The sequence below is a fragment of the Castor canadensis genome, chromosome 14 (assembly GCF_047511655.1).
Source record: "Castor canadensis chromosome 14, mCasCan1.hap1v2, whole genome shotgun sequence".
NCBI lineage: Eukaryota > Metazoa > Chordata > Mammalia > Rodentia > Castoridae > Castor > Castor canadensis.
In genome coordinates this window covers 103,447,642-103,591,820 of record NC_133399.1, presented here as the reverse complement: position 1 = coordinate 103,591,820, position 144,179 = coordinate 103,447,642, and positions in this window count along the sequence as shown.

Below are 144,179 nucleotides of genomic sequence, written 5' to 3'. Positions count from 1 at the left end.
ACAAAACAAAAACTGTTTTTCTTTCCTTTTCAAGCCCGTATTCCCACTCAGAAGAGGTAGGTTTTATGTTGCCATTACCTACTTTTAATTAGAATGTGTTCTTTGAGTAATAGTCTCATCCACATGTACTCATCTCCATATCTTTCACAGCTCTTGTTCTGAGTGTTCTTTTTTCATGAGTCTTTCTCGTCCTACATTTAATTTAATAGCACCATGAAGCACATCTCCCTGTGATACTTTGTATTATTTTGTTACGCCCTTTTATTATAGATTCCAAAAATGTTTATGTTTTTACTGTTTCAGAGAAGTAACTATGACTGCTTTCTAATATAAGTGTCAGAATAAGTTTTCTGATTTACTGTTCAGCAAAGTCTTGCCTCATTCCCGGGATATTGTATGTAACATATGACCTATAACTATGAGAAATTACTTCTACCAATACTCCCTTCTCCCTGCTTTTATCCTAAACAGACATTTTCCATATATTAGCTCAAAAATGAAAATGTGGGGGAATTTTCCTGTAAGCAGTCTATAAATAGCAGTCATTTTCTATCACAGTTTTGTTGGCTATCGCTCAGATTAGCCTGCAGTGCTCAACAAGCTATCCAACGTCCTATTTTTCATGGGGTGAAATCTGAGAGTGTTTCAAGTTTCAGTCAGGAAATTGAAACCCTACATCATAGCTCTTATGAAGAGTCCACTACTGTCTGGGCATTCTTAGTCTTTGTGTGGTGGGGTCTGCATCTGTTAGAATAAACTAGGTCAACCTGTGAAAACTAAAAGCAAATACACACAAAGAAAGTTCAAGGGCATAAAATAATGCAGGCTTGTCTCTTGTCAATGAAACATGCCCAGTGAGGGTCCACGGGGTTCCAAACTTTGTAGTCTCTTAGGGATCCGGGATGACAGAGCAGTCACCTTTGTGAACAGTGCTACCTATGTCCCAGAGATAAAAGCCTTGCATCTCATGCATGGGTTCCTAAGCTTCTAGTAGAAGTGACCCTCACATTCCAAACATGGTCACATGGTCTCTTCCAATCTCAGTGTGTGAGGAGATGCTTTTCTACTGTGGAATGAGGGCAGTTTGGGAAACAGGGCTATCACATTCATGATAGGCTATGTCTTTTGTCTTCTGTTACATCAATTCCACATAAAGGACAGATGGAGGAAAACCACACTGATAAATTGTGGATCCAGACCAAATCACTTATAAGATATAAAAACTTGTTTTGGGCCTCTGGCCTAAAACTTACTTGAGACAGATGAAGAGATTCCTCGGCCATTCTGCCTACATCCACAGACTGTTTTGTATCACTCTATGGGGTCAGCAGGGAAGGAAATCCAAGCCCAGGTATAATAATACCAAAAAGAATTTTTCTTCCTATGACATAGGCTAGAGTCAACAAATGCATCCTACTGTTAGTAGGAAACCCCACCCAAGCAGGATGGCCCCTGGTTTATCTGAACAGACCAGTGAGGTAGGGACGTTGAGAGAGAAGACAACACAAACAGTTCAGTGTGCAAAGTAATTATGGCACAAATCATGACTTTTAGCCTCTGCTTTAACTCTAAAAGTATACAGATATGACCTAAAGGCAAAGGCCTTTGTGTCTTCCCTCTTCAAGCTGGAGTGAAAGGTGACTGTAGTGTCAATTCTTCCCAAGGGACAGCAGTGACTTTAGGTAAGGATTCAGTATTGTTGATTTTCTTTGAGTGGAGTGGCTCTTCGATAAGAAAAAGAAGTTACCAAATAGCACTGGCCTTTTCCTTAATGATTGACTTTCAGAAAAGTGCATTGCTCCATTGTTTTCTGGACACTACTGATCTTTCTCCTCTTCAGGGTGATTTTATATACTATGGCTTTTGTAAGAATTTATCACCAAGATGCCACCACTCTCCCAATAGCTAGCGCTGTGGTGGAGACACAAACATCTGCTCCTGATGCCCCTTCTGGTCTTCAGGATCTCATGTCTATCTAAGCCTGGTATCTCAGATTTTATCCATCAGGTAAGGCCCCTTGATCTTAATAGCCTGATAAATTACTGATCATCACTTACCTGCTGATTTTCATATTTCTTAATAAAATATAAGAACATTCCTCCACTGTTGCAGGAGAAACTTTCTACTCAAGGGACCCACTGGCCCTCACACCTGGTTTCCTTCCTGCCTACTTATTCGCAAGCCTGTATCACACTGGTCTAAAATGCTGTCACCTCCTTTTAACGATTGGCTTAATCCTACTTTTGTAAATTATTAAAACTTCACACTTTGATTTATTGGACTCTGGTTCACACTTTGTTCCTGATGTACTTAATCTCATGATGTTGACATTCCTTGGCAGTTTTTGTGCCTACCAACCTAGGCTAATGAAAATGAGACTGAAAGGAAACATTGCAAAAGTCTAAGCTCTGGGAAGATTTGAATGCACAACTATCTTAGCTCACTGGCTTTATTAGGTTGGGTGCTAAGACAGAGAAGATCTATAAAAATTCCAGGATCTCTACCTTCTGGTATTTGTGGTTTTGTGGCACCCCTCTTTCTGTGTGTGTGCATGTGTGCATGTGTGTGTGTGTGTGTGTGTGTGTGTGTGTGAGAGAGAGAGAGAGAGAGAGAGAGACCTGTGATTTGCTTCTAGCCAACTGACTATGGCAGAGGGATGAAAATGTCCTTGCATGATTATGCTACTTTAGATAAGTGTCTGGCTCACGAGCAGACATGAGCTAATCTCTCTTTCCTCTTGATAGCTTCCAGGAGGCAAGATGCAATGAATTCTATAGCTGCAAGGCACTGACCAAAAATCACATGAAGAGGGAAGCAGGGGTTTTCCTAGTTGAGCCTTCGCACTAGAACTCTCCCAGCTGACACACCTCTCAGCCTTGTGAGACACTGCGCAGGGAACCTAGCTCAGCAATATCCAGACCCCAATATCAGAAACTGTGAGGTAATATAAAAATGTGTTATGTTAGGCCCCTCAGTTTGTGACAATTGTTGTTCAGCAATTGAAAACTAATTCAGTCCTTCAATTTCCAGGAAAACTTTTAAGGGGGCTACAAGTATGTTTGGTCTAGAACATTATCTCTCAGCAGGATGACAGAGACTTTTATTAAGGGAAGTAAACATTTATAGGGTCTTTCAGAGCTCTGAAAATTAGCTGGCTCCATACACAACTTCCTAACGCACATCAGTTCTCCTTATTTTATCTAGGCGAGGAACACATGAGGCCTCACACCGCTTTTGTGTAGGACATAGAGAAACTGTCTACTCCTGGAAGCCCTCTGACCCAGCACCATCCTCCTTATTCTCACGTGTGTGTGTCTCTTGGTTCCTTGAGGCTTTTGATAACCATACAAAGCTCTTGCTAAGATCTTGTTCATCTTCGAGGGCATTGCACCCAAAATGATGTGTTTCTTCTGGATGGTGCTCTAATTGCCTTTTGATGAAGTTTTGTGTTTATTACACTTTTTCCCCACATAATCTATCACATATTAAATTATCCTTGTCTTCTCAGGTTATTTTTTGACATTGTATGGCTTTTGCTTGTACTTCTTTCCAAAGTCCCTGTTTTGCCCTTGACAATGACCCAGCACAGAATAACAATGCAGAGGCACATTGGTTGACTGACATATTCCCTCCTTCCTGTGCTCCACTGCTGCTGCCCACCTGGTCAGGGTTGGGGGTGGGGAAGAAAAGGAAAGATGGTGAATGGAGGAAGGGGGCAGCAGACATGATGGACCCAGAGGGCTACTTTAGCTGAATATCTGTATGAGGGTCGCTTAATCATGAAGTGTAATTATTTCACCTTCCCAAGGTGAACTTGGTGGCTTAATCATATGCTCAAAGATGCACGTGTTTAGAGACCCACATAGTAAACATGCTTCCCATTTTTCTGCCCTGCCGTCTTTGGTCTATGGATAAAATTTTCTTATGGTCACAACATGGCTGCCATAGCTCCATCATGAATTGCATCCTTATAGGGAATTTTCAAAGGCAGGCAAGGGTAAGTCCCTCTCTGTGTCCCCGAGTGAGGAAAATACGCCTGATGCCTGTTCAGTCTTAGATCTTATTTGTGAGATTACTTAATGTACCCATGCTTGTACTAAACTCTGTGAGGGGGTAGAAGAACCACAGTTGATACTTATCCCCCGGGACTAGGAAGTAGTTGTCTTCCTTGACCTCTGAGGAAGCTGGGTAGCAAAACAGAACTGGGGCTCTGCCAGCAAGAAGTACATAGAGGAACAGGTGGAGACAGCTCTTGGCAACCCATAATGTCGGTGTCAGAATGAAGATGTGAAAGGATGAGGAAATACCCTCAGAGTCTGTGGGACTTGTGTGGCAGAGCTAGATCTAGAACCCTGGCCTCTGCTACTTCAGCTCTGTGTTTTTTTCCTGTGTCCCTGTCTGTTCTACAAAAAAAGGATTGAGGTAGTGCTAGCCCAAGTTCTGTGATGATAAGCATTCTACTGATAATTAAAAAACAAAGAGCCTGCTGCAAGGAAAATGGGAAAGTGAAACAGGCCTAGCTTTGTCCTGAGGATGCTGCTGTCCCCACACAGGGAGCTGCTGACTCACGATCCAGCACTGCTGGGTTGGCTCCCTGTTCCATCTGTGGCCAGCCAGAGCACCTTGTCTTGCCTGTGCTTGCTGTTTTTGATGCATGTCCCTGCAGGAAAGTGTCAAAAGCATGTCTGCCCCGATCCCACCCCATCGTGGATGTGTGCTGCAGACCTGCCATTCCGTCCTTGTGTCCCAGTCTTTCTGTGAGCTGACACAGCAGCTTTTTCCCTCCTTGGAGATGCTGGGCTATCTTCTGCTCATTGTGACTGACTCAGACAAAGGGCTCAAGCATCACCATCAGGGCAGCCTGGTAGCCCCTCTCTACCTTTCGGCTTCTAGAAACTTGTGTACCTTTCTGTGACCACTGTGGAACTGCTAATGTGAGAAGATGAGCATGGCACCCACCCTTTTCTGGGCACAGGTAACCTGACGTTGTCTGATTGAACAAACCCAGTGTGCAGTTCAGGCCCCACTGCAGAGCTCTGAGTCAGCATTGTCTTTCCTGTCATCTCTCAGGTGATCTCCTGGCCAAGGACACTGCAGGAAGGGCGATGGCAAGCAGTTGGGAACAGAAAATGGATGCTTTGGAAGTAGACCGACATTTGCTTTTTAATTATCTTCTCTTGGTTTCTGAAGATGGATTTTTTTTCATAGCAAAGAGACAGGAAGAGAAGACAATGTCCTCTCTTGTGTCCGCAGAGCTAAGTCTGCACCTTGACCTCCAGCACTGATTAATAAGATAGTACCCCCTCCGTCCGCATGCTTTTAGGCTGCATTTCAGTGCAGCAGCTCAGCCTCCCACAAGCTTGCATTCGGATTCTCTGAGCTGTGCAGCCTCAGCCCTCAGGGGGTCAGAGGGGAGGCAGAGAGCGCCAGTCTCCTGGCAGGAGCCTGAGGAAGATGAATGAGGGCTCTGGAGCTCCTGTGCTTAGTCCTGGCTCCTAGAGGCTATTCAGGAAGCATCCAAAAGGTTTATGCTCACAAGCAGCTGTGAGGCCATCCATGTAACATGCCCCGTAGTGGGATCCATTATAAATGCATTAGTAGTTCAGACCAGAGATTTCCTTCTGCTGAGATGTCAGAAGGAGCTTTGTGGAGGAAATTGATTATTAGATTGAGGAAATAATAAAGTTGAAAATAGAATCATATCTGTACTCTTTTGGAGGAGGTGACAAATGAATAATTCATACAGTTTATTTAAATTTTAAAAATGTAAAGAAAGGTCACCTTTAGCTCATTAAAACAGAACCAGAGTCCAGGTCACCTCACTGACTTATCTAGGGTAGGGGTCGTGATGGTCCCCGTGTCATGTGTATATGTTGTGTGTGGAACACGTAGTGGCATTTCTTTTGCTAAAAGAAGCATTTGATCCCCCAAGAAATTTTAAATCTCAAATTCTGAGGTTGCTGCTGCTTGGAAATAGGGAGACTGAGCTGGATGTTTTTTGGTGTCCAATTGTCTGCCCTCCCCCACTAAATCTGGAAAAAAATGTGGGTTCTGCTGGAAGTAAATACTGAAATGAATATTTGCATGTTTTAAGATTTATAAAAGTAAGATTCTTTTCTTTTTCTTTTCTTGAAAGCAGAGACCCAATGAGTCATTGAGCATCCTGTAACTGACAGCCTGGCCCACAGAGATAAAGAATTTGGAAAGGTGCCTTGCTATCCTCACAAGGATTCTCTGTTCACAGAAAGAAAATGTACCTATGTCCACAGATTAGTGCACTGGGAGAGGGTCCATTCACAGGGGCTCAGCTCACTTGCAGTTCATGGAGGGAGTTCTGTGAAGCTGTTCCTTACCCTGTTTTTCATAAGAAAATAAGGAAGGTAACCAAGAGCAGCTTGCCAGTGTGTTTTCTTCCTTTAAGAATTCTAACACGCTTTGGGAGAACATTATGTACCTATTATTGATGGTTTAGCTCACACCACACTCAAATATGTTGTGCATAAAAGGCACAAGGTTAAAAAGGAACAGCAGAGAACAAAGGGCAAAGGCAAAAGTCAAGGGAGAGGTTGCTCTGTTGCAGAAACCGCAGCTTGGCTCTGGTCCCCTGAGCCTCTGAGTGCAATTTGTCCTCTGCATCCTTTGCTGCCTCCCAGGGGAAGTTTATGGTTGCAGATAGTTTCCTTAAAGGGCAGCAGCCCTTAGCAATTTGCTCAGGGGGAGGAAATGATCAGGACATGTTGTCACAGGAGCCTGGTGATGGAAGAGACCTGGAGACATGTGGATCGACCCCATCTTCTTTTTGTGGCTAATCTCTCTTGGGTTCTTAGAGGACTTTTTAAAATTTTAATTAGTTAGGATATATTCATTGTAGAGGGGAGACTCATTATGATAATGCTGAATAGTCTTAAATTGTGCACTGGTTAGATCGCCCCCACAGTATCCCCCCTCCCCACCCCACTTAAAGTTCTATTTCATGTATGTATATGAAGCCCATCCACCATCTTCCCTCACCTTCATCTCCTCTGCTCACTATCCCCCCTCTCACAAGAACCCCACACACTGTACCTATTTTACAATCCTGTCTTTCATTATTAACTCCAAAGTCAGTGTTCAAAGGGATTTCTCTGTGTGTCCTCACTGTGTATACTTTGATCAGTTCAACCCCTTCCATTACTTAGAGGACTTTTGCTAGGGACCAAGGAGCATCTTTGATGACACTTGCAGTTAGCATATTTCACAATTTGCGGGCTGATGTATTACACATGGATTTGGTAGTTCCTTAGCATTTGGATGCGGGAAGGGAAGGGGTTATGACACACATGGAGTCCACACATGGTGGTGCCAGCTAACCAGCATTCTCCTCTCCAGGGGCTGCAAGGTCATTTTAGAGCAAATGGAAGAGAATCTCGAAAGGAACAGCCTTAGATAAGGGCTCAGACTCTTCCTAGAAGTGTGGGCTTAAGAAGCACACCCCCTCCTTTCCCTCTTCCTTGCCCACCCCCCATTGCCTTGTCTCTTTCACTTCCTCTCAGCCCTCCCTCTTCCCGACTGTAAGAATTCTTGTCATCCACCTTACGAACAAATTTACTTTCCTTTCTGGAGAAATCACCTTATCTTCTAATGGAAATATAACATTACTTCTAAATGACTTTGTCTCAGAGCTTTTTCCAGCCCTTCACAAAATGGACCTTAGAAAATATGCTTTAAAAAAAAAAACACAGGAAATACCACATCAACATATTCTCAAGTTAAGACATTAATGCCACAAATACTATTCAAGGTGCCTTCAAGGAGAATCCATCCGCACATCAAAGATAATACTGCTTTGAATTATTTATACCAATTTAGTTATGTAAACATTTATAAATGTAGCAATGACAATGGATTAGTGTTGCTTAATGAAAGAAGAATCATCACAAGCTGGAGATTTCTTTATTGTAAATCTCTTCTTGTACATGTACATTAAACTGTCTCTGATGTTTATCTCCCTATCACTCGTATCTCTTGGATCCATATTGTCTTCATGCTCAGAGCAAGATGACCTGAATGTGCTCAAAGCCCATTGCCTGTCAGATTTATATTCACTTTCATATCTGTACAATAGTGCATGCCCTTATTCACATGTGTTTTAGTACAATGTTTGATGTTCTGTAAGTTTGGTATTATCTATCATGTCAGTTCCTAAGATTGAGGGTATGTTCCTAGGTTATCAGTCTATAAAGATACTGCTGATAATATAAGACTAGTTTTAAGAGACTTAATTTCAAAGAGCTTGATATTTTAGATACTGCTATGTGTCTATGTCTGCAAAACAAAACAAACTTAGCACAAAGAGTAGGACATCCCAAAGAGCCAAGAGGCGATTGCAAGAGGGCCTATGCCTCCTTTGCAGTCATACTTCTTCCCCCAGCCTCTTTTTTCTATCTTGGTGGCAGGAACTCAGTGCCTTCAAGCTTCATGGATTTACATGAAGATCTGGATCAGTTGCTTTTCTATGTCTCCTTGTCCCAAAGTTTCTGTCACACATACTCTATCAGGATATTTTGGGGCATGTTCTGATACTTTTCAGTCAAGCACCTAATTAAGTAATGTGATGGAGAAAGATGCATGAGAACTTCATTTTCTAGAAATTCCCTGAGTCACAAATAGGCTTCATTTACAGACCTGGGGAGGGGGTAACAAATTGTGAACTCTGATAGACAGGGAGGAAAAAGAAAAGCAGAGTGTAGGAAATGTGCTTCAGTTTACCGGAATCCCTCTCTGCTCCCAGAGCTGAGAGTTCTGTAGAGAGGGGGAACTGAATTTTGAGTCTGATGGCGTCAAACTGCAAGAAGAAAAAAGAAAAGGTGATTTGGAGGACCATTGTATCTACATGATACGATAAGTTGTTCACCGTGCATAAGATCTTGTGATCTGTAGCCAGTCATGTGTTAGATATACTGTTAACTAGGATAGGAAATAGGCCAAAAGTAAAATTTTGATGCATTAGAAAGTCATTACTCCACAAGTAAAGCTAGTGGGCAAATGACAGACTTCTTTAATAAGTAGAAGAAAAACAGAAACTATTATGAACAGGCAATCATTGAGAAGAAGATGAAGATATAAAACCTGATGGGAAACAGACAGTAAGGAAGAACTGACAATTTACAAGAGAAAAAACAAATGCCTGACATATGTGTGACAAGTGAACAAAGATATAGGAATCAAGCAGAAATGATAATTTTGTCTGGGAATTTGGCAAAGATATTTTGTTTCAGTTTTCATAAATGCTGATCAGTATTGCTGAACTAATTTTGTAGTGATGAGCCTAATTTTGTAGTTGATGAAAATATGCATCTGTACAACTTTGTTGGGGGGTAATATGATAATTTCATCATAGATGTAAATAATGCTCAGTTCATATTTTTTAACTGCATAAATTAGTTTATATTTTTAACAATGCAATTCTTCTTCCAGAAATCAAGTCCCATGAAATAATTAAAGCTGCAAATAAAGATTTAATATAAACACACTACTTTCCAGTTTGAATAATTAAAACAAGTATCTGTAAGAGGTTAGGTTCAGACTGGAGAGCTGTAATTTTGCCATTAAAATAAGAGACCAGAATAGAGTCAATCTTACATATATTGGAAGCACTTTTGTAAATGTCACAGTGTATCCCCAGTACAACAATAATATGGTAATAAAAGTTAAAAAAACAAAAGAAGCATGTCAATTCTGTTTGACTCTGTCATATCTCCATCTCAAGAAATACCCAAGGTAGTTAGTTACTCAGGAGGCAGACACAGGAGGATTGCAGCTGGACACTGGCCGGGCAAAAGCGTGAGACCCTATCAAAAGCAAACTAAAGCACAAAGGGCTGGGCAGGGGGCTGAAGTGGTAGAGCACCTGCCCGGCAAGCAAGAGGCCCTGAGCGGATCCCTAGTGCCACCAAAAACCAAACCCAAAAATATCCCCGAAGAATACCAGAAGAAAACATATTCCACATGTAGGAAAAGAAAGCTGACAGCAAAAGGCAGGGTTACGTGTTAGCTGGTCTGGACCTTTTGGAAAAATTCTTTATTTGAAGAGGTCAGCTTGAATGACCTAGAGGGGAAAAGTGCTGTTCTTTGCCTTTTTTCCTGGGTATAATAGAACCTACCACAGCAGAGTCAAAAAACTATGCTCCAGCTGGGAGTGGGTGGCTGATTCTTGTAATCTTAGCTACTTGGGAGGTTCAGGTATAGGGGTTCATGGTTTGAGATCAGTCGGGCAAACAGTCACGAGACCCCATCTCCCAAAAAACCATAGCAAAATGTACTGGGGTGTGGCTCAAGTGGTAGAATACCTGCTTTGCAAGCACGAAGTCCTGAGTTCAAACCCCAGACTGACCAAAAAGAAGAAACAAAGCTATGCTCATTACACCAGATTCAGTGAGCCTGTGACATGAGAGAGAGAGTGAATGAGCAAGAGAGAAAATGTGTTCTTCCCAGGAATTACCTCTAGATTTACTGCCTGGCTGAGGGTACCACTTTTCTGATATTGAGTCTTAGGTAAATTTTCCAAGCCTTGGGTTGCACTTGGGAGAAACAGAGAATTAGTAACCTTGAGTGGAACATGAATTGGGACTTCTTTCAGCATTTCAGAAGAAGCTGTGCTGGACCAAGGTGGTTTCAAAGAAGGAAGAGAGTGAAAGCAGCAATGGTCATGGACTCTGTTAATTTTATCCCCTGAAACTTCACTGCCAGAAGAATACAGGCTCAATCCTGTTCCTGAGCTTAGGACATCACTCTCTCTGAGTATTACCTTTCTTGCTCTGTTTTCTGCAACTTTCTTGAGATGAACAAGAGTGATGGTGGTGGGGTAGTGAGGATGGTGGTTCATGCTAGAAGCCACTCCAAAAGCGGAGATCGGGAGGATCCCAGTGCAAGGCCAGCCTACACAAAAACGTTAGCAAGATCCCATCTGAACAAACAGACTGGGTGTGGTGGTGGTGTATGTCTTTAATCCTAGCTATGTGAAAGCATGGCCCTAGACTGGCTTGGGGGAAAAATGACACCCTGTCTGAAAAAGTAACCTAAAGCAAACAGAGCAAGTCACCTATGTCTTGACACATATATTTGCATGATGTCATAAGATTAAAAACCATGGATCTGAAGAATATTTTGACAAAAGTGTGGAGCTTTGTGAAGAAAGCCAGCTATGTTTTATATAGTCTGTATTTCACAGTAGAAGAATTATAAGTATTTATAGACAAAAAGGTTATCTATGATAATGACGGAGGTGATCTCGAAGTTGTAAGATTAGAAGTGAGTCAAATTTACTTCTTTCTATCCAATTAAAAAAGCAGTAATTATGGGATTTTTTAAAATGACAAAACCAACTTGTACTTCTATCATGATGGAACAGCTGGTATCAGTCTTTCCCTCCTGCCATGAACAACCATGAAACAGCATATATGTGACCCTGGCATTGATCATCACCCAAAAGACACAATCCCAAATTGGAATGTTGAGATCCCAAAAGGTCAAAATGCCTAAAGTCTAAAATCTGAAAACCACAATCACAAGACTAAAATCCCAAGTGATGAAGCCCTGAAAACCACAATTCCCACTAGAAAAAAAAAAAAAAGGCTGTAAAAAGAGGTAGAAAGTTCAATTCTGAGAAAGGGATTGGTGTGGTTTAAGGGGTACTCAGGATAGTTGCATCATGTTAGGAAGAATGACTATCTAGAAACCCATTAAAGCATTTTTGGGTACGTTTGTGAGGGAGTTTCCAGAGGAGGCTGGCATGTGAGTCTGAGTGACTAAGTGGGGAGATCGGGTGGTGGGCACCATGCAAACAACAGGGCCCCAGAGGAAACAAGTACAGATGCTCTGGTATCTCCGAGAGCTGCCAGGGAGTTTTCTGCTGCTGCTTTGGACAACAGAGCCTCAGGCTCACTGGCCTCTGGACTCCAGGGCTTACACCACTGGCCATCTGCATCCTCAGGCCTTGTGCTACGGACTGAGAGTTACACCTATTACATTGTTGACTGTGTGCAAGTGTTTGTGTGTACATAGAAAACAGTGAAAGAATGAAGAGCTGTCCTTCCTGTACATCTGTATTTGTGCAAGTTAATATTCTTGAGCTCTTGACTTTTTGGGCAATTGTATGCATGGTGGTGATCCATCCAGGATTCTGATCCACACTGTTAAAAACTTAAGTTGTTGAGCATGGTTTTTATGACAGTTACAAAGCTGGATGCACACAATTAGCACCCACAGTGATATGCATTTATACATTTCACTTTCTGACCCATTTATTTGTGAATATTGTTGGTCTGCTTGTAGCTGTTACACCTGTGCGACTGTCATTAGTACACCCGAGTGTTTCTCCTTGCTAAAGTCATTATTTCCTATTTTATTGTGGACAGGGGCCTATGAAGTGTTCTTTTCAGTTTTCTTATGTTTCTGAAATGAATCCCCTTTGAAAATGTACATAAAATATAGTCTCAAAAGGCAGAGTATATTAGATCAAGTAGAAAAAAAAGACTCCATAATAGGTTGTCTATAAGAAAACCACATATAATTATACAAATAAGTCAAAAATAAAAGCATAGAAAAAGATATATCATGTAAGCAGTAAAATAATGAAAGCTGGAACAATATTGAGACGATATAGGTTTTATTGTATGCAGCATATTCCATCATGTAGTTTATTATCTTTATGAATTAAAATTTTTTTGGTGGGACTGGGATTTGAACTCAGAGCTTCATGCTTGCAAAGAGGCACTCTTATTTCTTGAATCACATCTCCAGTCCAAGACAATGTAGATTTTAAAGAAATGAATTTTATTGGATAAAATAGTTCATTAATTAATAAGACATAAAGATCCAAAGTATGTATACAACTAATAAGAGTTTGTGGTGGTTTAGATATGAAGTATGTCCCCAAAAGACTTATAGCTTGACAGGTTGGTCCAGCTGGTAGATCCAATCATCGAGAAGTGATTGGATCATGAGGACTATGACCTAGTCAATGGGTTGATACACTGATTGATTCATAATTTGATGGCATCATTGGGAGGTGATGGAAACTTTTGAGATAGGGTCTATTTGAAGGAAGTAGGTCACTGGTGGCATGTCCTTCGGGCTATATTCTGTCCTGGGTCCCTCCCCATCTCACTTTCTTCTTCCTGGCTGCTGTGAGAGGAAGCACTGCCCATCTCGGGCCCAAAGCAATGAGGCAGCCAACCAATGACCAAAACCTTGGAAACTGTGAACAAAACCAAATATTTCCTCCTTTTAAGTTGTTTTCTCAGGTATTTGTCAGAGCAATGAAAAAAACTGACTAACACAAGCTTTGAAAAGATCAGACAAAAATCTGACACCACTGGAAACAAAATAGACAAATTCACAATGACAGCTGGAGATTTCACAACATCTTTCTAAATAGTCAACATAACAAGCAGACAGAAAAATCCGTAAGTCTGTGGAACACTTGAGCACCATTGCACCATGACCCCGCTGACACTTAGAGAATACTACACTTTAATACATTAGAAAGTGTTCATAAAGCACTCACAGTGATGACACAAATGCTCATCCAGAAAACTCACCTCCCTTGGTTAAAAGAGTAAGTATCCTACAGAGTACATTCTTTCACTACAATGGAGTAATAAACATATACGTGAAAAACTTCAAAAATTTGGAATTTAATACACTTCAGAATAATCCCTAGGTCATAATATTAGGAAATATTTTGTATTAAGTGACAAAGAAAGTACAATATATCAAAATTTGTGAGATGTACCTTAAAAGTGCCAAAAGATACAGGAACGTGAGCAATTCACATGCAAAAACATGCTTCTAGACATAGACCTTACACTGCTCATAAAATTATCTATAAGTGGGTGTCAATCTAATTGTGAAGCACAAAGCTAAAAGATTCCTAGAAGATAAAAAATAAAAAATCTAGGTAACCTGGGGTTTGGTGATGAAATTTTGGGGATGACGATGAAAGAATGATCCATGAGTGAAAAAATCAATTAGGTTAGACTTCATTAAAACTAACGACTTTCATTCTGTGAAACATATGCTCAGAGAAAGAAGCAGGAAGCCACAGACTGGCAGAAAAAAATGTGCCAAACTCACATATGATGAAGGATTGGTGTCCAAAATGTACAAGGAAATCTGAAATATCAATAGTAAAAAATGCAATTGAAATATTGGACAACACCCTGGGGACATAGCTTGATAAAGCACTTGCCTAGCACACGTGAGGTCCTGGGTTCAATCCTCAGCACAGAAAAAAAAAACGTGGACCACAGCTCTCCACAGAGGTCTCACTGAGAAGGATAAAAAGGTGGTAGAAATGAATATAAAATGCCACACATCATGTCTCATCAGGGGAATGCAAGTTAAAACAAAAACGGGATGCTACTACCTACCTATTCGAACGACTGAAACCCAAAACGTTGAGAATGTCAAATGTGTGAAGACACGGAGCACTAGGAACTCTCCTTTATTTGCTGGTGGAATACAAAATGATACAGTCACTTTGGAAATCGATGAAACAGTTTCTTATATAACTACAAATACTGTCACTGTATTATCTAGCAATCATGCTCTTAGTTATTTACTCAAATGAGTTGAAAACTTATGCACACACAAAAGCCTGCACAGGAATTTTTATAGCAGCTTAATTACAATAACCATAACTTGGAAGCATCCAATATATCCCTCAGTAGGTGAATGGATAACTTAATCTATGGTACATTCACACAAGGGAATATTATTCAGTGGTAAAAAGAAATGAGCTACCAAACCACCAAAGGACATGTAGGAAACTTAAGTGATTTTTTTTTTATAGTGACAGAAACAATCTGAAAAGGCCACACACTGTATGATTTCAACTCTATGACACTATAGAGTCTTAGGCAAAACTATAGAGGGAATAAAAAATGATCAGTGGTTACCAGGGGCTTGGAAAGTCAGTGTGTGTGTGTGTGTGTGTGTGTGTGTGTGTGTGTGTGAGGGAGAGAGAGAGAGAGAGAGAGGGAGAGAGAGAGAGAGAGAGAGAGAAGTACAGGGAAGTTCAGTGAAACTGTTCTGTGTGATACCCTAGTAGTATTTATACATCATTACACATTTGTCAAAATCCATAGAATATACAACAAAAAGAGTGAACCCGAACATAAACAATAGACTTTGGTTAATAATGGTGTGTAGTCAGGAGCCGGTGATGTACACCTGGAATCTGTTTACTTAGGAGGGTGAAATCTGAAGAATCACAGTTCAAGACTAGTCCAGGCAAAGTTTGTAAGATGCCATCTCCAAAATAACTAGAGCAAAATGGATTGGAGGCTTGCCTTAAGTGGTAGAGCACCTGGTTTGCAAGTGTGAAGCCCTGAGTTCAAACCCCAGTTCCCACCAAAATGAAAAAAAAAAAAAAAGATGTATAAATATTGATTCGTCCATTGTAACAAATAAACCACATGTTTATAATAAGGGAAGTGGGTAGAGCTGTAAAAGGATGTACAAGAATTCTCTGTCATATTTCTATAAACCTAAAATTGTTCTAAATGCTAAAATCTATTATTTTTTAAAAAGTGCCAAGTAGAAAATTGAATTCTTACATTGGAAAAGAGGAAAGGTCATAAAGCAGTGATCTATGCTTTCTCCCTTAAGAACCCAGGAATGAAGATTAGAGTAAACCCAAAGTAAGGAGAAGGAAGGGAATAATAAAGATGAGAACAAAAACATGTAAAGCCAACATAATCCTGAGATCCAAATCAGAGAACACAACTGCAAATAAACAAACAAACAAACCAGATGAATATTTATTATGAGCATAGACCAAAAAAAACCCCCCACAAATTAAATAGTAGCAACTGAATTCAGCAGTATATTTCAAAATATTGCAATTCTCATTAAGCAAATTTTATCCCAGAAATGTAAGCTTCAAGTAATAATTAGTGCAATTCACCATATTAACAGAATAAAGAAAAAAATAACAGGTCAACTGATTCAGATCAAGCACGTCATACAATTCAGCACACTTTCCTAAATAAAATACTCTAAAAACAAGAAATGGATAAACATTTATTCAACCTGATACAGGGTGTCCACGAGAAACCCAGTGCTGATATCATACTTAATAGGAAAAAACTGGTTGTCTTCTCTGATTACTTTTCTCAAAAAAGAAAAATAAAAGGTTCATAGTTTGTAGAAGAGCAAGTCAGTTAAAGACATGGTTTTAATTTATGATTCAATAAATACAATCTTGGGAAATGCAGTAATGTCAGAAAAAGAATATCTGGTACAACCTGAGCTGCCTGGTAAAGGATAGAACAGCAGTCCCGATCGAGATGCTGGCCTAGCACCCAACTGCCACAAGGTTTGTTTAAGGAACATTTATGTGTTCCTAGTGATAAGCTTATCAATTCTTCCAAAATATTACAGTGACCTTCAGTGGTTCATTTTCAAGAGAGGACTTCCACTTACTAACTTAAACAATCTTGAGAGGATGAAATCAATAAATACTGGGTCAGACAGGGTAGGGGCTTTGAACACCAGGATTACTGTAAAATAAGACACCATAGACTAGTTACATTTATGATATTTTTATTGTAGCTGAAAACAATGCTTATTATTTGTACTATATATAATAAATAATAGATTATTATTTGATGATATAGTATAATTATTTACATATAAATACAGTGATGAAATTTCACCTTAATTACAGAAATAAGGAAAAATTGTTTAAAATTAGGTTGGTAGAAAACGATCTAACTTGAGCTGTAGGCAAAGAAACAAAATGATATTTCATTATGCAAACCTCTTTAACTTTTTATACTTGCCAAAATGATATCATTTTTTTCTGAGAATGAGCCAGATATGATATTTTGCCTTAATTATGTGAAAGGCAAAGTGTTTTTTCCTGACATTACCTCATTATTCATGAGATAAGTTAACCTTAGCTATAAAACAATGAAGAAAGAGCATAAAATGCATGAAACCCCATTGAAATTCATGCTGGATCTCTTTATAAATGCAGTGTAAAATTCTGCACCGAACACTTCCCTAAACTTCAGCTGTATTCATCTTCATTTCATCCAACTTAGCAGCGGTTAGTGAGTCAAAAAATAGCAACACCTGTAGACTCTGCGAGTAAATTCACTTTAGATTGGATTTAGGAAGTATAAGTACCCTTGAGGTTATATAACAATATGCAGGATTCAGAGTTGAACAATGGAGTCTTACTCCAAGTTGCTCTGGTGATGTGCTTTGTGGTAAGCTTTCTTCCTTTCCCTCTCTTCCTTCTTTTCTCCCTCTTCTTTTTCCCTACCCTGTCTCCTTTTTTCTTCCTCCTTCTTCTTCATCATCACCCTGATGTAGTCACAGATAACACTGCTTATAGCATCCTTGGGCTCATAAATTATGGTAATAATGGGACTTGAAGCTATAAGATAGAAGGAGGTTTTCAGTTTATATACAGGGTAAGAAAGAGGGAAGAAATGCAACATTCAGCAATTATTTGGTGCTAGATCTGACAGCTTGTAAGAAACATTTTGTATTTTTCACAGAAGTCTTCAGAGAAGTTAAGTTTCCCAATGACATACCGCAAGTCAATCAGACATCAGAAATAATTCTGCCTAATTTTGAAGCCTAGACATTGCCCACTCAGTCACCCAGATTTCCATGATCTATGTGACATAGACAAACCAGCGAATGCTACCCTGTAATCTGCTGATAAAGGAAAACAAATTTCTGGATCACTTAAAGAAGGAATTCAGTGCTAACTGCCAAGGCAAGTTGCAAAGGAAAATGCTGCTGTGGATGCATGGAAGGATTGGGAGCGCTGTGTTGGACGTGGAGTGGGAGGAGGGCCACCTCCAACACTGAGTGCATGGGTTTCCAATAGTGGAGATTATGACACACTGAACAAGTTGATTTTTCACTTTCAAGGCATTTTTCACCTGCGTGTTTTAGCTCTCAAAACAGTCATGAAAGCTAGGTAGGAAATATTAATTCATTTCATTTTATTGATTAAAAATAGAAATTCAGAAAATTACAGAGCTAATTTATAGCAGCTTTTTCCATAAATTATTTCTTTTATATTATATATTCTTATCCTTGAGTTTGAGTATTAAATGGGGATACATTTCTTGTTCTTTGCCTTTTGGGGGGGCGGCGTAGAGAGAGAGAAAGAGAGAGATTGGCTAAGATGTGCTTTGTGAGGAATAGACATTTTTCACTAATATAGAACTCCTGATTCTTTTTATCCTTAACCACCAGAGAACGCTGACTGGTTGGCCCTTGATATTTCCCTAAACTGGTAATCTCAGATCATAACTTTGATAGGAAGGAATACATGCCCATCTATTGCATATTAAAGTGATCAACTAGTGGAAGTATTAAGAAAAGAAGGTACTGACACTGCTGCAGTATCACTTGTTAAGGATTTTGCATACATTACTTTATTTCACCTTCACAGTCACAACCCATTCACAATGGACCAGCAATTTAGGTCCGTTATCACCATTCTATGACATAGAAGAGAAGCTTTGGGGGATTAGGTAATTGTCCAAGGTCAGGTAGCTTGATGCCATGGAAATCAGATTCAAGTTCCCTGTCTCAAAACTCATGATCTTTCCAAACCAGCTTGGACCTTAGAGTACTTACGTTCTGCTCTATTCTTTCCTGTTTTCCCACTCACGAATCCCACATTCAATTTACACTGACCTCTCAATGGCTTTTAAACTGCTGTGGGCTTTTTTGTCTTTCTCTGGTCCTATTTTGCTGCTCTGAAATATACTCCCTGTTTCTCACTGACTGTTGAGATCCCATTGGTCTTTGAAGTCTGGCTGAGATTTCATTGCTCCAAGAAGGATCTTGAGAAAACACAGTGGATGTGACTTTTTCCTTTTCTGGATGGTAATAGAACCTTGCATCATTCGAGTGTTATTTGTTGCCTATAGTTGTTAATTACTTTTGTGTCAATTTTAAATTTCTCCATTTAGCTCAAGGTTTTTGAGGTCAGGGAGCATACCTGTTAAATGATAAGCACTGTGCACAGAAGAGATTTTCAATACCTAGTACTTAAGCTCTAGCAGGGAACAATTAGAGAAAGACTAATTTAGCCCAGATACATAGAAGGCTAGACTTTACTAATTAGCAATCATAAGTCATTTTAAGTATTGACAGTAACAACAAGCAAGCTAACAGGGTTGTCACATGGTGGTTTAGTCAGAGTTCCACAGCATTGAAAATATGTTCTAGTCCATTAATTGTATTCTATACATGGGCATTAATAAAATCCTTAAATTTTTGGTTCTCTAAAGTAAGGTGACCTTTCTCCTTCTATTTCTGTTAATAGTATTTCTTGGCTCATTACATTTTTATTTGCTTTGTATAGCGATCTAAAGTAAATGCCAGCCCAGCTCCTATCAAAATAATCATAAGAGGACCCAGCCTGAACTGATGGACTTTTGTAGGATCTTTGCAAATCCTTCTGGTACAGATTAAAGAGCATGAATATTTCAGACTTCGTGGCAGAGAAGGTAGAAAGCTTATAAACCTAAGGCTGAGAATTGAATTTTCTCCAAAATAATACAAGTAAATTCTCATCCTTTCCATCTGGTCACCTACTGGCAAGTGATATACAATATGTGTTTAATCTGTGTGTGTTAGAAACCTGATATTTTATAAACACCCTATTGAATGTCTCTGGAAGAACCAAAGTGCTCTCAAATTCTTTTTTCTCCTTCTTCTCACTCCTTGTAGGGAGGATCTTAGCATTAGAACTGGGATAAATGATGACAGCTCATACTTTTGAGAGACCAGTGTAGGCATGTGGAATGAAGCCAGTGGTTCAATTACCAAAATGGAAACATGCCTTATTAGCTTCATTTGGCCTTCATAGTCCTCAATCATGTCTGATGACTTATGGCATATGGCAGTTGGAACCTGAGCGTTTCCATAGGTTAAAAGCACCGATGATGTTTAATTAAAAAATTACAGTGTTTTAAAAGTTGAGTAATGCAAAAACCTAAGCTTCTTACAAAAATGCAGTAGCACACAACTTATGAATTGAACAGAAGGAGCTGATTTAAGATCTCTGATAACCTCGAGCCCAATGTATAAGGGGGGACAATCTGAAATTTACATTTTCAATTAACAAATTCATATAAACAGAAGTTTAAAATTGCCCTCAACTTGTCCTGGCTCCTTAGGAAAGTTAATTGTTATATGGCACTGGAATGATATTTTTGCTTTTGGAAAGTACTTTTCTATCTGTTACCTCTTTCAACAAATTATAATTGAACATTATTTATTAAAGTGGCAATGAAACAGTGACATTTTCTTTTGATTTATAAGACTAGATTTTAAGCAATATGTCAGCTAAAGTGATCTAATGTATTTCTGTGGTGAAATTCTATGTGGTTCTATAGCTTTCATAAAAAAAAAGAAGCCCAAATAAACTATATCCCAATGTAAAGGTAATTTATTCCAAATGTGTATGTAGACTAGGGAGGGACTTTGTTTCATATTAAATTTGTTAACACAGGAAAGTAGCATGCTGTGATGTAATCACTAAGATTTCAGTGGTATACACAGAGCAGTCTAATGAATTTGTTTCTGATTGCTGTCTTTCCTTGGGGTCAGTCATTCAAGGATCCAGTTTCCTTCTGTCTTGTGGCTCTTCCCTCCTTTAGGGCATCAGAGCACTATGCATTAAGCTCACAAATAGGAAATGGGTAAGAATATACATCTACTTTTTAACCATATTATTCTACAGATGGCATCCATTATTTCCACTAGTAATTCATCATTATGAACCAGTAACATGCAGACTTTCTGGTGACATAAAAAGAATAGAAGTTGAACTTGGCAAACAAATAATCCACCTATACCACATTTTATTTTATGTTACTTAGAATATCTTCCATTCTTAAAATACCTTTTCATCTATACGGTCAGATATGTGAAATTTTTATAACTAGAGTCAAGTTTGTTTTTATTTAACTTGAGATTATGGTTGATAGTGAAAGCTATGAACATGTATAGCAGTACTATCTAAAGGAAATACATTGGTGCTCAGGTCCTATTGATGCATTGAAATATAAGTCAATGACTTCCATTCAGAAAAGCAGGTGATTCCATGTTTGCATTTTTAATTCCTCTAAAGTTATTAAAGTTATAGTAAAAAATTAAACTAAAGCAAAACAAAATAACTCATCTAACACAGAATTTGGGTGGTGGGGCATTAGTAGAAAACTAGTATAAAGATTTCATTCACAACTTTGTGAAAGATGTAAAGAAAATAGAAGACAGATGGCTGATGAAACTGAGTGAAGGAAATTGGCTTATGAAATACATGGGGCTAATGGCATCAAGTGAAACTTTCAGAGCTACACATCAGGGGTTCTCAAAGTGAGGCTTGCAGGTCAGTTGCATCATTGTCACCTGGGCTCATGCTAGAAATGCTAACTCTCAGGCCCTACTCCAGTTGTGCTGAGTCAAAAATCTGGAGATGAGACATAGAGTTCATCTGTGTGTTCATAATCCCTGGGAGATTCCGCTGCAGAGAAAGTGTTCAGAATCACTGCTCTAGAGTCTTGGATCCCATTGAATCAGGTATGAGGGAGAGCAGGAATGAGATGTTGGATTTAAGTAAAATGACATACTTGGGCATCTTATGAAATAATTATTTCTCATCACCAATTTCCCACTGCATGTTCAACACATTAAACATTCAAATATTTATGCCCTAAGGAAAATTGAAGACTGGAAAAAGGAATGTTCTTGTTTGGAGAACATGTTTAAGCTATTTTGTACCAATTTGAGGAATCAGTCTTAACTGTGGCTGTATAATAAAGACTTCTTCATTCTTGCTCTAGAATCCCCCATCTACCTGTCAATTGACTCTCCAGTGAGTGAGGCCTGATGATGGATTCCTTACCTACGTACATAGATCAATCAATAAACAAATGGTAAATTTTAAAAAATTACAGAACAAATCAAGAGAAAAATGAGCACAACAAAGATTATAATAACTCAGGGTAAAGTGACTATAAAATATGGTCTCAGAGAGAACTAAGAAAATACTATCTCTACAAATAAGATCAGACAAAGCTTGAAAAAACAAGTTAGAGAATAATAATTATTGTTTGAAATAAAAAACATTAGAAAAACATATAGAAATTCCAGTTATACAGTTGGAATATAAATTTGAGGGAATTTTGCTAGCAATAGAAAGAATCAAAGCCATAGAAAAGATAAATGAAAAGATGGGAGACATAGAGAACTGAAATTGGAAGCAAATATTTGACTTGTGAAATAACAGAAGAAACAGGTAGAAGGAAATTGTGGACTGAATACTAAAAGAAGCAAATTTAAGAGCTGAACTAAAAGTGCCTTCAGACTGAAAGGGTCCAACTCCTTGGTTCTGCAATGAACAAAACTCACAGAGGAGTAACACACCAAACATGATTCATCCTCTACTTCTACAATCAAACTATGGGCATAGCATGGAAGTCAATTATGGTCCAGGAAAGATTGTAAATATTATCAATTCTGACAAAATAAAAAGCAAGAGATGTTTCTTACTGTTGTTATAAAAAGTGAAATCCAATCATGGAACGATTGTTTATTCAAAGTTACAAAGGTAATTAAAAGAGAAGCAAAAAAGTAGTCAAGGAACACATTGACAGGAAGGGTAAGGGAAAGCCTGGTCTGATATAAAAGAATTAAATCTTGGGTCTGAACAGGAAGTAAAGAGATGTTCTCTTAAGTTAGTTTATCAAGAAATATAGTGCAATAGCTGATCATCATGAGTGATGGTAGTCATCAAAAACCCATGCCCAAGGGGACCCAGGGATGACAGTAGCTCCATTTCTCAAGTAGAGATCATTGGATTAGGGTTATTCATTTGGTCCATTTCTGACCAAACAGAGAAGAGGTGATCTGCTGGAGCCTTTTGAGAAAAAGTTCCTTGCCTTATAAAGGTACAAGAGAAAAGTGGTGCCATTCCTACTCCTGGAACCCTGCAGGCCATCCGACAGCCTTGTGGGAAGATGATCTGGGGGCAAAGCAAAGGTGCTGAGGACAAACAAAAGAATGCTAAGAATCTGAATGAAGCTAAACGAATGAAATGATTGTCTCAGTGGCTCTAAAAATATGGAGCTGCTCCTTCCAAGGCTTATGATTGGATGTAGTAATTTTTCTTGTGTTATGCTATTTTGAGTTTGATATTGCATTCTTGTAGTTGAAAGCCCCTTACCATATTCACTGAGTAGATGCACACTTTTGAGACTAAATTCATTTCTGAGCTGGGAAGTTTAGGAATGATTTAAGGTTTAGGGATATGATGAACTTGTCAGTTCTCCTTTAGGGTAGTGAAGTAAGTATAAGCATCAAAATGTCCATAAACCCAGAACAGCACAGACTTAACATATCTACATCCCTAACAAGCTATAAAGAGCCACAGTAATTTAAAATTTGCTCAACAAGAGTCTTTAGAGGTCAACCTCTAGAAGAAAGGCAAAGGTCAATCATTGACTACCTAGCATGATCGAAGCACTGCATGAATTGCGATTCCACATATTATCTTGTAAAAGACTCCGACCACTTTCAGAGTTGGAGTTAAGAGAATGCACAGCCTTCTGTGTCTATGGTCAGGATAATGAAATTAGACAGAGCATTTGACCCCAGGATTGCAGAGTAGACTTTTAGGCCCACCTGGGAATCAGGTAATGACTAAATCACATCCGACTATGAGACAAGTTTTCTGAAAGGTTTCATAAAACTCACAAAAGCTATATCCTTATAAATCATTCTTTCACTGTCACAATTTTTTTGAGAAAGCATGAAAATTTACTTTGATTGGGTGAAAGATCTTATGTATGCATTTATTCTTATTTAGTTAAATTCATTCAAATAGTTAAGTAATACATTCGTATACTTTAAAACATAAAAGAGCAAAATCATGACCTACGAAACCAAATTATCCTTTCTTATCTTGTCATCATCAAACAACTAGTTTTGCATAGTATTCCAGAGCTACCTTGTGAAAGTAAGCATACTACCTATAACTCTTTCTTTTGAACTTTTCTAAGGAAGATTTTTATTGGCATATGTGAAATTTTACATAGTAAGGCGTTCTATCATGACACTTCCATACATGCATGTAATGGATGATATGGAAGAAGCTTTTCAGAAATATGAATTAGTTGCTGAAACTTTTGCAGTACTTCTGGGAAGTTCCTGACCTCTTCTTTTTCAATAGCCTTGTCTCACACTTTGATATTCCCAAAAGGCCACAGCTGGCTTCTTTAGTATCCTACAGCAAACTTCAGAAACCACAGATCAGCTAGCCAGGGTGACATGTAACTGTAGTCTCGGCCACTTGAGGGACTGAGGCAAGAGGATCATTTGAGTCCAGAACTTCAAGAAGCCTGGGAAGATAGACACACCCCATCTCCGAAACTAAATAAATAGCCCTCTTAAATCCCTACATTATGTAAACTAGTTATTGTAAGCACAGAATTGCTCTAACCATTCAAGGCAATCTTGCTTTCACTTAGTGCAAATAGGAGAGAAATGGTGTTTCAAAGAATGTTCAGTCCAATTGTAATTATTGTCAAAAGATACAAGTTGATAATAGTTTTATATTTTGTACACAAAAATGAGAACAAATAATAAATTCAAGGTTAGGAATGAACCCCAAGTTTTCTGATACCAAGTCAGCATACTTTCTAGTGTCTCAGTCTACTTCCTATAAAGTTCTTCTCAACCAAATACTACCGAGCCACAAGGCTGATGTTTGAGGGTTTAGTTCTTTTGCATGGAGACTTCTAGGCATAAGCTCCAAGAATGTTTTGTTCAGGATGTTTTAGAAGAGCTTCATATACAACTGGATTGGAATTGGGCTCTGAGGCTTTTCCCAGCAGTGTGATTATATATTTTTATGACTCCACAAGGCCATGTCCAAAGAAAGATTCCTTAGAATATGGTGAACAAGCTCAAAGTTGCACTCCCACTTGGTGAATTACCTCAACTTGGACCCAGATTTTGTAGGTCTTTGAGTCTCTAAATGAGCTCATGGCTGTCTTCTGGTGTGTGTAGGGGGGAGGAGATCAGCTGGGTGCTAGTAGTTCTGGTACTGTAGGAGCAGGAATAGTTCTTTGTTTAATGAAGATCAGAGCTGGGATCAAAACTACCAACATAGATACTCTTAGAAATTATTCCTCTTTTGTCTTTTTACTGCCTAGTTTGTTATAAAGTATTCCCCTCTTTGCATTTAGTTAATAAAGCATGAATAGGAGCCACTTAGCACTCGACTTGTAATTTGGCACTAGCTGTGATGGAGGTATTTTGCAATTTATGGTTTTGGAAAGTAGATGCTAAGGTAAAATAAAGAAATTATAGCTTTTGGGACTGAATTCTTTTTTAAATTTTTTTGCAAGTTTCCTCTTAAAGTTAATTTGTATTTGACAGATGCTCTCAAAGTAATGGAAATGAATAGAAGTAACTTATCTAGAATGGCCTCTTTTGGGTGCGTATACCTTTTAATGTTTTACTTTATAGAGCTTAGAATCTTTAGTATTTGGTATGGGGACCTAAGCAGAGATGTTCTGCTGAGTAATAAAAACTTTTTTAAAAAAATCATTTATTTTTTTTAAGGCAAAGTGCCATCAAATCTCTGGTGAGTTCACCTTCTGATTCAAGGAGACACCTGTTTGCATAGAGATGAGTGTGCTTGTATGTCCCCCATTTTTTTGTCACCTGAATTACAATAACTTAAGACCCCATTTGCTATCAAATTAGACCCATGTATAAGATCAAAATCCCCCAAATTCTAGCTCATATTGTTAACTAAGATGACTACTTTCATATTTTGCCAAACTGCAGAGTGTAACTGAATTGTCATACCAATAGATGATTCCATAGCCAAGGTCAGAGCTTCAGTGTTCCTGGCAAGGTGGACGAGGAGCTGGATCTGAGTCATCTTTGATGTAGATGCCCCGTGCTGGGTCTCCTGACACTTTCACCTCTCATTAAATGTTCACCGCAGGGGACTCTCATGGGCTCTTCCCCACTTCTAATGGCAAGTTACACATTTTCATCAACCGTCTATCCTTCATGGGGCTTCCAGTGTATTGCGTACTTTTGTCTGATGATTTACAGGTAGAAAAAGTATAGATTTATTGCTCTTGCTCTTGACAAGAATTCTCTTTCCACAGGATGCTGGTCAGCTGGCATACATTGACTATCTTCTTTTTCCTATCCAAGTACTAACCAGGCCCAACCCTGTTTAGCTTCTGAGTTCAGACGAGATCAGGCCTGTTCAGAGGGGTATGGCTATAGACGACCTTCTTCTATTTCCTGATATTTTTTATCTCCTTGCTGCCTGCCCTCTGTTATGGCATTATGGATACTAATAGAGGTCGTGAAATATTGGTTTATACTTATAAAGTTTTGAAGCTTCTGATTTTATAGTTTTGTTATTTTTTTCTCCTTATGCCTCATTCTTCTAGAAAGTTAGAAAGGAGAATACTTGATGGACTCACAGAATTCAAGTGATGACCCCCAAAGCTCAAAATTTACCAGTGAGGCTTTTTACATATATAGTAATTTTCTTTCTACTAGTTGTAGAACAGAATAGCTGACATACAGCTTGCATCCTGTAAGAAAATGCTACATTTGATTGTTAAGAGGCTAATGAATAAACCTGGGATGGGAGGAGCTTTTCATATTCTAAAAGAGTTCTTTAAGACTGGGATTTGAACAAAAACAGACTAATTTTATTTTTTTTCAAAATGAAGTTGTGTTAGTTCATAAATAGTTAAATTTTAAGAAAACAGAGGAAGGCAGGTATCGAAGAATGGTAATGTGATTTAAAAATTTATAGGCAGATTCTGTGATTGGCTAAGAAAAGTCAGGTCCACGATGGCAAAGCACCTTTAAAAGAACAATCAACTTCTGCAATGTCATTTTTCTTTTAAAACATCCAGCATTTCAGGACACATTTCAATCAATATCAATGAAATACATTCAGCAAATATCTAACATAATTGTGCCTCGTGCTGTTGTGCATATTGAGAGAACATAACAAATGTGAGTGACTGAACAATTGAGAAGCTTCTATTTTAAATGAGGAAGCTTAAAATTGTCAGCTGTTAAACCACAGAAAGTAGCTGTCGTCTGGGGCACCATCTTGTAAATCAACCCTCAAGCACTGTTAGTTCTCACACAGAGAAATGATGAAATCAATAAGGATAGAGATCCTTATAACATGACAGATCCATTGGGTAGACAGGAAAAATCATCCTTTCAACCACGAAGTGTTCTAGCCTAGTTCTTACATTTGTCCTTTACTTGGACATATTAACGTCAAACAAGTCAAGGTAAATGGATAACTAAGGATTTCTATCATGGGTGTTTAAATATTTGAAGCAGAATGGTTGTAAAAAGTCTCTTATTATTTTCACAGTATGTTTATTTAGCATTAATTAAAAGAATAGAGGAGAACAAACAGGATGGAAGGGAGGCCTGGAAAAATGGAGGAAAGAAGACCTTTAAAGCTTCCCCAGGGACTCTCTGTTTGGTCTCTTTCTGTAATGACCAGATGGAATTTACTCTAACACAAGTCAAAGGATAATTTCTAATCTGCCATTTCCATAAGCTCTACTGTGTAATTAAACTAAATTCCCTTTCCACGTTAAAGTCAAATTCTGCTAAAGAAGAGGCTTCAACTGGTCCACAGAGAGCTGCTGAAGGATTTTTTTGAAGACCATTCAGTGCATCCCTATTAAACTTCCATTACCTACCCCAACTCACAAAGGGTGGGGTGGGGGGGGAATTGAGCCTTTTGGTTTCTTTCTGATCAATCAAAACCCAAAGTGATGCACAGGTACTTTCTTTCTGCTTACTACTAACTCTATAAGGCCTTTGTGTGAGACACTCAAGAGTTGATTTTCCTTCTTTTTAAGGTTGACTATTGCAAACCTTTCCTTTATTTCCCATTTTGCTGTACTCTTTTAATTTCATAAATCTTTTCATGTGCAGTTCTTATCTTATCTACAGATTATGTGTGCTTTGAGGGTAGGGATTCTACTTATAATATACCCAATTCCCTGAGCCTCTTATAGGGGGCCTTGTTCATAATAGTAGATATTCGTTTATTAAATTAATGGAGAAATGAGAGCCAGCTCATGACTTCCGGGAGATAGCTAATGATATGCAGACGGTGGTCATAAATAAGATACAACAAACCAGTAGCTTCTACTGAGAAACATGTTCCCAAGTCTTATTATTTTGGGATTGATTTTTGAGGCCATGAAGATATGGTCCTACCCCTGTGGGACAAGACATGAAGCAAGTCTTGGAGTTGGAAGAGATAAATGCATTTTGTTTGTTTATTTTTGAGGCTAGGTTCATGTTGGTCGCAAACTTATGTTCCTGTTGCTTCAGCCTCTGGAATGCTGAAATTACAAATGTGACACACTATTCCCAACCAACAAGAATGTCTTTTGCTTTTTCCTCTTGGCTCTCAAGAGAGGAAGTCTGGAGCTAACATTGTGATGGAACTTGATCCCCGTTCCAGAGAGAACGGGGAAGCAGGATAAGGCTCATTAGCAGTAGTGGTGGTAAATATTGTAGCTCTTGTAGAAATAGCAAATCTTTTGAAACCATCAAGGAGGAAATAGAATCCTTAAGAGAGACTCTGAAGAGATAGGATTAATCCATCCCATCCACTGGTGAAGGGCCAAGGATGAAAGTAGGAGCTGGTTTCTGGGCATAGGGCTTAGCTTTGGTTGTGAAACTGCTTCTTCACCTGATGGCCCAGTGAGTGTGTATTCATTTAACTATGGGATACCATGAGCTGTAACTCTTAGTCCTTCACCACTTTTAGCTATGACACAGCTCTAAAAGCAACACAGCAAAGACATGGCTCTTTATCCCCAAGGGCACAGGGCTTTAGTGGATCACAGGTTTTTGCCCTGGTAGGGGTGCAAGCCATGATTCAGCTCAGCAAGGCTGGGAATGGGAATAACCAGAATCTTTTAAAGGGATGCTGTGGACTGCTTGGGTTACACAGGCAGCTTGTCTTCATTAACTATGCTTTAATAGAGTCATTCTCTGCTAAACCTGCATTGCTTCTATAGCTGCCACTATGTTAGGAGAAGCTCCGTTCATTTTTTTTTTTACACACTGTTCTTGATCTATTGGTCTCCAACTCTCTGAATGGAAAATTTCTTTCATATACGATTTGAGAGTCTGGGTTTCTTGTGCATGCTGTCAAGGGTCTTTTTCACCATGAGTTTTCTTTAGGTAAAATGTTAATGAGCTGGTTAGTATTTTACTCTAAGATTGCTGGTGCAATGAAACACATCCCAATTGCATGGATATCTCAAGTTCCAAATGATTCACTGGGAGCTGCAGCTTACTCAAGTGTGGACCATTTGGTTTTTAAAACCATCTGGCTTATGGTTTCAAGAATAATGCAGTGGTCTTTCAATTGTCCCCTAATCTCCCGTTCTTGGAGAGGCCATGCCACTTAATTTCAGAAACAAGAGATCTTGACACACTGCCAAGTATCAGCTTTCAATGCATTTTTTTAATAGTTCCATTTACATACCCTTCCAAAGATCAGGGTTGAATAGAAAGGTTTATGGTTTATTTGCTCTGCTTTGCTGATAAAACAAATGAAGCTGCAAAAAAAAAAATACATCTGCACAGTCTTGGACACTACAGTACTATTGCTTCCAATTTTCAAAACAAGGTGAAATACAGTGTGAACCAGAAATTCTTCAGAGAGCTTCTTGGCTTCTAGATCAATGGAGTTCTCCCTACCCTTTTGCTGTGTATGTTGATTTTCTTATTTAATCTTTGTTATTCACACTGGATTGTACAATATCTTCTTTGGCAGAATTGGAAAACTATCCCAGTTTATCATATAACTATCCAGAAGAAAATCTTCTGTTGCTTTTTGGAATTGTAATAAAAGATTATTAGGGATACAGGAGAAGATATTCTTATTTTAAAAAAGACCTGGTGCTTATTCAGTGATTGTTTCTGAAATACTAATTAGTTTATGTAGGAAACTTAGAATCAGTTACACTAAAGACTTAATCAGCAGGAGAAATGCACTGTGTGTTTGATTTTTTGTTTATGACACTGTTTTTGTACGTAATGCTCCTCGCCAGTGACAAGAGTTCACTGGATTACATTGCTAATTGTGTTCCTTGTAATTGTCTCCATTTTCCGTGCTCCTGCCAAATGCAACCACTTCCCTTTCACTGGATATTTTTAGTTTTCTGTTTTCTTAACTTCCCTGCCTTTTCTGCTCCTTCTCCCTTCATCTTGCTTTTAAAAAAGCACTTTCAATCATTTCATGTCTAAAGCACCTCTTATTCCTTCTCAATCCTAAATCACAACTTCCCACTGGTGGCCATCTGAAATCTCTCCCTGTCATTCCATGGTGCTTGCTCTTCATCGTTCCAGTGTTCTCTTCTTGCCTCTTCACTCTGCCCTGCATCATCATCATCTCTATATCTATCAATTATCATCAGCTGTCAAGTTTGTTTTTCACCTTCTCTAGCAGTTTAAGTTCCTTTTACTCTGATTTCTCCTTGCTTCCCCTTTGCCTACCCAACATATCTTACTTTAATAGCTATTCATTAAAAATTTATTGATAAGACAATGAATGAAAATCCTTGCAGGTCACTGCTACATAATGGATGATGAATTATTTCATGATAATTACGGATTCTGCACCTGGATCTTTGTAACCACTTCAGGTTTGCCTTCAGGTATTTTTTAAAAATAATCACTCGCCTTGTGTAGAATAGGTGAGTACTGGGCTGAACATAGATAAGATTAGAGATGAAAGATCGGAAAGAAGAAACAAAGGAATGCTTCCCATAAGCTCTCCATTTCTGCTATTTATGTCATTCTGTTCACAGGAGGGTTGGCGGAAAGTATATCACTTTTCTTTGTATTACCAAACCCTCAGCTTTATTTCTTTTCAGTCTGAATAAAGTAACTTTTCTCTCTAGTTGGGTGAGTTTTTTCAAAAAATGGCTGGTAGTGATAAGCAGCCTCCTAAGTATTTCTTGAAATTTAACCACAAATCCACTTCTCTGAGCAACAGTGTATTTTTTTTTCTTTAACCAAAATGTAGCTGTTTCAAATAGCCTCAGGAACCATCCACTTGGTATGTTTTACCACATACCATTAGAGGATTCAAGAATGGTCATTAGTTACTTGTCATAGGCATTGGGAGAATTTTGCAGGAGAGTAAGTCAACACTCACGTCAATGATGTAGGGAAGAATCATGAAATGTCAGAGGTTCCCTTAAAAATGTATTATATACAATATATATTTATCACTGGAGCTGTTCACAATCACTTTAAGGGAAATTTTAGTTTCGGTTTATGTAATTTCAGAACAAGTGAATGTGGTAATTTTAGGATTTGCTATGTGTTTTGTTAAAGTTTTATGTAGGTTGTATCAGTCTAGTTAAATACATATAGACATATCTAGGTATTACTGGAGTATATGTTTGTATGCTGAGCTTTGAAAAAAGGAAGACAGTAGAGGCTCATTGTAACATCATAGTGCCCAGAATGTTGTGAATTAGGCAGGAGAGCCCACCCTAGGAAAAGAGAGTGTTAGATAGCTGGGAAAAGCACCTAGGTCAGGAGCTAAAGCCACCTGAAAACCAAATATATAAGACTTAGTGATTGTAGCAAGACTCTATGCAAGCAAACAGGCAGGTATAAAATGAGATAGGTCTCATGAATTTGGGACCAATGTTAACTGCTTCAAAATTTCTGGACAAGTCTAATCCTTACTGTTGTCAAAGAGAAGACATTTTACATATTGAAAAAGAGGCAGGGCTAGAAACTTTGCAGTGGATAGTGGGTATTCCTGAAAACAAGTGCTTCCAGAATCTCCTGAGAAGAAAAGCCCCTGCTAACAATGTATTTATGGCATCTCTCTAGACAACAGAGAACCCAAATTTAGAGAAACAAACTCTAGGGACTGTAAGGTACTGCCAAATAAAGACCATGCCATGTGTGGAAAGGAAAGATTTATTAGAAATCCAGACCGCAGGGCTGCCCCCCCAGGGAGGCAGGGAGCAGTGACTTGGGTGAATTGGGTAGTGGGCTTTATAGGAGGGGCCAAGCCATGGGGGAGGGAGAGAGTCTCTGGTCTCTGATTATCTGCGATCACCAGATGGAACAGGTCGACATACCTGGCTAGTTGAGTAACTGAAAGTTCCTGAGTTGTTTTGCAAGCTGAGAAACAATCAGGCAGGGAGAAACAAGCTGTCATAAATCAGAGGGTCTGGTTTTAAAGTGTAGCTTCGGGTCCTTCTGCCCCCCCCCAAGAATGCCAGGGACCTAACAGGGACCAAGATGTCTTCCTTGCCATCTCCAAATTGTCAGAAAGTGTATTTGAATGCTGCCATTCATTCATTCATTCATTCAAATAAACTAACACTTATTGAGTGCTTACTCTGAATCTTTTAACATTTTATGTGCTATGTATATGACAGACTATCTCTCTTTGCTATTCAAGTGCTTACCTTTTGGGGATGTGGTAGATTAGCTGCATAAAGGAACCCAATTCTTCATTGTATACATCTACTGTGCCACAGAATTTGGAGTTTCTCTCCATATAAAGATAGCTTATTTCTATACACTTTGATTTAGTATTTGGCCTTGTGATGTGATTTGACCAATAGTATTTGACAGATGTGAGTCACCTGAGCCTTGAAAAAACTTTTACATTCATTTCTTTCTTATTCTTCTTTGTTATTAAAAAAATTTTTTTTTGCACCTTGCCTTTCAACTGTGAAAATACATCAGGGTAAACCAAGTGACCCAAACAGAAAATTGGTCAATCATCAGGCATATGAATGAGGCTGGCTAAATTCAGAGGAACTGCCCAGTCAAAATCACCAACCCATAAACTCCTGAGATACATGCATAAAACTACAATTTTAAATAATGAGTTATGAGGTTGTTTGTCCTACAATATTATCATGGCAAAAATTCCTGATAAAGGAGATATCAAGAGATTCCAAGATGGCAGCTAGAGAGAGGAAGCAGAAAGTGTGCCTCCTAAAGTAAAATCTTGGAGAGACACTGGAGAAACACCTTACAGGAAAAACCACTGAGAAAAGGCAAAACTTTGACCCCTCCACACCTCCAGCCTGTGCATAGCATCTTCAGGAGAAACCAGGATGGTTCCCGGGCTGCTGCCAGACACCCGCATCCAGACGGCTTGGGAAGACGCAGACAAGGTGAGCTAAGCGGTACACGGTACTCCCACAGACAACCCTGGGCCAAATCAGCATAGCCCCCTGGACAGACTGAACCCCACCCAGGGAAAAAAGAGGAACTGAGTAATAAGCAATAAGAACAATAAAGACATGTAGCAAAGAGGGCAGGGCACCCTGAGCACTGAAGCGGGGGAAGGGAAAATCCCTCAGAAGCTGGCTGGAGAAGGCAGGAGCGGCAGCACATGCCCAGCAATCAGGAGCGGGAAAACTTGTAAAAGTGGTGGTGGGAGGGAAACTCCACAGGAGAGGGGGGAAGACCCACTTCCCACGTGAGCTGTAAACAAACACACAGGCCTGAGAAAGCGGGTGTAGTGTCACCTTTCCCAGTGTTCTTGGAAAGGGGAAAGCTTGTAGCAGAGGCTCGCACACAGGAGAACTCTGAACAAACAAAGCCTGCGGGGCCAGGTGAGTGCTAAGCTCACCCCAGAGATCTGCATAAATAACGCCTCCAGCAACAGCAGGCTGACAGCAGTGGGCAGGCAAGCCACAGCCAAAGATAGCCATTCACAGACCTGTCTCCAGACTCTTTTTTTTATTTTCTTCCTTTGATGAGACAACAATTGAACTACATCTGCATGCTGAAAAACTTACTGAAACTGTATTGTATTTGAACTTGGGGCACTTTGTGGGGTTTTTTTGTTTTGTTTGGTTTGTTTTTTTTCCCCCTTTGAGGAGAAATGACAGAACTACTCCTGAGACACCATCTCCAGGATTGGAGGCTGAGGGACTAACACCAAAATTATTAAGAGTGTAACTTTATTGCATTTGAACTTGGAGATTTTTTTTTTTCATTTATTTATTTTTTATTTATTATTTTTTTTCAATCCTCTTTCTGTCTCTCTAATGCCTGTTCAGCCTACTGTTGATTAGTACACTATCTCTCCCTGTTTATATCTTCGAAACTTTTTTTGTTTATTTCTTTGTTTTGTTTTTTTTTACTTGTTTATTCGTGTTTCCTTTTTTCTTTAACTTCTTTGCTTTCCATCTCCTCTCACCCTTCCATTCTAAATATCACCATTGTTATTATTACAAGCTAGAAAATACTTAATTGCACACAGTACAGGGACAGTAACAACACCAAGGGCAAAGATGGGAAGACAGAAAAAACAGGGAAATCAGTTTCCCCACAGCAAAAAATTAGTACAGGAACCAGAGGGAAATGAAGAAAACAGATGCTCAGATCCAGACTACAACAAAATGAAGATAAACTATGCCAAAGAACTCAATGAAGCCCACAAGAATAATTTAAAAGAAGACATACTACAGGTACTCAATGAGAATTTTATAGAGATGATACTGGATAGGGTCAACCAAAATGTACAGGAGACACTCAAGAAATTCCAACAAAAATAGAGAATTTGAAAAAGCACAAGAAGAAATAAAAAAAACCAATAAAAGCACTGTATAAACACCAAAGTGAAACAAAGAACACGATTAATAAAGAGATAAATGAACTCAGGACAAAAACAGACAATGTTAAAGAGGAAATGACTCAGGATATGGAAAACCTCAGAAAAAAGAATGAAACAGAACTGCAAAACAAAACGGAAGGCCAAACCAGCAGAATATAACAACAGAAGACAGAATCTCAGAACTCGAAGATGAAATGGTAACTAAAGGAAAAACCAAAGAACTATTAGTTAAACAACTCAAGACCTATGAAAAGAAAATGCAAGAACTCACCAACTCCATCAAAAGACCAAACCTGAGAATCATGGGCATCGAAGAAGGAGAAGAGGTGCAAGCGAAGGGAATGCGTAATATATTCAACAAAATAATAACAGAAAATTTACCAAATCTAGAGAACTTTATTCCCATACAGATGCAAGAGGCCTCCAGAACACCAAACAGACCACACCAAAATAGATCTACCCACAGCATATTATCATTAAAACAACAAATACAGAGACCCTAGAAAGAATACTGAAGGCTGCAAGAGAGAAAAATCAAATAATATACAAAGGTAAACCCATCAAAATCACAGCAGACTTCTCAACAGAAACATTAAAAGCAAGAAGAGCATGGGGTGAGATCTTCCGGGCACTGAATGAAAGTAACTTCAACCCCAGGATACTCTACCCAGCAAAATGATCATTCAAAATAGATGGAGCAATAAAAGTCTTCCATGATAAGCAGAAACTAAAACAATATGTGACCACAAAGCCACCACTACAAAAGATTCTGCAAGGGATTCTGCACACAGAAAGTGAAACACAACATAACCATGAAAGGGCAGACAGCACCAAACCACAGGAAAAGAAAAAGCAAGAAAGTAGAGAGTAACATCAACTTAGGTACACACAATCAAACCTTCAAACAACTAAGACAACTAAATGACAGGAATCACCACACACCTCTCAGTACTAACACTTAATGTTAACGGACTTAATTCACCCATCAAAAGGCACCGCTTGACAAAATGGATTAAAAAGGAAGATCCAACAATTTGTTGCTTACAGGAGACCCATCTCACTGACAGAAATAAGCATAGGCTTAGGATGAAAGGTTGGAAGAAGATTTACCAAGCCAATGGCCTCCAAAAACAAGCAGGAGTAGCAATACTTATCTCTGACAAAATAGACTTCAAACCTACATTGATCAAATGAGATAAAGAAGGACATTCCATACTAATAAAAGGGGAAATAGACAAAAAGGAAATAACAATTATCAACCTATATGCACCCAATGTCAACACACCCAATTTCATCAAACATATTCTGAAGGACCTAAAAGCATATATTAACACCAACACAGTGGTTGTGGGAGACTTTAATACCCCATTATTCATCAATAGATAGGTCATCCAAACAAAAAAATCAATAAAGAAATCCTAGATCTAAAATATACAATAGATCAAATGCACCTGGTTGATGTCTACAGAACATTTCATCCAACTTCTACACAATATACATTCTTCTCAGCAGCCCATGGAACCTCATCCAAAATAGATCATATCCTAGGACACAAAGCAAGCCTCAGCAAATATAAGAAAATAGAAATTATACCATGCATTCTATCTGATCACAATGCAAAAAACTAGAACTCAACAACAAAAATAAAGACAAAAAATATGCAAACAGCTGGAAACTGAATAACTCACTGCTTAATGAACAGTGGGTCATTGATGAAATAAAAGAGGAAATTAAGAAGTTCCTGGAAGTCAATGGAAAACACAACCTATCAGAACCTATGGGACACAGAAAAGGCAGTCCTGAGAGGAAAGTTTATAGCCATGAGGGCATATATTAAAGAGACTGAAAGATCCCAAATCAATGACCTAATGATACATCTCAAATTCCTAGAAAAACAAGGACAAGCAAATCCCAAAATAAATAGGAGAGAAATAATAAAAATAAGAGCTGAAATCAATGAACTAGAAACCAAAAAAAAACCATACAATGAATTAATGAAACAGAAAGTTGGTTTTTTGAAAAAATAAACAAGATCAACAGACCTCTGGCAAACCTGATTAAAATGAGGAGAGAAAAAACCCAAATTAGTAGAATCAGGAATGCAAAAGGGGAGATAACAACAAACACCATAGAAGTCCAGGAAATCATCAGAGACTACTTTGAGAACCTATATTCAAATAAATTTCAAAATCTTAAAGAAATGGACAGATTTCTAGATACATATGATCATCCAAAACTGAACCAAGAGGATATTAATAAACTGAATAGATCTATAACACAAAAATGAAATTGAAGCAGCAATCAAGAGTCTCCCCCGAAAAAAAGTCCAGGACCTGATGGATTCTCTGCTGAATTCTATCAGACCTTTAAAGAAGAACTGACACCAACCCTCCTTAAACTATTCCATGAAATGGAATGGGAAGGAAAACTGCCAAACACATTTTATGAAGCCAGTATTACACTTATCCCAAAACCAGGCAAAGACACCTCCAAAAAGGAGAACTATAGGCCAATCTCCTTAATGAACATTGATGCAAAAATCCTCAATAAAATAATGGCAAACCAAATTCAACAACACATCAAAAAGATTATTCACCACCACCAAGTAGGCTTCATCTCAGGGATGCAGGGGTGGTTCAACATACGAAAATCAATAAATGTAGTAAACCAAATTAACAGAAGCAAAGACAAAAACCACTTGATCATCTCAATAGATGCAGAGAAAGCATTTGATAAGGTCCAACACCATTTCATCATAAAAGCTCTAAGAAAACTAGGAATAGAAGGAAAGTACTTAAACATTATAAAAGCTATATATGACAAACCCACAGCCAGCATTATACTTAATGAGGAAAAACTGAAGTCATTCCCTCTAAAATCAGGAACCAGACAAAGATTCCCACTATCTCCACTCCTATTCAACACAGTACTGGAATTCCTAGCCAGAGCAATTAGGCAAGAAGAAGGAATGAAAGAAATACAAATAGGTAAAGAAACTGTCAAAATATCCCTATTTGCAGATGATATGATCCTATACCTTAAAGACCCAAAAAACTCTACTCAGAAGCTGTTAGATACCATCAATAGCTGTAGCAAGGTAGCAGGATATAAAATCAACATAGAAAAATGATTAGCATTTCTATACACTAATAATGAGTAAACTGAGAAAAAATATATGAAAACAATTCCATTTACAATAGCCTCAAAAAAAAAAATCAAATACCTAGTTGTAAAACCTAACAGAGGATGTGAACGACCTCTATAAGGAAAACTATAAACTTCTGAAGAAAGAGATTGAAGAAGACTATAGAAAGTGGAGAGATCTCCCATGCTCATGGATTGGTAGAATCAACATAGTAAAAATGTCTATACTCCCAAAAGCAATCTACATGTTTAATGAAATGCCCATCAAAATGCCAATGACATTCATTAAAGAGATTGAAAAATCTACCGTGAAATTTATATGGAAACACAAGAGGCCACAAATAGCCAAGGCAATACTCAGTCAAAAGAACAATGCAGGAGGTATCACAATACCTGACTTCAAACTATATTACAAAGCAATAACAATAAAAACAGCATGGTACTGGCACAAAAACAGACATGAAGACCAGCAGAACAGAATAGAGGACCCAGATATGAAGCCACACAACTATAACCAACTTATCTTTGACAAAGGTGCTAAAAATATACGATGGAGAAAAGACAGCCTCTTCAACAAAAACTGCTGGGAAAACTGGTTAGCAGTCTGCAAAAAACTGAAACTAGATCCATGTATATCACCCTATACCAATATTAACTCAAAATGGATCAAGGGTCTTAATATCTGACCCCAAACTCTAAAGTTGGTACAGGAAAGAGTAGGAAATACTCTGAAATTCATAGGTATAGGTAAGAAATTTCTCAATGGAACCCCAGCAGCACAGCAACTAAGAGATAGCATAGATAAATGGGACCTCATAAAACTAAAAAGCTTCTGTTCATCAAAAGAAATGGTGTCTAAACTGAAGAGAACACCTACAAAGTGGGAGAAAATATTTGCCAGCTACACATCAAAGGACTGATAACCAGAATAGATAGGGAACTTAAAAAACTAAATTCTCCAAAAATTAATGAACCAATAAAGAAATGGGCAAGTGAACTAAACAGAACTTTCTCAAAAGAAGAAATTCAAATGGCCAAAAGACACATGAAAAAATGCTCACCATCTCCAGCAATAAAGGAAATGCAAATTAAAACCAAACTAAGATTCCACCTCACCTTTGTTAGAATAGCCATCATTAGCAACACCACCAACAACAGGTGTTGGCGAGGATGCGGGAAAAAGGAACCATCTTACATTGCTGGTGGGAATGCAAACTAGTACAACCACTCTGGAAAAAAATTTGGAGGCTACTTAAAAAGCTAAACATTGATCTACGATATGATCCAGCAATACCAGTCTTGGGGATATACCCAAAAGAATGTGACACAGGTTACTCCAGAGGCACCTGCACACCCATGTTTATTGTGGCACTATTCACAATAGCCAAGTTATGGAAACAGCCAAGATGCCCCACCACTGATGAATGGATTAAGAAAATGTGGTATCTATACACAATGGAATTTTATTCAGCCATGAAGAAGAATGAAATATTATCATTCGCTGGTAAATGGATGGAATTGGAGAACATCATTCTGAGTGAGGTTAGCCTGGCCCAAAAGACCAAAAATAATATGTTCTCCCTCATATGCAGACATTAGATCAAAGGCAACCACAACAAGGGGATTGGTCTTTGATCACATGATAAAGCGAGAGCACACAAGGGGAGGTATGAGGATAGGTAAGACACCTAAAAAACTAGATAGCATTTGTTGCCCTCAATGCAGAGAAACTAAAGCAGATACCTTAAAAGCAACTGAGGCCAATAGGAGAAGGGATCCAGGAACTAGAGTAAAGGTTAGATCAAAAAGAATTAACCTAGAAAGTAACACACACGCACAGGAAATTAATGTGAGTCAACTCCTTGTATAACTATCCTTATCTCAACCAGCAAAAACCCTTGTTCTTTCCTATTATTGCTTATACTCTCTCTTCAACAAAATTAGAGATAAGGGCAAAATAGTTTCTGCAGGGAATTGAGGGGGTGGGGGGGAATGGGAGGGGATGGGGGAAAGGGGGAGAAATGACCCAAATATTGTATGCACAAATGAATTTAAAAAAAGGAGATATCAAGGAAACAACCACAGCATAGAGAGATGAACAATAGGATGAAATGCACACAGGGGAGGCCCTTTTCTCTGAAAAGATGGAGTAGAACTTTTCACTAGTCTTCTTGGTAAACACAACTAAAACTCCCAGATATTAAATATAAAACAAACCCAAGAAGCGGGGTGGGGGGGGGGAAATGGCCCAAACAATGTATGTACATATGAATAAATGAATAAAAAAATAAAAATAAGTAAAAAAAGAAGACTTGGAAAGGTATATAGAAGAGACAGACAGATGAGAGAACCCATGGCTCAAAGATGATAGAATGGCTAGGGGCCTGAGCATCTTTTCCATTTTATATATCCAGGAGCTGAATAAACTTTCACCCGCCAAATGCCAACAAGTGTGAACAGAGAGAAGTCCCAAAGAAAGCCTATTCTCCAACCAAAGGAGCAAGAAAGAGGCAGTTTAGCAAGAGAGATTACTGTAATAATGACTGCTCGACTTTACACTAATACCACAGAAAATACTGTGACCCCATACACCAAAGTCCTCCAGAAAGTTTAAAAGGTTAAAAAATGCACATAGGGTGCTATGATGCTTGCTACTGATCTGGAGTTTTTAAATATCTACTCATGTATTTTGCTCCTGGATGACAGAATCAAAAGGAATACAGGTTGGATTTGGACCAACAAAGAGAGTGGTCAGAAAACGTTTTAGACAGAAAAAAGGCAAGAGAATATGCCAAGAGTGTTGAATGTGGACATATTTATGAGGGTTCTCATGCATTTGGCTTCATTGTGGTGCTGACATTGTAGGTATTCATATGGCTGAGTTTCTTTTTATTATCAAATTCTCTCTCTTTTGGCTTACCGTATGTTCCTGCTACTACTAGGAAATTTAGGAGGCCTACAGAGCATGGGATAAAAGGGTCAATAGCTTAATGAAGGTTCTTTACCTACAATCCATCACATTAACTGGAAAACTGAGCTAAAAGTTAAAATGCTGTTCACTTTATATTTAAGCTTTTTTGTCTATATTGAAATGTAGCTGACCATAAGTGCACTGCATAGTGAGCTTTGATAAATTCCTGTACAGGTGTATCCATCACTCCAATTGGAATTCCGTCACCGCGGGAAATTCCGTCATTACTCCTCCTGATCCATCCTCACCCAGCACATACAATCAATCTCCTTATCTTTTTTACCACAGAGTAATTTTGTCTTTCCCTCTACTTCATAATTAATGGAATCATTCAGAATGCAGATTTTGTGTGTGTGTGTGTGTGAGAGGTTGCACCAGTTTATTCTATATCACAAGGAAAAATGAAGAAAGATCAAAAACAGACTTGTCCTTCAGAAAAGTTTATTCCATGTGGCAGATGGTTTTCAAATTTGTGACTAATCACAATGTTTTAAATATCTTTCCCATGTGAGTCAAAATTCCCAGGACCTGGGCTCCCATCTTCAACATGGAATTCAGAACTCACATTACCTGTTCCTTATCTGCTGGGATGTGACATTGACTTAAGCTCCACCAAGCAGACAATCTTCCTGGGAACTTTGTTTAAAAAAAAAAAACTACTATGAACAGACTTGGCAACAAGCTTCTCTTTGGCAGGCAGAGGTATCCACGTTGATTTTGCTATGTGGTTCTGGAAACTTAGCCTTGGCTGTTACTACAGGTCTTCTGGTGATTCTATGAGCCAGAGTACACCCATTGATTCTCAGCTTACACTATCCAGAGTCGATTCTATTATTAACAACAAGGAATATGAATAAGGTACTCCACATGCCATGTAATGACACCATCTGATTTAGAGACTCTATCACCACATGTATAAATTAATATTGTTGCAATTAACTGAGCCATGACAAAATTTTAATATAACTTTAGAATGATCACAAGTAATACATAGTTTGCTTTTGTCAATGCTTTTTACTTTGAGAGTTGTTTATTCCTAGTGTGGCTTCAAGTTTATCTGAGGAGCGCTGCATTTACAAGAGGGCTTAAGAGTGTCTCCCACACCATTGTCTAACAGAAATACAATGTGACCCACACAGGAATTAAAAAATTTCCAGAAACCACATTAGAAAAGTTTTTAAAAAGGTGAAATTTATATTATCTTGGTTAACCCAATATGTACAAAATATCTCAGCAAGCATTCAAAATAACATTTATTAATAATATAATTTACATTATTTATTTATACTGCATTAAGTCTTCAAAACCAGGATGTATTTTGAATTTATGATACTTCTTAGTTTACACTATCCTCATTTCAGGTAGACAGCAGAGGTGTATCACTCAGGACGTGCTCAAACAATTCTTTTTTTTTTTTTATCAGAAGAAAATTTAGCACAGAGTTGAACTGAACTGAAAAGGTCTGTGCCTTTGTGGAAATGTTAAGTCAAAAAGTGCTGACATAGGCATTAATGACAGATGATCTGTCCAGGGATAGAACTAAACTGGGGTCAGGAACAAGTAATGAAGTTTCTAGGAATGGTAGTGTGTATTGCTCATGAGTCAGTGTTCTGTCAGTCAGCAATTTACATGTTTTATTGTTGATTTTTGTAACTCAGCCCTTTGTTCAAGTGGCACCGTTCTTATGATGGCTGCACTCATCTTCTTGATTATCAACCATAAACAGACATTGTTATGATCCGGATGCTTGAATAATTAACCTCCAATTCCCTGACTGTAAGCAGTAGTGCTGACTGTGCCGTCTACAACCCCAACCGTGCAACTCATGCTAACCAGACCACACTGTACAAGATATTGAGTATTAGAAAAGGTGGTCTCTTCCTTCTATTTTCTGAAAAATAAAGTGATATCTTCCTGATCTATCTCGTAGGATTATTGATTAGATGAAATAAAAAATATGAGAACTTAAAAAAGTTCATTGTACAAAAATTCATTTAAAAATTATATGCCAGTTAACTGGGCATGTCTGCAATCCTAGGCCTTGGGTAACTGAAGAAGGGGGATTGAGAATTCCAGGCTAACCTGGCTGATATAGGGAGACTGTCTCAAAAAAAAAAAAACCAAAAAACAGAAAGTGAAAAGCATTGTATACTAGTATCATTGCTCTACTTCTGTGCTCTTACTAAGCATTTGTTTGAGAAAATGTACATCTACTCAAAGCTGAACTTTAACACAAATTTAAACTTAAAAGTCTATAAAATTAGTTAAAGCAATGTTTTTATTTCAGAAAACCATGATAATGATTTTATATTTAGGATGTAAACGTTTAGCATTTTTAAAAATAAAATCACTTATTGAGATAAGATTGATGTATGAAAAACTGTACATATTTAATATACATGACTTGAAGAGTTTGGAGTTAAGCCTCACTCACGAAAGCATCACTGTGGTCTACGCCATAAAGCCATCTATCACTTCCTAACATTTCCTCCCTACTTCTTTATTAATATTATTATTGTTGATGTTTTTTTGTTCAATAAGAACACTTAATATAACATCTGCCTTTGTGTTATGTTTTAAGCATGTATCGCCAGGATTTATTCATCTTTTGTAACTGGGACTTTGTGCTTTTGGCTAATATCTCCCCATTTCCTCTCTCTGGTAAGCACCAGACTCTGACAAGCACCACTGCACCATTGTACTCTGTTGCTATGCATTTGAATATTTTTGATTCATGATACAAATGGTGTCATTCAGCCCACAGTATGGGAGGAAATCTTTGCCAGCTACTTATGCGAAGGTCTAATATCTAGAATCTACAGGGAACTCAAAAATCCCTCAGCCCCCAAAGAATCAACACCCTAATTAAGAAACGGGCACATGAATTAAACAGGGAATTCTCAAAAGAAGAGGTGCAAATGGTCACCTCTTCTTCCTGGTAAATACATGAAGAAGTGTTCAATTTCCCTAGTTATAAAAAAGATGCAAATCAAAACAACACTTAGAGTTCATCTCATCCCAGTTAGAGTGGCCATAATCAAGGGTAATAACAACAAATGCTGGCGAGGATGTGGTGAAACAGGAACCCTTACACATTGCTGGTGGGAATTCAAATTAGTACAACCATTATAGAAAACAGTATGGAGATTCCTCAAAAAACTAGACATAGAACTGCCATATGATCCAGTGATACTGCTTCTGGGCATCTACCCAAAAGAACTTAAGACAGGATACAGCAGAGACACCTGTACACTGATGTTCATTGCAGCACTATTCACTATAACCAAGCTCTGGGAACAACCCAGATGCCCTACAACTGATGAATGGATTATGAAATTATGGTATATATTCACAATGGAGTATTACTCAGCCACAAGGAATAATGACATGGGGTTTGAAGATCAATGGATGCAATTGGAGGATATCATGTTAAGTGAAGATAGCCAGGATCAGAAACACAAAAGACACATGTTCCTCTCATATGTAGAAGATAGATCCAAAGATAAACATATACACAAAACCAAACAGGGTCATATAGAAATTCAGTTGTAGGACATGTTTGTAACAGTGAAACTACTCTATGGAACTCGGGGAAAGAGGGAAAGGAAAAGAGAATGACAGAGCAACAGAAATATAACATACCACAAGATGTGAAGGTAGAGGATAGAAGAATGTGTATTGAAAGATGTTGAAAAACGTGAGGGGTGGGAGAGAAACAAAAAACAAATGGTGTCATGCGGTTTTTGTCCTGTGTCTGGCTTATCTTACATAATATTGTGCCTTCCAGGTTCATCTGTGTTACCACAAATGGTACAAACCTTTTTAGGGTTGGATGAGATTCCTTTGTATGTACAGACCATATTTTCTTATCCATTCCTATATTTAAGTTGCTCCTTTGTCTTGGCTATTGTGAATATTTCAGTAGGCAACTTAGTAGGTGGAAGAAAATATTTGCAGATCATATTATGTGATAAAGAGTGATATAATATCTGGAATATATAAGGAACTCCTATAACTCAATAGCAATTCCACCATACTCCCAAACCAAAACCAAAGCCAAGTGAAACCAAAATCAAATAACCCAAGTTTAAAAAATGGGTAAAGGACTTGAATGGCAATTTCTCCAAAGACATGCAAATGACCAGTAAGGAAGTGAAAAAATGCTCAATGTCGGTAATCATGGAAATGCAAATCAAAATGGAAACAGCTCACACCTGTTAGGATGGTTATTATAAAAAAATCCTAAACAGATGATAATGTTGGTGAGGATGTGAAGAAAAGGAAACCCTTATAAATTGTGGTTGGAAATGTAAACTGGTGAAACCATGTTAAGGAAAATAGTAGGGAGTTTCCTAAAAAAATTAAAAATAGAACTATCATACAGTCCAGCAATTCTGAGTATAGATTAAAAAGAATTGAAATCAGGATCTCAAAACAATCAATTATTACCTCTTTTATAACCAATTAATGGGAATTCTAGTCACTGGAATATAATTTTGTTTATTTAGTTTTTTTTCTGTGCTGGGTAATGAACATAGGACCTTATTCAACAGTATTCAAGTGCTCTACAATGAGCTATACTCTGCTTATCTAAAAAATTTTTAGTTGAAAGTTAGACTGGTATTGCTGTAGGAAGATGCTTACATGAGTTAATTATGTGGGGCTATCTAGAAGGAAATGAGATTTTTTTCTTACTTTTCTCAGGGCCTGGCCCTTGCTAGGCAGGTGCTTTACCACTTGAGCCTACCCTCAGCTTCAAGTGAGTGTTCTTAAGATAAAGAAGAAAACTCTGAAAAAACTGTACCAGGCACCTTCTCTGGGATTCATAAAGCCTCTTTTATTGCTGCCAGCACCACCATTGTTCCTGGCTGTGTGTTTTTGATCTCGACATCTTTGTTGTTTGTGTTGCCACTTTTAACCCTGTTAAATATTTTTCTTTGTTTTTAGGCAAATGGGATGGACTTTATGTGATATTATTTGTTTATTTGATGCTGGAGAACAAATCTGTGGCTTCACACTTGCTAAATAAGTGTTCTACCACTGAGCTACACCACAACCCCTATGTGCTATTTATTTCCTTTTTATTCTGTTGCACACACACACACAAGCACACACACCCCTATTTTATTAACCAACTACACGATGTTATGTTAAAGTTTTCCAATACTCTTTAGTTCCTCCATTTCTGCATGTTTTTAATTTTTGCTTTGATTCAATGCTGTACTGTTTGGTGCATAAATGTTCCTGGATGATATACACCTCATTTTGGATTATACCTATTATAAAAACATAATTGCACTCTTTTGTCTGGTAATGCTCTTTTGCTTTTCATTTTACTTCCTCTGACATTGATAATCTACTGCTTCCATTGCTTTTCTGATTCCACCATATGTCTTTGCTTGTTTATTTACTGTTAGAACAGTTTTTGTCACTCAGTTTTAGATGTGGCCCTTATACAAAAACATATATGCACTTCTAATCTTACCTGAATGACAGTCACTTAATAGGACCAAGGGTGATAATGTTACGGTTAATTTTATTTCTATCATCATTTGAAAAATTGTTTTGTGATTTCTTATTCTTCTATTAAAAATACCACATTTGTTCTATGTTCCTTTAGTAGCTTAGAAGGCATATATCTATTTTCATAAATCTATTCTTTTAATTCTTGATATTGACACAATATATAGATTCTTCCTTATTTAACATGAAAATAATAATTTAATTTCCTTCTAGCTTTTCAGATCCCATTTTCTCATTTGTGTTTTGAAAAATTTATCTTTTTCTTTTCTTCTTTGCATCAATCTTCAGGTAACATATTTTTCCAAAAGCTGCATTTCTAAGAAGGTACTTTCACGTTTAGTTAATAATTTTCAGTGCTCTAAGTCTTATATTACATTTTCCCTGCAATGCCCTATCAATTTTACTACATCTGCTTAAATAAATACATAGTTGAGGACAGCACAGAACTAGAACACTCTAGTGGGATACTGTCCACTATGGCACAGTGGTATTTTTCGAAGACATTTTTTGACACTTTATTTTGTGTATTATGTCTTGTAGAGTTCTCATTGTCTTGAAATTCTAACAGTATCAAATAGATGCTGTTGAAATGTCCTTTCTTTCTTTTTTCACAATAGTTTATTTCTTATCCTATTGAGTATACTAATCTCTCACTTGTTTATGAGACAGACTTTTTCATGAGCTCTATTGGCTTTGCTCTGTTCACTTGTCTTTGTTTTAGGATCTCCCTCCAACACACAAAGGCCAGTTTGATGCTTGACTACAAGGCAGCTGGATCAGTGCCTTGACCTGCAGTTGGAATCCTCTCACATCTTGCTCCATGGAGCAAGTCTGCAGCTACCTGAGGACGTTGAGGGTAAGCCAGAATCATGGCTGACTGTAGGGTCTCTTTCCTGTGATGAAGCAGTAGAGTCAGGAGCCAACCTTCTGCTTCTAGGTTTTAAGTCATTTACAGTTTGGATTCAATAATGCTGAAAAATCTCTGGAAAAAAAGATCAAGACATCAACATTCCTAAAAAGTCTTAAGTGATTGCATCACGTGGCTGGGCTTGAGTCACTGGCTTGGTGCAGCTGACCTTCTGACTCTATAGTGCAGTAGTCTAGGGACTACTGCATCAGGTGCCCCAGTACCTGTTGATTTTCCACTTAAATCTACCAAAATAATGGCCGTGGTTGAGCAGGGGTGAAAATGATACTCAGTGGAATGCTCCTTATTTTTATCACACCTTTAGTTTTATTTCCCTTTAATAAATGAACATTCACAGTGTTGTGCAAATATCCTTTCTGTCTACCACTTGAGGCATTAAACAACTCTCTTGCTCTGTGTGTTAGTTGTTTGCAGTAAAACTAGCAGAATTTTCTGTCTACTTTTGTCTACTTTTTCATTGCTGATTCTGGGATATCTATATTTTACCCTTCCTTTGGGCATTTGAATTATCAGCTAACAGGGAGAAAGCTATGCATGATCCTTTAGCTGTTATCTTCCACTGGTGGAAATCCTCACCAGATATGTTTAAAATGATAAAAAAGAAGGCTGGGGATATAGCTCAGTGTTAGAATGCTTGTCTAGCATGTGTGAGAACATGGGTTCAATCTCCAGCACTGCAATAGAAAAAGAATGATAAAAGCACTACACTATCTGATTCAGTGGCGATGGGTTTAAGGGAAAAAATGGTAGAGTGTAGTTAATGCAAGCATTCTGCTACTGTTAATTCAGGGTCACCCAGGGCAAGGTTCAGAGAGAACTGAGGTTGATGTTTCAACTGGAAATCACTCTCCAGTAAATAGTACTTAGAATTAGCCTAATTAACTCAGTTCCTTTCATTCTTCTTGCAATGATTCCCAGCATTCCTAGTGCCATCAATCTAAGGATGAATTTAGAATTTCACTATGTAAACCCTGGAATTCAACTAAGTGGATCTACCACACCAAGTTTGTACACTAGTTTGCTTGAGTGGTCTTCAATTCAACTACTTTATGTGAATGCCTGGAAGTTGACTAAAAGTCACAACCTTCTTATCTTAGATTTGTCCTTTTCTGTGGGGCTGGATCCTGCTTGTCCCTCTTGGCTTATTTTACCTGTGGAAATGACTCTTGTTTCACTGCATTCTCCTGCCTTGGACTCCATGTTGCTCAGTGAGGTAGCTGGCGTATTTCCTCTCCCCATTCTCTTTATGTCATATGTTTGTGATGTTATTCCATTCAGGAAGAAAATGTGCCTGCTGTATGTTTAGTTTTCCCACTTTCTCATTTGGGACTAATGACAGGCCTGGGCTTTTCCCTTCAAAATAAGGCACTTCTCATGTTAGGTGACCAGGAGAGACTGGCTTCCAACACTTGTGTGTGTCTGACTTGAATTTCTTATCACTGCTCCTGCCAGGAGGTTCCTTTGAGCCTCATGAATTGCAATAGCCAAAGTCCTACTTTATCTCTCTCTTTGAGGTAGATACACTCTCTTGAGGACATTCGAAACATAAATTTTATTGAAACTCTCCAAATATTTACTTTGTCATTCAAGGTTTTCTATCTTGAAAAGAAGATTCACAAGTGAGGACTGCCTATCTCCAACTGGAAGACAAGAAGCATAAAATCTTTGGAGACTGAAAGAGATTCATCCTGCGTGGACACATCACAATGAGAAGAGGACATACTTAGGTTGGTGGTAAGAAGATTGGTCACAAGTGTTAAGGTATTGTTCCTTTAAAATCATTGTGTACCCATCTCCTGAATGCTGGCTGAAGGTTTTCAGTATATTGATGAGCACACTCTATGATTACTGTCTTATCTCCCCAGGAGCTTCTCACCCAGGTGTTCAAAAATGTCAGTCTTTTGAAATTTCAACAGTGTTCTCTATTCCAGAGAGACAGCACTTGGCTGGGGAATTGATTGGAGGCTTTGAACAAGAAGGTCAGGTTGCTGAAGAGCGGAGGTCTGTAGCAGGAGCAGTAATGAGGAAAAGATGTTTGCAAGAGTTATTTTGAGTCATTGGCTGACTTTATTGTCATAACGTACAAAGCTTGGTGCAGAAAGACCTTACAGACTGATAACTTAGGATGTCAGCTCTTCCAAAATGTACTTGTCTTTTCAGGTGTTTGCTGAGCCTTGGCAAGAAGACAAGTTCTCATGCCGTGGCAGGCAAGACACAATCCAGCAACAAAGCATTTCTTTTCAGATGGATTCCAACAGAAAATCCCTCTCACCCTGCAGGCCAGGAGGTGGAAGCCTTTGGGAGGAAATGGCAGCAAGGAATTAGACAGAAGGTCCTTTCAATTACTGAGGGTCAGTCAGGAGTGTAATTTTTTTTTCACTTTCTGTTTTCTACTTCTAATAGTTAAAAATAAGATTTCAACTAGTTTTTCCAAAACTCGTCTGGGCAATTCAGTGATCCCCATTAATTATTGCTACATTAAGAACTTTCATGTGTCTCTTGGTTTCCGAGTAAGACAAATGTTTTCTCTCTGAGAGGCCAGTGTGTTTTTAATCAGGGCCTCCTGGAACTGGTATATTCTATGTCTGTATTGAACAGGACTAGAGGAAAGTGTTCATCTATTCACTTATAGATCTTATAGGAAAAAATGACTTCACATGTGTTTTTTCTTTTTGCCCTTACAAAAAGAAATGACTCCCCTTAGCACCAGTTCCCAGCACAGGGGAGGGAGGGTTCCTTCTGCTCTTAGTTTTCCCTAAATAAATCTTTGTTCTCAGCACATCAATGGATATTTCTTTCATAACGCCAAATTGTCAGCCTTGAAATAAAATTAACTCAGTAACAGAAAAGAAGACACCAGGTCAGAGATTTAACCTAAAAGAATAGAAATACATAACACTTATTGAGTGCGTAAAATATGCTAGGCCTAGTACTCAGCTCTTTTTCGATAATATGGTTTTAGTTTTCACAACAATTTTGTGATGTGTCATTGTCCTCATTTATACATAAGGAATAAACTTCATAGATATTAAGTAACTTAATCAAGATCATGCTATGAAGACATGGCAGAGCCTGATTTTAAACCTGGATTGTCTGATTTTAGATTTAGATTTCTGCTTCAGATCCACTATTCAACACATCCTACTAGTATAGAATTTTTGTATAAAACCAGTGGAAGTATGTATTCTAGTCCATTATTAAATTAAGGTACTCAATCAATCAGGCCGAGTATTTACCCATACCTTTTATAGGCATCATGCATCAAGCATCTATTGTATTGTGCTAAAACCTATGCAGAGTGTAAAGTGTAAAGTGTGGGGGGTTTCTGTACTTTAAGATCACCCAGAGCTGAGACAGATTAGAGGGTTAACCTCTCCCTGGGGCACTGTGACAGGAGTCAAGCATTGTGAGAGCACAGTTAAGTATTGTCATATCACTGTTAAGGTTAGGATGGTGTTTTATTGTAAGCGCCTCTTTTAATGCTGCTTTTCCGTTAAAGAAGCTAAGATTGGGGGACCTGGGGTGACTTAACTCTTTAATTGACAGTTCCTAGACTCTTCCTTTGTGACCCAACTGCCTTAAGTGGAAGACTGTCATCCAGGCAGCTGCCTGGACTGCCCTCAAGCCAGCCTCGCTGCTTTGAACACTCCAGAGGTGCCGTGAGGAAGCTACACGGCAACCATAGGAGTTTGCTGCCCAAGCATAACCCTGGCTCCAGATGGGCCCTATCCCAACATGTTTCAAACAGCTTGTGCTACTGGACCTTTTGGCCATCACAAGCCTTGGTGAACTCTAGATGACCCTACAGCCATTTTCACCAAGGCCAGAGGAGAATCACTTCTGTTGGGACCCATTAGGAGGCCTGTGATTGCCATAAACATAGTCCTTTATTTACATGGTCTGTTGTGATTGTTGCAAGCACCCTTGCCACACCCCCTTCCTGGCTATATGAACAGTCTGTTCAATTTACTCTTTAAGCCAACTGGGAGACACCCTCCTGTGCTGCCTCCTGTGTTGCAACATTAAGTTCAGTATAAAAGGCTTCTGGCTTTCTTTTTGTCTACTTTTGATCTTCATTAGTGGAGGGGGCTGAGCTGATAACACAAAGAGGAGATGGTGGAAACAGCAGCAGAAGTAGAAGCGGTAGCAGTAGTGGTAGTGATAGAGTAATGGCAGCCATGAAAGGACAACTAAAGGATTTGAGAAACCAGCTGGGCAGAATGATGGGAAGCAGAAGTGGCAGAGATGAGGGACAGTGCAAGCAGAGAGAAGGTGAGGGTACAGAGAGCCAGGGCTAAAGAAAGATCAAAGGCTGTAAAAAGCCAGAGAAGAGAAACTGCAGGCCCTGGTCACTGGAAGAGTTCCAGAGAGCTGCCAAGTTTTAAGGGACAAGGTGATAAAATACCCTAATCCTAAGATTATAACACTAGCCACTACATAGCACTCTACATTCCACAGCTGTAACACTAATCACCCAAGAGCTATTACACTAGTGAGCTTCTGGGTCTGCTAGTCCAATCTGCAGGCCTTGAGAACTCAAGGGCCTGGGATTTCCAGCACTGCAAGAGCTTCTCTTCACCTTCTCACAATTATCATCTTGGTAGAGCACAAGGACCCCATCTAGCTGATTGGGAACAGGGCAATGAAAGGAACTTGGAAAACTTTTAGTTAAATAAGTACTGACTGTGACATCGGAATGCACTAATATATCAAAGACCCATGGCTAAGGCTTACTAGGTTTGTAGAATTGAAAAGTACCAATGTTTTCAGCTTTTGTTTCCCCATCTGCAAAACAATTGCTTGTGTTTTTAACACATCTTATTGCTGATAATCAAATTTTCTATAATATATTTTCTTATTTGAATTTCACTAGAACAAGGTAAAAAGGGAATAGTAACCTAATTTTACAGATGAGAAAACAAGTTCAAAGAGGCTAAGTGTCTTGCCTAAAGCCAAATAGGTACTAAGTGGCAGAGAGAGAAGATCAATTCTAATGTAAAAATCAAGTGTTCCACACACTGGGCAAGATGGAGAGGAAGTAACAAGGTCTGTGAAAATGCTCTGCAGTCTTTAGAATCCTGATGAGTAATCACGATAGTCATATTTTAAACATTTATCAAGCAATTTATTACCGGAAACCTAATTCTTGGTAAAGACTTACTTCTTTGGTGGGGAAGGGAAAACAGAACAGAGGAAGACTTTGCTTGCCTTATACATCTACATAGCATAACTCAGCAATTACACCAGACCCAGAACTCTTAGGAACACTGTGTATTCACAAGACAAGAGTGACAAGAGTTAAAGGGAAACAGCCTGTTCAAGTGCAAATTCTACAAAATGCATAATAACTTTAGATGTCCCACAAAGCCACAGGTTTTTGGAAATCAGAGACGGGTGTAAACCCTGTTCTTCCAGGCGTCAGAGAAGGGGAAGATGTTGTTTGGACATTGAGGTGACTGACTTTAACATCAGAGTCCCAGGACCGTGCCTGGAACATGTCTAGGTCTATGCGAGCTGGATGAGCTGCTTTGACTCTCCTTCCAGTCTCACTCCCTTCTCCTCCATTGCCATCCAGGTGCCCACAGCTCTTCTTGAGCAGCCTCTATGCTCCAGTCTCCACAAAGAACCTCTTTTCATTCTCTCTGGTAGTGCTACCACTTTCTGTTAATTCTCTCCCATGTCCAAACCCTCCAAAGAAGAGTAAACAATCCAGTGCATAAAAATATGTGGAAAACATCACTTAAAACAGTTGGTTACAAAAGTTACAAGTGACTGTGTGTGTGTGTATGTGAGAGAGACAGAGAGAGAGAGAGAGAGAGAGAGAGAGAGAGAGAGAGAGAGAGAGAGACAGAGAACTAAGGTGGAAAATAAGGAACTATAATTTCTAAAGAGATTAAACAGATGTGGAAGAGGACAGATGACTACAGTCGAGGGAGAAAAGAAGCAGTCCTTCATTTTCTGGCATGCATTCACTAATTGCCTGACAATTCTATACACGAGTGACAATCTAGTCAGCTCTGGTGACTGAGGGTATCAGAGAAGTAGGAAATGAAATATAAGTGGGAAACCCTAGAATGTACTAGGCTTTATCTTGATCAACATTTCTCAATCTTGACATTTCAATGTTTGGGGCCAGACAATTCCTTGGGGTGTGTGTGTATGTGTGTGTGTGTTATGTGTGTTGTGTGAGTGTATGTGTTGTATATGTGTGTGTGTTGTGTGCTGTGTGTGTGTGGTGTTTAAGTGCAGGCATGGTCTCTAACAGCTAACAGGTAGTAGCTTCCTATCCAAGTTGTGGCCACAAACAATGTCTCTAAATGTTTTCAAATGTCCCCAGAAAACAAAGGGTAGGGCTATGGAAGCAACAAAGCAAAATCTCCCCTATTAAACTTCAATGATTTGCTGAGTTAGAAATAAAGTGTAGAGACAATGTAGAATATTATAGCTTACTTATGGTGATAATCTTTTATAATAATGAAGAGACATGAGAGTCTTCTCCTTTCTTTGGATCATTTCTCTATAGTTTTGTAAGTTTCTATGAAGACCCCACATTATTTAGGTAATAAAAAAGAGATTTATTAATGATGTCATTTACAATAAAGATACTTGGATTAACTTTATGGGAGCTCTGGTAAGCAAAGATACACTCTTGGAAAATAAGGAATCCTGGTGCTCTAATAAGATGAAATGGAAGGAAAATATGATCGGAGCAGTGGAAATAGTGTATTGAAAGGAAGCAAGGAAGGAAGGAAGAAAAAAAGAAAAGAAGGGAGAAAAAGGACAAAGAATCACTAAGAAGCAAAAACTTCCCCAAACTAAAAACTCTTTGTCATCTGCTTGGTCCTGGAGCAAATATTGAATGGTGACATTTTGATTATGTACAGCAGATGTGGCAAAGAAAGTGAGCATGGATAAATACGAATGGCTATACGTGGTTGATAGTTTCCAAATGTTTATGTCTGTATTCTCTTTTGCAAGTCACTCAGTATTACAGTGTTTGCTAGGCTGCTTCCATACAGATTAGTGGTGACCCCTTTACTAGGGAAACCTCTGATCACAAGATGAGAAGAAGAACAAAAGGCATAAACACTCATTAAGATGGTAGTTGTTCCAGGACACAGGCTTCTTTCCTTCCTTTCCATCAAAGTTTCTGTTGCAGTAAGGTTAAAGTTTTTGAATTGCTTTAATCAGAGTAATAATAGCTAACCTTGGAATATTTCATTTAAAGTGTGACTTTTAATTGGTAGCAATTATTAGTCTTTTTTCTTCCAATCATTAATTTTTTCCACAGACATTTTTTGAACACCCATTCTGAACCAAGGCACTTGTTAGGAAAATAGACAAAATAATAATGTCCTGTGTGTTTATACTGTGGTTCCCACTGAGGACCTCCACTTGTGTCAGGCTTGTCCTTAAAAGTATTTGAATTAGCTAAAGTACCATATGCCTGGTTTTTGTCACAATCAAAGCAGAAGCTAGTACACAGAGTGAGAGAGGATGAGCCAGGTCTTGAAAGGTGAATGTTCACGTACAGAATGGTGAAAGGAAGGAGGCTGAGTGAGGAGGGAAGACTCTGTGAACATCAGAGCAACACGTGTGATACTGCAGACATTCTAACTGGGGCCACCCTCGTTAAAAAGGTCTGAAATGAGGTAGTGTGAATTCATGATTGTGATGGCCAGACGAAAACCCAGGCCTTTTCACTGAAACCACCCAATTTATTCAGCAGGAGGACGGAGTTCAAAGAAACTTGGAAACAGATTCCAAGCCATCAGAGGAAATGCTGGTTCAGGAATCTACTGAGGCACAAATGTGTCACACAAGGGTTATAGACAAGGACTTTGGGTACAGATGGATTGAGATTGAGTGCAGGCTCCCTTATTATTTAGCTGGATAGCTTTGGGGAAGTTTTCTAATATTTCTGAGCCTATGCCCTCAATCTAAAAAAAAATAGTAATTGTGCTTATCACTAGTAATGTGGGGCAATTGTCTAACAATTAACTCACTGGACATAAAAATCAAACCCCTCAATTGTTGCATTTGCCGATTTCTGGGATGTAGAGTTCCATCAGGTTGAGTTCACTGCTATGATGTCACTAAACAGGGAGCAGGGAAGAGATGCAAGCCACAAAGGGTGCCCTCAAATGCTGGTATGCTGGTTCTAACTACCCACTGCTGGGGTGCTAGGAGGACTGAGTAAAATATTGCTCAGCCAAGTGTATGTCAAATAACAGGTGCTCCCTGTTTGCAGGTACCTCTGATGCTGCTGACTTCTATCAGAAGTGCCTTTTTCACAACACCAGGCTGCTTGTCTGTGATGCTGCACACACTCTGGTGACTCGTGTCTGGAGTGGGGCTGGATTGATTAATGCACATGCAGTGTTGCTGGTTCTTAGGAACTGCCAGCACCCATTTAATGCATTTCTGTTGTTTTGGAATCACAGTTACAATAATTTATCAAAGTCAAATTGCCTGAAGGTTTTCTCTCCACTTGAACGACATCAACCCACTCTTTACCTCCTTCACCACAAGGGCAGGGTTTCAATAGCTTTTGGCAAGAAACATTTATTCCACTTTCAAATAGTCTTTCAGATTTTTATCACCATGGCCTCCTGAAGCCTGGAAGAGAGGCTGAATGTGCCTGTGTGTTTCTGGTAAGCCTCTATTTATGCTCATAACATTCTCTTGTGATCATATATTTGGAAGTTGTTTCCAAATTTGCCCTAAGGGTAAGGCAGTCTGATCCTCTCATTCTTTGTTCTCTAAATCTTGTTATATTTGTGCAAATTAAAATGCATTTTAAGTCGTAGGGAAGACTGCAAAGCAAAATGGAATTTGTTTGTCTGCTTCTATTCTTTTTTCATCCCCCTCATGTCTTGTTAGAGTGTCTGTCCTTTGCACATACATCCTCAAAACCTCAATGCAGATTTTATACTCTCATTCCTGAGGGATTTTCCCTCTCATTATTTCCAAACTCTTCTCTGCTAAGAGATAAAGGATTGCTATAAATCAGTCAAATCAAATTATTTCTGCTGCCTTTGGCTCCAAACATGTAATTCCTTTTAGACTATGAAATTTATATTGGATCTATGTATGTATATACTTCCAAAAATTCTAAGAACTGAGACTAGGAGACAATCACAAGCATTGTGGCAGGAATGGACAGAATGGTAGATGGATACACACAGGTGGAGGAGAGGGATTTGAGGATACAATTAACCCTAAAAGAATGCAATATAAGCATCATAACAGTGAAACCAAATCTTTTCTAATGTTAGTGGGTGTAACATTATAACCCAGATAATGATTCCTGAAACCTTTCTTAAATTTTCAAATTTAAAATGATCAGATCTTATCTGTCTTAGTATGTAGGGCTTAATGAACTGTGTACAGTTTGTTAGAGTTATAGAGAGGACTGTGGTTTGATGGAACTACTCCCCAAACCCTGAGTCCAGTAAGAGTCTATGTCACATTTCCCTGAAAAAAAACAAAACAAAACTGTTGGAACAAACCTCCACCTGGGTAGTAATTCCTACTAGTTTAGGAGAGACAGCTGACAGGGCTTCCATGTACACACTATTTTTAATGGAGTCCTAGATTCTTCCAAATAAATGGTACTTTTCATTTGATAAATATTGGTTAGTGTCACTAGATTTTTCTTTGGGCCTTTTATGTCAAAATATTCACATATTTTGCAGGGACAACTTAAATTATAGGTGACTATGTCTATGTATTTTACTTTGTTCCTTCAGTGTCTCTCCCTAGACTCAGAAGTGAGGAGGCGTTATGTCTGCACACTTAGCAGAGGTTCTGTTGAATATGTCTTAATTGGGGTTATTTCCCAGTGTAGATTTCTCCCATGGACACCTCCACTTGGTGAACCAATCTATCAACCAGCAGTATTGATTGAACATCTCCGTGTTCAAGGCAGCAGTCTGGTATTGGTTCCAAGAACAATAATGCTTTATGTATTTGTCAGAGGCCTTTCTGGCAAAGGAAAGCTCTGAGCACACAGTCTTATTTTTTTCTCTCTCTGAGAGAAGATTAATGGAAATAGATTTTAGTCCATCTTTGTATCTATACACACCAGTCCAAAGATAGTTCACGACTTGCTCAAGGTCATTCAGAGAGTGAGAATAAAAAGCTCACATCTTATGTCATAATCAAAGGGGTAAATTAAATGACTACAGAGGATTTTCAAGTTGCCAACTAATGTGGTACCTAGGTATTCCTTTCTATATGTTCTTGAGAGCTTGTTTCAGCAAAAACAATTTGTGCAGGAAGTAGTCCGAGCACTGACACCATCAATCTTCAGAATGCAGGGTCAGCGTTGACTTTCCACTTGCAGTCCTCACCAGCTGGTCAAGGTAAGCATCATCACAGGCAAATTTCCACTGTTCCTCTTGTTCAATTTGTGCTTACCAATGGGGGTTCTTCAAGTCCAACGAGCTGCTGTCTCAGAGCCACTCAAGCGTATCACAATTTTCACTTCTCAGAGCTGCGATCTTCTGATGAGACGAACAAGACTTTGACCTTCAATCCACCGGCAAGGGGATGGAATATGTGTTTACATTTATTTTTAAAATGCTGATGCAGAATTGAGTTGACAGCAACCAGTGACCTTAAGGAAATGTTGGGATATCATTATCAGAAACAGTTTAAGTTCTTAAGATCACTCATGAAGCACGTGGCTTTAGCACGCTTCCTAAAGCAGCGATCTTCATCAAAAAACCCGAAGCAAAACATTTAAGTCATAACACACAATTACCAAATTAGTTATTTATTCTAAGTGACGAGAAATGCAGTTGGCATGGTTATACGGAGGAGGCATGCATAGTGAGATGGGGAGAGAGAGAATTATTCCCTGTCTCATTGCAAATTGTACTCTTCTGCTTCCTTGCATGACTGTGACCTTTGATTGGATGCTGCATTGTGGAGTTTTCCTTGTTGGATGCTGGATATTTTTGTGTTATTATAAATATCCCATACCTTTGATTTGACATGCAGTTAAATTACTTGGCAATAGTTTAACCCTTTGGAGTTTTGCTTTTAAGATTTGTTACTCAGGATCAGAGCAGCATCATTTCCCACTAGTAAGACAAAACTCTTCTGAGTATTCTGCTCAATGTGCCATGAAGTATGAGACTTTCTGTTCTATCTCGTGAGAACAGAAACTATTCCCAGATAACCACTCATTTCTATTTTCTCTAATTCTTCAGATGCGGACTTGGGCAATTTCTTCCCAAGTACTCGAGTGATATTTTGCAGATTTCGGAATCTTGGGATCTTCTCTTTGGAACTCTGACCTGAGGCCTCTGGTTGCTTTACTCTCCTCAGATTCAGCTCTGTCTCCTTAACTCAGGGAGTCTCTGGGCTTCTTCCTGTATTCTCCCTCCCAGTGCCATGTCCTGGACTCAAGGCTATGAACTAGAGTAATTGGAGAATGGTACAGCTCATCTAATATTTCCCCATTTCTCAAGAATCACTGTTCTTTGTTGCCTGGTATGGTGTCTTAAAGCTGTTATTTCCTACATTTTATTTATTTTTGTTGTTGCTATTATTTCAAATGGTGAAGTAAATCTGGTCATTGTTATCCCATGTTAGCCAGAAGTAGAAGTTCATTTTGTTTATTTGAACAGTATAAGCAGGAATCAATAGTAAAATCCTTATCAAAAGCCAAACCAAGAGAGATTGGGTCAGGAGGAATATAATTTCAAAATAATGAGCTCCTGGTGGCAGCCAGATTAGATGTGGGGATGGATTGAGACAAAGGAATAACTATCCAGATGCTTGAGTGCTAACCCCAAAGATGAAATTCATACAGCCTTTTTATGCCCACACTTTTTCCTTTCTTTAAGTGGCAGTTCTCTTGCACTACCAACTAACATTTATCATTCATCTATTTAAATATTAATGTAGCACCATTCTTTGCCAGCTATCAATATCTGGCATAGGTGATCATTTTCTCCATCATTACAGAAAGACCTCTCAATTTAAGGGAACTACCTCTCATTTATCTGAACCAGGAAATTAGCAAATCCCTATAGAGCATTTTTGCATTTAACAGAGAGGATTCTCAAGGAGACACTTAGGAAAGATTATTTTGTATGATTTCTAGTCTTTCTAGGATTTGATCTTCATTCATTGGTCAAGAGCCTTCAACAACGTTTTTTTTTTTTCATTTCATGTCTATCAGTTTTTGTTTCATATATTTTGATGCTGTGTGATTTGGTGCATACAAATTTAGGAATGTTATTGTATTATTATTGTTATTTTTTTTGGTGGCACTGGGGTTTGAACTCAGGACCTCATGCTTGCTAGGCAGGCATTCTCATTGCCTGAGCCACTCTGCTAGCACTAGGAATGTTATTGTAGATTGAACTGATATTATTGCATAAAGTCTATCTTTGTCTCTAGTAATTTCATTTTCTCCATTACTTAGTCTGCATTACCTGGTATTATAATAGCTTATTATACTTCATGCTTACATGGAATATTTTTTCCCATCATTTTACTTTCAACCTACTCATACCCTTGTCTGAAGTGAGTTTCTTACAGACAAAGTAGAATTAGGGCATACCTTGTTTAGTCCACTCTGACAATCTCTGATTGTACATATACTTATAATATATAAAAATATATGTATTTCAATCTATTTTCTTTCTTTTGTTCTAACTGAGTAAACTCTATTGTCTGTCCTCAAGTTGAAAGATGATCTGTCCTTTCTACTGTACAACTGAATCCATCCAGTGAGTTAAAATAAATTATATGCTTGGATCTATAATTTTCATTTGGTTCCTTTTGATAATGTCTACTTTTGTTATTGAGATTTTATCTGTTTTATTGTGCCAAGAAAACTTATAATTGCTTCTTGAAATTCTTTTATAATGAGCATTTTCTTTTATTTTAAAATGATTTTTTAATTGACATATAAGAATTGTACAGATTTATGAGGTACATTGTGACATTTCAATACATGTATACAATGTGCTATGATCAGATCAAAGTAACTGGCATAACCATAAAATCAAATGCTAATTAGTTTATTTTGTCAGGAACATTCAAAATCCTCTCTACTAGCTATTGTGAAATACACAAATTATTGTCAACTAGTTATCTTAATTTTTTAGAGGCTATTCCTCTGCACTCCTGTATCATTAGCCATTGTCTCTCCATCCCTCCCACACACCTTTCCCAGGTGCTGGTAAACACTATTCTACTTTTTACTTCTGCCCAATTAACTTTGTATCTTCCACATATAAGTGAAATATGTGCTATTTGTCTTTCTGTGCCTTTTTTCCTTAACGTAATGTTCTCTAGTTCTGTACCTGTTGCTGCAAATGATGGAATTCATTCATATTGTATGACTGAATGACATTCCATTGTGTACATATACCACATTTTCTTCATCCATTCATTGTCAATGGATACATAGGTTGATTCTGTATCATAGCTATTTTGAATAGAATTGCAGTAAATAGGCAAGTACAGCTGTCTCTTTGACACACTGATTTTATTTCCTTTGAATATATGCCTTATTGTGGGATTACTGGATTATATGTAGTTCTACTTTTAGTATTTTGAGGAACTTTCATACTGTTTTCCATAATGGCTGTACTAGTTTATATTCCCACCAACAGTGTATGAAAATTCCCTTTTCCCTATGCCCTCATTGGCATTTCTACTTTTTGTGTACATCTTTTTACCTTTCTCCCTTACAACTCTGAGATGTGTTAAAGTGGTATTTGGAGAGAAAAGAGATTCAACAATTATCTGAGAGCCACATGTTCTTCATTATTAGCTTTCATTTATAGAGCACTCTGTGTACTCAACACCAGAGGCTTTGTACATATTTATTATTTAATTCAATACAATCTAAAAAAGTAGATATTGTTATGTCCATTTTACAGACGAGAAAAGTGAGGCTTAGCAAGGTTAAGTTACTTGATCAAGTTCACTAAGAAACTTAGTAGTCCATCTGGACTCTAAGATAGAATGCTTAAATCTAAAAATAAAGTTTTGAACTCATCATTTTAATGTGAAGGAAGATTAAGAGGAAAACATTGGATTTTATTTTGCTATCATGTTAAGGAGGAATTTAAATCAGGACAAATATAAAATCATATGTGGAAAAATGGGGTAAAATGGTTATAAAAACAGAAACAAGGGTAATTGTAAAGGAGAGACTATCCATCTCTGTTTTTTTCATGTCTTTAATAAATTATTCCGCATTGCTACAAATGACTTTGCTATTCCAGGGAGACCAGAACTAGGGATTGGCTTTAAAAAAGACTATAAGATTAATGGATAAAATATACTGCAATACTAAATAGCTTTCATCGTTTAATTATATAAAATATATAGAGGTTATGTACTGCTGTCTCCCCAACATGGGCTCTGTTGCTAGGATCTTGGGTCTCTTGGGTCAGCCTGGTAATGCATCTGAGTGTTCCCAACCCATTCATCTTAGGCACTGGATGACATTCATAAGAAAGTTAAACAAACCTTTGGTCTAGTTGAAAAAACTTTTAAAGTAGAAAATGTTACTTAAGTATAAGGCTATAAGGAATACTGGAAAGGAGTGAAGAAGATGTACAAATAGCATCCTAGGCAGGGCAGCTGCAGGATGGTGCAGCTGGTCATGTTTAGAAGAAGAAATCACATAATCTCCCAGCACCATTGGTTAGGCTGTTCAGAAAGAGAGGTCGATAGAATTTTTGCCTGGAGAACAGAGAAAATGGAAACTTAAGGCTATACTGCATAGTTTTGCTGATCAGTAAAATTGCAAATGGGAAGAAAAGAACAAGACAGGTGAAGGGCAGAGGGATCATAGCTGCCATCAGCAAAAAGGTGAAGTTAATTTCAGTTGAAGCTTGTCTCCAAGACATGAGGTATCTGAGCAAGTGGAATGGTTGCATATCTCACTCTGTATACAAAATGAATGTTAATAAATCAAGAGTGATGCAGTCTTCTGGAAGGAAACCAGCTTCTGTTTTAATCAGCTAAGTGTCTCCTTTGGACAGTGAAGGAGAGAGGGGACTGGCTTTCTTTCCTGTGTCCAAGCAAGTTCAAAGTATCCTTAAAACTCCTTTGCTGTATCTCTTATTTTACTCCATTCTTCCTCTTCCTTCCAGATCTTTTTAAATTAAAAAAAATGATTTAATGAGTTGTTTCTATGTTTATAGCACAGAGTCAGTCTCTTTATCTATAGGTCATGTTAATGGAGAGGGCTCCTGAATGTTATATGTACAAAATGACTGTAAAGTGTAGAAAAGAAGAATCAAATCCACCTTCTTCTACTCATCTGTGCTAGGCATTGGGAACATGAAGAAGTCATAATAATGAAACTGTTCTATAGGGAAAGGAAGAGGCAAACCAAAATTGTGATCTGTCATGGAGAGGGCTATAATTACAGGAATATATAAGGTGTGTGGGGCCCAGAATAGAATGACTATTTCTACTTGAGGGTAAAGCAGCATGCGATTTGAGTGAGCTTTAAAACAAGAGGAGTTAGTCTAATGGATAAACATAAAGGACACACCAGAAACAAAACTAGAGAAGACTGGTGGAACAACTTGAAAGTCCAACTTTCGTGTTGTTTCTTTTAAAATTTTGTATCTTAAACACTCAGATATAAGAGGTAGTAGTGAGTATTGGTCAAGACCATGCACTTTGGATTGCTTGCCTGGCTTCAAATCTCAGCTCCACTTCTTACAGTAATGAGATTTGGAAAGTTTATTAGTCTTGCTTTTCTAATCCATACCAGATGAGAGTGGTAACAAGTTCCTAGGATTATAAACATCAAGTTAATGGTAAGTATATGTGAAAGACTTAGAAGTGGTGCCTGGCACATCTTAAGCTATTATTATTATTATTAATTATTATTAGAGTTTAGTCAATGGTAGCATTTTGTGGTGTATGGAAATGCAATGCAACCTTGATTATTATTTTATCATGGCTGGTCACTTAATGGAATGAGGTCTCATGCATTGCTATTTACTAATGCCTAATGTATCTGCCAAGGTTATCCAGCTGTTAAAAATTAAAGATGGGAGGCTCAAAAGTTGTATTATCATCTAAAAATCAACAGTGAATATGAATCCCATGACATTCATTTGGCCCCCTGACAATGTATTTACAAATGTTAATAAATTCGACCATGGGCAAAGAAACACACACCTTTACAAGACATAGTTCCCATCCATCATGGATTCTTTGGTCTCATTTTATCCAGAGATAAAATGATTCTCACACAGTCTCACTTTTGAGAGTTGTCACAATCTCCATAAGGTGGGGAATGGCCTTTCTTCTCCTTTTCTCTTCCTGTTTGGCTAAGTTTCCCCAATTCCGATTTATCGCTCTTTTTTTCTGGCTTTGTTGACATATTACATAGAATGACTAATTTCATGTCTATATTTTATAATATTATCAACCATATGAAACCAGAGAATAATAATGTTTTGAAAGCTCTTTTACACATTTGTAACACATCTTTTGTTTTTATACCTTAAACTTTGTGAGATGGTAAATTTTATGATTTCTTTATATCACATGTTGAGAATTACTTGATCCACATGACTCCACGTTTTGGGTCTTCATTTTCTGCAGGTAAATCTGTGCTACATATCTAACAGCAAATAAAATTACTTTTTGTTGGCTCACACCTGTAATCGTAGCTACTCAGGGAGGCAGAGATCAGGAGGGCCACGGTTCAAAGCCAGCCAGGCAAATAGTTTGCAAGACCCTATCTGGAAAAACCCTTCACAAAAATAGGGCTGGTGGAGTGGCTCAAGGTGAAGGCCCTGAGTTCAAACCCCAGTACTACAAAAAAAAAAGTTTTTTCATTAAATTTAGCTTATTAGTGGACATTAAATATAATGAAGTGGTTGGGACATCTGAAGAGTGTAGACAGTGCTTGTTGTTCAGTGTTCATTTAGAAAATGTTAACTATTAATAGAAAATGTTATTAAGATTAGATGTGGTCATAATAAAAGACAAATATGAAATGAGATTATTGAAATAAAAAATATAAAATATTGAATACAATGTGCCAGGTGTTAGGAATAAATGTTTTCTAGGACTTTCCTTGTTGAATCATCATAAACCCATCAAATACACATCATTCTTATCCCCATTTTATGGATAAATAAACTGAAGGTTAGAGCAACTGTTTAAATTGTTAAAGGTCCATATCTGCTAACTGTCAGCACTCTGATTTGAGGAAGAAGGCAGTGTGATTACATAAGCTTATTCTTGGCCACTACACTGTACTCATCTTACAATAAAAATAGGTAAATTGGCTAGAGTACCATTTCTACTTTAATTGGATATCCAATTTGGCTCTAAGCCCCTGGATACAAAACTGAAAAGGGACTTAAACCGTGTTACATAGTTCTTTTCTTTTTCTTTCATTTAATTGCAGTACTAGGGTTTGAACTCAGGACTTAGCATTCTACCACTTGAGCCACTCCCTCAGCCTTGTTTTTTGTTTTAGTTGTTTTTTCAGATGGGATCTTGTGCTTTTTGTCCAGGCTGGCTTCAGACCACGCCCTCTTACCTGTACCTTCCCCATAGCTGGGGTTGCAGGGTTCCCCAGAATGGCTGGATTGTTTTGCTGATGTGGGGCCTCACTAACTTTGGCCTGGGCTGGCTTTGAACTGTGATCCTTCTATCTGCCTCTTAAGTAAGGAGAATTACAGGCATGCACTACCACACTGAGCTTTGTGCTACTTAATTTTAAATATTTAATGGAAAGGTAGACAAGTGAGATATCTAGTCCTTAAAGAAGGCAAATTTTTGCTTGGTTCCCAAAGAAACTTACTGTATGGGACTTCATGTAGGAGATATTGACTATGGTGATGGACAATGTCCCGGCAACAATCTTAAATAAACATCAAACTATTTTCATAGAGCTATTTCTCATCTGAAACCAAGGTATTCACCAGAGTCCACAAATAAGTTGCAAATGATATGGTGAAATGATTCTTTATTGGGCAATTAGATAAATATGTCATAGTTTTAAGATTTAGCTACTGTTCATGTCTAGCGAAATATATAGATAGCATGTCTTTGATGCTGTCTTTTTTTGTAGATTGTCCAACCTGGGCATGTAAAAAAGAAAAGGTGAATAGTGGACAAAATTTGGCAGTCGGTGAAATTCCATAACTCTGGGCAAAGGAAATTGAGGAGTTTGGAATATCTGATGAATAGATGGGAGGGTGTTCCATTAGAATGGTTAAAGTTTTACTACCAATGGCAGTTCACCCCATTTTTCCATGGTTGAGGGGGCATCAAATGTACCTGAGATGAAAGTACAATGATTTGTCCATGATCAAAGATAAGCAGTGAAAAAGACCTTGGTCCTTTTTGTCTAAAACCACTTTTCTTTCAACATCACCACTTCTACTTAGCCAATTGAGCAGCAACCAGATACATTTGACTCAACATTTAGACTTGAATTATTATAGACATAAGATAGAACAATTTCTGCAGACTTGGTTCACCCATTATTTGGATCACTGACTGATTGTCACCCTTCACTTTAGAAGGAGCAAATGGAAGAGAGTTATCTGGCAACACATGATCTCTCTCCCTCTTTTTAAAAAAATGTTACTTGGGCTGGATTATTGAGGTAATTCTATTTCCAAATTTAGTAATGTCTACTTTTTTTTTCTACTTTTTAATGTAACTTACCTCTTACTTTCTTTACTGTTCCTATAGATTCTTGAATTGAAAGTTTTGTTTATTTATTTTTGTGCTTTTTTTTTTTTTTTTTTACAATTATAGGTAAGTTAAATTCATGAATTTAACTCTACATATAATCTTGGCTCCATCTCCATGTGTTCTCCTAAGTAGTGGTCCATGCCATTTTCTCTGCTTTCTGTAAAAGTTGCTTTAATTCCTACTTTTAACTAAGAATGACTTATACTACTGAATTTTAACTTTCAGGTGGATTTAAATCTTAGAAAACTTATATTGCTAATTCAGATTATATTAAGTAATAAATTATATTATATATTCAAAGATGTGATCTAAATTATTTCTGTGTTAAGGAATTTATTGCCAAAATTTGGATACTTTTCTAACGATATGTGTGATACATGACAAAATTATGTAATGATAGTATGATTTTTTTAAGGCAAACATTTTATTGAAGTACAACAGACATATGCTAAATACAGATATTATAAGTGTACAATGTGATATTATTACAGATATTAAAAGTGTACACCTTGAGAAATAAACAGATCAGTCTGAGTACCCCAAGTGTCCGCTTGTATTTCCTCCAAGTCACAACTCTTTCCTGTAATGGTAAATACTATTTTTTTTCATTATTAGTATTGAAAAGTTTTGCCCAGTTTTGACCTCGATTTAGATAAAATCATACAACATGCTCTTTTTGGTAATGGGCTTCCTTGTTCAACACTATGTGAGAATAATCCAGGTGGTTGTACATATTTGTAGCTCATCCATTCACATTCTAGTCATTCACATTCTATTAAATGATGGATTTTTTGGGGGGTTATTTCAAGTTTGGGACTATTATGAACAGTATTGTTATTAGCATTCTTGTATTTCTTTGCATTTATGCCTAAGAGAAGAATTGCTGTGTGATGGTGAATGTGTAAGTTAGTAGATGGCGTCTGTGTTCCTAGATAGTTTTAACAACTTCTTATCCCTTTAGTGAATCTTGGTTGCTCACAATCCTTCTGAGCTTTTCCTGTGTTCTCTATTTTTATGTTTAGATTTTCTAATGGGTGTGTAGTAGAATCACCTTGAGAATTTAATTTTTACTTTCCTAATGACTAAGGAAGTCAAACATCCTTTATTATCTTTATTTCTCACATGGCATCCTTTTCTGTGTACTATCTGTGTAAGTCTTGCCATGTTTCTACTTTGGTGCCTTTTCTTTCTTAAATTTCCAGGAATTCTTATATATTCTTGATGTGAGTCATTTTTCAGATATATATGTGTTAACCATGTCTTCTGTTCTGTGGCTAGCCTTTTCACTCTTGTAGTGAACAAAGGGGTTTAAATATAATGTCCTCAATTTTAAATCTTTTCTGCGATGTTTCATGTTTTTCAAAAAATGACAGTTATAGTGAGATGGAAATCACATTTAATGAGATATAATTTCTCCCATTGAAAGTGTGTAATTTACAGGCTTTAATATAGTCATTATTTAATTTTTAGAATATTTTTGTCACTCCAAAAAGAAATCCCACATCTAGTAGCAGTCACTTCCTATTCCTTTTTTCTTTCATTCTTGGCAACCACTAATTTGTTTTTGTGAATTTCTCTCTTCTGGACCTTTCAAATAATGATAAAACATGTGGCCTTTCTCTTAGCATAATATTTACAAGGTTCCCCTGTGTTATAGCCTGTATCAATACTCTATTTCTTTTCATTATTTAGTAATTTGCAACTATGTAGTTATACATTCTATTTATTCATTCATCACCTGGTAGATTTTTTTGTGTTGTTTTCACTTTTTCACTATTGGAATAATATATTGCTATGAGCATTCAAGTTTTTGTATATGTATATATACAAAAGCATACAAATATATATGCTTTCATGTCTCTTGAGTTTATATCAAGAAAAGAATTACTAGGTCCATATGACAACTCTATGATTAATATTGTGAAGTAGTTTTTGAAGATTATTTTATAGATTTATATCATATTTATATACAATAAATAAACATGCATTACATATTTATTCTATTTTGAAGACTGTTTTCCAGAGTCTGTATCATTTTTTGTTCTTACTAGCAGTGTAGGAAGGTTCCAACTTGTCCACATCCTCACACAAACACTTGGTATTGTCTATTTCATTTTAGAATTTTTAGAGGGCGTGATAAAATATCTCTCTGTGACTATGATTTGCATTTTCCCTAATAACTAATGATGCTTAGCATAATTTATGTGTTTCTTAGCCATTTGTACATTTTCTTCAGAGAAATGTCCATCGAATGTCTTTGACCATTTTGAATTAGGTTGGTTGTTATTTCACTGTTGAATTGTGAAAGCTCTTTATTTATTTTGTATACAATTCCCTATCATCTCTGATTTGCAAATACCTTCTCTCATTCTGTACATCATCTTCTCACTCTTTGGTAGTGATTTTGAAGCACAAAAGTTGTAATTTTGATGAAATTGAAAAAATGTTTGTATTTTTTGTTTGTACTTTTGGTATTATATCCAAGAAACTATTTCTTAACAATACTTGTATTTGTCTTCAACAGCTTGATAGTTTAGATTCCTATATTTAGATCTTTGACTTTTTTCAGTTAATTTTTATCTATGGTATAGACTAAGGGTGTACCTTCATTTTTATTTTGAAAATTTTTATTCAAACTTTACATGTGATTGATAGGTGGATATAAAATTCTAGGTTGAAAGTCATTTGCTTCAGAATTTCAAGAACTTTCTCCAATATATTTAAGCTTCAAAGTAGCAGCTGAGAATTATAATGCTATTGTAATTTCAACATTTCGTAGGTAACCTCTTTCCTACTACCCATCCTGATCCCAAACATTTACAATATCCCCACTTCATTCTTTCCCTGCTGTTTTACCATTGTTTTTTAAAGACTATTCTTTTAATGAATTGTGGTAGTACCCTTGTTAAAAATTCATTTATTTTTAGACTTTTAAGTTTTGTTACAATTACTGCTGTTTCATGGTAAGTTTTGAAATCAGGAAATATGAATCCTTCATTTTGTTCTTTTTCAAGGTTATTTTGGTTATGTTGGGCACATTGGATTTCCATTCCAATTTTGGGATGCAGTTGTCAATTCCCTCCAAGAATCCAGCTGGGATTTTGATGGAGATTGAGTTGAATCTGTTGATCATTTTTGGACAGTATTGGCACATTAATACTAACTGTTCCAATCCCTGAACATAGAAGTTCTTTCCATATGTTCAAATATTTAAAAAGTTTCTTTCAACAACGTTTTGAACTTTTTAGTGTCTAAGTCCTGAATCCCTTTAGTTATTTTTATTCCTAAGTATGTAATTCTTATTGACCCAATTTAAGTGGGATTGCTTTTTTAATTTCATATTCAAATTACTAATGTACCCACAATATCTTGAATATAAGGTAGTATTGAATTGATGCTATCCTCTCTAGTAAAAGCAGAATTTAAGCAAAAGGTAGTCCTCCAATAGTGATCTTGTTAAAGACTAACCTTAAGTCATGGTGCTAGTTTCATACTCCCCAGGATTCATGCCACAAAACTGGACCTAGAGTCAGGGGTGATCAAGTATCCATTGTAGTTAGCAAAGATGATGAGTTAATGCAAGCTTCCCAAGTGTTAGGTGGATATTGAGATTTTCATTTTCTTAAGCTAGAGTAGGGTGGGAATTATATGACAATTTCACCAGGAGCTGAACAGATGCCCATACAATGTTCTTGGATTTGCCAGCCTCCATTACTGTGACCCAAAATAAATCTCCGTCTTTTCTCACTCACCAAGTCTCACGTATTTTGCTGTAGCAATGGAAAATGGATTAAGACAATAGCAGAATCCATAAAGCACTGTTGAATTTTGTCACATAGAAATTAGAAGTCTTGAAGACATAAAAACAGTAAAATGTTCAGAATCTATTTCTTTATAAATAGACACTAAAGGTTTAGGTAAAAGAAAGAGCCAAAAATTGTGCTTTGGATGCTGAAGAAAGTCTGTCAATTAATTTTTATGACTGCTGTGAAAAACACACATATATGAGCCTTGAGTGCTCTTTGGGGCTATAAAACTATATTTTTTAATTAGATCTATAAAACTCAGTTTGGTCAGAATCCACTTTGGCTCCGAAGCAGCTGGAAGTTTCCAGCACCCTGTGCTGTTGTTAGAACTACTTCCTAACTGCCCAGATCTGAGCCCCAAGGCTTCTTCTTGGTCTTTCTTGCTTTCTGGTTCTAGGTTGAATTGTTTGGTCTTTATTGTTGCAGGAAAATATAGGATGTTCAGGTGGATCCCAACTCACTAGTTATTGAGAATTTACTTACTCAATGTGAGTGCTTTAGCAGAGATAACTCATCTAATTCTCACAAAAATCATTTAAGTTAGATATCCTTAGAATCTCCATTTTATAAAGAAACAAGGGCAGTTTTTGCAAAAATTGCACATCTATTTAGTGACGGAAATGGGATTATCTCAGAAAGTTTGGGACAAGCCTACATATATAATTGCTATCTTCTACATACACAGGAGTTGCTTTCTATCTGCCCCTCCCTGTTCTCTTGCCTTAAAGGAGAAAAGGTATTCCTACACTGCCTGAGCCCAGTGAAAAGATGTTTTTGTTTTACAAACACAGAAAATATAAGTGTGAAATGAGGGTGATGTTCAGGAATGTGATAGTTATTGGTATCAAAATGGATTTATTTATGACAAAGCTTGACAAAATGGAGCCATATGGAAGGTATAGACAAGAAACTATCACTGTGCATACTAGTAACCCACTGTGTTGGTCAGTGTTTCCATCACCATAATGAATACCTAAGACAATGATAAACAGAAAAGGTTTACCGTTACACATAGTTTTGGAGGTTTTTTTCCATGATCAATTACGCCTGTGGCAAGGCAGCACTTCATGGCAAGAGCACATGATGGAGCGACACTGTTCATCTCATGGCTAGAAAGAAAAGTGAAAGAAGTTAAGAAGGAATAGGGGTCCTATAATCCTCCTCAAGATCATTCCAATAACATAATGACTTCCTAGTAGGCTCCACCACCTAAATGTTCTATTTCCTCCCAATAGTGCCATATTGGGGACCAAGCCTTTAACATACTGGCCATGGGAAGCATTCATCATTCAAACTATAGCCCACACCTTTTCAAAGAAATTCCTGCATGCTCCCTTTGTTCTGCTTGCACCCTGTACCAGAGTATCACAGGAAATTCCTCAGGCCTGTAGCACTTCAGACAAGCTGCCAAGACCAGGACAGTTGCACAATAAGGACTGTGTCCCCCAGTGAATAAATGCCAGTGAATGCAGTGAGCTTCTGTGACCCATGATGAAGGCAGCTCATATGGGCCTCTTTCCTTCTTTAAAATTCCCTCCTATGTTCCGACTTCTTGGATGTGTGTATGATTTTCATACTACTAACAGCCAGAATTGCCATTATTTGCCATTCCAAAATAAAGTCTTTTGTGCTAGAAGGCGTGTTTCTCCAAGTTCTTCTTTTTTGTTTAAAGTTAACAGTAACTTATGCATGGTCACATGGCCTTAAGTACATGAATTCTTGTTTCTGGTTCTAAGTCTGGGCTCTCCACATTTCCCCAACCCAGAGAACCCTGTCGTACTTTCCTGATTACAAAAGCACTAGTCTTCAGGGCAGGTTAAAATTCTGTACCCCTTCTGCTTAACTCGTTTATGTGATTTTCAGTGACTTCTCCCATCATTGGCATCTTTCATACTTATACAGTTTGAATCATTTAGAAACTGATACATAAAATGCAAAGGACACTGAATTTAGAGTCTGAAGAACGATATTTAAGATTCAGCTCTAACACTCATTTGCTGTGTGACCTTCCACAGAGCTCAGTATCTCTGCGACGCTCATCTTTCTTGCCAGTTAAAAGAAGAGAAAAATCATTCCTCACCACAAGTTTTATCTAAGGACAAATTAGGATCACAAATGTAAAAGTGGTTTATGAATAGATATATCCTATCAACAGTAATGTATGAGATCCTGGGTTCCATGCTGTTCTTCTGATTTCTTCCTTTTCGCTCACCAAATTGTAAACTTCTAAGGAAAGCAATTGTAATGTAAACACATTTTCATTCTTTTTAACATATAGCCTAGTGTCTTGAGCATAGCAAGTGCTGAAGAAATGTGCTTATTTGATTTGCAAATGAAAGTGAATCCTTCCTCCCCCAGGAATTATGTTTAGTTCTTTATACATTCTTTATCTGTGTTGGCAGGTATGTTTTTCTCAATTTGAACTTTAATGTGTCATTCTACTCTTCATTTTTATCTTTCATTCTAGGAAAAAATATATGTATGAATATATATATTTAAATGAGAGGTGTGTATATGCGTGTGTGTGTGTGTGTGTGTGTGTGTGAATGCCCATTTGTTGCAAAGATGAAGATTTGGGCTAGAGAGAAAAATGAAAGGATGAGATATTAAAGTGTAGGAAAAAAATACAAGGTTGGATTCATGTTAGGATGGGGGGAAGTGGCCAGCAAAAAAGATGAAGACCTGCGGCTGAGATTGGAGTGATAGGTGGATTGAAAGGCTAAGGTGATGAGATGGTGCAGACTAGCCCAAAACTCTTTGTTTCTTGAGCAAAGAAATGGAATGGTGGTTGCTCAGGCTTGGGGGAAGAGAAAATGGAAAGTTACTAATCAATGACTGTATAGCTACAATTAAGCAAGATGAATAAGCTCTAGGGATCTGTTGTACAACAAGCTTATAATCAATAATAACTTAGCACACACTTCAGCAGTTGTTAAGAAGGCAGATCTCATGTCGAGTATTCTTACCAACATAAAAAGAAATTAAAAAAGTACATACAGCATAATTGCTTAAATCTCCTTTTATTTGGTTTAGATGGAGATTTCAAATTCTCTTCCATAGGGAAGTTATTTAATGATGTCTGTAGGATAAAACCAACATATGGCCAACTCCTCTACAGCCCCACGTAGTGCTCTCTCCCAATGTAGGAAAGTACCTGATTCATTTTTGGAAAGCAAAGGGGACAGTTGGCCCACGTTCACAAAGACTGACAGTTTGTGCCTAGTTTAAAAGCTATTGCTAAGGTGTTTCCCGTCCTTTAGGATCCCTGCTGCTGCTGGGGTTTCTGTGGGACATTGCACAGCAACAGAAGGACCAGCTGATGGGTGGGAAACTGAACAGCAGCTCAGCCTCCCACCTGGCTGCCTAACCTGTTCCATATGTCGGTTGTTCCAGGTGGCCAAAGAGTCCAACAGTTCAAAGCTCTACACTGGGCTGGTTCTGAACATTTGCTTACTCTCAAAGGACTTGATATTTCTGGCCATGGAGAGGGGACTGGAGCCAAATGTTCCAGTTCAGCAGCCCAGGGTCTATAGGGTTGGCAGCTACAAGGCTCCATGCTGTGTTGCTCCTTAGGAATTCAAACAAGAATGCTGTGCTCATTTCTGTTCATTTTACCATCTTCTTCTTCTTCTTCTTCTTCTTTTTTTTTTGTGATCCATCTGTATGAAGTTTGGAATGATGTTTGTACATTTAAAACCCAAATAGGCATGAAGTTAATGGCAAGTGGAAATTCGGTAACTACACAGATCATAAAACTGAGTGTTTATTGAATAAGTCTGGCAAGAAGAAAATAGCAACAGTGTGGACAGACGATTAGCATAACAGATCAGGAAGGCCTCTTTCTGAGAGAACTGGAAAACTTAAGCTGATATGTGTGCTGCCCATTTTAAATTCATCTTGAAGAGCTAAATTTTAAGGAGTAAGATTTCCAATCTATGTCAGAGCTGCATGATCCAAGCAGAGGAGCAAATCAGGTTAATTTTATGTTAATTTTCTATTGCTTCATACAAGGTACCACAAATTCAATAGCTGTGAACAACACACGTTTTACTGCATGGTCTCTGTGGTTTAGGACTCTGGACTCAATTTAGTTGAGTCCTCAGTTCAGGATCTCACGAGGTTGTGATATTGGTGTTTTTAGGTGAAGGCTTGATTGGGAAATAGGCTGCATCTAGGATCACTCAGGATATTGGCAGAATTCTTTCCCTTGAATCTGTCAGGTGTAGGGCATCAATTTCTTGATCCTTTTTCTCAGATTGTGGAATGACCAGTAGGTCCTTGTCATGTATATGTCTATGCAGAACTTTTTATGACATGGTTCTTTGCTTCTTAAAAGCCAGGAAAGTTAAAAAGAAGAGAGATATTTTTCTATAAGATAAAGCTTTGCATAAATAACATAATCACTGATGTGATGTTTCCTCACTTTTGCCATGTTGTAAGAAGCAAGTCAAATGTCCTGCCAACACTGGAAAGGAAGGAAATTAGATGAAAGAGTGAGCCCCAGGAAATGGCAGACAATGGAAAAACCACTTTAGAGTCTGTCCCCACAGTCCCTGTTCCAGAATCCAATCTCAAGTGGCTAGTGGGTAATAATAAGGCATTACTCAGTCTTTCTGGGGTTTTGCTCTATATTTGCAAAATGGTGGGTTATTATTTGCCCGACTGGCTTACATATGCTACTCCAAATGGTACAGTCCCAAACCCACTAATTTCCCTTCTCCATTAACAGGAAAGACCCAATATCTTCAGCTGTTTGCTGCTGACTTATTTTCAGTTTCTTTCTGTGCCTCTTAATACTTATTCTTAGATTTATATCTTATTTTCAGCTATAATCTTCTTTCTTCAGTTTCTTAACTGATCTTGATTTACAAGTTAAAGGATTTTGGCTCAGATTTATCTAACTCTTCCTCCTCTACATGTCCTTTAGTAGGACACACTGCTTTAGCTCTGAGCTTGATCTTTTTTTGTGGGGTTAGTGGGGAGGCAGTAAGGAAACTCTGCATATTTGGTGGCAGAGTGTGTCTAAGATGACTGTACATTCTGATCAACATTGTTGTTAACTTAAAACTGTTGTAAAATGATAGACAAGAAAGAAAAACAGGTCATGCTAAGGAGAGGGCACTAATGGGGGAGGGTAAAAGAAGGTGAATATGGTTGATGTACTTTCTATACAAGAATTTGCAATAGCATGAAAAAAATACCTAGGAATATATTTAAAGAAGGAAAGCAAAGAAGTTTTCAATGAAAACTATAAATCACTGAAGACAGAAATCGAAGAAGACAACAGAAGATAGAACGATCTCCCATGCTCGTGGATTGGCAGAATCAGTATCATGATGATGGCTACACTACCAAAGCAATCTACATGCTCAGTGTTATTCTCATCAAAATCCCCAAGACATTCTTCACAGAGATAGAAAACTCAATCCTAAGAGTCATATGGAAACACAAAAGACCTCTAATAGCCAAAGCCATTCTGAGCAGAAAGTCCAGTGCTAGAGGCATCACAATACCTGACTTCAAACTATACTACAGAACCATGACAATAAAAACAGCATTGCATTGGCACAAAAACAGACATGAAGACTAATGGATTAGAATACAAGATCCAGACTGGTGGAGTGGCTCAAGTGTAATGTAATGGTGAGGCCTTGAGTTCAAGCCCCAGTACCACCAAAAAAAAAAAAAAGAATACAAGACCCAGACATAATGTCACACAACTACAGTCAACTGATCTTCGACAAAGGAGCCCAAAACATATGATGGAAGAAAGACAGCCTCTTCAACAAATGTTCTGGGAAAACTGGATATCTACATGTAGAAGACTGACTCATTCATTATATATTTAAAATGGAGTTTTACTCAGCCATAAGGAAGAATGACACCATGTGGTTTGAAGGTAAATGGATGCAATTGGAGGACATCATGTTAAGTGAAGTAAGCCAGGTTCAGAAAGACAAAAGCCACATGTTTTCTCTCATATGTGTAAGATAGATCCAAAGATAAACATATACACAAGAACAAACATGATCAAATACAATCTCATATGTAGAATGTGTTTGTAATAGTGGAACTACTCTATGGAACTCAGGGAAGGAGAGCAAGGAAAAGAGAGAGTGTCAACAATATCATAAAGAATAACATCTGTGAAGGTAGAGGATATAATGGTATGTATTGAAAGCTGTTGAAAAAGGGGGGCTAGGAAGGAAGGGGTAAGGGAGAGCAATGGAAGGGGTTGAATGGACCGAAGCAAAGTACACTCACAGTGGGAATACATTGAGAAGCCCCTTTGAACAGTGACTTTGAAATTAATAATGGAAGACAGGACTGTAAAATTGGTAAAGTGTATAAGAAGGTAGTTGTGGGAGGGGGAGGGTGAACAAAGGAGATTATGGTGAGGGAATATGACTGATGGATTTCAAATACCCGTATGAAACAGAATAACAAAACCTCTTGCAATTGCTTGAAGTGGGTGGGGAGGGAGTGAAGGGGGAAAGATGGGGGGGCAATCTAACCAATGTACAATATAAGTCTATTTGGAATTGTCACAATGAATCCCCCTGTACAATGAATTTATCCTAACTAAAAAATTAAAAAGAATGAATATAGAATATTTAAACCTGTTGAAATCACGATAAGAAGAGGGCTAAACTAGATAGGAGAAAAAAGGAGGGGATGGACCTATTTGGGATATAATACATAGATACATGGAAATGTCATAGTGAAACTTCCTGCATAGCTATTTTAAAGAAACAAAAATGTCTTTTTTCTAAAACAAAGGACAAGAAGGTAAAACAGATCCTGTCTGGGGGTTGGTACCAGTGGGAGGGGAGAGAATATAAGGAAAGGATGAAAGAGGGTGAATATGGTGAAAATATTATGTACTCATGGAACAGAATGGAAAAATGAGACCTGCTGAAACTATTCTAAGGAAAGGGGAGGGGAGATAAGGGAGAATGATGAACATATATTATAAGTACTTTTGTAAATGTCACAATGTGTCTCCAATACAACAATAAAATGATAATAAAAATATGTATTAAAAATCACATAAGAATATTAAAAAATAAAACTACTATAAAAATAGATATTAAAAATGAAACAGAAAAGATAATTAACCAATATCAATATTTAAATTAAAAGGCTATCAACATGTTTTTCTGTAATCAGATATAGTATGATTTATTTTAAATGGCACCAACTTGTTTGTCCCTTCTTTAAGAGCTATATGGATAGCAGGGTTATGTACTTCACAGGATTATTACAATGAGGAGGTAAAGACCCATCCATGCACTATGTGCTCTATGACTGTTACCTTATTCCCTTGTCTAAAAGGGATCTCGCCTAGGATGGTGAATGGCTTATTTCAGTGGCTTTCAAAAGCCAGGTTTGAACAACTCCATCAGAGTTACCTGGTGAGACTTTTCAAAGTGTTAATTCCAGCATGCACCTTTGGAATGTCAATCCAATCAGGTTAGACTATTAACTGAACCTGGGAATACATAGATAAATACATAAAGATACACATATAAAAAAAAGTATATTACAATGTATAATGTGACATATCTAAATTTATCCCTCTGTACTACAAAACTTCTTCAAGCTGTTTTTATGGGGAACCACTTACTTTGGACACTGTGGTAATAGCAAAAGTAAGAAAAAGAATAGTGCCAAGAAATGCATGGCCTGATGACTGCGGTTTTCACATAGAGGTGGAATAAGTGCTGCAGCAGAGCTCTGTGACTCACCAGCATTTCTTTCCTTCTCTGTAGTGAGTAGCTACTTAGACTTATTTTAAATTTTCTTTTAGTTAACTAGCTGTGACCATGAAACCGTGTTTTGGCTCATGTGTCTTTTCTCATCCTGGTCTTTAAATATCCCCATTATAAATTTTATGATCTCTTTTCTCCATTCTCTTACAGAGTAGAAAGGACTTCAAGAAGTAGAGGTGGAGCCTCAAGATGAAAGGAGCCCAGATAGTGGCACCCTGTCCACTGATATTGGACAGTGACTTCACAAGTAGACTCTGTGTTAAGTAACTGGTACCCCGATACAAGTTTCTTTTTGCATGTTCTAAATCAAAGATCTCTGAGTAGGCCCTCATCTGAAAATAATTTTAGTAGAAAGGCCTAAAATGCCACAATTGTGAATTCATTTCCCAAGTGTGCATTACCTTCTCCATGGCATTTTGTTTTCTTTGCAGTACTGGGGCTTGAACTCAGAGCCTTCACCTTGAGCTGCTCCACCAGTCCAATTTTTTGTGATAGGATTTTTTAAGATAGGGTCTCGTGAACTATTTGCCTGGGCTGGCTTTGATCTGCAATCCTCCTGATCTCTGCCTCCTGAGTAGCTAGGATTACAGGTGTGAGCCACTGGCCCCAGCCACTGCATCTTCTAAGACAAAAATTCTTTTGTGAAGGTGGGTTACCAAAATCCTTAAAATATTAGTGGGAATCTAATAAATTTGTACTTGAAAAGGTAAGTGGGCTAATGACACCTGAGAGAAAAGGAAGGATCAAAGAGACAAAACACTGGCAGATATGAATTCACTTTAGAAATGTTTGTGGAAGATCTACTATGTGGTATGAACTGGGCAAGGCTTGGAAGATGAAGAATTCTGTGCCTCAGTCTTTATTATGTGAACACTTCAGAAGTGCAGTGATATCTTACAAGAAGTGTTCATATCACGCAGTCATGTTTCCTCTTCCTTCCTTCCTTCCTTCCTTCCTTCTTTCCTTCCTTCCTTCCCTCCCTCCTTCCCTCCCTCCTTCCCTCCCTCCTTCCTTCCCTCCCTCCTTCCTTCCCTTCCTTCCTTCCTTCCTTCCTTCCTTCCTTCCTTCCTTCCTTCCTTCCTTCCTTCCTTCCTTCCTTCCTCCCTCTATTCTGGGGATCCAACTCACAACTATGTATATGCTAAGAAAACACTGAACCACTGAGCTACACCCCACTCCACTGGTCATGTTCCCCTATCCTGAAGAACTATGGTTAAATCAATGTATGTTTTCATTCATAGCATTAAGGAAATCTGCCATGGCCAGAGGCACTTCACACAGTGTTTCAGTGAATCCTCTCAATGACACTGTGACAAGACATCATTAACCCCATTTAACTCCAACTCACCCTTCAGCTCTCAGTTCAATTATCTAGAAAATTGATCTGATTTTTTATATTAGATCATCTCTTATTAATGGCTCACAGTGGCATGTCTCTCGTATAGAACATAATTCTATGAGCATATTCGATTTACTTTTATCTTCTGTAGTATACCTCAAGCTTTGGACAAAGAGCTCGACTGCTTTTGCCCTTTTAGATTCCACACCATATTCGACCCACTGACTTAGACACATTTGTTGAATGAGTAATAAATATGAGTCCAGTATTGTGTTTCTAATATATGGGGAAAGGAAGGTTGTCTCTCAATCATACTACAGTTGGTTCCACAGGGAAGTTGATGCTTGACTGGATTCCTATTGTAGATGCTGTTTACACAGTCAAATACAGCTTGGACCACTTGGACATCAGAAGGCTTAGTGCAGAAATCTACAGGACACTTTCCTTCACCTTCCCATTCACTTTTGCCTTCTCTCTACATCCTGTTTCTTCCTCAACCAACCATAGACTGGCTTTCCACTTTTATCAATGCTCTGACAAAAGTCTCACCAATATATCCAATGCAAATATTATTTTTTAGCTTATGTTTTAATAAGTCTTTTAACTTGTTATGGTTTTGATATAAAGAGTCCCCCCTAAAAGGCTCATGTGTTGAAGGTTTAGTTTCTAACTTGTGGTATTACCCATGGGTGTTCTCAGAAGACCCTGGTTGAGGAGATCTCAGGTCCTTGTCTCTCAGAAAAAAGCACTGGATAGAGACATGGATTGCAAGGCAGTAGCAAAGTTTTACTGAAAGGGAAAGACAAGTATAGGCATCACAAAAGAAAGAGTGGTGACATGACACAGGAGCACTAAACTTTGTTCAAAGGGCAACTTATAAGATGTAAGGTCAAAGTATGGAAAAAATCTGGGTGGTCTTTGCAGGAGGGGCTACAGTGACTGACAGGTTTGATTGATGAGATCTTATTATATCACCTGGGGCATTCTGTTCACACACTTATACTGATTCCCAGGTTTTTAATTGTAAGTATGAGATACAACTGATATTCATAAGGTCTTAAGTAGAGGGCTTTACCAGTGAGATCAAATTCAAGACAGATTTCCCTTTACTGGGCATGTGCCATTTTCTGGTCTGATTGGTCAAGAGATTGCCCTGTCTTTTGGGGGAATTTACAACTGCAATGGAATTTACCATCCTGCAATCTTGACCATAAAATGACCTTCAGAGGGTATGTTCAAGGACAGTACTGGGTGGGGGCAAGGAGGAACAGAGCATGGAATGACCTTTTGCTGAGGAGGATTGAGTCCCATAGTGGCTTTTTATTTTCCCCATTACTAGCCTGCCTCAGTGGCGCTATTGGGAGATGATTTGATAATGAGTGCTCTAACTTCATCAGTGGATGAATCCATTGATGGATTTGTAATTTGATGGCATTACTGGGAAGTGGTAGAACCTAGACAATGGGGCCTATTTGGAGGAAGCAGGTCATGGGAGTGTGCCCTTGAAGCATATACCTTGCCCCCATCCTTCCTTTTCTCTCTGATTCCTAGCCAGGATGAGGTGAGTGGCTTTGTTCTTCCACAAGCTCCCCACAGTGATGTTCTGCCTCACCACAGCCCAGGAGCAGTGGAACCAAGTGACCAAGGACTGAAACCTTTGAAACCATGAGCAAAATAAATCCTTCCTCCCTTAGGTTGATTTTCTCAGATTATTTTTGTCACAGTGACTGAAATCTGTCTAACATACAACTTATCATGTGGGATACCCTTTCACACCTACTTTCACTTCTATTACTCTGGTCATATTGCCTATGATCTTCTTTTCCCCTTATTTTGGTATAAAATTTTGGACATATTAAGTCTCATTCCCAGACACCTTCCATTTCCACCCTGACTAAGGTTGGTTTTTTTCAGAGCAAGCATGCAGTGTATTTCTTAAGGAGTGCAGTTGGGATTGGCATCTGAGGAAAGGGGAGGGGAAGCAGGGCATGAAGGGGAAGCTGAGCCATCATAAAGGCCAACAGTATGGGAAATGCTGGGGCTTTATGGTTGGCTCTTATGCTAGGGCTTTGACATTCCCTGGTACGTGAGTCATTGGATAAAAGACAGTCTGAAGTAGGTAGGACCTTTGAGTGAGGCAATCTTTGTGGGCATGCGTAGCAATTCCTAGAGTGGTTGAGAGCTGAAGAGTTTCGGTCAATGACACTTCCAGCACAGGGGCCAAGAACAGCTCAATAAAGGGATCTGGGTTCTTACTGCCTGCTCCATACTATGTCTGTTGGCAAGATTATCTACAGTTATCATTGAGCTCTAGCTCTATATACCCAACTCTTTCCAGCATCTATAATCAATGTACCCAAAGTATCCTCAACTCAACACGTTCAAACTATACTCATACTCTCTACTCCCTCTTCTCCTCAGTCACCACTAACCCTGTTTTTTCTTCCCTCTCTTCGTAGTTGACACCACTAAGTGGTTAATTCCACAAGCTGTCATTCTCTTCCTAGCTCTTTTGTCAATACTCATTTGTAGTAGTAATTCATCTCCTGACAATTTTATCTCCCAAACCTTTTGAAACCATTGATGGTTTTACCCTTCTACTGCTGACTCTCAAGTTCAAGTGATTATGGTTTCTTCTCTGGGTCACAGTGATATTCTATCTAGTGTCTTTCCATCAGGAATAGATTCTTCCCAATCTATTCCTAATTCTAAAACCAAGGTTATCTTTTTACAACTTAAATTGATCAAATGACTCCCTTGCTTAAAGGCCTGAAATAATTTTATTATTATTTTTAGGCCATGATCTTCAACATAAACTGCCTATCTTACCTTACTCTCTGTCTTCAGTCATGTTCCTCATGTTCCTCATGTTTCAATGTGCCATGTTTCTTTTAAACATAGGTGCTGGGTGCAAGGTGTTCCCTTACCTGAATAACTCTCTCACCCCTCCTTCCTGTCACCTCCTTTGGCCAGATAATTCCTATTCAAGGTTCAAATTTTATATCCAGTAACTTCACTGAGATTTCTCCTGGTTTCTCAAGAGAACTGTGTTTCCTTGTTATATTATCTTATAGCACAAACTTCCTACTCTTTATAATAATTATAATTACCAATATTCATTTATTTGTGATAATTATTGGTGGTCTTGAATTAGAGTATAATTTTTATAAAATAGAGACCTTATTTTATTCATAATTTTTTTCTTTAACACCTGGTATATTAAAGGAAGATAGCTAAAAATACCTATTGACATCAAAAGGTGAGTCAAATAATTTCTGGAATAAGAATTCATGACAGATTTTCTTTTCTATAGCAAACTACAAGGTGGGGGGTGCTAATGGTTCTCAAGTTATTTAAAAATCCACCACTAGGTGGCTTGGCTACATGGGGTGGAGTGTGGGCGAAGACTGATCACAGGAAAAGCAGAATTGTAAAGCTTATTATTAAACCCAGCATGTGGATGTGGAAAGAGAAGTAAATTACCTGTAATACCCAAGAATCTAATAATTTCAGATGAAATGAACATAAGGCAGAGGGAAATTTCAGACTGTGATTTTTAAGTCAATATTGTTCATTTGGGGAAAGTACCCTTTTTTAGATCTACCATGATCATAATTATCATGCCTTTAATCATTCTAAAATACTTTGAAATACATAGAAATATTATGTCTTTTTTATATATTATGCACAGTCATAATCAAATCTAATGAAAACAAGGAGATTAGTGTAACCAAGTCAGTAAAAGTGACTTATGGATCTTACCATAAAAGTGACTTGCTGATCCTACCATAAGAGAGTGAACTCGTACAGAATTGATCCCCTGCTGTAGACAACTGGGAAATTGGAGTTGCCTCAAAAAAAAAAGTGTCTTTCAACAATTTAGGATTGAGATCCCTGACAAAAAGGAAAGGAGGGAAACTAATGGGATGAGAATACCATCACAAAGCTTTCTTCTTCGATGTAGTTTCTGGACTGTGGTTCAGGGAAATAAACCTCCAACAGAGCCTAGCCAATCTCATGGAGTAGAAAAGACAGAGTCAAAGTCCAGGGAGGTTAAAGTGTTTGGAATTTCTGGGAAAAGCAGCCAAGATCTGTGAGGAATACATAGAAAGAACTCTAGAAGTGTGGACAAAGGTCCTCATGGTCTTTGGTTGAAAACTCTGCACATGTGTAGGATGAAACCCCAGGGGATCAGATAAGAGCAACATCTGACAAAAGGGAAATTAATGGAAAACTATAGATGAATCACAGAGCTCATTCAAAGTTGGGAAACACTCAAATTCTTTCCGGCAGAGTGAGAAGCCCTCATTAAATACACAGGGCACTGAGCAGAGACCATAGAATGGCGATGCATTGAAATGGGTCTAAATTAACCCCAGGAAAAAGTGTACTTGGATCCCTCCCAAAGGAGATTATAAACTTGAAATGATGATTTTGATCTGCAAAGAACTTAACTACCTTCCAGGAAAAGCCCAGTACTCTTTAAGGAATACACTAAAATCCAGGACTTTATGGTATGTAGTTCATAATATTCAACATGCACATGATGTAGACTGAGTCTTGTGTTCCCCCACATTCACGTTTTGAAACACCACTTACCTTATATGATGGTATTTATTAGGATATGATTAAGTCAGGAGGGTGGACCCCTTATAAAGAGATTGGTGTTTTTATAAAAGAGATCTTCACCCTTGACCCTCACTAGACACCGAATTGGCCAACACCTTGATCCTAGTCTTCCCTGCTTCCAGAAGTGTAGGAAGTAAATATTTGTTGTTTATAAGTCACTTTGTGGTATTCTGTTATAGCAGTCCAAATGGAACATGGTACTATATGAGAAAAGGAAAATATGACTCATAACCATGTGAAAAATAAATCAATAAAATAGAGTAAGAAATGACAGAGATAACGGAATTAACAGACAAGGACATAAAATAGATATCATTAACTATACTCTGTATGTTTAAGGATCCAAAGAGAAACAGTAGCTACTGCAATTAAGCAAAAGAAATACATTAATAATTGGACTGGGATCAATTTTTTTGCTTCATTTTTAACAGACTCCCACTGTTGGTGGGAATGTAAATTAGTGTAGCCACTATAGAATACAGTATGGAAGTTTATTAAAAAAAAACCTAAAAATAGCTGGGCATAGTGGCTCTAGTCTATAGTCCTACCTATTCAGGAGGCAGAGATCTGGAGAATCACAGTTTAAGGTCAGCACAGGCAAAAAGTTCATAAGACCCCACCTCAACCAATAAAAGCTGGGTGTGGTGGTGCACACCTGTCATCCCAGTGACACAGGAAGCATAATCAGGAAGATCCCAGTACAGGCCACCCCAGGGAACAAAGCAAGATCCTATTTGGCAAATAACCAAAGTAAAAAAGGGCAGGGGGAAAGGCTCATGTGGTACAGTACCTGCACAGCAAGTACGAGACCCAGAGTTCAATTTCCAGTACTGAGGAGTCCCAGCACCGAGAGGGCTGGTGGGGTGGGACAGAGGGAAATAACTAAGAATGGAAGTAACAGGTGATCCAGCTGCACCACTTCTGGGTATGTCCTGAAGGAATCAAAGACATTATACAATAAAACAATAGAAATAATTATTTAGTCATAGAATCAACCTAGGTGCCCATCAATGGAATGGATAAGAAAATGTGGCATATATACATGGTAGAGTGCTATTTATCTGTAGAAAAGAACAAAATTATGCCCTTTGCAGGAAAGATGTGTAACTTGAGAGCATGATGTTAAGTGAAATAAATCAGACTCAGACAAGTATAACATATTTTCTCTTATATGTGTAAATAAAAAAAGACAAAAGCAAAAAAGAAAAATTAATAATTGACAAAAAGATTGGAAAAGAAGTAAAACTGTGACCTTTTTGAAGATGCCATAAACATGTATGATGAAAATCTTAAGGAATCCATAAAAAATTGATATTAAAACTTGGAAGTGAGTTTGGTAATATTGTAGCCTAGAAATTCAATATCAAAATTATATTCTCTATATAATGTAAACCATTGGAAGATAGAAAGGAAAAAGTAATGTTATTAATGGCATAAAACCATTAAGTAGGGATAAATTTAATAAAATCTATGTAAGACATAAATTTTAATTAAACAAAAGTTTTAAACATATAAATCAGTGCACAAAGATAGCATGTTTGTGAACAGGAATATCCAAAATCATTAAGATTTCAGTTCTCCCCAAATTAGGCAATAGTGTCTTATAATCACAATCAAAACTTTTTAAAAGCAGGCTGTTAAGATTTATCTTATACTTATTTTGTTTTGTACAAATTGGGAAGCTGAAAGGTGAATCTAAAATTTGTACAGAATGCAGTGGGTCTACAATAGATAAAACAATTCTGAAAAAGAGCAAGATTGGAGAATTTCACTGTCTGAGGTCAAGCTTTCCTATAAATTTAAAGAAATTTAGACTTGGTATGGCATAAGGATTGACTGATTGGCCATAAGAACATAGTTGTCTAAAAAGTAGCCCTTATTATATAACCAGTTGCTTTTTGCCAAAAGACCCAAAATGATTCAATGGGGAAAAGTACAGATTTTTCAATGGTTAAACAAAATGAGCCTTCACTCTTTTTTTTCAATGCCATACAAAAAAGTTACTTTAAATGGATTATAAGCCCAAAAGCTTATAACTTATTATAAACACTAATACTATATTCCTGGAAGAAATGGGAGAAAATCTGCATGTTAGGATAGGGAAAGATTTCTTATGTAGGTTGCAAAACCAGTACTGGGGATTGAATTCAGGGCCTTGCACTGGAACCATACCGCTGGTCAATTTACTGTTTTAGTTTGCTTTTCAGATGGGTCTCTAGCGTTTGAAGCTTGGACTGGCCTCAAACCATGATCTTCCTGTCTCTGCCTTCCAAGGAGCTGGGATTACAGGCATGTATCCCCACCTCTGGCTATTCAGCTATTTAGTTTTTGTGAACAAGTCTGTGGCCTTTTGCATTTGTGTCCCAAATAATGTGTTCTTTTTCTCTTACTGTTTTTAAGAATTAACTATATAATTAATTTTAAGCACTTTGATTGTGATGTTTTTAGGAATGATTTATTTGTATTTATTTCATTTGGGTTGTGCTGACCTGAAACCTACAAATTTATGGATTTCACTAAGTATATGTTATTGCCCTATTATCTCTCTTCTCCCCTTCTAGAGCCCTCATTTTATACCTGATAAACCTTTTAATATTGTCACACAGGTTGATGAAATTCTGTCCATTATTATCTCAATTTATTCTCTTTCTCAGATTGAGCTGTTTATATTAATTGATCTTCAATTTTACTATTTATTCTGTCTTTTCTAGTCTGCTTTTAAGCTTATTCTACTGAAATTTTTATTTCATATATTTTTATCTCCAGCTATGGAAAATTACACTTAATAGTTTTGTGTACTTGCTATTTCTCTGCAAAAAGTTTCTATTATTTTTCTCATTAGTTTCAAGTATATTTTCCCAGGAGTGGACATCAACCGTATCTGCTGTCTGCCTGACTGTATGGAATTTTCTACAAAGACAATTCATGTCATCTGTGAGCAATTCTAGAAGCTGAGGAGTCCAAAATCAAGGCATGGCCCTGTTGACTAGAGAGAGTCGTCCCCACTTGTAAGATACCACCTTGCTGTTTCATCCTCAGGAAGGGAAGAAAGCCATGTCCCCATGTGGTGGAAGGGATGAGTGGGCGTGCTCACTCCAGCCTCAAGCCTTTTTGTAAAGTTGTTAACCCCATTCTCAGTCACCCCCACAAAGGCCACGGTTCTTCACTGGGGATTAAGATTCAGCATGACTTTTTAGCCTATTGATGGGGTAGAATTAATTTTCAAATATTGAATCAGTCTTATATATTTGGAGCAAATCCTACTTGGTCATGATATACAATTCATTGTAAACATAATTAGATTAAGTTTGCTAATATTTTGTTAAGGAATTTTGCATCTATGTTCATGAGAGGTACTGGTCTATAGTTTCCCTTTCTGGTAATGTCTTTGTCTGGTTTTGGCATTAAAGCAATGCTGGCCTCCTAGAATAAGTTAGAAAGTGCTCCTTCTTTTTCTGTTTCGTGGAATCTACTGTGGAGAATGATTGGTGGAATTCACCAGTGAAACTCACTCTAAGTTTTGAAAGATTAATAATTATTGATTCAATTTCTTTAACATGCCTTATATTATTTTTTAATTTATTGCAAGCCAGACATAATGTATTGGGTGGTAGGACCAGAGGTAAATAGTCCTTTAGTGTGAGTTCTATGTTAATCTGTCTAGGAGTCAAGCTGTATTTGAAGTCTGCTGTGGTTTTAGGTGTCACACTTCAATTTTCATCAGGGTTTTTTGTTTTTGCTTCCTGTACTGTCTTTGAGTCTCCTCCAGGACTCTTCCTTAAACAGAATTTGTGTCTTGAAGCTTTTTCATAGGTAGTAGGAAGGAAAAGCATTCTATAATCTTATCACTATATCTTGGTCTTCCCACTGGGTCTGAGCTTCTGGCTCCCACTCCAACCCCCCGGTGTGACACAGAGAGCTAGAGGTGGCTGGAATTCAGTAAATGTGCTTCTCCTAAGTGAGATAACTTGCAGAGTTGATCTTCCTTTTGGAGAATTATCTTGGTGTATTTTGAAATAGTTACTTTTTTCCCCTTCTACAGACAAGAGAGGATTTTTCTTGACTCCTCACTATGAGAACCTGATAAGAGGTTCTCTTTTTGGAAGTAAAACTTGCAAAAAATATGGAGGCACCCCTAAAGCTGCCATCCCTCAGGAGTTTCTAACTCTCATGCTAGTCCCTACTCAGAACTACTATTTAAATGTTTCTATCAGATTGAGGTTCTGTGACTTATACTTGAGTTAAGCCACTCTTTTGGATTTCTCCATCTCTCTCTTCTTATTTGCGGGTAGCAGTTTGCCTATGATCTCAAGTCTTCGATGAATCTAAATCATTTTGAAAGTTGCCTTTGTGTTTTGATTATTTATCTGCTAATTCAATTCCATTTAATGCTTCTTTTACTGTTACTATTAAGAAAACACTTGATCTGAAATAAATGGGCATAATTATAGGAAATTTAAATAAAAATTTAATTGTATAAACCCACTAATGGGAGACACATTTGAATAAAGCATGGATTATTCATACAGAGTATTGCCATGCAGTCGTGAAAAATATATGAGGTAGATTTGTAAATGCACATAAGGGAAGATCATATGGTGCATAGTTAGATGAAAAAATGAAGATCTGTCAGTGTAATTGGCTCGCATTTGTGTATGACAGAGGAGAATGTGTACATATGTCATTGCAATTGAATAAACTTTCTCTGAAAATATAAATAAGAAAATAGTAGTGGGGCTTGCTCATGAGGAGAGAATTGAAGAACTAAGGATTTAAATTTGGGTGGAGACCTGCTGCTTATGGCCCACCATGAGCCATTTTATTTTAACATATAACTTATAACTTAACATATCACTTAAAAAGATACCCTCAATAAAGAATTACAAAACACAACAGAGTTTGTCAGTTTTCCTTTGCTGTGACAAAATATCTGGAAAAATAAAAGAAACTCAAAGGAGGAGAGTTTATCTTAACTCATGGTTTCAGAAGCTTTAGTCTGTGGTCCACTAGTTTCATTGCTGTCAAGCTGAGGTAAGGCAGAACATTGTTGTGTGGAGCAAAGCTTCATGGCGTCCAGGAAGCAGAGAGAGATAGGAAGTGGCCACTGTGAAGATATATCCTTCCAGGGCATGCCCCCAGGGACCTTCTTCTTCCAACTAGGACTCAGTTCCTAGTTCCTCCATGTCCCAATAATCCCATCAAATTGTTAGCCTATCAGGGGTTAGAATTTTCATGACCTAATCACTTCCCTAAAGCCCATCAGCTGGTAACCAAACCTTTAACAAGCCTTCGGGGGACATTTCAGATTCAAACTGTAGCACATAGTTACTGAAACTTGGCTTACTGGTCAAGTCTGAGCTTAGAAAGATAAGGGAGAAAAAAAAGCATCTGAAAATCAGAGCGAACATGATTGTGTTTGTAAATAAAACATGCAGAAAACAGGCACTATGATATTCCAACACGGATATTGAGAGATTTTAAAGCTTCATGTTTCTATTTTCTAGCTATAAAAGAATAAGGCTTTCCAGCAGCAAGCAGTATTGATTATAGCAATTGCAGATGAGAGCTAGCTTGTAGGAGTAGGTGTTAGATGACAAATGTAATTAATTAGGAGGCCTCGGCTTCCAGTGGTGTGTTTGCTGATTAGCGCATTGCTACTAGTTACTTGTTCTCATTGCTTGGAAGCAACAGAAGTTCATCCTTTCCATTTTTCAAAATGCCTCTGGAGTTTTATTCCTCATTGACATACGTGGTGAGTTATGGTAATGTGGTGCTTTCATTTTCAAGATACATTTGTAGTAACTGTATCAAAGACCTAGAAAAACCCTAAGAAATATCATAAATCCTACATTAACAGGCATAAAACCTGCAACTTTTGCAGTCAACTGGATCCAAATATCTCTAAACATAATTCCTCTGAAACATAAAATTCAACAAAGAGTACAATAGAGCCACATACAGCTCATGACTTTTACATTGCCCTAAAGCCAGAGAAAACCATGATCTTGGAATAACCTCGGAGGAGAATAAACTTCAAATCACAGCAGAGAGGCATTGGCCCTTCAAGCCTGGGTATGGAAAGAAGGGACAGCTTTAGGGGACTCCATTAAAAAGCAGAGAGAAGAAAGAAGAATTTAGATGAAATGCAGACAAAGTAACCTGCAGAAAGAAATCTCAAATCTGAATGATAAAATATGTCCATTAAAAAATGACCCCTAGGTTGTCTATGTCATAACTACAGGATTCTATGACTATGTTGCCACACACAGCGAGAGGGATTTTGTAGACATAGTAAATTTGAGATGGGGGTGGTTATCCTGGATTATTTCAGTGGGTCCAATATAATCAGATGAAGGATCTTCCTGACTGTAGTTAGAGAGAAGTATGAAGGCAGAAGGGAAAGGGAGATGGGATATTGCTGATTTTGAGGATGGGGAAAGAGGGCCAGGTATGATCAAAAAGATGCAGAAGACCTCTAGCAGCTTGAAAAAACAAAACAAACAAACAAAAAAATGGCACAGATTGTTCCCAAGAGCCTACAGAAGGAATACAAATCATGCCAACACCTTGATTTTAGCTTAGCGACGTCCAATTTTGGACTTTGACCTAAAAAACCTGTAAGAAAACGTAAAGCTGTTGCCAGGGACATGGGAAACAAGGGGCCTCATACATTGCTGTGGGAATGCAAACTGGTACAGCCCCCAAGGAAGAGGTAGTTAAGGAAAACACTTATGCATTTACCTTTGACTCAGCAGTACTGTTTGTAGCTTATCCAAAGATGTCTCCCACAATGTAAAAATACACTGGAACACTGAACGTCATTGCAGTATTTTTATTGTTTACTTACTGCATTGGAACATCCTGAATGGCCACACACATAGACTTGGTATGTTTGCCTGGTAGAAAGCTCTGAAATTCTTATAAAAGACTGATGAAAATTTTTCTCAGCAGATACAGAATAATTGTCAGGAAACAAAATGCAGCAGAGTTTCTATAGTATGTTGGGTTGATAAAAAAGGAAAACATAAAATAAGTGCATGCATCTATTTTTGTAAAATGCATGATAGGAAGGATAAACTAGAAAATAATGAGATTGGCCAACTACTGGTGTAGATGGAATGAGTAGAATCCATGGCATGGGTGACATGTTTCTAAGGACACTTTTTGGGTGGTTTTGACTTCTTATGGGTATGACAACATTGCACAGACTCAAAAGAACCATAAAACAAGTTGACTGTAACTCTACTTCAAAGGAATAATTTCATACTGAATGGAGGGGAGAGTTGAGTCTGTTGGAGTTTGAACACAGTACTTTGCTTCTGTGCCCTTAGCTTAAAGGGGAAAAAAGCTATAAGCAAATGTAGAGTTCTAGTTCTCTGTGTTGTTTGCTTGCATTGCTGTGGGTTAACAATTCTAAAATTACTTTTTGTGTATTTTATCACTGAGAAATTAGGTAGATATGTTGAGTGTTATGCGAGCCAGGTTACTCACTGTTGGGGGAGGAAGGTAAAGCTATACAAAGGAGGGCTAGAATAAACTGTTGTTTTGCCATCGGAAGTTTCAGTATAAATTAATTATGTGTGGATTTATATGAAATACACTTATTATTGATGTATATGTGTGTTTGTATGTATGTTACTTAAATGACTTAGTTGTTTTTATCCATCAACTTTTGCTTATCCACCTAATTGGAAGAAAGTAGCAAAGAGTTTTTGTATATCTATAATACATAGTTTTTCTTATATTTAATTTAATTTAATTTATATATTGTTCATTTTTTGGTGGGACTGGGGTTTGAACTCAGGGCTTTGGGCTTGCAATGCATGTGCTCTACTACTTGAGCCACATCCCCAGTCCATTTTGCTCTGGTTGTTTTGGAGATTGGGGGTCTCTTGAACTATTTATCTGAACTGACTTTCAACTGTGATCCTTCTAATCTCAGCCTCCTCAAGAGCTAGAATTACAGGCATGAGTCACTGGTGCTTGGCTCTTACATTTTCACCCACATTCATTTGTATGTTCTGATTAGGGTGACATAATGGAAAGCATATTCAGAGAAATGAGGAACAATTTTAGGATTTTATAAAATATACTACGGACAGTCTTGTTAGAGGCAAAGTGAAGCAGTCACCATTAGGGGCTAAGTCATATGTTAATGCATCTTCAACATGTCCTTTTGTTTTTTCATCTAAATCTTTATGACGATAACTGAACATGCCCAGAGACCATGTTCCTGTCACATTTTATGATGCCAGCTCAGCGTGCTCGGAAGTGCTCTTATTTGCCATTTTAACCATTTGAACATGTGCTCCATGACCTTAAGCTATCTATGACCCAAAAAGTGGCAGCCATCTTTCTTTCTTGAACTCTGACCTTGAGTGACCTTGCTCATAAATGTACTGTCTAAGGGTCACACTGAGGACCTTGCCCACCTTTGAAATGCAATGCGATCCTGTATGAATATGCAAAGTCTCCCCACAAAAATTCCAGATGCTTCTTTTATTCGAGGAGGGAATTGCTTTGGAAATACTTTCTGTGCTTTTCTTACCTGCTGCAGGCAATAAATCTTTCACCACTTTTTAATTTCTTGGCTTGTTTTGAGTTTGTGCTCACCAAGATGCAAACACATGGTGCTCAGTTACAATCTGAGCATAGGTAATTGAGAATTGGCTTCAGGAATTTGTGATAATTGATACAGCAGAGAATTAATTAATCTTAGTTATAGTTGCCTAAAGTTTGTGATTTTTGAAAGGCTCAATAAAGCTTCTGAATTCCAAAATTATTCACAATGTGGTGGTGAAATTAATTGGCCAAATACGATGACTACAAGTTATATGACCAAGAATTAAAAGCCATCAAGAAAGGTAATGTCCTGTAAGGACGCTGCATTTATAATAGTCATTTGTGAGAACATCACTTCGTTATGAGCCCAAACTCAGTAACATCTTTATAGATTCTACCATGAAAAGTTAAATGGGGAAGGGCTTTGGGCATGGAAACAGGAGTTTGCTTCTGATTTGTGTTTTTTTTTTTCAAGCCATTTAATCTTTTTTTCAGACCTTAAATTCTTCAAGACAGAAATACCTTTCTGCAGTGTTCTGAGATGAGTAAATGTAGAAATGCATAACGTATTACACAAATTCGTGCTGTGGCTGCCTGTCTACTGCGTTTTAAGTGAGAGCTTGACACCGTAAATCTCCTCAGATATTTTACAGATTGCATGGACAACTCATAAAATGCAGAACAGATTCTCAGTGCTGTGATTGCTGATTCATTTCCTGCACATGCAAAGAGATAAAAAGAGAATTGATTCTTCTTTTAGTGATTGCCGAATACCTCAGAATTTTTAATAAATAAAAATTTAGAAAAGATGAATGCATGCTTCAGTTCTTGATGAATTCTACCCAATTGCTTTAAACAATGAGAAATTGTTTGTCTCCTTATTGTAAGATTGAAAACCATGACTCAGGATTTAACAGAAAAGGATTTTTTAATATATTGAAGGTGGTTGGTCCTCCCAGTCAGCTCAGTCAGTTTTAGTTTTATTCTAAGCTTGTCCTAGAAAACAACTATCGTCATCCTGGTTTGTAACAAGGCGGAAGTGACTTAATGTTGAATCATCCTTTTAGGGGTTGATCAACAAGCCAAGTCCAGTATGGAAGATTTGATCCTGAAAAATGCCAATGGGAGCCAACTTAACAAATTTTCAAATCCTCAATCATTCCTATTTCCTAGGAATGTCATAAGCATGAATGGGTGTGTTTGTGGGACTCTTGAGCCCCAAATGTCATTTGTATGGGCTGTAACCCAAGTGACCAAGCTCTGAAGACATGACAGAGAGGGCCTCACAGCTGCACAGACCATTATGTTAGACCTTCAATAATAGGATTATTTTCCTTTTATTCTCTTAGACCAGAGAGGATTTTAGAAAACTGTTTTTACTTGGTTTCGAATAGGTCAGTGTTTTTCAAAAAGATAAGTTACCTGAGTGAGAGGAGGAGGCTGTCTAACTTGTTGACATGGTTACTTGTCTTCTTATAATCCCTCTTGTTACTGGGATGCCTTTACTTTTATTCTAATTTTAACAATTTGAGTTTACTTTCTTTTTTTTTCTCTACCTTTCTTTCCTTCTTTCTTGGCTATTTTTGTTTTGTTTTTTGATAGTACTGGGTTTGAACTCAGGGCCTCAAGCTTGCTAGACTCTACCAATTGAGTCACAACCCCAGTCGATCTTTTCTTTAGTTGTTTTTCAGCTAGGATCTCATGGTTCTGCCTGGGTCCAGCCTTGGATCACAGTTCTCCTAACTATGGCCTCCTGGTTAGATGGGATTACAGTTGTTTAACATCATTCCCAGCTTGGTGGTTGAGAAAGAGTCTCATTAACTTTTTGCCTGGGCTGGACTCAAACCATGATCCTCCAGATCTTCTCCTCCTGACTAGCTGGGATTACAGACATGAAACACTCCCCTTGGCCTTTCCTCTTCTCTTTCTTAAATTAGACATTTAGATTTACTTGTTTGGGACTTTCATTCCCTTTAATTAAAGTGTTTGGAACTACAGGTGTGCTATGAGCAGGCTTTCACTGCATACCATTTTTAAAAAACTTGTTCCTCTGAAGCTCTTTTCTAATTCTGTGGTAATATAGTCTTTGAGTTTTTAAGAGTGAATTTCTGAATTTCATTGTATTTGTGAGTTTTCAGATTTCTTTGGTCATTGATGTCTATTTGCTTCCGTTGTGGTTGGCGAGCGTACTTTGTAGGCTTTCAACCTTTCTGCATTTAGGAGACGAGCCTTATGGACTAGTACAGTTTACCTCGAAGAAATCTCAGGAGCTTGAGAAGAATATGAATTCTGCTATGATGAGGCATAATGTTCTATTGGTTTAGTTTAATTTCCTTGATTTTCTGTTTAATTATTCTGTCTATTATTGAAAGTTAGAGTGTGATACATTCTACTATTTTTGTGATCTTTTTACTTATTCCTTCATTTGGTCAGATTTGATTTGTGTGTTTTGCAGGCTCTCTTGTTAAGTGCACATAGGCGAATTACTGTTAAAAACTTCCAAATGTATTGGGTCTTTAATCTTTCTTCAATGTTCTTATTTTCTTTCATAATGATCTGTGTCTTAAAGTCTACTTTGTGTTTTCTGCTTTTATTACTGATTGGATGGAGTATTTTTTTTTGTTTTTTGATCCTTTTACTTTCACCTGTTTAGGTTTCTTGTAGACAACATACAGTCTATGTGGATCATTTAAAATATCTTTTTTGGCTCTTAATTGGAGAGTGTATTCCATTTGTATTAATATGATTACTGGTAATGATAGGCTTATTTCTGTCATTTAGGTATGTATTTTCTGTATATTCTATCATCTTTCTTCCTCCGTTTCTCCATCATTTCTTTCTTTTGAGTTGAATATTTTTAAGTATACCATTTTATTCCTATTTTGTGGATTAACACCAACTTAACTTCAATAATACACAAAACTTTTGCTGTTACAGTTTTATTTCTCTTCCTTTTTGTGCTAGTTTCACAAATAATATTTTTATATTTCTTTTACATTCTACCCATTATCCCACAAGATGTATAGTAATGCAGTTTCCTTTTACATAAGATATGAAAAAGGAGTTAAAAAGAAAAAATGTATTAATACAGCTGGTTTTAAATTTCTTTAGTTACGTAGTATAGTGTTTTATCAGTAGTGTCATAATATCTCCCTTGTTTTAGAAGGATATTTTTGCTACTTATGAATTTCCCAGTTGATTTTACACATGCACACATTAAATACTGTACCATGGCAATTCTAGAAGTCAGATTCTTTCCTGCTTCTTTGTTTTTGTTACTGGTTGTAGTCCTTGCTTGTTTGCTTGGTGACATTTTTTGTTTGTTTAGTGGTTTCTGGGAACAAATTCTGCAAAGTGTATATGTTTCACCATGTGTAGCTACTGATGTCTGTTCCATTAGCCAAGTCAACTGAAAAGGACTGATGGGTCTTATTTAGTCTTCCTTCAGCATGTACTTTACTTTCAAGGTTTCCAAAAATATGTTGCAATTTATTAACACCCTTGTTCCCAAAAGTATTGGATTTCCTAGTCTTTCCTTCAAAGCTTTTTGGTTAATATCTTTTCCTCTAAGCACTATTGATTTCCTGAGACAGCAGCCACTAAAATATTTGCCTGTAAATGTTTTCTATAAACACACTCCAAGTAGTGTCTTTAGCACTAGGTGAGTTCTGAGTTAGAAAAGATAAAGATAATCCTTTTGATCTGGTTTCCTAGAGAGCCATCTGAAAGGTCAAAACAAATAATTATCATCCTTTTCAAATAAAGTTCATTCTGCTTCATCTCCTATAGGTACCAGGAATTAGAGCTTTTCCAGTGCTAACTATGAGTTGGAGAGTAAGAGAGTGAGAGATGAAAAGCCACAAAGATCGTAATTGTTGTTGTTTTTAATCAAGATTCAGCTGATACTTTTTGTACAGTACTCTCTGGATTGTTTTAAACTTTCAGTCAGTTTCCAGAGTTCAGAAAAAAGTTGATTCTGGCAGTACTTGCCAGGTTTTTCATTGCTTTTTTGGAGGAGTGGATTTTTCATTCTTTACTATGCTTTTTTTGCTAATGTCAACATATTTTTAACTTCTTCCTCCTCCTCTTCCTCTTCCTTTTTGTGTTTGTTGAGAACAAACAAGGAAGTGACTTAGTGTGTGTAGAATGATTACTGTGCAGCAGGGATTATGTAAATAGGTAGCTGATGCTGCATGAACTTAAAGTATTTGATAGAAAGTATAGCATAGTGCTAGAGATGACCATTAAAGCTCATGCCTCACCTCTTTCCCTTTGGGAATTTCTAGTAGTGCATCTCACACTATACATATTGAACTGTCAATTCAGTTCAGCTCATGACATTTTCTGTGTGTATAACAGACATCCTGTTTTTGTTGATCAAAATTTTGTTGATTCTTTCTAGAATTCAGTTCTAGCCAACTCCTCCATGACATTCTTTCTTTAACCCACTCTTGTGTGCTGCTGGCAGTAATACCTTATTTGTTATTAACTTCCCACATCCAAGTCTTTGGGAAGTCCTGTCTCACACTGACTGTGGGCCAGCCCATGTAACTTGCTATGACCAGTGGGGCAGTAGCAAGCATGATATAAGCAGTGATCTGAAAGTTCTTGTGCTGTTCCCGGAACCCCTTTGACTGCTATGTAAATAAGCCTGGGCTTACTTACTGGGATATTAGAGACCATAGTGAGAAGCGAGAAAGGGCCCAATTGACTTGGCTGCCCCAGGAGAGACAACGTGAAATTCACCAGCCTTGGGCCACCCAGTAGCTGACTATAACACAGGAACAAGACCACATCAAGTCTGTTGAGCTCAGTCTAGAGCTATCCAGCTTAGTACAACTCTGACTGACAATATAAAAATTTGTGTTTCATAGAAGTACTTTAAGCCAATACGTTTGGGGATGCTTTGCTATGCAGCAAAAGGCAACTGATGTAATCCCAGAAAGAACTAACTACTCTATCATTTTTGGATTTTACTTAAAACCATTCTTCAAGCATTCAGATCAAGTCTTCTATTGATTTTAAAGTTCTTTCAGCTCTTTCCTCAGTTCCTTGTACTTATAGTCATTGTACAACCACTCTGTGCCAGGTTCTTAGCATCTACCTTAAATGTAACAATTCGGTGAATCCTTAGAGTAACTCAGCAGTGTAGGTACTAGAATACCCACCAAACAGATGAGAAAACTGAAGTCCAGAAACGCCTGCCAACTTCACAGTCATTGGCAGGAAGGGTTTTTAAGCCAAAGGCTATCCAGCTCCAATGAGTACACTTTTAATCTCTATAATATAGTATTTTGCTACATACCAAATTGCACATATTGGTGTTTATAAGTATTTTCCTGTGCCAAGTAATTGTGACTCACTTACTATATTCTTATGTTCTTCATTTTTCAGGAAGTATTACTTTTGTGGAAGGAATGTAGCCTTTTCTAGCCAGCCCTCTGCTCTGGGAGCTATTTCAGTGTGTCACAGCTGGGTTCCTTAAGCCTCAGTGCCTCAGGGATGCAGCTGAGGACCACATGTGAGTGTTTAAGGGATGTAACCCTCTGTGTAAATAATAAAATGGAGAACACTGAGGCAGTGTAAACTCATCTCCCCATGAACGTTGCCTCTTGGCTTTTTTTCCTGAGGAGGAAAACCTAGCTCACTTTTACAGTCCCGGAGGACCTCTTACACAATTCCATTCTGTAAGGCTGCTTCCCCTAGGCATCAGTGACCTCAGTCTCCTAGAAACACTGGCCACGGGAGGGCCATTTTATCTCCGATTAAAATAACATGGCAAAAACCCCATTTAACAATGAATATACACTTAAGAAATGAAGGACAGGACAGTAAAACAAGTCCTGTCTGGAGGTGGGTACCAGTGGCAGGTGGGAGGATGAGTGGAGATAGTGAAGGAGAGAAAATATGTTAGATGTACTTCGTCTACATGTATGAAGAGAGAACAATGAAGCATGTTAAAACTGTTCTAAGAAGGAGGGAAGGGGAAATGATGGAGGGGGGTGAATCTAATTAAGATACATTGTAAGCACATATGTAAATGTTATAACGAACCCCCTTGTACAGCCAATATATGCTAATAAAAATGTAAAAAAATCAATATACCTTGACTTCAACAAATGTTTATAAGGTCCACATGTGGTACTCATTTCTTGACTCCAGGAGTTGTGAATCTGGATGGGGAGAGACTGATCTGATTTCAGGGAACACAATAGAGCTTAGTTAAAAGCCTGGCCACAGCCCAGAACTGTGATCGCCAGCACATTTTTTAGGGTATTGTCAATGTACAGCCTGTAAGTGTATGCTATTTAGATTTTATCTGAAGTTCAGCTAAGAGGAATAATACTTACCAAAAATAATTTATAGCATACTGTCCATTTACTCTTGGGGTTTGAGTTATTGTTGGCTTATGTCAGACTCCTTGAAGACTACATTTTGGGCAATTTACCAAATTACCTTAATGTAATTATATTTCAGTGTCTCATCTTTAGAAGTTCAGATGCCATACTTGGACTCAAGCCCCAGCTCTGTCAATTATTGGCTGTGTGATGTTGGGAAAACTTCTTAACCATGCTAAACTTTCACTGTTTTCAATTTGAAAAATGTGGTAATAAGCACTTTATAGCATTTTGGTGCAGCTTTAATGATTCAGCCCATGTAAAGAAAATGGAAATTCCTGAATCTCAAAAATAACTTATAGCTTAAAAACAAAAGGCCATGTGGAATTCATATTGGTATATTTGCAGTAAAATCTGTTGTAAAATCTGTTGTCAAGGTCATTGCCAATTTTCAATGTCTCATATAAAAAAATCCATTTAGTTTTTACAATCAGGTTAAAAAGAACTCTGGTTCCCTGAGAAAGTGAAGTTTTCTCCCCTCCCCTCCTCTCTCCACTCCAGTTATAAAAATGTGTCAATTTCCCATGGTTCTCTTTTTGTCCTGGTATTATTTGTACCTCATGTCACATATGTAACTGGGGGTTCTAGGCCACAGGCCCAACTCTTGGAGTTCTGTAACTGGGAGTACAAAAGGAAAAAACTTTTGGTGTAGCAAGCCTGAGTGGTGGCCAGTTTACTCTACTTGTTAATCAAGTTGATATTTTTCTCCCTTTGTCTACATGCTAGAGAGTCCAAAGTTAACTCCCTTTACTCTTCAACTACCCCTCTTTCTCTCTGACTACCAGAGCAGTAAACCTGTCAGCCAAGACATAAATCTTCTAAGATGTGGCACTGGACACCTGGAGAACCAAGGCCAGCTGGGACATGCATTTCATTGCTTACTAAACTGAGCTCCCGAACTCCCCTTTAAAAAGCAGACATTTTCTCTGAAGAGGGTGACTCTCCTGTCCTCCTCTTCATCTGATGAATAATAATAAACCTTATTCCTTTTGCCTGAAAACCCTGCTCTCATTATTTGAGACCAGGGGACCAGATTTCTGGTAATAGTTTCACAGGTCAGGTCCAGCCACTTGCCCCAACATGCCAGATAAAGAGAACAGGAGTGGTGGAGGGCTGAGGAAGGGTGATTATGAAGTGACTCAGGCACACAGTGGGAAGAGACAAAGTAAGCAGTTCAGCATCTTCATGATACTTTAGGTTTAAGTAGAGGTGTGGCAGGGTTTGAAAGGCATGCATAATTATTAAACAATTCCAGTCTTGGTCTGATCCAGTTGGTGGTAGGAGATGTTTGGTTGTGTTAAGAAATGAATTGTCACCTGGGAGGCCAGTTTTGAGTATCATCACAAAACACTGTCCATCAGTCCTGTCTTTCCTGGATCCCAAGGTGGCTGTAGAGAGAGCAACTCTGAGCAAAGACAGTTACAAAATGGAGGCAGGGAGCAAAACTTTTGTTCTGTTTTTAGTTACCCTTTGAACTGTTGCAAGTCCATGACGAGTCAGTGCTTTTTAACAAAAGAGCTTCTAAGTACATATTTAAGTATAAAAGCTTGCCTGGTTGGATGACCTACTTCCTTCTCTTTGTCGTACTTGTGACTTTTACATTCCTTTTTTGACTAATATCATTGTACAAATTTCTTGTTTGAAGACAGCTTGAATCCTTTTCAGATAGAATAGCTACCTGAATTAAGTCAGAACGTCTATAGTATCTCAAGGTCTCTGTTTCCTCACCTGATAAATGCTCTGCCTATTTCAGAAGGGTCACAAAAATGAGCTGGTAGAAAACCAGACTTTTATGCAGAAGTCAATGTCATTCAGCCAGAGCAACAGCAGCCAACAATGTGATGTTACTGCTTCTCAAATGCTCTTCATCTCTGCCCTCACTTCTGAGCTCAGATTTCATCCCATAATATACTTTGGAAGTGAATTTGTACCTGCAATGATGCAGACCAGCACTGTGAGTGACTGACCCTGAATGAAAGTGAAGATCACTGGATGTGGAATTCTGACAAGAACCATCATTTGTATTCTGCCCAGTCTTGTAGTGAGAGCCCAAGGAAACTTAAGGAAAGTATAACAGACTGGGTAATTTGTAAAGAAAATAAATTTATTTCTTTGTTTCTGGAGGCTGGGAAACCCAATATCAAGGTGCTGTTATCTGGAGCCTTCTTGCCTCATTGTAGCAAGATGGGAGCACACCAGCTCAGGTCTCTTTCTACTTCTTATAAAGTCATCTCTGGGCCTCACCTTCTTGACCTTCCAAAGGCCCCACTTACAAATACCAGCAACATTTGAATTTGAGGGTTAATTTCCAACACCTGGACTTTAGGGGACACATTAAACTATTGCAGAAGGTAAGCAGAGAAAAGCTTTCTGGGTGATGATTTGGCCCAGTTGGCCTGTGAGCCTAAACTCCTTCCCCACACATGCATGGCTTTCTCTCTTATTTCCTTCTCTGTATTTGTTTGGTTTTGTTTCCTCACATCTGTTTTCTCACATCTGTCCCCGAGATCAACATGGAGCAGTCAAGGTTAGGTCACATCCATGGGGTGTTTCCCTGTGCCTGGGCACCTTGTAATCTGCTTCAGGTTCAGAGGCCTGTGGAACAGGACAACTTTCCATCAGAGAAAACTGGAATCCTGGCTCGGCATCTTAACTAACAATGAACTGTGAATGATCATAATCTATGGGCAGTTTTCTTTCCTCTCTGTAGAGTACATATTTTTGACCAATCATAAAAACAATACATGACCTCAACAGCTATTTAAAGGGGGGAGCAAAAAAATTTAAAGTATAAACTTACAAAGATACACAATTCTAGCATGCAGAAATAATCTCAATGAACCTGTTAAACATATTTGTCATTTTAACATCTATCAAACTTTTTAAAAGTTTAAAAAAAATAACTATGTAATGTTATATCATATTGGGCCTTGGTGTTCTCATTCATCAAATGAGTATGCTAAAAGGCATTATCTTGAATTTATCTGAGGAGTAAATGGAATATTTGATTGAAACAGCCTAAATGTTAATTGATTTTGATTGAATAAGTGGCCTTTTAGCTGCATATTTCTGTCTTGTCCCATTCAGGGTTATATTTTTTTCCTTTGCATTCTTTAAAAAGTACTTTATTTCTTTTAAACTCATGGTGAAATACAAAAGTCAGAGCATGGTTACCGAGTTTAAATCACAGACACAGAATAAAACCCTTTTGTTTCATGTCTGAATATCAGAATTCTTTTTTGTTTCACTGCATCACATATATACATGATTGTCTTCATTTACTGTTGTAGACAGATTGTAGCCATCAGTCTTATACAAATCATCACTTCCATCCTGAAACAAATGCACTAAGGATTTTGTTGCAAAAACAAAATATTCCACAAAAAAATCATTACAAGTCCATCTTTGAACAGTGCAATGTCTTTCACGAATCAGCCATCATTCTTTTTTTTTTTTTTGCCATGCTAGGTTTGAACTCAGGGTCTAACACCTTGAGCTGCTCTGCCAGCCCTTTTTTGTGAAGAGTTTTTTTGAGATGGGGTCTTGTGAACTATTTGCCCAGGTTGGCCTCGAACTGTGATCTTCCTGATCTCTGCCTCCTGAGAAGCTAGGATTATAGGTATAAGCCACCTGGCCCATGATACTTTTGAAAACAATTACCCTACCCAAACATCCAGGACGTCCTTGCGTTTCTAATGACATCAAACGGTCAGAGAGCCTTTTCAAGTAAACACTACATATAGCTTAAACAAGAGCAGCAAAAAGAATTCACATTCTTTTATTCTAGAATGAAAAATATCAGGACCCTATGTTTAGTAAAAGTTTGGCCATGTGAGCAGAAACAAAAATGCATACTGGGAAACATCTTGGTTAAGGAAAACCAGAATCAACTTCTCCATTAAACAAATGTGAGAGGAAAAATAAAGGAGGAAGATATACTGGGTTGCCAGATTTCCTTAAGATTAAAACACTGCTGTTTGGTAACTCAAGGGCAAAAGCAAACCCTTCAAATAAAGTGACTATTTTACTATACATGGTGTTTGCTCTGCAGAAGGCATTTCTGATAGGACATAAGGGAGGCCACTGTTTAGTGGAGCGTGACTGTGCTCTAGGAAATCCTCTATTGAGATGGTCATTGAGAACGTGTCTCCATGAGCAGTTTGTCACCTTAGCCAGGGACCTGCTTTCCCCGCCTGTGTGCGTGACAGTGGAGATCAGAAGGTCACTCCCAGGTTTAGCTTGAGCTGATAATGCTTCCAAGCGATGCTGTTAGCTACAACCAAATTCTACTGCAAGGGAACAGAGGGAAAATGCAGGACAGCAAACACCATAAAGCAACCAGCTAAAGGCTTTCCCAAGGTTGGAGTTACTGCAGTGGACCGTGCTGAAGAGTGGCTGGAACGGGAGTCAAAGGGAGCTGGGCTAGATCTCTTCCGTTCAAGAAGTCCAGAGCTGAGCACGGCCCGTGCTCTTCAGGGTAAGTGAAAGGGCAGATCAGATGGTTGACGAATAATATGATGTGGTCAGACATGCTGCTCATTCAAACAGACAGTGTGGTTTGTGAAACTCATTTACTCTTTCAAGTGCTTTTTCTTATGTACCGTCCACCCATGCACACACTGTTACTGAGATTCAATGACTGGCATAGACCCCTTGGTGACACTAAGGTGAACTAAAAGTGTGTTCTACCTTTTGGGAGTCCACAGTCTTGCGAGGTAATGATTCTAGTATCAATAACCACGATGAAATGAAAACTATTGATAAAGCCATTGACAAGGCAGACACAGGGTGTCTGAGTACAGTGAGAAGAGCTGGCCCACAGTTACTTGGGACTTATGGAGCCTCTGTCTTCCCTAACCATCCATGAGGATCTTTCCTGAAAGAGGATCCCACAGTCCCAGACTTTCCTGGATCAACAGTTCTTTCAAGATTGGCGCATTTGTGTCTCTTCTGGGAAGTTCAAGTGCAGAGGTTGTGCCCGAGGGGCTGGAAAGTCTCCTGTCAGCCTTCATATCCTTAAAGTTATTGATTTCTCTAATTCTATGAACTTGCAATGGTTTCATAAGGAAGTAAATGTAATTGCAGATAGGATTACAGGGCAAAGGGAGAGAAAGACTCCTCTCTTTCTCCCTCCACTCCTTTGCTGCATGACCTCTAAATGACCTGCAGGTGGGGGGTGGATAGAACCATGGTGTCCCAGGGGCCCAGGTGAACGCTGCTTCAGCAGAGATTGTGAATGGAATCCACTGAGCAGGTGGTGGGTCAGGTGCACAGTAACTGGACTCCAGGGCTGTTTATAGGGGATGATGACTCAGAGGAGAATACTCCCTCCTGATTGCAGAGCTGAAGTCAGCTGCCTCTCAGGGCCAATCCTTGTAGAGCAGTTGGGGATCACAGCTGCTGCCAACTTCTGACTCACTGTCTCCAGCAGGAGGTCAGAGCTAAGGAACTATAAGGAAGGGGAAAAATGACAAAACGCTGCTATTTGGATGCATTTAGATTTAGAGCTCCTTGGCTGCCTGTTAGACACAACAAAGCAGCTTTAAAAAGTATAGACAGCCAGCCCCCATTCCAGACAGTCAAAATCATAATTTCTGGAGGACAGGTCTGGGCATGGGTGACTTCTAAAAGCTCTGCCAGGGATTCTAATTAGTGGAAAAATAGAAAACCTGAGCTACTGCAAAGTGATTCAAGATAGCATAACAAATGGGTGACAATCTGAAAATTACTAAAGTTGTACCTGTTTATTTATAAGACACAACAGCTCACAGCTGAAAGATGCTTTGCCATCTATACAACATCTCACATGAATCATTTAATCTTTTAACATCCAAGAGGTAAGGAAAGAAAGAAACAGCTCCATCTTATCATTAGGGATAAGATGAACCAGGATCAGCAGGTGATATCCCACAAACCCAAGTAACTAAAGAGATCAGGCATCAAATGTAGATGTTTTGGTTTCTTCTCATTTACCACGAAGTTCATTTCTTAGAATGCTGATCTCAGAACCCTGATCTTTTGTAACTGACTTCTGCTCCAACTCCCTCCCTACTCCTTAAAAAATTTGAGTGTTCTTGGGGAAAAAAAATACTGATGGATACAGTGTGAAGTGACCAAGTCTGGGTTATCTCTTGGGTAAGTCAGACATTTGAAGCAATGTTATTTTCTTTTTTTCCCACTGAAGTTTATAGAACAGCAACTTTCAGCTTTGCCTGCATATCAGAACGACCATGAGAGCTTTAAAAACTGTCACTGTCCAAACTGTACCCAGGACCAATTAAACCACAATTCCCAGGGCTGGTCCAAGCCTTGGTATTTGTAAAGATTTCCTGAGATTCCATTAAGCAGCTAAATGTAAGGAAGCCCTATTAGACTTTGAGACTTAAGGAGAAAGGTAACTGTTAACATTTGTAGAGTGTTCAGGTCTGCAATGTTGCTCAGATGCTATTCTAGTATTCTCTGTGTTTATACACATGCCTTTACAGGTGGCTTCTTCATTTCCATATTATTTAAAATACTTACAAACCTTACATGGTGTTCTCTGCTCCCATCCTGGGTTGGTGTTTCATCTGTCTTATCTCCCACCATGCTGTTTATGTATCTCCAAATTTCACTTAGAGAGTTTTGTTTCTAATGTTTAAAAAAACACGTAGGACCTCATTTTCCTTCAGTTTCTTGTCAGGGCTCATTATATTTTGCTTGTTACTCTAAGAAAATAGACCACTACTGAAGAAAGTAAAATGAATGCTTAAAGGATGCTTTTGCTTGCAATTGGTAGCCCAATTGAAGATATCTTAGGCATTTATTGTGCTCCACTGTAAGAGCTCAGAGTAGGGCAGCTTCATGGCTGGCCAGTTCAGTACTGTAATGACATCATCAAGGACGCAGGCTCTTCTTAACTTTCATTTTGTCGTTTTTATGTGCTTGCTTTGTTCTCAGACTTTAGTCTTCATACTCAAAATATAATTGCTACTGTTTCAAGACATTGAAACAGTATCTTGTCAAACAACAATATGATCTTTGTTCACTTTTTTAAAGAGCAAGAAACTTCTCTCCAGAAATACCAGCAAATTCTTCAAACACTTCATTGGGCAGAGTTGAGTCACTAAGACCTCACTGATTGGTGAGGAGACTGGGATTTGACTGGCTAAGACTCATCCATAGTGACACTTGAGTTGAGATGCAATAATTTTTCCCAAACGATGTCTCCCTATACAAAACTATGATTCTATTGGCATGGAAGATAAAGTGGGAAGCTGTTGACTAGCAGGCTAATCACACTGTAAGAAATAGGAGCTGGATTTGGACTTAGAAGAAAAACATCAGCTGTAGTCCTCACTATTTTTGTGTTATTGGATAAATCACAGCCTCTCTGAACTTCAATTTCCTCAACTGTGAAATGAACATTGTACCAATATGGCAAAAGGAGCTGTGAGTATAAGATACATCAATGTCCCCAGAAACCTCTGGACAATACTTAAAACAAATGAGGCACATCATTCATGTTGAACCCTCCTTTTATTATTTTTCTTATTATTCCTGCACCTTTCCCCTTCAGTCCAAATTCCAATTCAAACTCCCAGTTAAATAAGAGGTCTAGAAGTAGTAGAAATATTGGTTGGCAAAGATGTAGAGGATAAAAGAGAAAGAAGAAGAGGAAGCATTTACAAAGACAAAATAAATCGTATCCAAGAGCCTTCTCACCAAAACTTCTTCTTAACATCTTTCTTCACTTTCCCTGGGAAGTTTCACTTAGAGGTTTTTTTTTTTTTTTTTCTCTAACTTTTTGGAAAGTATGTAGGATTTCTTTCTCTTCAGTTTCTTGTCAAGGTTTGTTATATTTTCCTAGCTAATCTAAGAAAACAGACCATTACATTGAAGAAAAAATTCTAGAAATAAAGGCTTCAAAGACAAATATTTCTGAGACTTGGTAACTATGGGGTAAAATTGAGCAGACTTGCATATCTGTATCTACCCTTTATACATAAATGTACTTAAATTATTCACCTTGTTTTCTGTTGCATGCATTAACTCCACGGTCTGTGGTCTGTAGGTAATTGCAGAAGGGAGCATTCCTGGAATTCTGTGCAACCTAATCCTGAGGCATTAGAATATCACCGTAACTCATCCTCCAGGCCTTCCCACAGGAGGGAATTCAACTGCAATTCATTCACTAAGACACATTCTACAGACATGTAATTTCCGGTCTCTGTTAATCTCATTCAACCACTAGTTCCAGGTATTTACTGAAAAATGAGTCCCTACATTCCAAAAGATCATTAGGAGCATATGACTGGTCTCTAAGGCAAGATTTGGAGGCAAAGGTTGTTTTCAACCATTTCTTCTGCTCTTCTCAGATTCCATGCTGTGATCTCCTGGTTCTTGTTTCTCCTTGCTCTGCTGTTCCCCTCTTCAGAACCTGACCAGAGAGAAAGATCTCATATTTACAATTTAACAGAAATGCTCTATTAGTTGGCATAGAAATCCTCATTTTATGTTTTTGTATCTAGAAGAGCCTCATGTAGCTTCTTTCGAAGAGAAAAGATTGAAAGCCCATAACACACGTAGGCATCATTTTAAAGCCCAATCCATTTCTAGTATCTGTTACTACTACACTGCCCTCAGGAAAGAGTTGTTTTAGGATGAAATCCTGGAATAGCAAAGTGGAGCCATTGATGGTGATAGAAGGACTGCATGCCAGAGGAAGTACATGGCTTAGAATGAGGTGGAGTATAAGAAATGAATTACTCTCAAATGCCAAACCAAAGCCAATGAAAAAGGAATTCTGGGTGGTAGGGACAGAAAGTAGAGTCAGAACATAGGCAAAAGGTAAACAAGGTGGAAGTAGACTCCTAAGTACACAGATCACAGACTAAGGGCAAAGAGAGTTAATTATATTTCAGACTCTGTGAACCTCTTTACGGATCATCTCTTGCTCCCGTCTTAGTAGCTGTTCTCAGCAAACTGAGTTTGACATCTGTGTTCTATCTTGGTAATTCTTAATTATCATCCTGTAGAAGTTTTCAACACTGTTCTTAAAGCAAGCTAGTCTTCTATCTAAACAATTGGGAATTTTTAAATTGTGTACTGAGCCTTAAATCTAGAAGAACTACTGAGGAAACTAGCAGATAGGAAATGATGGTAATAGTTCTTGAGTTTGGGTCACATCATGTATATGACATAAGACTACCTATAGGATGTTCACGCCTATAATTATTATCTGTTTTAGGCAGATAATAATGAATCTGCCTAATAAAATCAGCTGAATGAGGCAGCTGATTTTCTGCCATCTCCACTTGAGGCGTACAATGAGTAGGTCTATATCACAGCAGAGATTATAATTCCTTATCACCCTCATTCTCTCCAATCTGTCTTATTAGAATCACTTAGATTATGAAAATTACAGGTTGCTAGAGCTTCTCCAGCCTACTAAGTCAGAATCTCCAAGAGACAAGTCTGGAAATCTGTATTATAAATAGATCCCTGATAATTCCTAGGACCAGGCAAGTTTGGGAATCTTGCTCTAGCCTTGCTGTGGTCTGAAGAGAAAAATTTTCACCTAGGATGTATACTGGATCACTAGCCAATATGGTGCTCATCTGTCTTGCTAGTTGGATTAAGAACAAATCTTCTATTTCTAGAGCTTCTAAAACAGAACATTCATGTGGGGAAGCACAGAACAGGGTCAGAGGGGACACATGGCCGGTTCCTTCTGTTCCTTCACCTTATCTTTGCCCTTTGTCCTCTCCTTTCCTATAGCCACCTTACTGATTCTCTAGAATATTAGCTCCTGTCAAGCTCTGTCTTGGGCCTGTCTCTCCCTTGATGTCCTGAGCTGGTCTCTTGAGTGCTTTGTGTCCTCCATGATGCTAAGAAGCATCTTTGCTTCCTTTCCTCAACAAGGAAGTTACTCATTTTTTAGTGGTAGATAGGAAATACTGGGGTGCTATAACTTTCTTCAACTGTTTGCCCCTAACTTTCCTCACTAGAAAAGTCAAGATGGAAGGCAGGAAAATGTGGTAAAGTAGACAAGCTCCTGGGCTTTCCCCAGTGCAATCTGCTGCAAGTCTGGTTATTTAGAAACAATAGCTATCACTTCTCATAAGAAAGGAATCTGGTTGCTATTTAAGCTTTAAAGAAATAGTGAATTTGTTTGAAACAATTTGATGTCAATGACAGCATCTTCTTAAGAAAGATTCATTTGTTTGCACATTATATTCAAGGAGTCTGTAAGTTTTTACCAGTGTCAATGATATCATGCACTGCAACATTCAGAGGAAAGAAGGGGAAGATGGGGTTGCTAGAAAGTTGGCAACACTTGTGCTGTCCTTGTTCTTTCTACTTGTACAAGACAGCTTGCTTTACACGTTACTGGGACAGAGATTCCCATGGAATAATATAAAGGAGACTGCAGCCTCCTTCTACTCCTCCCTTCTCAGTTTGCTACATTTAACTGGTCACACTATCTGAAATTCCACTATCCTAAATTTATGGCTTTGAAAGAATTTTATAATCCTATGCTATGTCACAAATACAGCAGTAGAATATCCTCCAACAATTTTTAGTCATTTGCTAAAGCGTGATGACTTAGACTAGCTGAGCACTAGTAGGAATAGAACAATAAATGCTTGTAGAATTGAGACAATGCAGTGTGGAAGTACCAGGACTGTAGAAAAAGACTCAGTGACAGAGATGTCTTTTGATAGCCAAACCCTGCCTCTTTTAGGAAAATAGTCTTGGAATTAAAGCAATAATATTTATTAAGATCTGAAAACTTCACCAAGGTCATAGAAGCCATTTCAGCTCCAGTACTTTCTTCTGCATTAGAATACTCTTTGTGTGTAGCAAGCTTGCTCAATCTAATAACTTTGTGGTCACCTTGCTTTTTATTAGCAGATTAATATAAAAGCTGTCTTAAATATCTTGCAGAACTCCAAGTGCTATATCGATACTCAAATTTATATTAATGCAGCTCCAATGTATCACTCTAAATTGTGGCTTGAATCTTAAAAGATAATGGAGGTAGGAAGAAACATTTTGGCAGGGCTTTAAGACATTAGCATAAATTAATTTCTTCTTCTAACTTGCTTACTTTTGGAACTGAGAAAAATGGGTAAGTGACTCCCTCTAGAGTAATTTCACTGCTATTATATTAATGCAGTGTCCGAGAAGAAGAGACTTTGCAGTAACAAAAGAAAGAGAAAAAGAAAGGAATAGAAAAAAAGTGTCGGAGCTGTAAGCCACAGTCTCTTGCTTTAATGAGGTTTTTATAAACGCTTAATTGTAAGGAAGAGCACTTTTCTTCATTTCATTTTCTTTTGCTTTTACTTCCCTTCTTGACTGGGGCGATTTTTGCTAGCCTGAAATACAGATTCTACAGAGAAAGACAGGTCAGATAGATTATTATTTCCCCCTAATGACTGTCAGAGTAGAGTTAGTACAATAGCTTCCCCCAAAGATAACAATTTTCGTTTTTAGTTTAGTTTTGTTCTGAGTTGCTGGATTATATTAAGGCATCCTGATATTTTATTTCCCTGAAACAGAGACCAATCTTTTTGGAGATGGGTAAACAGGAAACAGCATGGATCTGGAGCCAGACTGCCTGGATTCACATCTCAGACCTGTGATCATTAGCACAGTCCTTCATCTCTTTGTGGCTTTTCCCCTTAATCTGCAAAGCAGGGGTGATAGCTACAGCATTGCAGCTGGAATTATTGCCCTTAAGTCTGGGCAAAAAGCAATCCTGGCCTGTTTCCTGTGCTTTAGATTCTACCATATCATAAACACAAAAAAAATCCTGAAATGACTCTGGGCTTCTTTTTCACTCCGGATGCAGCGTCAGCAGGGACATAGTGCAACTCGTCCCTGTAAGCATTCATTGTCGTGACTGGCACCATCCAGGCTCAGAGCACTGCTTCTGCTCATCTGTGCTACGTCCTCCTAACAGAAGTTATGGTGTCCTAAGTCTGCTAAGGTCGAAGGTTGTGCTGCTGCTGACATTGAAGTTGGATGCTGTTCCAGGGAGGGAAGAGGCGCTGGGAGGTGCGAGGGCTCAGGGAGGAGACAGCACCAGCAAATCAACTTGTCTCAGCTACTCAGCCCAGATGCTGCACACGGAACATGGAATAACAAGTCTTGTTTCCCATCTATCTTCTCGCTCCACTTCGGGTCCAGTTCACTGTTGTGCAAGATACAAGTTAGTGAAGCGTTTAATAGTTGGACATGGAGGATATGTAATGTCTTGCAGCATTAAATAATTCGTATTACTCTGAAATCTTTGCATCAGTAGAGGAACAGACATAGTACGTTTGAAGCATGATTCTGACTCTTTAAAGTGACAAGTAGATGGGCACTGAATCTCAGTTTTGCAAATAATTTTATGTGTATTTATTCATAAGATACAACTAAACTAAAAATAATATTTTATTTAAATAAAGTTGATTTAAGATATTTATTTTTATAATTTATGTTTTGCGTTTCAATTTTAATAGATAATTCTGAATATTTTATAAAAATGACTTTGATAAACATAGAAGTAATCCGAATTTTACATTCTTTAATCAAGACACTCATTTTATGCACTTGAAATAAAGCCTTTTATCACTCGATTCTGAGAAAATGTAGAGTGATTATCCACTGGGATCATGATGTGAAAACCACAAATTATGAATATGAAAGTAAAAAAAATTCTTCAAAGAGACCATGTACTTAAACATTTAATAGTTGAAAACAATGAAAGTGAGCGGATTTCACTGTGCAGTTACTAGACCTAATAACACTTAAAAACCCGTAACCAGTGAGAGCATCTGACAAACAGACCTAACATTGTCGTGAATGTCCTTACCTACGCATAAGGTTCCTATTATGTGCTGATATTTACTCAGGCATGATGGTGTTTGTCATGGTACTCTTTCCAAAGAGCACAAACAGTCTAACGGGAAACTTTCTTAGCAAAACTGATATCAGTTTTACAATTTTTTGCTAAAATGGATGAATATCTAAGATCGATCAAAAACCACAAAGGAAATGATTACTGTTTAGGATGGAGAAATTGAAATGAGCTTAGTAAAATAAAGCAAGAGAAAAATTTTTCTCTAGAATAGAAAAATAGTATTTGGTTCAATTAGATTTTAGCAGGGACATTGAGTATTCATATATTCATATATATGAGGAGTAGGACTGTGGTTTGAACTCAGGACTTCACACTTGCAAAGCAGGTGATCTACCGCTTAAGCCATACCTCCAAGTCCATTTTGCTTTGGTCATTTTGGAGATGCGGTCTTGCAAACTATTTGCCTAGGCTTGCCTCAATCCTCCTGTTCTCAGCCTTCCTAGTAACTAGGATTACAGGCATGAGCCACCAGCGAGCATTCACAATGAATAAATAACATTTATTATTACATGTTTTGTTAGATCATCAACATTAAAACACCAAGAAATCAAAATTAATGAGTTCCTGGTGGGACTTTGGAGTGGGCTCTGGACTAGGCTTGGGGGTTGGCAATTTAGTGATTCAGATCAGGTAGAAATTTCCACAATGCTTCTAGAAGCAGCCAGCTCAGCTCTATGAGTGAGCTGTGTCATTGATTGTACCTCTACTCTGGCAAGAACACAAAGCTGTTACCCAGACTTGCTATGAGTTCTGCCTCATTTGTTTGTTTCTACTTGATCCCATGTGGTCGGGTCACAGTGTTCCCTGTGAGGTGGGCTTCCTGGAAGTGCCTAAGAATGGAAGTGAACCTGGATGTCTGCCTCAGTTCTTTCTCCACTGCAGAAACCATGAGTCCAGAGCAGTCCTCTGTGGTGCTGTGCCAGCTCGGAGGGAAGACAGGTTAGTGGCATGCTCTAAGCGAAACCATTCTTCTCACACTTCTAGTGTAGTTTTTATTCAGTTCTGTGTCCACACAGGTGCTTCATGCTCACTTCCAAGTCTGGGGGTTTCCTCAAAGGTGTTCTTGTGTGTGGACAGTTGCTAGGTGACCTCTCTGTGGGTGAAGCATGGGGCCCCTATTCCACCGTCTTGCTGACATCACATCCCAGACATTTCACATCAACACAGTCAAGACTGGTAGAAAACAGCCCACATATCAGAATTTCCATTCGTAATCCAGAAGCATACTTTGTGCTTTGCATGAGATGCCTTAACTTTCTTGTTAGGATACCTGCCCTCGGTTATCCTAATTTCAATGGCACTCTTTGAGACAATTCAGCAATCATCTATTTTCTGGATTTTTCTAAATAGAGAACTTCCTGATCAAATACATTTAACTTTAGAGAATATTTTTGTCTAAATTAAGAAACTGAATGTGAAATGTGTGACAGTTCAATAAAATATAAATGCTTGCATGTCTATAGAGGAAAGAATTCATGTACACAAAATCATGGGAGTAAGATAGAAAGATACTGCTTTCTAGAAATAGTAGATCAAGCTATTACCCTTTTTACTAAGAGATTTGAACACACTGAACAACATATTGATGACTTTGTTCTCATTTGATTTCCTAGTATTAAGAATTTCCAATAAGAATAACCTAAAAAATATGGATTAAGGTGTTGTCTTAAGAAATGGTAAATATGACATGATAATGATGAAATTAAAGTATTTGGAGAACTATTCCATGGTGATATCATAAGCCAGCTGTTTCCACTGTCGTGTTCCAATGTGTGAGTTACCATTTACTGCAACAGGCACACGAGATAGTTGGTGTATCAAGACAAAAGGTTAACCTTGGCTCACGGTTCTGGAGGTTTCGTGGTTGATTGGACCCATTGCTTTGGCCGTGGATGATCCAGCACATTGTGCTGGAAGTGGATGGTGGAGCAAAACTGCTCACCCAATTGCCTGGAAGAGAGAGAGAGAGGGAGAGAGAGAGAGACTGGAGTCCCATAGTCCCTAAAAGTATCTTTTTCCCTCAGGGTTGATGGAGAGTAGAGTGCCTGCCTGGCAAGCAATGAGGCCCTGAGTTCAAACACCCCAGTGCTGCCAAAAAAAAAAAAAAAATCGAGCATCTTCCTTCAATGTCCAAAGACCTCCTACTAAACCCCAATAGCACTAAGTTAGGGACAAAGTCTAAAGACCTCGGCGGGGGGCGGAGGGGGCGGTCAATTCAGATCCAAGCTATAGCAGTGTGATATGTAAATTATATTCAAATCTAATATTGTTTAAGAATTTTATTAGCACCTATTTTTTTGGCAGTACTGGGATTTGGACTCAGAGTCTTGCACTTGAGAAGCAAGTAATTTACCACTTGTGCCACACTTTAGTCTTTTTTATTTTTTGGTTTAGTTATTTTTTATACAGGGTCTTGTGTTTTTGCCTGGGGCAGGACTCAGATCACAATCCTATACTTCCTGTGTAGCTGGTATTACAGACATGCACCAGCATGCCTGGCTTATTTGCTGATAGGGGGGCTCCTAACATTTTGCCCAGGCTGGCCTCAAACCACAATCTTCCTGATTTCCACTTCCCAAGTAGTTGAGATTACAGGCATGAACCACCACTCCTGGCCCTAATGTCTACATTTGTAATTGCCTTAGCAGGAGAATTTGCTAATATTAAAATAAATAACAAGAAAACATGTAGAGACTACATTGTCTGGAGAGACTGTCTAATCCAGCCTTACTCTCAAAAGAACATAAATTACATCAAAATCATGATTACAACAACATAAATACTGTTTTTGTTGAAATAAAGACACAAAATAAAGATCATGTAATTATCTATTAAATATGCATGACTTCATTCAATTATTCAGCCAAAAATTCACTGGCTTTCAACAGAATGCTCAGGAATGTACAATAATACTTGAACTTAGATTTTGATAATTGCTGACTGTTAGTGATTAAAACATGGTTCTATTTCACATATTTTAAAAGGTAAACCATATGGTCAAGATTTAGATACTACTGACAAATGAATCATAAAAGGATTATGATGTGTTCACTTAATTTATTAATGGCCAGATTGGCAACCTGGTTAAGAGTAGTTTCCAGGATGGGGTAGAAGAGGCCAGTTTAACATGGGCTGAGAAATGAAGGGAATCTGAGAAGGTGGATTGGATTCATTTTTTAAAAAATATAGCTGAGAAGGTGAGGCTAGAGATAACCGAATGTTGTTGGAAATTGAGCAATAAAGGTGGAAAATTTGAAGATGGAGATTTGAAAATGGAGAGAGAGAGAGAGAGAGAGAGAGAGGAAGAGGTGTATAGGGGCTTATCAGTTATGAAAGGATGACTAGAAAATTGTCTGTTTCTTTATAGCTCCCTTGTGGGAGGCAGAAAGTGGGACCTTCAGTGATGTGGTGACGTCAGTAGGAGCAATGCCAGTTGGGGCATCATCAGATTAGTAGGCGGACATAAGTGGAGGGACGAGAGAGGGTTTTGGAGAACATTCTGTGTTCAAGCAACCAGGCTGTTAAGTGTAGATCCTCCCTGGTGTCAGTGATGTTCCCAGAGTCAGCAGGGTCACTATGACACTTGGGAAACCTGAGGTGGCACACTGCACTCCACAGGTGGGGAGACCAGTGTGCAGATTGCAGGGCATCCTGTCCTTCTGCACGGATTCCTTAGGATGCCTGGGTACCAAGCACAGCCTGTGCCACATGCATGTGTGGACAGGACCACAGCAGCAGTGTGCACGCTCTTCAGTATTCCCAACACAGCTGATGCACGTGGTAAGAAATGCTCTGCACTTTTATGGCTTTCTTAGAAGCCTGCCAAGGTTGAATAAAAAATGGCTAGTTATTAAAGGTTTTTCAGATTTTGCTGCAAAATCTTTGAGATGCAGAGACAGGGAACAATAATGGAGATGAAGGAATAGGGGATAGCTGTCATTCTGAAAATCTAATAGTCATATGTGACTCAGCTTCCTACCAACAAAAGGGTTAGATGAGTGGCCAGCTGAAGCCAGGTACCCAAGTCCAACACTATAGATGTAAGGAAAATCAGAGAACAGAAGATGCATCCCAGCCTTTTCATATTGGAGGTCAGGTTGGGATGAGGTAGACATTCTTCTGAATTTTAAAATATCTTCTGTCTTCTTGCTCATGTGGCCATTTTATTTTGGGATCTTACGCATGTCAGTCTGCTGACACATCCCTGCGGGAATGCGGGGTGGCATGCCTCACCTGATACATATATACAGTACCATAGCATGCGAACACGTGTTCGAATCCCAATCCATGCTTTGTTTTTGGTACCAACTTTTTAAAAATTATCATTTTTGTGCTGGGGGTACATTGTGACATTTGCAAGATTCTTACAGTATTTCATAGTTGAATTCATCCCTCCATCATTCTCCTTCATTTTTCCTCCCCCATTCCCAGAATAGTTTCAACAGGTCTCATTTTTCCATTTTCATACATGACCGCATAATTTTTCCACCATATTCACCCTCCTTCACCCTTTCCTTACATCCCCTCCCCTCCCACCAGTTCTAACCCTTCAGACAGGATAGTTGTCATTTCATATACTCTTTTTTTTTTTTTGGTTAGGTTTTCCTTCCTTGTATTATTATTAATTTCTGGAGGAAACATTTGAATCATAGTATTAATTCAATCAGAATAATTAAGTGCAAAGCCTATGAATGTATGTGTGGACTACCCACGGAAGCTTATTTGACACCCAATGTTTGGATTCTAGCACTAGTATTTACGAAAGTATCTAGCAGCTAGTGATCTGACTAAATTCAGCCATGCCGTTACTATTTCTTAAGTGTTAGAAATAACCTTTCTTCACCTCTACACATTAATATAGAAAAATCGGACACTTCAGTAAACATCCAGCTGAGACACTATCAACACTTTGAGACCTGGCCTCCAAATATGTCTGTAGTCAGGCACAACAAGAGGATTTCCTCTGTACGATAAATTCTGTGAGGTCATAAATGAGACCTGGATAAATATATATGTGATAGAATTAGATCGCAATGGATATATGATTTTTAAACATGCTGTTTTCTCATAAGATACATTCTATTAAGAATTTGTAAGAACTTTTGCTTTTGTGTGTGTGTGTGTGTGTGTGGTGCTGGGGTGAATGAATGCAGGGCTTTGCTCATGTTAGGTGAGCACTCTGCCACTGAATTACATTCCCAGGCCAGTCATATATTTTAAGAGTACATACAACTATTTGATTTTAAACCAAGTTAAACACTTAGATTATTTTTAATTCTTTCGCACTTTTAAGCAGTACTTTGGTTAATATCCTTCAGGTACATCTTTCGGTATACTTAATTATTAAATTAAAATCATTTCTGGACAAGGTATAGTGTAAAAATGGGATGCCCGCTAAAAAAAAAGGACCACCTTTTTTTGTGGTACTGGGATTGGGCTTGGGGTCTCACACTTGCTAGGCAGGAGCTCTATTTCTTGAGCCACGCCTTCGGCCCTTTTTGCTTTTAGGTTATTTTTCAGGTAAGGTCTTTAGCTTTTTCTCTGAGGGCTGGCTTCAGATCTAACTCTTCTATGTATGTTTCCTGTATAGTGTGGTTGGGATTATAGACACGTACCTCCAAGTCTGGCTTTGTTTGCTGAGATGAGGTTTTGCTAACTTTCTTGCCCAGGCTGACCTCAAACTGTAAACTTCCTGTCTCCACCTTCCAAGCAGCTGAGATTACAGCAATGAGTCATCATGCCCAGTCATGAAACTTCTTTTGCTACATATTTTCAAATAGTGCTACATATTTTCAATTTGTGCCTATTGATATCACCATGGCAATATGAGACAGGGTCATTTTGTAGCTCTTACCAATGATGAATCATAATTTTTATGTAATCTGATAACTTTTTAAAACTAGGAGTTAATATTCTATTACATTATAGCATGTTTCAGTATTTTATTAATGTATGTGCAGATCATTAGATGTTTTAATGACTTCAATGACAATATTTTTCCATATATTGAGCCAATAGCATTCTTCATATATCAGGGATTTGTCACATAGGTTTCATTGTTGCTCCAAATAATTTTAAATGAAGTTTGACATTTCATTTATCTACCTATAAAATTGTTATTTATTTAATGTACACACGTGTATGTGTGTAACTATTTTTGTGCTCAAATTTGTTGTTCTTTTCCTTTAAGAGATTGACTTTGGGGTGACATTTTGGAAGAACTAACATCATAACTAACTTAATGATTATAAGCATTTTGTTTTTCTTCTTGTGATTTTTTTTAATTAAAAAGTTATTTTATATATGTAGTAAATTATTTAAAAAAATAATCTCAAGGCTCAATTTTCTACCTTTGATATCTTGAACTTTTAGGAGGTTCCTTTGCCATTGTTCTGGGGTCTGCTTGTTCTCTCTGGCTGATTCCTTCACTGGCTCCCGCCCGACACTTAAGGCCTAGGCCAAATGAGGAGGGACCCATTGCTCTGGACATCAGCACAACACACTTATCAAAGTCAGTGGTTGGATCAGGATTTAATCTGTTCCTAGTGCATGCTGGTCCAATGGTCCAGGGCTCAGTTGGGGTCCCAGCCTCTCGCACAAGTGAGACCAAACAGAGAGCTAAGCTAAGTGCTGGTCAGGGCACCCCTCACCTTGGTCTCATCAGAGCTGCATCTTGCAGAAACTCCTTGATGTTATGTACATGTGGAAATTTTTTTTTCTGGTTTTAGACACAGATGTAGATTTTTTTTTGGCAGCACTGGGGTTTGAACTCAGGGCTCATGCTTACCAGGCAGGCGCTCTTACTGCTTGAGCCACACCGCAGCCCCTGATGCAGATTTTTGACAGATTTTTATATTCTTTTGTAATATTAATGAAGCTTGAAAGGCAAGGAAAATATGTGGCCTCCTTGTTTTTTTTTTTTTACCTTGAACCAGAAAATTTTCAAGTCAGTTCTGTTTGTTGAATATCTGTCCATCTTATAATTTAGAGAGTTTAAAAAGTGGGAATTAGGGTTGGAGGTGTTGCTTAGTGGTAGAGCGCTTGTGGAAGACCCTGGATTTGAGTCTCAGCACTGTAAAAAAAGAAGCAAAACTTGCTGCAGTTTTAGGCAATGCTCCACCATAATTAACCAGGACTAAGACCTAGAAGAGGTGGAATCAATGCTTTTGGTCTTTGTGGCTTCTCAATGGCGGGCAGGGTGGCTTTGTGATCCTTTTCCGGTGTGAATGTAGGCCACTTGTCACTTTCTCAGGTGCATTTGTAATCCTGGTCCTTACTTCTAATTATAGAGTACAATTTTCTGAAGCAAAACTTCCCATTTGTGGCTTTCAGAAGTTTCAGGTGAGAGGTTATGATGTCGCCGGCAAGAAGGCTTTCCAGTCAGTACTGGGATTGAATTAACCATGGTGGCTGATTTTATGAAATAGGTTTTCTAACATTTTCACCAGTCACCTCTGACCTTGAGCCCCCCAAGAGGTACTGAGGTGCCAGTGTCTTGGTTGTCAGTACTACATTCTGGGAGCAGAGGATTCTACCCACGGAACCTTCTGTTGTGTTCAGCTTATGATGTGTGTGCCTTGGCCATGGGGACTGGTTGCCGTGAGTGGCAGAGCTTGGAGGTAGGGTGGGGCAACTAAGCTCCTTGCCTCTCTTAGCACAGACTCATGGGTAGGACATGTTTGTTTTATTCCCGTTCCATTAGCAGCAAGATACAACCACAGGCTTCTCAGTTCCTAGATTTCAGGTCACACTTGAACTCCAGGCAAGGGTTTCTTCTCTTCTTTTTCCATAGATAGAAATACTAAGCTTGCAGTAAGCCCCTCTGGGCTCCAGTCATTTGTGCTGTTCTATGCTGAGCTGTGGATGTGCTGGGATATTTTCTGCTCTTTGAGCAAGTTGGCTTCCAGTCTGAATATTTCATGCACTCTGTGCATGCTCTGCAGAATAAGAACTCTCGCCAGTAATGAATTCACAGCACACACATTGGCAGCTTTCCTGAACTGTTTACTTTAATAACATCCTCAGCAATTAGCCTGGAAAGTAGAAATTTAAATGGGCTCCACACACAAACATGCCTTTGAATCAGCTAATAACAAGATGGGCCTAAAGAGGCCTGATGTAATTAGACAGGACAATAGTGGAGAGGAAATTAATCATGGAAAGGAGCAGAAAAAGCACAGGGTTCTTTCACTAGAGCTTGAAAAATGGTATAATTCCAGAGGGAAAGGAAAAAGAGTGGAGTAGGAGATGGGCAGAATCAATCAATATCTACTTAGCCAATTCACTGACACTTTTATGATTTATCCAGGGGCCCTGCCAATCACTGGAGATAAAAAAAAAAAAGGGGGAAGAAAGATGAAGCATTTATTTAGTACCTTCTGTGTGGTAGACATTGTATGTTTATTTTAAAAACACTCTATCATACTTAATTTTGATGGTACTCTGCAAGGTAGGGGTTTTACAGGTGAATGATCACTCCAGAGATAGACCAATGGTGCACTGCATCAAAGAATGTGGATGTAGTTGTCATCGAGGAAGCTGTCCCACAGTTCAAGGAGAGGCAGAATATGGTGGTAATGCCACCAGGGTTCAAGGAAGAGAGAGGTCATTACACAATCAGGAAAGGCTTACCACGGGGAGCTGGCTCCTCACATGGGCAGGACCTTAAGCAGGTGAAGGAGGCAAGTGGTATGGTCTTCTAGGAAAATCTCTTCCAAGGCTCTGCGGCATGCTTGTGACTCTGAGGGAGCTGGCTGTGCTGCAGCTGAAAATGGAGATCTCCATTTTGGAAGACAAGTGTTTCTTTCTAGAATTGTGAAAGTGTTGCTTTGTTTCGTCAGCATAGCAAAACGCCTCTATTTTGTTTAACTCCTTTCTGGAAGATGACTTTTAATTTGCAAAGACCTTTTGCATTACTATGTTTGTTTTAAATTTCATCTTTGCAAAGATTCTAATGACAAGGTGACAGTATTTTTACCCTGATTTACGTATGATGAAACCATGGCCCTAAGATATGATCTCATTTGTCCGAGGACTATTGACAAGTGTCCTTTGGTGTTCAAAATGAACATCAGTGTTTCCCAAAGGATTTTTATGACACTCTGTTCACTATTATTATTACTGTTATTGAGGGTTGAATATCCCTTATTGAAAATATTTAGGATCAGAAATCTTCAGATTTCTGATATACATAATGAGATCTTTGGTGATGGAACCCAAGTTTAAGCATGAAATTCACTGTTTATATACACCCCATACACATAGCCTGAAGGTAATTTTATACAACATTTTTAATGCACTTGCATTTTGATTGCAACCTGTCATATAACATCAGGTGTGGAACTTTCCACTTGGGTTGTCACATCAAAAAGTTTTGGAGTTTGGGTTTCAGATGTTCAAATTAGGGAGGCTCAACCTGTATAGCTGTGTACCACTATGCCTGGACATAATACTCTCTTTGTGCTCTAACTTTTCATGCATTTGTTTGCTTTTATATCAAACTATGTAGAAAATAAAAAGTGATATTGCAAAACAAAAATTGCAATAATACTGACTTTGGACACCTGTATTTCTTTGTTCAGTTTTGAGTTCCTGTCTAGTGCTTTTTAATTTCAACCTGAAGGATTCCCTTCAGTACTTCTTGTAGGACAGGTAAGCTGGTAACAAACTTTATATGGGAATATCTTAATTTTGTTTTCAATTTTGAGGAATAATTTAACCATATTGAGAATTCTCGGCAGCTTTTTTTTTTTCAGCACCTCATGTATGTCATTTATTCATTGTTTCTGATAAGAAATCAGCTTTTGATGTTGTTGAGGAATCATTGACAAATTATTTCCTTCCTTCTGCTTTCAAAAATCTTTCTGATTAGTTTGTGGCAGTGCAATTAGGTGTCTCAGTGTGGATGTCTCTGTTTATCCTTCTTGGAGTTCACTGAGTTTCTTGTTTGTGTAGTTTCATGTATTTCATCAAGTTGGAGAGTTTTGAACTTCTGTCTCTTGATGCATTCATTCACTTTCTCTTTTCTTCTCACTTATGAACTCTAACAAGGCATGTACTGATCTGACCCTCCTGATACTGCTGCACAGCTCACATAGGCTCTGTTCCCTTCTCTTTATTGTTTTTTCTTTCTGTTCCTCAATCTGGGCATTTTCTTCAAGTTTTCTGATTCTTTATTTTGTCTGCTGCAACTAGCAATAGAACACCTATGGTGGGTTTTTATTTCAGTTTTTGTACTTTTGAGCACCAGAATTTACATTTAGTTTCTTATCTTTTTAGTTACAGTCTCCATTTGTTTACATATCATTTTCATGGTTTCTTTCAGTTATTTGTCCATGTTTTATTTTAGTTCTTTGAGCATTTATACAGACAAGTCTTTGTACAGTAAAGCTATTACCTGGGCAAAAGCAGTTATGGTCAACTAATTCTTTTGTTTTTGATGGAATATACTTTCCTTTCCTTTATAGTCTTTGTGATTTTATTTTATTTATTTTTTGGCAACTGGACATTTGAATTTTATGATAACTTTAGAAATCAGACTTTCCTCTTTCTCTGGGTTTGCTATTTCTGATGGTTATAAGATATGGCTGTCTTTTACTGACTTTTGCAGACTGTTTTTCACAGGCTGTACTACTTGTTCTATGAGTTATTAAATCACTGATCTTTTCCTTCAGTTTAGCAACTGTTTTGATAGAGAATTCCTTGAACGATAGGAGCATTTTTAACTCTTCCTTTTTCTTAATTCAGTGTATTCTTGGTTTTTGTAATCCTTTGAATATTCCCCAGATTCCTGCAAATAAATTAGTCTGACACTTTCTGCATCTTTTTTTTTCCTTCTGTTTCTCCAGAAGAACAATGTTTGGAGCTGCTTGCTCAAGCATTTTGCAGTCTATTGGCAGTCACTCGGCATCTATTATTTTTGTCATAGAATTTAATGTAGGCTGTGTCACTTAGTAGTTGAAAGGATATTTGATATAGTATTTGAATTTCTCTGTGCCTCAATTATTATATTTCAAAATTAAATAAAAGTATCTTCTAGTAAGATGTGTGGTAAAAATTAATGAAAATAGTGCATTTTAAGTGCTTATGTCTGGCTTATATCCTGTGCTTAACATATGGTAGCTATTATTATTAATAAATCTAATAATGAGCAATAGTAGAATTTGATTTAACTTAAGATTTCACACATCAAACTATTATAAAGAGAGATGCTTTGGAATGATTCATTGAAATAGGTCATTCTATCCCTGATATCATCCTGGACTCCATATTCCTGCATTCAACTTTTTATTAGTTATCCAGGTAAAAGTTTGTAAGAGGTTCCTCCTGTTTAACCCATTCAAATCTGAACTCTTGTTTCCATCCCCCTCCTATGGGATCCACCTCTGCTCCGGCCCTTCAGTATCAGCAACTCCTTCCATTAAGTTGCACAGACCACAAATGTTGGCGTCTGTTTTCACATTTCTCTTTCTTCCACATCTGCTATCTGACCTTTCACTTTTAAAACTCACCAAGACTACTGAGACAACCTAACTCTTTGCTTTCATTCTTCATCTGTACTACTAATGGCACTTCTTAAAGCAGCTAAGGCTTGATAAAAGGATCCTCTTTCAGATCGAAGTAAGACTATGCCATTTGTGTGCTTTCAACCCTCCAGTGACTTCCCACCATAATTATATCTGTAGTCGTTTCTATAAACAACAAGAACCTGCAAGGTGGCCCCCACAACCTGCTCTGTTCTCCTTTTCTCCCTCTCTCCCTGTTCTTGGCTCTAGCAGGTGCTCTTTAGGAAGTCTTTAGGAAGCACTTTGCTTCTCTTTAGGAACTACATCTCTGTCTCAGGACATAGCACTTCCTTTCTCTTTTGCCTGGAAAACTCTTCTCCCAGATATTCACCTATCTTGCTCCCTCTTTATCCAGGTGCCAGCTCAATGTTAGGCCCTTCAAGAGGCCTTTTCTGGCCACCTTCTATAAAGTAGTCATTCACTCATCTCACACCCATCCTTCTTTACGTTATGTTGATTGATGATTACAAGACTATGAAATCTATGTGAGTAGGAACTTTGTTTCACTTGTTGCTATAATTTTAGTATCTAGAACATTATCTGATATACATTAGGCATTGAGTACTTTCTGAATGAAGAAATAAATTCTCCTCTAGAGAAAGTGAAATATGAGTAGCATAATGAATGTAAATAAAATAAGATTTGGAATGAGGCAGAATTTAATTTTGATACCAGTTCTGTTACTTATCAGCTGTGTGATTTCATGTAGCTATTTAGCCTTTCCAAACCTCAGTTTGCACATTGGGAAAGGGGCATAAAATTCTTCCTTTGCAAACTTGTGAAGAGGTTTGATTTTTACACACAGGGATTCCTTGGTACATTATTTGGCAAATAGTAAGTACTGAAGCAATTGCAGTCATTGCCAAGTGCAATGCGTCTTACCCTCAAATGGGTAAGTATCATTTCTTAGTAGGTGGTGGTAAGTTTTGCATCTGGGTTCACAGATACAGTTCTGAGATTGCTTGGTGTCTAGCAATATGGAAGACTTGGTCTTCTTCAAATCAGCTATTTTCCAGTGGTTATTTTCTCTTGGATATTGTCTTTCCTTCTTGAAGTAGGTACACTGTGGTTCTTTAATCTATGGAGAATTTCAAAGAAGATAAACCCAGTAAATTGATAAAAGGAAGCTAGCTTGCTGCTATGAACATGCTTTTGAATCTTCAATTTAGAAATCAAATCTCATTTGATCATAATTAACTTCCTCTTAAAATTCAGGTATTCACAATATTCTTGGTGAAGCCTTGAGAACTTAGCAAAATTCTGCAGCCACACTGAGAAAAACCTGTAGTAAGGATGACTTAATCACAATGCAGCCAACAGGAAATAAAACAGATTACATAAACCACACTCTCTGTTCAACCCTGTTACTTTATAACCACTGCTGCCACAGACAAGTCCTCTGCCAGGGATGATATTATACTCGATCTAATTCCAGGGATGGGAAATGGAGATGCATTGATGATTACAGGACTAGCTTGGTGCATAGCCAGGTGCAGATGACCGTGACTTAGTGTTTGATTCTGACATGCTGGTTTTTTTTTTCTTTTTCTTTTTTTCTGAGATTCTGGAATGCCATCCCCTCTGCCCCTCCTGGTTGCAGTCTCTCCTGCAGACTCTTACCTCCCATTATGTGATATTAAAGAACTCTCAGCAATCAGTCTTTCAGACACACATGAGGTAAGGATTCTGATATGACTGCCCAGGGGTTTGGCTTCAAGGCACTAAATTTGCACTAGAAAAAATATAGAAGAAACATTGCAAAGTACACCAAATTTCACAAACTGCAGAACCAGAGGGTAAATGAAGGATAAATGTTCTTAATCTTTTCTTTTACAGTAATAACACTGCACCATCTATAATGTGGAGTGAAGAAAGCAAAGTGCTCCATGACTTGGCAGGTGATCTGTGTCTGCTAAGTTTCTGTTTCACACGAGATGTGACACATGCTTCCTACTCAATATTTTCCCTGGGCCCTTGTGTGTTACCTTTTCCTCTGACTTTGAATCAGCTGCCATGTTAGTGAGGTACATTATCTTGGTGATCGTCAACAACTGAAGCAGAGGAACAGCTGCCAGGCAGCCAGCAGGGTGGGGACAGAGGCTGCTCTCTTAACTATTTCTCAACCTCTTTTGTGACAGCTTCCTGTATTCTAGGCTGTGGGATCAATGTGACCATGCCCCTTCTCCTTAATCCTGCAGCAAGAAAGCCATGTATGTACCTTAGGGCTGCAGAAGATACTTCATATTTTTATCAGAGTAAAACACTGTGCTAAAATCCCATACCTGAAACATAAAGAAAAAAAAAAGCAGATCTTTTATGTCCCTGCAAAAACTCCTGTATCTTTCTCTTTGTTTTTCTTTGTAACCAAACTGGAGATTCAATGTAGCATTTAGCTCAGGGCCCAGGACTTTCCAGGGACATGGGGCTTATTTAAATAAGAGCTACTTTTAACAACTATATTTCAGTTTTTCACTGTGTTTTAATCAGGAGACTGGGATATTTTGAAGAAAATGATGAAGTTTGAGTGGAAACTCAGCTTAGATCCTACATTAATTGGTTTTCTGTTGTCCTCTTGTTTCCTGTTGTTTACTTTAAACTGAAATGAATCAAAAAAAGGAATAAAACATAAGTAAATCAGGTGTAGGCACTTGACCAGACATGCATAAAATGCAGTTGGTATCTAAAACTATTTTTAAAAACACGCACAGACTGTGATGAACAGATTTCAACTCTGTGCTAAGCACTTTGCATATATTATTCATTTATTCCACAAAATAACTTTGGGAAAAAGAAATAGTAAAGCACAAAGCATGGAGATGTGTTTTACAAAGTTTTTAAATGCTTAATAAGATAGTTGACTATATGGATGACAGAATGCCTTGTACCTCATATGATTTATGCTTTTTGATATTTTATTTCCTTGAAGGAAGTGCAAGCTTGTCGAAGTCGAGTCACTTTCTCAAGAACTTACCCCTGGCCGGCAGTGGCAAGACTGTCCCAGGACCAAGTTAGGATGGGCTGCCCCTGGGAAAAAGACTTTTAGGACCCCAAATTCCTCTGATTTTATTACAAAAAGAGTTTTTCAGTTCACAAAAACTATATGGAACATAGACTAGTAAGCTAGTAAGAACCTGCTTATTTCTCTTTGGGATCATTCACCTGTAATAAGAGAAAAGAACATACAAGATCTAAAAATTCTTTTTTAAAAATCTCTTTCCCTTTTGAGTTAGACTTACTCATTTTCTATGTATATGTCTATTAGTAACTTCTAAGGTGAATGATGTATAAAAATATTTCCAGAAGCATTGTTCATAATAACCCAAATAAGAAAAACAACACATTTCCATCAACAGAAATGGTACATTTGAATGTATTTTATATAGGGCAACATAGCACACTGATGAAAATGAACGTCTGCTAACCATCCATTACACAAACACAGTGAGGAAACTCAAAAATATAATATTGAGCAGAGGAAACCAGACCAAAAATGCATGCTGTAGCGTTCCATTTATGTAAAGGTCAAAAATAAGCAATGCTAAACTGTATTATTTAGAGATTCACACATAAGTATTAAAACTATCGTGAAATGCAAGGGGATGATCACCATCCAAGACAGGTCGGGGTTACTCCAGGACACAGGTGAGAGTCTTGTTAAGAATGGTGTGTTGAGTGTCCTTAAGTGCAGTATTCTTTCTCTCTTTGGAGGTGACTTTAGGGAGCCTTACTTCCAATAACTTATTAAACTGTGAATTTCTATTCTATGCACTTTTCTGTATGCATATTTTATATTCCACAATAGAAAGGCTTAAAAAAGAATGGAAATTTGTTCTACTAACACGTTTCTTCACAGGGAAGGTGGGCTGCAAGCCTTGCTCCCCAGCCTTTGTCATCATTGTCCCCCCCAACCAGAGATACTGATATGGTGAAGCCAAGCTGTGCAGCTGCAGAGGTTTCCCTACTGTCTTCTGGGGGAAAAGCTGAAGAGATTGGGGAAATGCCTGGATCTTTCCCTCTTACAGAAGGCAGAGAAAAAAAAACCTGGAAATGATAATGTTTGATATCACTTTAATGAAGGGACAGTGAAACATCTTAGCCACTTTGTCTCTCAGGATTTTTAACTTCTCTCTTGCACCCACAGAGAGAACCAAACTACATTCAGATGAGAAAAGCATCCCTATTCTCAGCCAGCCCGAATACCAAGCCAGCCTGGGTTTTTAACCCATGCTGTTTCCATTACGTGATCCTTAATCATTACTGTGCACAGTGGCTCACTGTGATGTTGAGTGTGTCGGCCCCCATTTCCCTAGAGCGTGAGAGGCTGGAGTAAGTTGACATGAGAACAGCATATCAGGGACAAAAAAACATGCAGCACTCAGAATGGGGACCAAAGGAAAGTAGCCAAGGAGGCTAAGGGATGGAAGGAAAGCCAGGGTTAGGAAGTAGGAAGCTGCATCTGCTAGGAATGTTTAAGTGCAAAGTTAAGGCCCTGGGGATCTGTGTTGGGAAAAACATGGCATTTGTAGTGAGGTCCCCACCCCCTTCCTCTTCCCTCCACCCCTTCGTTACCTGGCAGAAACTATTTTGCCCTTATCTCTAATTTTGTTGAAGAGAGAGTATAAGCAATAATAGGAAGGAACAAGGGTTTTTGCTAGTTGAGATAAGGATAGCTATACAGGGCATTGACTCACATTGATTTCCTGTGCGTGGGTGTTACCTTCTAGGTTAATTCTTTTTGATCTCACCTTTTCTCTAGTTCCTGGTCCCCTTCTCCTATTGGCCTCAGTTGCTTTTAAGGTATCTGCTTTAGTTTCTCTGCGTTGAGGGCAACAAATTTTGTAGGTGTCTTACTTATCCTCATACCTCCCTTGTGTGCTCTCGCTTTTATCTTGTGATCAAAGTCCAATCCCCTTGTTGTGTTTGCCTTTGAGCTAATGTCCGCATACAGTCTTAATTTCAGTGAGCCTAAGGACACAGATTAGACAGACCATGCAGATGATACTCTTTTTATAATTTAGTTCTTATTTTGGTCATTTGAAATTTGTACATACTTTAGAGGCTAGTTGTCCTTCATGACTTGTAAATAGAATTTATACTACCACTCCCCTGTTTTCTCCCTCATACCTACTCCAAAAGAACGGTACAGTGATGTCTCTTCATTAATTCTTCTGAATCCTCCTCTCTGTATCTCTAAATATCATACTTCAATAGTATTTCTCAATTTTATTAGTCATCCAATTGGTTTAAGCATTAGGTAATGAATTTCCACTCTGAAACTCCTCATCACTAGCATGTGAACAGCTTGTCACCCTGTCTATTTTCAGTACTGTAATTTTTGTCACATGGACTCCAGACAGATTTCTGTCCCCACCACTCATCTGGTTCAGTGGGGGTGGAAACAGGGAATTTGTATTTCAAACAAGTTTTCAGGTGAAATTGGTGATGCTGTGTGAGTGGTCTAAGGATCTCACTTTAGGAACCCCCCTTACATCCCCAACCCCGCAACACTGTCTTCAGATTGTAAAAATACTTGGCAGCTGAGTCCTGTAGTACACAATAACTCCTTTCTCTTTATCAATTTTCATTGTTCTTTCTGGAATTTGCAATGGCCTTTTTTTACATTTGATTAATTTTTTATGCTCCTATCATTAGTTTATACTGTTCTCAAAATGGCATAAATCTTCTTTCAATATATTCAGACTCATTATGTATTTTTTCAATATGATCTTTTTAAAAAATTAAGATCCCAGAATTTTTTGATCTGCTGTTTCTTCCCCCACCAGCTGCCATCTTGGCATCTCCAATCCCCCCAATCCTGGGATTCTTGGCTTCTCCCTTGTGTTGTAACTCTGTTTTTATGGATCTTGCATCTTTTTGACTTTTGCTGGATAGTATGAGTCTGAAAATGTCTTTTATTCTCTGTCCTCATCCCTGGTCAAATGTTTGGCTGAACAAACTTTATTGAATGAGAAAATAGCCTTACCTGAGAAGTGTAAATGGAAATAGTTTCCTCTTTTACTTTATGGAGACTCTTAGGAAATATTTGAAATCCCTTTAATATATAAAGTCCTACTCAAATTTCAATGATGATTATTAAAGAAACACATTTTATTGAACAGGTGCAACAGCACAAGACTGCATTGTACTGGTCAGTTTCACAGTGGCATGCCCTTCACAATATATGTGCAATTATGGATGCCATGCTTCTGTAAAGTTGGGAGTGCTTCTGGAATATATGAAACTCTCATGTGGAGGAGCAGGTGGATTCAATGGAGTGGAGACTGAGGGTGGGTTTGGGGAGGGGGAGGAGGTAAGTAATGTGTATTTCAGCTTTCCATCAGAGGAGCTTTCTGTCAACTAGAAATTTCAAAGAGATGAACTGTGTTGATAGCAGGTGGGTTTTCTGTCCCCAGACACACTGAAGCAGAATTTTGCAGGAATATTGCAGAGGAAATTTCCTGTTAGGGATAGATTATGATATTATATTAGATGCTCTGTAGAATCTTTCATTGTCTTGAAGATTATAGTTCTTATAGAATTAGAGATTTCAAAGCTATAATCACTATTCCACATGCTAGAAAACAGTCATAAATGCTCCCAGTCAAATTTGCTTGGGATGTTTTATAAATGTCATTTGAAATGAATCAACAAAAGGGAAAATCATCCTATCCTATCAAAACCCTAAAGCTGATTCTGTCTTCAGAAAATGGAATTTGATAACTGCTTTGAAAGGTCAAAGTCCCCCTCCAGGACAGTGTTCCTTCATTGAGACCAGTCTTTTATTTGATCTTTTCTTGGAGAAATGACAGGCATTTGGGGAGCATGGACAGGAGGATGGTGTGTTTCCAGTAAAAGGCAAGGGCTTGCTGCCCAGAAGACAGGTTGATTTGCATTTTATCTGCAGTGCATCACTCATTTATGTGCAGCACTATAGTGCTGCCGGTCTGCCTAGACACAGCCTTGTCCTTTAAGACAGGTGGCATTCATTTGTAACCACTCAGTGTGGTTTAGTTGACAAGCCAGAACTTTTTCCTTTTTTACCAAGACCCCAAGGACAATCTTTAGCCCTTCAAGGTCACTTAAGAAGGGAGCTAAAATAAGAACATATCACTATGTTTTTGTTTGAGCAAGGATTTGAAGGATAAAAATACACAAGAAGTATAAAGCAGAACCTTTAAAGATGGAGTTATATTTCCATTAGGTGTAAGCCAAGTGAGCTATCAGCACTGTTTTCTTTCATCTACGTTGTTGAAATCCAGGTGCTCCGGTGGATTAAGAAAGTAAGATATCTAGCTGTGAAAGATTTTCAGGGTCACTTCTGACTAATCCATTCCCAATGCCTGGTAGAATAAGTACTGCAGTAAAAGGCTATGTACTGTTTTAAAATGAAGCCTCTCTCAGAGGTGAGGTAAGAGAGTCAGATCTAAGGGTGAGGTAAGAGAATCCACAAGTCCACGAAGGTACCGGTGACTGATGATGCTGCTGAAATTCAATTCCTTTGAATTTCAGAAACATCCTTTAATTGTGTGGTGGACATTTACCTATTAATGTGTCAAACGAACTAAAAATTAACTTGTTTTGGGTAATAAAATAAAGGATTGAAAAGTCTTACTTTCTCACTTCATCTTTGGAGGGGTTCTTTATGCATAAAGTGTGGGAATCAGAGTACTATTTTATGATGGATTGGCAAATTATGAAACACATCCTTACTCAGCCCTCTCTGTTAAGACTGATTGGAGATGTGTAATTGAACGTTTGACTTCCTCCATTGAAATTTCTTCTTCCCTCTCTGTCCTGAACCTGATGGCTAAGGCTTCAAAGTGGACTCTGTACCAATTACCATGGCAGCAACCCCAAAGAAGACTGGGTTCCTGCTCTTAGCAATTAGACACTGACAATATATACATTTTGTTCCCATACGGAGACCAGAAGTACCAAAATGGGGAAAACTTGACTTTGCTCATGAGTTCCCCTTCCATTGAAGGCCTTTCTTTCATCACCAGATGGATTTCTACTCATTCACCTAGATTAAATTTAAGTGTTGCCTTCTCTGTGAAAATGTCCTGGGGGAGTAAAAAGAGGGGCAGTAGCCTGGGTCTTCCCCTTCCTTTCTGCATTGTGAGTGGCTTTTCAGCAGTAACTGTGATCTGATCCCTCTGAAACTCTGCCTTCACTGGACATGGTCAGTCTGGTTCCAGTTTCATGTGATGATTCCAACTTTGGTACAGCATGGTGTTAATTGCCTAGGGCTGCTGTAACAAGTTACCAACAACATGGTGACATGGAACAACTGAAATCTAGTCTCTCTAGTTCTGGTGGCCAGAGGTCTGAACTCAAGGTGTCAGCATTGTGGTCACATTCCCTCCAGCAGCTCCAAAAATCTTCCCTGCCTTTTCCAGCTTCAGGTGGTCTAGACATGCATAAAGGAGAGGCACCATCACTCTAGCTCCATGCTCTGGTGCCCTTCTTTTCTCTTTCTGTGACTTCCCTTTTGTATCTTATAAGGACAATTGCCATTGGATGTAGGATCTATCTGAGTGAGTAATCATAATGATTTCTTCTCAAGGTCCTTACATCTGAAAAATAATCCCTTTTCCCAAAAAATGGAGTAGTCACTGAATCCAACTTTTCAGATTTGTAATTTTTTTAAAACCACTATTCATCCCACTTCAGCTACCTCCTCCCCTTGTTTTGCCTCACTCATGGTGTTAGAAGCTGTCTGCCACGAATAATCTCTTCTTACTCTCCTCCTCTTATGCATAGTAAACTAGTTACATTTGATTTTCTTGGTTGTAAATACTTGGAATGGTGACAGTGAGATCCTGCTGTGTACACAGTGACTATTATAAGCTTCCGTTATTCAGCCTTACTACAACAGATTCCCATGATTTGTTGACATGGGTACATCTATTGGCATGCTGTGGAACATTTGTTATTTTTCTTTTTATCCCCAGGGCCTAGGGCAGTGCCTAGTATGAAAAGTGTTCAATAAATAATGGATTATGAATAGTGATTTGAAAATGAATGAGGAAAAGATGTTAATAAACCTGAAATATGAATGTATAAAGTATCCATAGAACCATTGAGAGGAAAAAAGTGTAGTCTTCTCCAAAATAGCAGCTCTTGGAGAGAAAAAGCTTCAATATGGATAAACAGCACAACCCACAGTGTGGGTTCATCAATTTTTAGCTAGCTTTTGCTAACTTCTTTTCTCAGAGATTCCTTTGATCTAATCCTTAATTATTTTAGTGGTCACCGCAAATAATTATTTCATATCAAATGTCTTCTGAATTTCTCTTCTGGTTACCCAGAGTCAAACAAGCAGTTTCTAAGAACTGTTAGATAGCTTCTTTAGAGGCATGTGTGCTCTCCATGGATATTTATGTCATTGCTCAGAGTTCAAAGTCTTCTATACAATGCTGCTCAGCTAATCTTCTTGAAATAAAGCTCTAGTTATTTCAGTCCCATTTTGAGACGTCTCCAGTGCCTTTCCATTTTTAACCAGAATGGTGCAAAATCCCTGCCTGATGTTCACATCTGTCTTTTCCACTCTTCTACTCTTGGTTGGCTGTCATGAGATGTTACAGCGATTGTTTGAAGGCCCATGATCAGGGAGGGTCCCAGCAGGGCTGGGTTCTTGGTGAGACTCCCATTGCTGCTTACACGGTGTCTTCTTGACACTCTGGTGACTTAATTGCCTTTCAAAGTCTCCATCTCTAAATAATATCCCATTTGGGCATGGGTTTCAACATGTGAATTTAAGGGATGGAGGCACAAACATTTAGACCACTGTGCACACTCTGGTCTTTTCTGCTACGTTCGTACATGGCTGGATTATTGACCATCTGTCAAGATCCCTATTGTTTTCAGATGTAGATGTCTTTGTACTTTAAGTCTATTGTCTGAGAAAGTTTGATACCAATTCTGAATGATCAAACTTTCTGTTTCTAAAGTCATTATAATGACCTGATTAAGTCTTTGGAGCGAGACAGATTTGATTTTTTTTCTTTTTTTTTTTTTTTTTGTGGCACTGGAATTTGAGATCAGGGCCTCATGCTTGCTCTACTGCTTGAGCTATGACTGCAGTCCCACGTTTGGATTTGAATCCAGGTTCCACTTATCTATTGACATGAACTTGAGAAGTTCATTATTATCTTAGAATATCTGTTTTCTTCTCTGTAAAAATGAGCATATTTACAATTGCATTACAGTTTTGTTTTTATGCCTAAAAATACATAGATATGATATGCTTGTCACACAACTATTTAAAGATGCTCTTAACCTAGCATTACATCACAGGTAAGTTTCTGATCTTCCAGACAGGATTCTTAAGATTCCAGACAGAATTCATTTTCTTTTTAGGGCTCTTTCATATTCATATTACCTAATATTAAACTGATTTATGTTTTTAAATCTAACCCATTCCAGTTAGTAAAACTTTCTTGAATACAGTAAGTTTTTTCTAACAATGTCTCTAATTAGTAACAATGTCCTTTAGAACCTACTATGTATCAGAACTCTGTGTCTGACACATAGTAGGCATTCAATAAAAATTTGTCAAAATGAGTTAATTATTAATCTATTGAACTGATAAATTGCTGGATGTTTCTGCTCTTGTTCTGCTGGGTCCTGCTTGGCACATTAATCTTTGAGTCTTAGATAATGTAAGCCCTGAAGCTGTGGTGTCTCAGCGCTGTTGTGTTAATGAGGTGACTCAGAGGATTGGAAATGCATGCTGCTTAACCCTTTGCTATCCACCAAAAATCCCTTCTATTTTCTCTATTTAGCTGACAAAATACTGGCATGAGAACGTGGAGGGGTTTTAGAAGGAAGTTTCTGAGGCACTGAGGATCATGTCCTGCAATTTCAGAAGCATCAATTCCTTTTGCCAAAGCTGATGAGTGTGGGATTTCTTATAACTGTTAATTAGTTTGGGCCACTAATGCACTTAGAGGCAAATAATAACCTAAATTACTTTTTCTTTTAAGTAAAGCAAGTCAAAATGGTTTAGGTTCAGAGAATTTAAAAAGATTATATCTTCATGCTTAATCATCTATACATAAAAATAATTATTTGACTATAGTGGAACCAAAAAATTCCTAATGCCTGGTGTTTTGATTGTCCCTTTTTCATGTTTAGATGTGTAGAGGTGCTATGTCATATAGCCTCACTTATACAATACATCTAGGTTCTCATATATGCACTCTGATGTTTGCACAATGTTGAAATTACCTAACGATGCATTTCTCAGAGCGTGTCTCCATTGTGACACAATCTATAGTCTTTCCTGACTGCCTTCTTTCATCTAGGAAATCGTTTCAAAGATTTCTCCATGCTATTGCATCTATCAGTACTTTATCCTGTGTTATTGCCAAATTAGACATACATGTTTTGTTTATTCATTCATCAATTGATGGACATTTGAGGCGTACCCATTTTTGTGCTATGAATGTTGTTATGAACATGTACAAGTCTTTGCGTGGACACGTGTTCATTTCCCTCTGGGTTGACACCTGGAGAATTGCTGGGTCACGTGTACCTCTACGTTTAACACTATAGAAACTGTCAAAAATATTCTCCCAAGTGATTCCACCAATGAGATCTTAACTTCCAAGGTCAGTACTGGTCTTTTGTTAGCTTTTATCACCGACTACACTGTATCATTTTGCACTGATGACATATTTAACTTACTACTTCCTCTTTCTTGGCTTTGTGATGCTTGTTAACATTCTGGAGTTTTTTTCCCCCTTTGTTTTTTCTGTGACTCCATTTCGCTGCAGGCAATATTTGTCTCTGCCTCTTCTTTCTCTGTGTCTTGGCAGTTTCTTTTACCAAAATATATTTTGCTTCTCATTCTTGTGGCGATTTCTCTCTAATTAGTTCTCATTTGATTTTGAATCTCTCAAGAGCTGCAGCTTCACAGCTCAGATTGTCCTCTCAGTCCTTTATGAAGCTGTTTGGTTTCAAATGAATTATGCTCACAAAAGGGCCCATCACTGGCTCTGCAAAGCCATTCTTTCTGTTTCTCTTTCTCCTTACTGTCCTCTCAACACAGACTCAAAATTTCAGAAACATGCTTATTTTGTGTGTTAATCTCACTCAGAGATAAACTCTATTCTCTCCATTAGCCCCCACCACTTCATCTCCCTTCAGCCTCCTCATTGCTCATTTTGACCTCCGTATGTCTCCTTCATGGGTCTACTTTTTAATGTTTGTTTTCCCTCTTCAATTATTTTTACATTCTACATCTATACCTTCAAGCACATTCCTGTAACTCCTGTCTTAAAAATCTTCAGAGGTTCTATATTGCCATCTAAATAAAGAACAGCATCTTTAGCTGTGCACCTGTCTCCAATGAATTTTCCTACCCTTGCCTCTACTGTCCTTCTGTACGCACACACTTGGGGCAGGCTTGGTTGTCTTTGTTTATCGCTTTGTGTTTTCCTGTCTCCAGCTTTGTCCATGCCTCTCCTTGGGATGCCCTGCCACATGGTGTCCATGATCTCACTAGACTGAATTTATCACTGTTTCCTCTCAACTCTCACAATGTCATTTTCAATTATGTATTACAGTCATTTGGTACCCATCTAATCTTCCCTTCTCAAATCAATGGTTTCTGAGGGCAGAAACCATGGTATATTTATCACAATTAAAGCAGCTAGCATTTCCTGAGTGTTTGCTATGATCTACGCAATGAACTAAATATTCTGTATGCAGCATCCTCCTTAATTATCAAAACCTCTGAAGTAAGTATTATTTTTAATCCTTTTTTTTATAGATGAAGCAATTATGCTTGGAAAAATCAAAGAGCCTCCCCAAGGCTACAAAGTTCCTAAGTTACAAAGCTAGAATTTGAGCCTAGACTGTTGGACTCTAATGCAACTAACTACAAGTGCATCACTTTCTCCACAACGCCTAGTTTAGTCAGTGCCAGTTAAAGGAATAAAATATTGTCAGTGTGTGCTGCTGAAAAGAGGCATAAGGCTTAGGAGTTAGACTTTAGTTCAAAGTGAAACTCCAGAACGTTCTCGAAGTAAATTATTTATCGTGTCTCAGCTGTTTACTATTTATAAGGTAGAGGAAAGAAATAATAATCCCTACCTCACATGGGTGTCCCGAAGACGAAATGAAACAATGTATGTGACAGCATCTATCGGCAGGTTCTCAGTACATGTTCATTGATAGTAATTGAAATACAATCCTATTTTTACTACTCCTCTGTGGATAGCAAGATGAAGACAGGAATGCTACCTGCAATAGCCATAACAAGTTCACAAAAGTCACCACACCAGGAAATAAATTTTTTATCCACTGTGCAGTCATCTGTAGTTTTTGACCTAAAATGGAAATAGCAAACTACATGGTATTTTTAAATAGGATGCTATTTTTACTTCACACACATCTCAATTTCTATAAATCTCTCTTTTATCTATATATATATCTATTTACTATATTAATACTTAATCATATTATGCTACTATTAAATTGACAAGGTCAGCCTGTCACTGGGTTTCTAGGAGTGATGTGTTCATAGCTCAGTCTTCACTATTTCAATGACTTTTTTTGTCTGGACTTTGACTCTGTTCTTCCTATAGCCTTTCGGTGGCCTCAGCCATGGAAGTAAAATGTGATCCTCTTCCTTGCCACTTTGTTTTTCTATGTAAGTTCCTCTTCTTTTTCTTGATGACCACAGTGATTCATCATGGCATTTCAAATACTTCCAAATATTGGTCTATACAAGAACATTGTCTCCTCTAGCTAGGTCTTCTATCACATAAAAATTTTAAGTTATAATAGTATGTGAGTATTAGTGAATACTAAATTATATTACCATTAATATTATTTTCATAAAATAAATGGCCTTTGACATTCAATAAGACCTCTTCACTATCAGTGATAAAGGAATCTTGATTCTGATACTGACTTTTTATATGAAATAGTCCTCTTTTCAATAACTTTTCTCCATAAAAATAAAAACTGGTTTAAGAGTCCTGAGTAAAGACAGATAGTTCTTAAGTGAGGTGGAAGACAAGGGGAAGAAGGAGAATGAATGTGACACAGAAATGGTTAATTTTCTGCTTGCTCCAGGACAGTCTAGTGTGGGTAACGTACATTAAGATGTGATAACAAAGATGAACTTTATCAATGTGCTCCCAAGTTCATGACTGTAGAATTATAGACGGATAATTCTTGTTGCAATTCCTATTCTATTGATACTCAGGAAAACCCTGCAGTATCCATCTTTTCAAATCACAATGGCATATGAAATTCTTATGTGCTGTCTTGATTTATTTGTTTTGGGTTTTATGTATTCTAATGGGAGGTCTAAAATTCAATCTTCATATCCTGGAGGGATTTCATAAATGCAGGGTGTAATTTGGAAAATTGAATAATTTTTTAAAAGCTTTGTGCTTTAGCTGCGTTAGAAAAAAATCTGCAGTAAATGTTCTAACCATCTCTATTCAATATTAGTAGCTAAAGCACGTAACAGTTAAACCTCATTTCATAATTTCAAGGAAGTCGTTGACATGACAAGGAGACAGTTTTAATTGCCTGTGGAATAGACAAGACCTTTCTATAAGGAGCGACAGTGTAGAGTTGCTTGCTCATTTCATGAGGTACCTTTTGAAAGACTTGATGCTGAGTATGTTGTAGGTGGAAAAGGGCTGAATGGGGGAGCTCTAGTAGTGTTCCTGATCCCCAAAGACATCTATGTTCCCATCCAGGCCTGCTAATGTCTTTCAAACACAGCACCCCATGTAACCTCTTTAGAAATAGCAAGCTGCAGTAGCACTCACCAAAATGACACAACACACACAGACCTGGAGACTGCAGGGGAACCCTAGTGTGTCCGACAACTTCATTTTACTTAAATTGATAACATTTCTTGCTCGATCTGAGATCTGCTCATAATGAATGATTTCTGTGCATATCATTACCTTGGAAAAATTCTGTGAAAAGGTAATGAGGAGGGCAAGTGTCTCTAAAGTTAAAGACAAAATAAGATTCCACTTTTATTTATATTTTTATTATCGTTTGGACTAGCAAAAAAAGACTGATGCTGATATTATGCTAGATTCTGTGCATATGAACAAAATATAGACAAACAAGAATAAGGAAGGCCAATCCAGTACTTCACAGCTGACTAAGCACTTTTCCTAGCATTACTTAGTTGATTTGTACTACTTTGCCAGGAAGTAAATCAAGCAGCTCTTCTCCCACCTTTCAGACTTAAAATGTAGGAGAGATTTATACACATTCATTTGGAAATTAAATGGAAACTTTGGAACTTAAAAACAAGTTTCTTTTTTTTTTTTCATTTTTCTTTTATTATTCATATGTGCATACAAGGCTTGGTTCATTTCTCTCCCCTGCCCCCACCCCCTCCCTTACCACCCACTCCGCCTCCTCCCTTCCCCCCCCTCAATACCCAGCAGAAACTATTTTGCCCTTATTTCTAATTTTGTTGTAGAGAGAGTATAAGCAATAATAGGAAGGAACAAGGGTTTTTGCTGGTTGAGATAAGGATAGCTATACAGGGCATTGACTCACATTGATTTCCTGTGCGTGGGTGTTACCTTCTAGCTTAATTCTTTTTGATCTAACCTTTTCTCTAGTTCCTGTTCCCCTTTTCCTATTGGCCTCAGTTGCTTTAAGGTATCTGCTTTAGTTTCTCTGCGTTAAGGACAACAAATGCTAGCCAATTTTTTAGGTGTCTTATCTATCCTCACCCCTCCCTTGTGTGCTCTCGCTTTTATCATGTGCTCATAGTCCAATCCCCTGAAAACAAGTTTCTTGATCACAGATCTTGCTCTTTGTCAAAAATTTTATTCTGCTTCAGGGAGAATAGAAACCTTGTTGGGCAGACATTGTTGTTTGCAGAGGAAGAACCTCTGTTTAGTGCTAGGTTGAGCTTTTGCTGGGCAGCAGTTTCAGTGGTGTGCACACTGCTCAGGCTATTGAGGAAAGCTGAAAAGAAAGTGCCTCTCTCTACAAAGAGCAAAATACAAGAGCTTCTATAAAAATTAACTTTGAAAACCTTGTGCTTCCCTGAAAATAATTCTCTAGGTTTTTATGGCTTTACTAAACATTGAGTGTTACTGGCACTAATTGAATAAAAACAGTGCACAACAAGATGCTTTTTATGAAGTTCCGTTTGCTCCTATTATCCTAATCATACAAGGCTGTGTTAATCATAGTTTGCTTTAGAAAATAGGAATTAAAACATTATTTCTGGAAATACATGCTTTATACCTAGTTTTAGACACTGAGGATGCCGAGGTGAATGATGTGACGATTTCCCTCAAGTGGTTCAATTCTAAAGCAGATACAGTGTGTGATTTCGAAATTCTGTTATGACCAGAGAACAATAATAGTTACATAAGAGTGGAGACAGTACCTGGAAATATCAAGAATAGCTTTCCAAAGTAAATAATTCCTGACTGGAGTTTAGGGAATGTTTGCAGAATGCTATGGTCTTTCCAGCCAAGGGGTAAAGGGGATGTATAGCAGGTTGTTTATTCTTCCTAGATCTTTATATTACAGCAATAAATAAAGTTTGCAAGGTATAGTTGAAAGATGGTCATGTTAGGCCTGAGTACAGCTGACTTCTACATCGAAATGCTTGTGATTTAGAGTCTCTGGGCATCAACATGGGCTAGATTATTTCAAGGTTTCTTCTATGTATGATGCAGTGAACTTTACTGAATAAATCCCAGTATTTTTTTTTTCTTCTGTTACTGGGGTTGAACTCAAGGCTTTGTGCTTACTAGGCAGGCACTGTACTGCTTGAGTCATGCCTCTAGCTCTTGATCTTTTTGCTTAGGAGATATGGTCTTGCATTTGCCCAGACTTGCTGGGACCACAATCTTCTTGTTTTAAGCTTTCTGCCAACTCTAAGATGACAGGCACACACTGCCATTCTCAGCCTTTTCCCATTGAGATGGGGTCTTGCAAACTTTTAGCCCAGGCTGGCCTCAAACTGAAATCCTTCCAATCTCAGCCTCCAATTAGCTGGGATTATAGGTGTGAGCCACCAGGGCTGAGCTTAAATTCCAGCATTTTAAGAACATACATTCTAGGGTAAAACTGAATGTATGTGTGAATTCAAATTTGACCACTTCCTTCCATTTTAGTGTAAGTTCCTTAATCTGTCTAAGTCTTTGTGTACTAATCAGTAAAGAGAAAATAATATGAACCTTTTTGAGCAATTGTAAGGATTTATGTAAGGTAATGTGCATAGAGTGAAGAAAGTTCTAGACTTATGTTTATTGCAGCCATTATCTTTTAGCTCTAACATTTAGGACAGAATTTAATAGACTGGGGCAGTTGGTAAACAATTAAGTAGATTATGCTAAAATAAATTTTTGTGCTTCATCAAATGTGTGCCTATTGGGCCTACACAAGTCACACGTGAAATAGCCTTAACATACCGTGGTGCTACTAGGAGTCAGTCCCTTCAACATTACTGACAAGTGAGCTCCGCTATCCCAGTAAAGGAGTAAGGCCAGTGTTGTGGGTTTGATCCCATTAGGACACTTAAGTTTTCAGCCACTAGACACTGGATACTGTTGGGCAATAGACTATAACTACATCAATTTATAGCTGTGTCAAATCGCAAAAATCTTGCTTCTTGTAGGTCTTAAGCCAGTCAGTTCAGATTTACAATTACCAAACTTTGACCCCCTTTGGACTCTCTTTTCCTGCTTTTTAATCTTGTTGCACTTATCACTTTTTAACTACTGTATAATTTACTGAGTTATGACTTTTGTTTTCTCCATTCAGTGAGAATGCAGGGAGTTCTGTCCATTTACTTACTACTATATCCCTAGTCTTTGATTAGTCACAGATTCATTATAAATGCATTGAATAAAGCTATGTCACATGAAAATGGATATGAATCAAGGAGCTGCCAAAACTTTCATCAAGAAGCAGACAAGGGTTATTTTATAGCAGGAAATATAAAGCTACCAAAAAGCAAATGGCTTCTGAGTTATAGTAGCCAGTCTTCCAGGTGTGACTTTTCTTTCTCAAAGGTCTGTAAAGTCCTGTTTCACACCAGAGAATTTATCTTAGTAAAGACTTATTTGCAGGAGTATTGTAAGGTTTAAGTTACATGTAAAATAGCCTTAGTGTACTGATGGGTTTGGTAGGGAGCCAGCCCCTTAGGCATTACTGGAAGGTGAGCTCCATTACCCCAGGGAACAAGAATGGCCAAGGCTGTGGGCTTGATTCCCCTTGGGACACTTAAGTTGACACTACAAGAGAATTGGTCAGGGAAAAAAATGCAGTGGCAAAATTTCTGACTCCTGAATTCCGTTCATTTGCAAGAATCTGTTAAAATTGCTGAAGACAGGACAAATAAACACCTAAGTAGAAATTATAAGGGAGAAAGTCACTGTACAATAAGGCCTACAATAGAAATTGTATAGGTTGAAAACTGAGGATTTTTGGACTCTGTTATGAGTCACTGATCACCTAAGAGCCCTAACCTCTTTATTTTTAACTGGCTGGGAATTCAGGGGCTGCTGACACTGGTAACACCTTCAGGAGAGTGGATTCTAGCTCTGTCTTTCAATGGATGAGGGATCTTGATACATTATCAAATCTCTGAGTCTCAGGCTCTTCCCTTGTAAAATGGAGAAATAGCCGGGCATCGGTGGCTCATGCCTGTAATCCTAGCTACTCAGGAGGCAGAGATCAGGAGGATGGCAGTTCCAAGCCACCCCAGGCAAATAGATCGTGAGACCCTATCTCAAAAAACCCTTCACCAAAAAATAGGGCTTGTGGAGTGGCTCAAGGTGAAGGCCTTGAGTTCAAGCCCAAGTACTGCAAAATAAATAAATAAATAAAATGGAGAAATAAAGTTTCTATTTTACAGAAAGAGTGTGAGGACAAAGAAGACACCATGTGTGTGGACTTGCAGCCAACATTGCTGACACTTAGTATGTACTCAACAAATATGAGTCCACTGGGGGAAGACATGTAAGTACAAGTCAAAAATTTTCCTCCATCTCAGAGAAATATACATGAAAGAAACATTGGCTAAGTTGATAATAATTCCAATGATATAACTTAAAATATGTATTTGTTTGGTTAATGGATAAAAAGTGATTCTAAACTAGAATCTCTTCATTTGGGGAGAGAATATTATCAAAATGTATACTTCTATTACGGTTCTTTTGTGATTTTCCTTCTCACAGGTTCAAGGCAACTCACACATTATTACCCTTCTGAAAATCTATTAAAGTGAGTCACATGTAACTTTAAAAAGATGTTAAGAATGTTGAAAGAATAAATAAAAAGAACAAATGAATAACTGTGTCAACTTACAGCTGTGTCAAATTCCAAATACCTTGCTTTGTAGATAAACTAATCCCTTACCTACAAAATGGAACTTTATGTGTTCTGGCACACATGACAACAGGAAAAGTCCTGTCTCTGAGAATGTGTTTGATGTCAAAGGGATGGTTTATGGTTCACCTTTTATGACACAGAAGCAAATTTAAGTAATTCAGAATGTTGATGGACTCATAAGATAGAATTTAATGTGTAAATCTAGGTAAAAAGGCTCATACTACATGAGTCTATGTAGCTCTCATGGTTCAAATGGAGCTTTCTATATAGATAGTACCCATGTTGCGGAAGAAATTCACAAACGAAGGCATAAGTAGAACTAGCTCCCCCTCTAGTTTCTATCTGGGAATAGTAGTTAGTCTACTATGTATTACATTTCCAAGGGCCTTTGATTGAATCAGCAGTTTAAAAACCTATTTTTGCAATTAATCAGAGACATTGTGAAATGTAAGGTTTTCTTTCTTGGCGTGGAGGGGAGAACTGCACAGGGTAACCACAATAGTTTGTAAACTTTTGTGCTCAGAGAACTACAGATAATCAATCTTAATTCTGGAAACAAGAATTATCTCCTGGCACATTTGAAGGTCTGGATAATATAAAAAGAGGCTCACAGTGAAATGGGAACTCGATACAGTCTTTAAAGTAGTTGTATTTTAATGTATTCTAATCAGCTGTACTGTACACTGCCCACGTTCCCTGATCAGGAATCACTGATTCAGACTTCTATTTTAAAATGGAATTTGGCCATGAGTATCTGATGAATCTTCCCAAATTTCTCACTAGAACAACTACAAAGGCAGAAAGACACAAAAAACTCTAGAAGAACATACACTTAGGCCTGACTGGTGGCCTCCCAGAATCTGTAAGAAATTAACTGGGGGCGAGTTGAGCCAAGCTGATAAAAACATTTGTAAAAAGAAAGAGCATTAAATCTATTTAGATAATCACTTTCCCCACTGCCACATATATTTACCTACTTCCAGAAAATGACCTTTGGTGGTATGAGTGCTGTCTTTTGTACAACCAGGTATTTTATTCCTTCTTCCCTGGATGAATCTACTTATTTGGGATGTCCAGTAAACAACTTCCTAGAAAAGAGTTCACATTTAGGATGGAAATAAGGACTGATAGCATCTTAGGTGATACAGTCTCTTAAGCACGTGGCTAAAACACTCCACTAATGATGTAGTTAGGAATTTAGCTTTACATATGTAATGCCACCATGCTTAAAATTATGAGAATTGAGAAGCAAGACTCAGAAAAATTAATCAGCTGAGACCCGTGTCTGTCATCCTGCCTTCCAGATAAACTGAAAAGAGAACTTGTCTGTTAGGTGTGTGAGGAGACAACAAAGATAAAGTTAAGCAGGATACCCAACTCTGTTTGTTGGTAAATAAACCAGCTGAGAAAAATCCTACTAATTTTAGGTTAAAGCAATATTAGTATGACCATATGTTCTGGGTTATCTTCAGAAATTCCAGTTTACTGGCAGAGGCCACTATGGGAAGGTGACCAGTAAGTAGTGAAGAGGTCTGCCTATGATGAATCAATTCAGGTTGTAATACACTTGTGCATGGAAGCAATGCTAGGAATCTCTCTGTATAGTGATGTTTACCTCAAGCTAGCAAAAATGCTATGTCTTTCTTATAATTGCTTATAATTAAACATCTCTGTATAGTGATGTTTACCTCAAGCTAGCAAAAATGCTATGTCTTTCTTATAATTGCAACAAAATTGGAGAAGAGGGCAGAACCTCTCAAAATTGGAGAAGGGGGGGGAGGTGGCCCAAACAATTTATGTACATATGAATAAATGTAAAAATGATAAAATAAAAT